Consider the following 144179-nt stretch of genomic DNA (forward strand, 5'->3'; position numbering starts at 1 on the left):
GGGTCGACCGTCGGCTGCGGCCGCACCTGACCAGGCCGCTATCCCCTCCAACTCACCAGCTGCTCAGCGTTTTCCTCTCCGGGAATTTAGGAGTCGTTCAAACAGGCTTGTCCGACCTCCTCTGCGATTGACTTTCCTTATTAAAGACAATTCTGGGGGGACGTATGTGGCAAAGCCACCAAGAGACTCTTGCAGTAATGTATATAATTGCCTTTAACAGGGGCTTGTTACCTTTAAGTGTTTGCTCTGTGTAAACAGCGCGGGTTCGGTAAAATGGCGATCCAGCGCGATGACGTCATCACGCAGGTCACGTAACGTTCCCAACGGCGGGAAACGTGATGATGTCATGACGTCAGAGGGGAGAGGCGTTCCCCCTCAGTCCTCGTGGAACCAGGTGGTGTACAGACCTGTATAGAGTTTCTCCTGCGTTTTTGTTTGTAACTTTTACTAGTGCATTAAACCACGTTTGGTTAACTGCTAGTTTCAGTTTCAGTACTTTCGTTAGGAGTTCAAACACTCCTACAACTTTACCTGATACAAAGGCAAAATACTGCGGATGCTGGAAATCTGAAACAAACACAGAAAATGTTGGGAACACTCAGCAGCAATGTCCCCTCTAATTGTTTTTTCTGGCCCGCGTGGCCCCTTTAAGGGCTCACCGGCAGCGCGGGCCCTGCAGAGAGCAAGGGAGCGTTGCTCAGCAGGTCAGGCAGAATCTGTGGAGAGAGAGACAGAGTTAACGTTTCAGGTCCTGCGTGGCCCCACCTTCGAAGTTTTGACCACGCTCGATCAGCTCCGATGGACGGGTCACATCGTCCGCATGCCCGATACGAGACTCCCAAAACAAGCGCTCTACTCGGAGCTCCGGCACGGCAAGAGAGCCTCAGGTGGGCAGAGGAAACGCTTCAAGGACACCCTCAAAGCCTCCTTGAAAAAGTGCAACATCCCCACCGACACCTGGGAATCCCTGGCCCAAGACCGCACAAAGTGGAGGAGAAGCATCCGGGAAGGCGCCGAATACCTCGAGTCTCTTCGCCGGGAGCAAGCGGAAGCCAAGCGCAGGCAGCGCAAGGAGCGCACGTCAACCCAAGCACCCCCACCCACCCACCCCTTCAACCACCGTCTGCCCCACCTGTGACAGAGACTGTAGGTCCCGCATTGGACTCATTAGTCACCTAAGAACTAATTTTTAACGTGGAAGCAATTCATCCTCGGTTCCGAGGGACTGCCTAAGAGGAGAGGATAACTCTAATGTTTCAGTCCATTGACCTTTCAAGAGAACTCCTGATAGACTATTTAAGAACAGAAGAAATAGGAGCAGGAGTGGGCCATTTGGCCCCTCGAGCCTGCTCTGCCATTCAATAAGATCAGGGCTGATCTTCTACCTCATCTCCACTTTCCTGAACTATCCTCATATCCCTTGATTCCCTTAATAAGAACATGAGAAATAGGTTTTCACATGTGCACCGTCTTTTGAACCATAGAGGTTTACAGCACAGAAAGAGGCCTATTGGGCCCAGCAATCCCAAACTAATCACACTCCCCGGGGACGAGGATGCCCAGGCCCCTCATTAACATAAAAAAATCCGAACCCGGCCAGATCCATGTGGTAAACCACGTTCACTATCGTATCACTGTTAGTAGTTAGCACTGTTCACCACTGTTCGTTATAACTGTATCACTGACCACTATTGTATCACGGTACGAGGTCGCCTCTTGCCACACTGCTATACCTGGGATGACCACTGCCGACTCCGCCTTGGCTCCACCCACCAGGCCAGGTATAAAGGTGAGCGACTGGCTGGTATTCCTCCTGCTTGGATCGGATCACCCACGAGAGTGGGCTCTGTTATTTAGTCAATAAAAACCTTTAGTCACCTTCGTAACTCTTCGCCTTTTATTGGAGGAATTGATAGGTATATCAATTTTATTGACTAAATTTAATGATGTCCGACAACGAGTCACAACCGGCGGAGGAGCCACCAGCGCAGCTCCCAGGAGCACAGCCACACCAGCCAGCTTGGCTGCGAGCCCTCAGACCGCCGTACCTGGACCTGAACCCACGAGCAGCAAACTCAGCCGCAGACTTTAAACACTGGCTGGTCTGCTTCGAATCATACCTGAGAGAATCCAGCGTCCCTCAGGCATCCAAACTAAGTGTCCTGCAGGCACAACTGAGCCCGAGAGTATACACTCTCATCGAGGACATGACTACCTACGAGACCGCCATCAACCTGCTGAAACAGAAGTACCGGACCCCGGTAAACTACATGTACGCTAGGCACCTCCTAAGATCACGGCCGCAACAGCCAGGAGAATCAGTAGCCGAATTCTCACAGGCGCTATATGCACTCGCCAGGAACTGTGACTTTAAATCGGTGTCGGCAGCCGAAAATACTGAAGATAATATCCGCGACGCATGCCAGACCCCTCCTGAAAGCCACTTCCTTCCCCCTCACGGAGGAGGCGTGCGCGGCCTTCTCCCTCATTAAGGGAGACATAGCCAAGGCCACGATGCACGCAGTGGACGAGTCCATCCCCTTCCAGGTGGAGAGCGACGCATCCGACTTCGCCTTAGCCGCCACCCTAAACCAGGAGGGGAGGCCAGTGGCCTTCTTCTCAAGGACCCTACAGGGCCCCGAGATCCGACATTCGTCAGTCGAGAAAGAGGCCCAGGCGATCGTGGAGGCAGTACGGCGCTGGAGGCACTACCTGGCAGGCAAACGATTTACCCTCCTCACCGACCAGCGTTCGGTGGCTTTCATGTTTAATAACAAGCTGAAGGGCAAAATCAAGAATGACAAGATTTTGAGATGGAGAATCGAGCTCTCCACCTACGATTATGAGATCTTGTACCGGCCAGGCAAGCTGAACGAATCCCCTGATGCCCTTTCACGAATGACATGCGCCAGCGCGCATATTGATAGGCTTCAGACCCTCCACGACCAGCTCTGCCACCCCGGAGTCACCAGACTCTACCATTTCATTAAGGCCCGCAACCTGACCTACTCCATCGAGGAGGTCAGGACCATGACCAGGAACTGCCAGACCTGTGCGGAGTGCAAACCGCACTTCTATAGGCCGGACCGAGCAAGCCTGATCAAGGCCACCCGCCCCTTCGAGCGCCTGAGCATCGACTTTAAGGGGCCCCTCCCGTCCTCTGACCGTAATGTGTACTTCCTCAACATCGTTGATGAGTACTCCCGTTTCCCCTTTGCCTTCCCCTGCCCTGACATGACCAGTAGCACGGTCATTAAGTGCCTGAATGCCCTCTTCGCCTTGTTCGGGTTCCCGAACTATATACACAGCGACCGGGGCTCCTCCTTCATGAGCGAGGAACTCTGGCAATTCCTCCTAGAGAGAGGTATTGCAGCAAGCAGGACCACCAGCTACAACCCCAGAGGTAACGGTCAGGTGGAAAGAGAGAACGCGACGGTATGGAAGGCCGTCCTCTTAGCCTTAAAGTCTAAGGGCCTCCCAACCTCCCGCTGGCAAGAAGTCCTCCCGACAGCGCTGCACTCCATCCGGTCATTACTTTGCACGGCCACTAACACCACCCCCCATGAACGAATGTTCGTTTTCCCCAGGAAGTCGACTACGGGAACCACTCTACCAACCTGGCTGACCGCCCCGGGGCCGGTCTGGCTGCGGAAACACGTGAGGGCCCATAAAACGGACCCCCTGGTCGAGAGGGTGAACCTCCTGCACGCCAACCCCCAGTACGCCTACGTGGCGTACCCAGACGGGCGGGAGGACACTGTCTCCCTACGAGACCTCGCACCCTCAGCCGATCCGGAAACACCGCCACCACCCCCCCCAACCTCAGCCCAGGTAGACGGCATGCCGGAACCCCACGAGCCCTCGCCGACCACGCAAACACCAGCATCAACACCGGATAAGGGACCAGCACCGGATAAGGCAACACCACCGCTGCGGCGATCGGAGAGGCTTACGAAGCCTCCGGACAGACTGACCTACCAGAATTGGTAGTACACTTCACCCCGCCGGACTTAATTCTAAACAAGGGGTGAATGTGGTAAACCACGTTCACTATCGTATCACTGTTAGTAGTTAGCACTGTTCACCACTGTTTGTTATAACTGTATCACTGACCACTATTGTATCACGGTACGAGGTCGCCTCTTGCCACACTGCTATACCTGGGATGACCACTGCCGACTCCGCCTTGGCTCCACCCACCAGGCCAGGTATAAAGGTGAGCGACTGGCTGGTATTCCTCCTGCTTGGATCGGATCACCCACGAGAGTGGGCTCTGTTATTTAGTCAATAAAAACCTTTAGTCACCTTCGTAACTCTTCGCCTTTTATTGGAGGAATTGATAGGTATATCAATCCACTAACTGGCCGGCTGGCCGGCCGGCGGGAGTCTGAATTTGGTGGCAGGAGGCCGCAGTCAGTGGGAGGGGGAGTCTGAAGGGGATCGGGAGGGGTGCAGTGCAAAGGCGATCAGAGATCGAGGGCGGGTTTCCACCGCGATCGGGATTGAGGCTCGGGCTGGGGACTCCTCGCAGGGCCTGGGTGTGGGGTGAGGGGGAGGGAGCACTCTTGCCTTCTCCTGGTTCACAAGGAGTTCTGACGGAGGTTATTTTTTTTTACAACTTACCTTGGCCACTTCTGGCCAGTTGGCTCCTTCCCGCCGTGTCTCTGCTGTTGCGTTCCCCGCAGTGCGAGACTTCGCCCTGGCTGTTAGTGAGGGTAACGTCTTGGCCCCGACGACGTCGTTAGGCTGCAACTCCTGAATGTCAAGGAGGCCCGCGCCTGCCTGTAGCGGGAGCCTCGGCCGACTGGGAAGGCGGCGAAGGTAAGATGGCGCCGGGCAGGAACAGAGCGAGCTCAGGCCGGTGCGTGGACTCGGCCTAATCTTAACCCTTCCCACGAGCCATTCTCGCTGGGCGAGGGGAGGGTTACAATCGAGGCTGTTAACTCCGTTTCCAGCATTCTGTTTTTATTTCAGATTTCCAGCAATATTTGGCTTCAGTCTAGTTTTAATCCATTCATTCACTGAACTCTATCCCTTCACGGACCTTCTTTTTCTTTTGCCTTATATTTATTTTGTACTCAAGCCATCTCAGCTTTGAAGATTTCCCACTGCTGATCTGTCGACCTGATTGTTACCTTGTCTGCACGGTTAATTTGGGCCAGCGGACCTTATCTCACTGAGCTTTGCCTTTCTCCCAGTCCAGCACCCTTATCTTTAAGCTTTCATTATCTTATTCTTTTCTTACATTGAGCCGAACTATGTTGTGTTCGCTTTTCCCATTTGTTCTCGCACATCAGCTATTTGTCCTGTTTCAGTTCTCCGAATTACAACAACAATGTGCCTTTATCTAGCACCGTTAACACAGTAAAACGTCCCAGGACGCTTCACAGGAGCGATTATCAAACAAGACTTGACACCGAGCCACATAAGGAGATATTAGGACAGGTGGCCAAACACTTGGTCGATGAGGGAGGTTTTAAGGAGCATCTTAAAGGAGAAGGGAGAGGTAGCGAGGCGGAAAGGTTTAACTTAAGAACATAAGAAGTAGAAGCAGGACTCGGCCATTTGACCCTTCGGGCCTGCTCCGCCATTCAATAAGATCATGGCTGATCTTCTATCTCATCACCACTTTCCTGAACTATCCCCATATCCCTTGATTCCCTTAATATCCAAAAATCTATTGGTTTGGGGAGCGAATTCCAGAGCTTAGGGCCTTGGCAACTGAATGGTGGAGCGATTAAAAGCGGGGATGCACAAGAGGCCAAAATTGGAGGAGCACAAATACCTCGGAGGGTTGTAGAGCTGGAGGAGGTTACAGAGAGAGGGAGAGGCAAGGCCATGGAGGGATTTAAACACAAGGAGGAGAATTTTAAAATCGAGGCGTTGCTGGACTGGGACCCAATGTAATCCACACAAAATTTATCTTCTTGCATCATTTGGACGTGAGCGATGTGTGCTGAGGATGTCTGTCCCACTCAAAGTGGCAGCCCGCCGGACGCGGAGAGGATGAAGATCGGCCGGCGGTGAAGTTGGCAGCGGAGCAACCGTGGAGAGCGGTGGGCTGGAGGAGGAGATCGGGCGCGGGGTAAGCAGTGGCGGGGACCCACAGTTTTAATGAGGGAGTCATCCTTCCTGGAGCCAATGTAGGTCAGCGAGTACAGGGGTGATGGGTGAACGGGACTTGGTGCGAGTTAGGATACAGGCAGCCGAGTTTTGGATCAAACTAAATCAAGCATTGCTTCTCTCCCTGAAGCAAAGGGAAATGAGGGAAAACTTTTTTACGCAGCGACTGGTTAGGATTTGGAATGCACTGCCTGATTGGGTGGTGGAAACAGATTCAATAGAAGCCTTCAAAATGGAATTGGATAAATACTTGAAGGAGAAAAAATTGCAGGGCTACGGGGAAAGAGCGGGGGAGTGGGACTAACTGGATTGCCCTTCGAAAGAGCTGGCACAGACTCGATGGGCCGAATGATACTATTCTATGATTCTATGATTCGAAAAACAAAATACTGCGGATGCTGGAATTCTGAAATCAAAGCAGAAAATGCTGGAAACACTCAGCAGGTCTGGCAGCATCTGCGGAGAGAGAGAGAAACAGGGTTAACGTTTCAGGTCGATGACCTATCGTCAGAACTGAAAGATGGGGGTGAAATCGGGCATTCACAGGGACGCAAAACAAGGCGGCAGCAAATCGGCCGCCTGTTACAGGCCCCGTCGGGTGTGCTGTATAACGGCCGGCAAATGCGATTCTGCCTGTTTTGCGTCCCCCCACCCCCACCATGTCATAGAACAGGAGGAGGAGGCTCCAAAAATATCCCCATCCTCAATGATGGTGGAGCCCAGCACGTGAGTGCAAAAGACAAGGCTGAAGCATTTGCAACTATCTTCAGCCAGAAGTGCCGAGTGGATGATCCATCTCGGCCTCCTCCTGAGGTCCCCAGCATCACAGATGCCAGTCTTCAGCCCATTCAATTCACTCCACGTGATGTCAAGAAACAGCTGAAGACACGGGATACTGCAAAGGCTATGGGCCCTGACAACATTCCGGCAATAGTACTGAAGACTTGTGCTCCAGAACTAGCTGCGCCCCTAGCCAAGCTGTTCCAGTACAGCTACAACACTGGCATCTACCCGGCAATGTGGAAAATTGCCCAAGTATGTCCTGTCTACAAAAAGCAGGACAAATCCGACCCGGCCAATTACCGTCCCATCAGTCTACTCTCAATCATCAGCAAAGTGATGGGAGGTCTCGTCGACAGTGCTATCAAGCGGCACTTACTCAGCAATAACCTGCTAACTGACGCCCAGTTTGGGTTCCGCCAGGGCCACTCAGCTCCTGACCTCATTGCAGCCTTGGTCCAAACATGGACAAAGAGTTGAACTCAAGAGGTGAGGTGAGAGTGACTGCCCTTGACATCAAGGCAGCATTTGATCGAATGTGGCATCAAGGAGCCCTAGCAAAACTGAAGTCAATGGGAATCAAGGGGAAAACTCTCCATTGGTTGGAATCATACCTAACACAAAGGAAGTTGGCTGTGGTTGTTGGAGGTCATTCATCTCAATCACATGACATCACTGCAGGAGTTCCTCAGGGCAGTGTCCTAGGCCCAACCATCTTCAGCTGTTTCATCAATGACCTTCCCTCCATCATAAGGTCAGAAGTGGGGATGTTCGCTGATGATTGTACACTGTTCAGCACCATTCGAGACTCGTCAGATACTGACGCAGTCCGTGTCCATATGCAGCAAGACCTGGACAACATTCAGACTTGGGCTGACAAGTGGCAAGTAACATTCGCACCACACAAGTGCCAGGCAATGACCATCTCCAACAAACGAGACTCTAACCATCTCCCCTTGACATTCAATGGCATTACCATCGCTGAATCCCCCACTATCAACATCCTGGGGGTTACCATTGATCAGAAACTGAACTGGACCAGCCATATAAATACTGTGGCTACAAGAGCAGGCCAGAGGCTGGGAATTCTGCAGCGAGTGTCTCACCTCCTGACTCCCCAAAGCCTTTCCACCATCTACAAGGCACAAGTCAGGAGTGTGATGGAATACTCTCCACTTGCCTGGATGAGTGCAGCTCCAATAACACTCAAGAAGCTCGACACCATTCAGGATAAAGCAGCCCGCTTGATTGGCACTCCATCCACCACCTTCAACATTCACTCCCTCCACCACCGGCGCACTGTGGCTGCAGTGTGTACCATCTACAAGATGCACTGCAGCAACTCGCCAAAGCTCCTTCAACAGCACCTTCCAAACCCGCGACCTCTACCACTTAGAAGGACAAGGACAGCAGACGCATGGGAACATCACCACCTACAAGTTCCCCTCCAAGCCACACACCATCCTGACTTGGACCTGTATCGCCGTTCCTTCACTGTCGCTGGGCCAAAATCCTGGAACTCCCTTCCTAACAGCATTGTGGGTGTACCTACACCATATGGACTGCAGCGGTTCAAGGAGGCGGCTCACCACCATCTTCTCAAGGGCAATTAGGGATGGGCACTAAATGCAGGCCTAGCCAGCCAGCGATGCCCACATCCCATCAATGAATTAAAAAAAAAATTAAAAATCATAGAAAGTTACAGCACGGAAGGAAGCCATTTCGGCCCATCGTGTCCGCGCCGGCCAACAAAGAGCTATCCAGCCTAATCCCAGTTCCCAGCTCTTGGTCCGTAGCCCTGCAGGTTACAGCATCCCAAGTGCACATCCAAGTACTTTTTAAATGTGGTTAGGGTTCCTGCCTCTACCACCCTTTCAGGCAGTGAGTTCCAGACCCCCACCACCCTCTGGGTGAAGAAATTTCCCCTCAAATCCTCTCTAAACCTTCCACCAATTACTTTAAATCTGTGCCCCCTGGTTTTTGACCCCTCTGCTAAGGGAAATAGATCCTTTCTATCCACTTTATCTAGGCCCCTCATAATTTTATACACCTCAATAAGGTCTCCCCTCAGCCTCCTCTGTTCCAAGGAAAACAGACCCAGCCTATCCAGTCTTTCCTCATAGCTAAGATTCTCTACTCCCGGCAACATCCTTGTAAATCTCCTCTGTACCCTCTCTAGTGCGATCACATCTTTCCTGTAATGTCCAATTTCACCTTCCCCTGTTAACTCCGTTTCACCCCCAACGTTACAGGTCAATGACCTTTCACCAGAACTGGCCTTTTTGCCTTGTCGGGTTCGAAACATACTATTCAATAGCGTTTCAGCAAACAACATGGCTACACTGCTGTCCACCCGCCCACCCCTCCCCCCTCAACAGTGTCATGGGGCTCGTGCGTGGGAAAGTCGCTGAGTTCTTGCTTTCCACTGAAACCGTCAAGACAGGGCCTAACTTTCCACAGGGAATAATCGGGGTTTACAGTATTCACACGTCCATTCGCACATCGTCTGCTGCACTCCTCCAACGCTGACACATTTACTCCCGGTTCGGATTGAAATACAAACGTCGACCCAGCTGAGCTTTTATCACATTTGTGATTGTGATTCGAAACAAGATTCACACCTCAGGAAGAAAATAATACAGAAAATGCTGGCATACACTCAGCCGGTCAGGCAGCATCTGTGGAGCGAGAGAGAGAGAGAGAGAGAGAGAGAGAGAGAGACGGAGTTAACGTTTCAGCTCGGTGACCTTTTGGCGCACCTCAGGAAATGATGGCCTAGGAATTGGATCAGGCCACACCTGAAAAACGGGCGCTGAAGGGTCCAATGCAGCGAGAGTGCGTGCTGAGTCCGGGCCAGGTATGCACCGCACGCCATAAAATGAAGACTTTCATTTATATAGCACCTTTCACAACCTCAGGACGTCTCATAGAAACATAGAAACATAGAAACATAGAAGATAGAAGCAGGAGTAGGCCATTCGGCCCCTCGAGCCTGCTCCGCCATTCAATGAGATCATGACTGATCATCCAAATTCAGTACCCTGTCCCTGCCTTCTCCCCATATCCCTTGATCCCTTTAGCCTTAAGAAATACATCTAACTCCTTCTTGAATATATTTAATGAATTGGCCTCTACTGCCTTCTGTGGTAGAGAATTCCACAGGTTCACCACTCTCTGGGTGAAGAAATTCCTCCTCATCTCTGTCCTAAATGGCTTACCCCTTATCCTTAGACTGTGACCCCTGGTTCTGGACTCCCTGACCATCGGGAACATTCTTCCAGCATCTAGTCTGTCTAGTTCTCAAAGCGCATTACAGCCCACAAAGTAATTTTGAACTGGAGTCACTGTTGTAATGTAGGAAACGCGGCAGCCAATCATTCACACAGCAAGATCCCACAAACAGCAATGTGATAATGACCAGCGTCTGTTTTAGGTATCAGTTGAAGGATAAATATTGCCCAGCACACCAGGAGTGAACTCCCCTGCTCTTCAAATAGTGCCATGGCATCTTTTACATCCACCTGAGAGGGCAGAAGGGGCCTCCTTTTAAAGTCTCATCCGAAATATGGCACCTCTGACAGTGCAGCACTCCCTCAATACTGCACTGGAGTGTCAGCCTAGAGTGTGTGCTCAACTCTCTGGAGTGAGACTTGAACCCACATCCTTCTGACTCAGAGGCAGAGGGTGCTACCCACTGAGCCAAGGCTGACATCATTTTGCTTAGTGCTGCTTGTTGTTGTTGTACAGGGCGCCTGCCTGAACCAAGCTTTAGGCCCATTGCCAATTTAGATCGGGGGGAGGGGGGCCTAACACCTAGTTCAGCGCACTCATGCACACAGGTAGACAAATGACACGCACGCACGCAGACATGCACAATGGAATTTATGCCTGAACGAACGGAGGAATGAATGACTGAATGATTGAGCGATGCCAGTAGGACTGGTGTATACGGGTTCTTTCTTTTCTTGGTTTATTAAATAGTGACAGTTTGTACTGTAAATATTATTGATTTACCTGTAAAAATTTATTGTTGTGTTTATATTGTTGACCATAAAGTTGTTTTTTTGGGGCTTTATCCTTTTTATTGTGGTCAATGAATGTAATGGATTTACTATGTAACTGATGAGTTGTATAAGTACTGTTGTACTTGAATGTTAAAATTTTTAAAAAAGGACAACAGGTTATACCAAGTAAAAACAAAGAGTTACTAGATTGCCAATCGGACTGGTGTAAAATTGTTTTTCACTATGGGTACCTGTACTGTTAATATTGTTGCTTTGTCTGTAAAATTTATCACTGCATTTGTACTGTTAATCCTAAAGCTACTTTTTAAGGCTTTGTTTTATTGCGGTTAATGAATGTAATGGATTTATCATGTAATTGATGAGTTGTAACAAGTACTATCAGATTTAAATAAAAGAGGAACACCTAGTTCAGGCCCATTCCCAAAATTGGTAAGTGCCTGACCGAAGCTGCTGCTGTCAGCTTCCGCAGGTGGCCATACCAGCGGCCTTTAAATGGACCGCTGGAGGTTGCCACCAAAAAGGTAACCAATGTGAAGCCAGAATGAGCATCCTTTCATTAAAACTCTGGGCCACCCCACCCCCAACTGCTTGCCCCGCTCCCGGTCCCTCCCCCACTACCCCCCGCTCTCCCCGGCCGCACAGTTGCTCCGGTGCCAGCGTCCCCGCCGGCAGATCTTCATTCTCTCCACTACCGGCGTGCCACCTCTTGGGGTGGGACAGGCACCCTCAGCACATGCCACTCGTGTCCAAACGACACAAGAAGACCAATTCCATGTGGTCTACATTGGCTCCCAGTCCGGCAACACCTCGATTTCAAAATTCTCATCCTTGTGCTCAAATCCCTCCGTGGCCTCGCCCTTCTCTGTCTCTATAACCTCCTCCAGCCCTATAACCCTCAGAGAGCTCTGCGTTTCTCCAATTCTGGCCTCTTGCGATGCCCCGATTTTAATCGCTCCGCCATTGGGGGCCGTGCTTTCAGCTGCCGAGGCCCTAAGCTCTGGAATTGCTTCCCTAAACCTCTCCACCTCTCTCTCCACTTGAAACCTACTTCATTGACCAAGCTTTTGGTCACCTGTCCGAATATCTCTTTATGTGGTTCGATGCCAAATTTTCTTGGCTAAGTCCCGTGTGAAGCACTTTTGAGACGTTTTGCAGCGTTAAAGGCGCTATATAAATGCAAGTTGCTGTTCTCCTTCTTCTTGCTCATCAGTTTCGGTTCCTGTTTGTCACTGGGTTGACGCCTAGAGTTGCGTGTGAAGCAATCTCACGGCCCGCAACTCAAATAAATTGATTTGAATTAGACTGGAATTAATTAGCGTAAGACCATAAGAACTAGGAACAGGATCTTTGACCTCAACTCCACTTTCTCGCCTGTTCCCCATATTGCTTGATTCCCCTAGAGTCCAAAAATCTATCGATCTCAGCCTTGAATATACTCAAAGACTCAGCATTCACAGCTCTCTGGGGCAGAGAATTCCAAAGATTCACAACCCTCTGAGTGAAGAAATTCCTCCTCATCTCGGTCTTAAATGGCCAGCCCCTTAACCTGAGACTATGCCCCCTAGTTCTAGACTCTCCAGCCAGGGGAAACAATCTCCCAGCATCTACCCTGTCAATCCCCTTCAGAATCTTATGGGGGAGAAATTCGGTATCACACCGTTTGGGGCGCAATTATCGGCCGGGCGCAAAGTTTAGCGCCTGGTGCTGATTATCGCCTCCGACTGCAAACTTGGCTTCTATCACCCCTGGAGGTGACTGGAGCACTAAATCAGGTGCTACACACCTCTGTTAAGGCACTAACGCCGAGGAGCGAGGCGCTACCTCAGTGCACTGGCGAAGCTCATGTGATATCAGTCAGCAATGGAACACAGACACACTGGCGCCAGCCACTTCTTAAAGGGGAGGGTCGATCTTGCTCTCCATCCACACCCTGCTCATTGTGACTCTAATAAACACAGTTTTCTTGCACCAAACCAGTTGTCTACTCCAATTCTGTATCACAGCCTGTGCCTAAGTCCGGTGTCTAGAACCCAGGGGTGTGGGAGCGATTCGAACCGCTCAAAACAGTCAGGGGCAAGTTGACTACACGGACACCACCCCCTACAAAGCAAAATCCTGCTGATGCTGGAAATCTGAAATGAAAACAGAAAATGCTGGAAATACTCAGCATTTATACAGTGCCTTTCACATCCTCAGGTCATCTCAAAGTATTTTACAGCCAAAAAAGTACTTTTGAAGTGTAGTCAGTGTGGTAATTTTGGGGCCAAAAAGAAAGAAAAGACTTGCATTTATATAGCACCTTTCACCACCGGACATCCCAAAGCACTTAACAGCCAATAAAGTACTATCTTTGAAGTGCAGTCACTGTTGTAATGTGGGTAACACGGCAGCCAATTTGCGCACAACAAGCTCCCACAAACAGCAATGTGATAATGACCAGATAATCTGTTTTAGTGGTGTTGATTGAGGGATAAATATTGCCCAGGACACCGGGGATAACTCCCCTGCTCTTCTTTGAAATAGTGCCATGAGGATCTTTTACATCCTCCTGAGAGAGCAGACGGGGCCTCGGTTTAACGTCTCATCTGACAGATGGCACGTCCGACAGTGCAGCGCTCCCTCAGCGCTGCACTCCCTCAAGGGCAACTAGGGATGGGCAATAAATGTCGGCCTTGCCAGCGACGCCCACATCCCATAAACGAATTTTTAAAAAGCCTAGATTTTTGTGCTCAAGTCTCTGGAGTGGGACTTGAACCCACAACCTTCCTGACTCAGAAGTAGAGGGTGCTACCCACTGAGCCACGGCTGACACGTGAAACACAGCAATGAGATAAATGACCAGATAATCTGTTTTTAATGATATTACTTGAGAAATAAATTTTGGCCTGGGCACCAGGAGAACTCCCGTGTTCTTCAAAGCACAATAAAGCGATTGAGGACTACTGCCGGCAGGATGAAGAAACACCAACACAGACAGCTTGGGCCTAACGCCCTTTTCCTGTGTTACAATTTCTATGTAACATCTCAACCATAAGATGGCACCTCCAATAATGCAACATGCCCTCAGCACTGTATTGAAGTATCAACCCAGATCATGTACTTAAATCCTGAAGTGGGGGGGGGGGGGGTTAGAAACCACAACCTTCTGACTCTGAAGAAAATGTTAACAAATAAGCCAAGCTGTCACTGTAACTAGTCAACAACAACAACTTGTATTTATATAGCATCTTTAACGTAGTAAAACGTCCTAAGGTGCTTCACAGTGAGCGATTATCAAACAAAATTTGACACTGAGCCACATATGGAGAAATTAGGGCAGATGACCAAAAGCTTGTCAGTGGGTAGCACCCTTTGTCTCTGAGTTGGAAGGTTGTGGGTTCAAGTCCCACTCCAGAGACTTGAGCACAAAATCTAGGCTGATCCTCCCAGCACAGTACTAAGGGAGTGCTGCACTGTCGGAGGTGCTGCATTTCGGATGAGACATTAAACGGAGACACTGTCTGCGCTCTCAGGTGGACATAAAAGATCCCATGGCACTATTTTGAAGAAGAGCAGGGGAGTTATCCCTGTGGTCCTAATCAATATTTATCCCTCAATCAACATAAAAAAAAACAGATTATCTGGTCGTTATCACATTGCTGTTTGTTGGAGCTTGCTGTGCGTAAATTGGCTGCCATACTTCCTATATTACAACAGTGAGTACGCTTCAGAAAGTACTTCATTGGCTGTAAAGCGCTTTGGGACATCTGGTGGTTGTGAAAGGTGCTATAGAAATGCAAGTCTTTCTTTTTGTCAAAGAGGTAGGTTTTAAGGAGCGTCTTAAAGGAGCTAAGAGAAAATTGATGTTCTGTAAAATGCTGGTAAGAAATTTTAGTTTAAAAATAATCAAAGGTCACAAATTGAAGTGAAATTCCTGCTGTGTGTTTGTTTGCTGAAGGACCCTTGTTTGTTAAGCATCTGCAAACTACATTACATGCTTGGAAGGGACCACGAATCAGCTGCTAGTTGATAAATGGTTCTCTATTCCTCTTTATGATCCCTGGAGAACAACATTCCTGAAATGTAATGGATTGTCAGACAAGTTACACTCTTTCAAGTCGAAGTGTATCCTCAGTGCTGAAACAGTGTATCCTTCTTCACTGTCCTGAATGATTGGTAATGGGAGACATCTCATCTCAGGTTATAGAATATTTTAAAACTTTTTTTTAACATCTTTCTCAGATTTTTTTCCAAATTGTGTTTTTTATTTTCAATTCAATTTTATTTGTCATATATGCAGCAGACGTGTGTACTGCACAATGAAATGTTGATTTTTACGAGTCCTCCCAACATATTTATGATTATGACTTCCTATGCCGTGTGGTATTTTGGTCAAACTTTTTGATATGATTGATAATTATAATATGACTTCATGATGTTATGGGCACTTAGAAGGGTCATTGCTTTTAATAAAATGCGGAGATACAGTAAAACATTATACAGCAGGTCGTAAAATCAAAGACGTTTATAGCAGAAAAGGCCATTCGGTCCATCACCTCTGCCAGCTCTTTATTATAGCAATCTAAAACTAATCTCACTCGCTTAGCGACGATTTTAAATGATCTGTTGCCATCCGAAAGTGAAAGGACGGATTAACGTTTAGGACGGAGATTCCCTCATCAGAACTTTACTAAAATGTGTTTTGCTAATCTTTTTTCCTGTTTTTTTTTAAGTTGGAGAGAGAGGTAGAAACAGACAGTTGTGGGGAGTTACAAAGTGCTTCGAGTATAATTAATTAATAGAAAAGTATTACTTTAGTTTTATTCTGGATTTTTTAAAATCAGAAAACAAAAAACTTGCAGTTTCAAAAATATATAAATGGTTTTAAAGTAATGACTAATAATTACAATATGTTGAAAAGTGTTTAAAAAGTGCAAGAAAATGTTTGCAAAGACTGGAGTACTTTTTTTTAAACAGTGCGTTTAAAACTGCAACCTGATTAGAGGAAGAATTTTTTAAAAATTGCACCCAACACAGCATTCTCCACAGCACTGCTTAGCAAGCTCTGAAAAATGCCAAGCACATGCATGCCTTTAGGTACTGAGGAGGGGGCATAGTTTTGTTTGTGGGTGGTTTGAGTCTCAAGGTTGTCTGCCTGTCACGCTCTGTTATGTCAAGAGCTTCAGCTCTCATTGATGCTGGTGATGAATGAATGAATGAATACAAAGTGCGACCACCTCTGGCTGTTTCACCCCCCTCCCCCTTCTGACCCTTTTCCTTTTCCCGCCAAGTAGGCCTGGCCAAATAAAAATTACAAGTATTTTTTTGCAAAACAAGTCTTTGAAAGTCCAACCCTCCTGCAAAAGAAAGCAAGCTGCAAAAGTATTCCCGAGTGACACTTCAACATTACACTGAACAGCAACAGTTTAAAATCCCCGCTCAGCTGTTTCCCGCGAGAAACAAGTTACAAAAAGCCGAAGGTTGCATTCTTTGAGGAGGGGTGTCCTTTCGATATTATTTACTATATAAGACAATAATCAAAGAATAAATAATGTTACTAGCTAGGAAAGCAATCGGAAATTTGAATACCAAGAAGTAATTTGTTTTTACGCTCGAATAAAAAAAATTCTTTTGGGGGGAGGGGGGGAAACACTTTTGAAGAACTGTCTCCCCTTTTCTTCCCTCGTGGTACAACCCAAGCTTCCTCTGCCAAAGCGCTTGTGTAAAAGCCGCTGCTATTGGTCGAAACTCCGAGGTTCCTAAGCCGGTGAAAAAAGGTCAGATCCTATTGGATCGCGCTGTCTCTCCGCTCGCCACGCCCTCTCTTTCCTCTTTCTCTCGCTTCCAAGCCGCTGCGATTGGCCGCTCCGCCCACCACGCGCGACGCCGCGGTCCGAGGGCTGCGATTGGCCGCTCCGCCCAAGTGACGCCACCCGAGGGGGCGGGGCGAGGCGCGAGTGTTATTTTTCGAAATAAAGGCGGTGGCGCGAGCAGCGGCGGTGGCTGGGAGCCTGCGGCCCGGCATCATGGAGCAGCGGGACAGCCGCCCATAGTTTTGCTGCTTTTCTTTCTTCCTTCCTCTCGCTTAAACCCCCGCATGTAGGCCTCGACGAGACGCTAAAAGAGGCCGGGGCCTGCCCTTCAGCTTCTTTCCCACCCTCCCCCCCCCCCCGCCTCCCTTCAGCTGTCAACCGCCATCCCTTTAATCGCTGATTTTATTTGTGTGGCTGATTTTTTTATTTGCCCCCTTAAAGTCGCGCTGCCGCGATGAGCAACGCCGCGGGCGCGAGTCCCGCCAGCGCCAGGCCGCGCCTGAACCTGGCGGCCCCGCATCGCCTGCCGCTCCTCAGCGCCTCCCAGAAAGGCCGGTCGTGCAAGGCTCTCTTCTCCTGCTGCTCCGACACCCCGGTGCTGTCCCCTGTCACCAACCTGGCGCTCAACATGGTCAACCTGACGGGCCTGGGCAGGTAACTGCGTGCGGTGGGGTGGTGTGGGGCGGGTTGTGGGGGTGAAATGCCCTGGCTGGGTCGCTTCCTGGTTAAATGTGTAACTTTCCGCAGAGTGCTGCTTGTGCGAGAGAGAGAGCGCAAGTGCAAGCAAGCACAACGTGCTCTCTCTTTCCCCCCCCCCCCCCCCCCCCCCCCATTGTAAGGCTCCTGCTCTTTAATTTTTTTTTTTAATTAATGGTTTACTGGAAGTAGTGTGTGTGAATATAAGTTGCTATTTATGCAAGCATTGTGAAAATGTATTGGTGCAAATAGTGTGTGAAAGTGTGTTGGTGTATTAGTGCAAATGTGAAAATTAGTTGGTGTATTGGTGGAAATAGTGCGTGAAAATGAGTTTGTATTGGTGCAAATAGTGGGGGGTGGTAATGAGTTGGGGTCTTTGTGCCAATAGTGTGGGGGGGGAGGGAATGATTTGGGGTATTTGTGCCAATAGTGTGTGTGTGGTGTGGAGGGGAGGGAATGATTTGGGGTATTTATGACAATAGTGTGTGTGGTGTGGAGGGGAGGGAATGATTTGGGGTATTTATGACAATAGTGTGTGTGGTGGGGAGGGAATGATTTGGGGTATTTATGACAATAGTGTGTGGGGTGGGGGGGAATGAGTTGGGGCATTTGTGCCAGTAGTGCAGGGGCGAGGGAATGAGTTGGGGTATTTATGACAGTAGTGTGCATTTGTGTGAAACCTGAGTTGAGAGATTTGTACAGTGTGCGTGCTAATAAACCTAATCGCTTAAATGTGTCATCTCAACTGAGCAAATTGAAATGACTCTTCAATTGTAATTTTCAGTTGAAGTGAAAATTGATGTAGCTGAGTTCAACCAAACTTGTTTCTGTTGCTGTCTGTCTTCCCCATCTCCTATAAGCTGTTTTTTTTAAATCATTTTCAGTGTTGACTTTTTTAACAATAATTGTGAGACACCGAAACGAAGGCCAAATGGGACCCCGTTGCTGCTTAAGACTCTCTCATCTGATTCTGATGCAGGTTGGTACTAACGTTGAAAGCACTTAATAGGGCCTAGTATTGGTAGCCAGAGCAATGCTTTTTCTGCTTGTAGTTCAGTCTTTGATTTGTGTCCAGTCAGCTTAAAATATATTGTGATTAGCAGACTGGAAGTCATCTGGGTTTGTATAATCAGTACTTAAAAGTTTGCAAATCTAGTAGGGTTTGGGGTGGGGGTGGAGTGGAAGAATAGTGAGAAACAATAAGATTACTTGTATCAATCTGACTGGTTCACTTGGTAAACTTTTTTTTCCATTTTGTTCCAGTTGAGTGTCTTAACTTGTAAATGACGGCAAGTTTATCTGTAGATGTTGCTGACTGACCAGCCTGAATTTATTTTTAAAAATGCAATGGGGAAAATATGTAAGTTTTTAAAGACCTTTTTCTTTCTAACTGGCTGACTGAATTTAAAAAAACTGGCATTCAGGGATGTGGGCCTCGCTGGCAAGGCAAGCATTTATTGCCCATCTCTTTGCACCATAGAAGGTAGTGCTGAGCCGCCTTGAACTGCTGCAGTCCGTGTGGTGAAGGTACCCCACAGTGCTGTTAGGGAGGGAGTTACAGGATTTTGACCTGGCGATATATATCCAAGTCAGGATGGTATGACTTTGAGAGGAGCTTACAGGTGATGGTGTTCCCATGCACCTGCTGCCCTTTTCCTTCTAAGTGGTAGAGGTCGTGGGTTTGGGAGGTGCTGCTAAAGAAGCCTTGTCGAATTGCTGCAGTGCATCTTGCAGGTGGTGCACACTGCAGTCACAGTACGCCAGTGGTGGAGGGAGTGAAGAGAGTCAGAGTTATAGAAACATAGAAGATAGGAGCAGGAGTAGGCCATTCGGCCCCTCGAGCCTGCTCCGCCATTCAATGAGATCATGGCTGATCATCCAAATTCAGTACCCTGTCCCTGCCTTCTCCCCATATCCCTTGATCCCTTTAGCCTTAAGAAATATATCTAACTCCTTCTTGAATATATTTAATGAACTGGCCTCCACTGCCTTCTGTGGTAGAGAATTCCACAGGTTCACCACTCTGGGTGAAGTAATTCCTCCTCATCTCTGTCCTAAATGGCTTACCCCTTATCCTTAGACTGTGACCCCTGGTTCTAGACTCCCCAGCCATCAGGAACATCCTGCATCTAGTCTGTCTAGTCCTGTTAGAATTTTATAAGTTTCAATGAGATCCCCTCTCATTCTTCTAAACTCCAGCGAGTATAAGCCCAATCTCTCCTCATACGTCATTCCAAAAGATGCTCTTTGGCCCATCGTGTCTGCATGGCCATCAAGCCCTGTCTATTTGAATCCCATTTTCCAGCACTTGGTCTGTAGCCTTGTATGCTATGGTGTTTCAAGTGCTCATCTAAATGCTTCTTGAATGTTGAGGGTTCCTGCCTCTACCACCCTTTTAGGCAGTGAGTTCCAGATTCCAACCACCTGGGTGAAAAAGGTTTTCCTCAAATTCCCTCTAAACCTCCTGCCCCTTACCTTAAAACTATGCCCCCTGGTTAGTGACCCCTCTACTAAGGGGAGACGTTCCTTTCTATATACCCTATCTATGCCCCTCATAATTTTGTACACTTCAATCAGGTCCCCCTTCAGACTTCTCTGTTCTATGGAAAACAGCCCTAGCCTGTCCAGTCTCTCTTCACAGCTGAAGCGCTCCAGCCCAGGTAACGTCCTGGTGAATCACCTCTGCACCCTCTCCAATGCAATCAGCCTTCCTATAGTGTGGTGACCAGAACTGCACATAGTATTCCAGCTGTGGCCTAACTAGCGTTTTGTACAGCTCCATCATAACCTCCCTGCTCTTGCCTTCATTAGCCGAGGCATAGAATATAAGTATCCCATAGGCCTTTTTAACCATCTTATCTACCTGTCCTGCTGCCTTCAGGGATCTATGTACATGCACACCAAGGTCCCCCTGATCCTCTGTCCTTCCTAGGGTCCTACCATTCATTGTGTATTCCCTTGCCTTGTTAGTTCTCCCAAAATGCATCACCTCACTTTTCAGGGTTAAATTCCATTTGCCACTGTTCTGCCCATCTGACCAACCTGTCTATCGTCCTGTAGCCTAAGGCTTCCCCCCTCGCTATTTACCACTCCACCAATTTTCGTGTCATCTGTGAACTTACTGATCATACCTCCTACATTCATATCTAAATCATTAATGTACACTACAAACAGCAAAGGACCCAGCACCAATCCCTGCGGTACACCACTGGACACAGGCTTCCAGTCACAAAAGCAACCTTTGATCATCACCCTCTGCCTCCTGCCACTAAGTCAATTTTGGGTCCAATGTGCCAAATTTCCTGGATCCCATGGGCTCTTACCTTCTTGACCAGTCTCCCATGTGGGACTTTGTCAAAAGCCTTACTGAAGTCCATGTAGACTACATCAACTGCACTACCCTCATCCACACACCTAGTCACCCCCTTGAAAAATTCAATCAAATTGGTTAGACATGATCTCCCCCTGACAAAGCTATGCTGAGTATCCTTGATTAATCCTTGCCTCTCCAAGTGGAGACAAATTCTGTCCCTCAGAATTTTTTCCAATAATTTCCCTACCACTGATGTTAGGCTCACTGGCCTGTAATTCCCTGGTTTATCCCTACTACCCTTCTTGAATAATGGTACTATGTTAGCTGTCCTCTGGCACCTCCCCTGTGGCCAGAGAGGTTCTGAAAATGTGTGTCAGAGCCCCTGCAATCTCCCCCCTTGCCTCTCACAGCAGCCTGGGATACATCTTGTCAGGGCCTGGGGATTTATCCACTTTTCAGCCTGCTAAAAGCACTAGTACCTCCTCCCCCTCAAAACTAATTTGTTCAAGTATATCACAGTCCCCCTGCCTGATTTCTATGCTGACATCGTCCTTCTCCATAGTGAACACAGATGCAAAATATTTATTTAAAACCTCACCTACATCTTCTGGCTCTACACAGATTGCCACTTCGGTCCCTAATGGGCCCTACTCTTTCCCTGGTTATCCTCTTGCCCTTAATATATTTATAAAACACCTTGGGATTTTCCTTTATTTTGCCCGCCAGTGTTTTTTCATGCCCCCTCTTCGCTCTCCTAATTTCTCAAGTATCCCCCTGCACTTTCTATACTCCTAGGGCTTCCACTGTTTTTAGTCCTTTGTATCTGCCAAAAGCCTCCCTTTTTTCCTTAATCCATTCTTGTATATCCCTTGACAGCCTGGGTTTGTTGGTCCCACACTTGACCTTTACGGGGACATGTTGGTGTTGTACTCTCTATTTCCTTTCTGAAAGACTCCCACTGCTCTGATGTGGATTTTCCTACAAGTAGCTGATCCCGTCCACTTTGGCCAGATCCTGCCTCATATTAAAATCGGCCTTCCCCTAATTTAGAACCTTTATTTCCGGTCCATCTTTGTCCTTTTCCATGCCTACCTTAAATCTCACTGAATTATGGTCACTGTCACCAAAATGCTCTCCTACTGACACTTCTACCACTTGCCCGGCTACATTCCCTAGAATTAGGTCCAGTACCGCCCCCTCTCTTGTAGGACTTTCTACATGCTGGCTCAAAAAGCTCTCCTGGATGCACTTGAAGGATTCTGCACCCTCTAAGCCTTTCACACTCTGACTATCCCAGTTAATATTGGGGAAGTTGAAATCCCCTACTATTACCCTATTATTTCTACACTTCTGAGATTTGCCTACATATCTGTTCCTCCATCTCCCCCTGACTGTTTGGGGGCCTATAGTACACTCCCAGCAAAGTGCTTGCCCCCTTTTTGTTTTTAAGTTCTACCCATATGGCCTCGTTAGAGGAACCTGCTAAGATATCATCCCTCCTTACAGCAGTAATTGACTCCTTGATTAATATTGCGACCCCCCCCCTCTGTTTCGCCTGAAGATTCTATACCCTGGGATATTGAGCTGCCAGTCCTGTCCCTCCCTCAACCATGTCTGTGCTAGCAACAATATCATATTCCCATGTGTTCATCAACACCTTCAATTCATCTGCCTTACTCGCAAGACTCCTTGCATTAAAATAAATGCCATCCAGCCTTGCCATACTCCCTTGTGCTGTTACATATTTGCTCTGCCTTCCAGGCTGACTTGTTTTTTCCTCTATTTGGCTGTGCATCACCCCCTACTATAGCTCCACTCTGTATCGCATCCCCCTGCCAAGTTAGTTTAACCCCCCCCACCAAAACAGTGCTAGCAAACCTCCTCGCAAGGATGTTGGTCCTGTTCCGGTTCAGGTGCAACCCGTCCGACTTGTACAAGTCCCACCTTCCCCAGAAGCAGACCCAGTGATCCAGGAAACTAAAGCCCGCCCTCCCTCCTTCACCAACTCTTTAGCCACACATTCATGTGCTCTATCCTCCTATTCCTATACTTACTAGCATGTGGCACTGGGCGTAATCCAGAGATTACAGCCTTTGAGGTCCTGCTTTTTAATCTGCTACCTAGCTCTCAATTTTTGTGGCAGGACCTCATCCCTCTTTCTACCCATGTTGGTACCAATGTGAACCACTACCTCTGACTATTTGCCCCCCCCTTTCAGAATACCCTGCAGCCGTTCAGTGACATCCTTGACCCTGGCACCAGGGAGGCAACATACCATCCTGAAGTCACGTCTGCGGCCACAAATGTCTATCTGTTCCCCTTATGATCGAATCCCCTATCACTATTGCTCTCCCACTCTCTTTCCTCCCCTCCTGTGCAGCTGAGCCACTCATAGTGCCACAGACTTGGCTCTTGCTGCATTCCCCTGAGAAACCATCTCCCCCAGCAGTATCCAAAACCGAAAATCTGAGGGAGATGGACCCAGGGGACTCCTGCACTACCTTTCTAGTTCTTTTACTCTGTCTGGCGGTCACCCATTCCCTTTCTGCCTGTGCACTCTTTACCTGTGCTGTGACCACCTCATTAAACGTGCTATCCACGAAGATCTCAGCTTCGCGGATGCTTCATAGTGACTCCAGCCGCAGCTCCAGCTCCGAAACTCGGATTTTGAGTAGCTGCAGTTGGAGTCACTTCCTGCACACGTGTTCGCCCTGGACACCTAAAGTGATATCTGATCTGTGACAGGAATATGACCATATCTCACCTGTGAAAGGAATCTAACTCTATCCTCCTTTTCCTATACTCACTAACACGTGGCACTGGGAGTAATCCAGAATGTTTAAGGTGGTGGATGGGGTGCCAATCAAGTGGGCTGCTTTATCCTGGGTGGTGTTGAGCTTCCCGAGTGTTGTTGGAGCTGCACTCATCCAGGCAAGCAGAGAGTATTCTATCACACTCCTGACTTGTGCCTTGTCGATGGTGGAAAGGCTTTGGGGAAGTAAGGAGGTGTGTGGGGTTCCCTGTTGGTTCAGTGAGTAGATACACTAGTGTGGCACTGTCCAGAGCCAAGGTGGAGCCAGAGTCTGTGGAGTTAACTGATTTCCCCTCCTGCCTGGGTGGCAGTGGCTGCGACAGTTCCATACAAAATTCCCCCAGTTGAAAGGTTTGGTGGTGAAGTGAGGGGAGGGGGAAAGGAAGAACATAAGAAATTGAAGCTCTCAGCCCTTCGCGTCTGCTCCGCCATTCAATAAGATCATGGCTGATTTTTGACCTCAACTCCCCTTTCCCGCCCGATCTCCATATCCCTCGACTTCCCCATGAGTCCAAAAATCTATCGATCTCCATCTTGAATATACTCAACGACTGAGCATCCACAGCCCTCTAGAGTAGAGAATTCCAAAGATTCACAATCTGCTGAGTGAAGAAATTCCTCCTCAGTCTTAAATGGCCAACCCCTTATCCTGACGATGCCCCCTAGTTCTAGACACTCCAGCCAGGGGAAACAGCCTCGGCATCTACCCTGTCAATCCCACTCCGAGTCTTGTGTATCATTGTGATCACCTGTCATTCTTCTGCACCCCACCAACCCTGCAGCAATTTGTGTGGTGCTGCTGGGGGAAGGTGAGCTGCCATTGTTGGAAAAAAACACCAGTGCTGTCTGGGCTTCATATGGGAAAGATCAGTGCTTGGGTGAGCATTTGCTGCGGACATTGAGCCACCCTGAGGCATGCATGCTCCGTGTAGGAGGAAATTGCAAGGCTAGGACTAGCTCTGGATATTAACTGTTTGGGAGATCATTTTTGAATTTGTAAAATCTATATGTATCTTTGGCTGGGATTGTAATGAAGATTCCCATATAATTAAAGCATATGGAACGTGCTACCACAAGGAATAGTTGGGGTGAATAGCGTAGATACATTTAAGGGGAAGCATGAGGGAGACAGGAATCGAAGGCTATGTTGATGGGGTTAGATGAAGTCGAGGGGAAGAGGCTCACGTACATCAGCATGGACCAGTTGGGCTGAATGTTCCGTGTAATCTACGTCCCTGCTCCACATGTGAAAACTGCTGTCGTTTTGAGATTTTGAAATTGCTAAGTCTCCCTATTCATTACGTGATCCTCTGGTGCTGCGGAGCGTGCTGGCGCAGGTGGGTTCTGTGCTGGCAGTCTGCTGTTCTGCGATGGTGCCTGTGTTCTAGCTCCCCACTGTAGCTGGAGGCCCATGGTTGATGTCAAGTGTCTTGCATATTTCTCCCCATGGGAGAGACAGCAGCTGTAGTCACAAGTGGATGTACAGCGGAGCTTATGAGTTGACATTCAGCTGCTAACTCTTGCTCCCAGGCGTAATGGAGATGAGCTGGAATCAATGATGTACAGTAACTTGCATCTTTTAGAAACATAGAAGATAGGAGTAGGCCATTCGGCCCCTCGAGCCTGCTCCGCCATTCAATGAGATCATGGTTGATCATCCAAATTCAGTACCCTGGCCCTGCTTTCTCCCCATATCCCTTGATCCCTTTAGCCTTAAGAAATATATCCAACTCCTTCTTGAATATATTTAATGAATTGGCCTCTACTGCCTTCTGTGGTAGAGAATTCCACAGGTTCACCACTCTGGGTGAAGAAATTCCTCCTCCATTTCTGTCCTAAATGGCTTACCCCTTATCCTTAGACTGTGACCCCTGGTTCTGGACTCCCTGCCATCGGGAACATCCTTCCTGCATCTAGTCTGTCCAGTCCTGTCAGAATTTTATAAGTTTCAATGAGATCCCCTCATTCTTCTAAACTCCAGTGAGTATAAGCCCAATCGACCCAATCTCTCCTCATACATCATGCCTGCCATCCCAGGTATCTGCCTGGTGAATCGTTGCTGAACTCCCTCCATGGCAAGAGCATCCTTCCTCAGATAAGGCGACCAAAACGGCACACAATACTCAAGGTGTGGTCTCACCAAGGCCCTGTACAACTGCAGCAAGACATCCTTGTTCCTGTACTCGAACCCTCTCGCTACGAAGGCCAACATACCATTTGCCGCCTTAACTGCCTGCTGCACCTGCATACTTATATTCAGCGACTGGTGTACAAGGACACCCAGGTCTTGTTGCACTTCCCCTTCTCCCAATCTATTGCCATTCAGATAATAATCTGCCTTCCTGTTTTTGACACCAAAGTGGATAACCTTGCATTTATCCACGTTATATTGCATCTGCCCAATCACCCAACCTGTCCAAATCATCCTGGAGTTTCTCGGCATCCTCCTCACAGCACACACGCCCACCCAGCTTTGTGTCGTCTGCAAACTTGGAGATATTACATCTAGTTCCCTTGTCTAGATCATTAATATATATTGTGAATAGCTGGGGCCCAAGGACCGATCCCTGCGGTACCCCACTAGTCACTGCCTGCCACTCGGAAAAAGACCCGTTTATTCCAACTTTTGCTTTGCTTCCACTTTTTATATTGGTGAGATTCATTTAGCTTTTTAACACACAAATATTTTAGTATTGTCAGATTGTATTTATACCAAGGAAGGATATACTTGCCTTAGAGGAAGTGCAACGAAGGTTCACTAGATTGATACAATAGCAAAATACTGCAGATGCTGGAAATCTGAAATAACAGAAAATGCTGGAAAAACTCAGCAGGTCAGGCAGCATCGAGGGGAGAGAAACCGAGTCCACGTTTTGGGTCGAACCCTTTGTCAGAACGCCCGCTATTGAGTTGTGACGAAGGGTTTGACCAGAAACGTTAACTGTTTCTCTCTCCTCGATGCTGCCTGACCTGCTGAGTACTTCCAGCATTTTCTGTTTCACTAGAGTGATTCCTGGGATGAGGGTTATCCTGAGGGGAGAACTTGAGTGGACTAGGCCTATATTCTCTGGCGTTTAGAAGATCTCATTGAAACATATTAAATTCTTAGGCTTGACGAGGTAGATGCTGAGGCTGTTTCCCCTGTCTAGAAATGGGGCCCATAGACTCGGGATAAGGGGTCGACTATTTAGGACTGAGATGAGGAGGAATTTCTTCAGAGGGTTGTGAATCGTTGGAATTCACTACCCAGAGGGCTGTGGGTGCTCGGTCATTCAGTATTTGCAAGACTTGGATCAATAGGTTTTTTTTAACGCTAAGGGAATCGAGGGATGTGGGGATCAGGTGGAAAGGAGAGTTGAGGTAGATTAGCCATGATCTTTATTGAAGAGCGGAGCAGACTGGAGGGGCTGTAAGACCTCCTCCTGCTCCTGTTGTGTTCTTACTGTGCCAAGTAAAGTCTGATCTTTGAATTGTGCTGATGCTTGTGTCTTACACAGGGCTTTGTATGGATTCTCCGAGCCCAATGGATGAAAAGGCAATCGATGAAACGTAAGTTTCCACCACCTTGTGCTTCAGTTAGGGTGATTATTGGGCACGTGGGTTAAGTAAGATTTGGCGCAAAATGCAAATGTTATACTAGTAGATGCTGGTGAGACTGCTCCAGTGTTTAACTTGGTGTTGCTATTTATGTGTACCATGTGTATGCAGTGGCCCTGAGTTTAAGAACATAAGAATTAGGAGTAGGCCATTCGGCCCCTCAAGCCTGCTCCGCCATTCATTAAGATCATGGCTGGTCTTCGACCTCCACTCCACATTCCTGCCCTATCCCCACATCCTTTTGATTCCTCGAGTTTGCAGAAATTGAAGTGAGCAATAGATGTAACTTCTTTCACTCGGCCACGTGCTAAAATCCACTTGCTAGCACAAGTCTACTGAATCTGTTAGTTGTGTGCAGCTGATAGTGTGGTTCCTCTTCCCTCTTATTCCTTGCCTACCCCACGCCCCGAAATATTCCTGAATTTGCTAATACAGATGACCTCATCTATTTTTTTTTCTCCCCAACAGAAGCATGGGTCCTAGTACAATAGAATTTTGCAGCACCGAAGGATTCTGTGGCATTGTTTCTGTGCTTGTCCTTCGTTGGGGCAATTGAAATCCACTGCTTTACTCTCCTCGTGTTCCTCTGCTTCACTTATTTGTTCACCTTCCTTTTAAAAGATATAATGGTCTCTGCTTCAACTGCTGCCTGTGATCAGTGTCCCATGCTATGGAAACTCTATCTGAACCACACCCCAACAGCAGTAAGCTTCTCCAATCAAAACCTTCATAATTTTAAAAGGCTCCATTAAATCTCCCCTCTGCTCCATTGGAAGTCGACCCACTGTCTGAAATCTCAAACTATAGTAACATAGAAGATAGGAGCAGGAGTAGGCCATTCGGCCCCTCTAGCCTGCTCCGCCATTCAGTGCGATCATGGCTGATCATCCAAGTTCAGTACCCGGTCCCTGCTTTCTCCCCATACCCCTTGATCCCTTTAACCTTAAGAAATATATCCAACTCCTTCTTGAATATATTTAATGAATTGGCCTCTACTGCCTTGTGGTAGAGAATTCCACAGGTTCACCACTCTTGTGAAGGAATTCCTCTTCATTTCTGTCCTAAAAGGCCTACCCCTTATAGAAACATAAAAGATAGGAGCAGGAGTAGGCCATTCGGCCCTTTGAGCCTGCTCCGCCATTCAATGTGATCATGGCTGATCATCCAAATTCAGTACCCTGTCCTTGCCTTTTCCCCATATCCCTTGATCCCTTTAGCCTCAAGAAATATATCCAACTCTTTCTTGAATATATTTAATGAACTAGCCTCCACTGCCCTCTGTGGCAGAGAATTCCACAGGTTCACCACTCTCTGGGTGAAGAAATTCCTCATTTCAGTCCTAAATGGCTTACCCCTTATCCTTAGACTATGACCCCTGGTTCTGGACTCCCCGGCCATCAGAAACATCCTTCCTGCATCTAGTCTGTCCAGACCCGACAGAATTTTATAGGTTTCGATGAGATCCCCCTCTCAATCTTCTAAACTCCAGTGAGTATAAGCCCAATCGACACAATCTCCCCTCATACGTCATTCCTGCCATCCCAGGTATCAGCCTGGTGAATCTTCGCTGCACTCCCTCCATGGCAAGAACGTCCTTCCTCAGGTAAGGTGACCAAAACTGCACAATACTCAAGGCGCGGTCTCACCAAGGCCCTGTACAACTAGCAAGACATCCTTGTTCTTGTACTCGAACCCTCTTGCTACGAAGGCCAACATACCATTTGCCTTCTTAACCGCCTGCTGCACCTGCATGCTTACCTTCAGCGACTGGTGCGCAAGGACACCCAGGTCTCTCTGCACTTCCCCTTCTCCCAATCTATTGCCATTCAAATAATAATCTGCCTTCCTGTTTTTGCCACCAAAGTGGATAACCTCACATTTATCCACATTATAGTGCATTTGCCATGTTTCTGCCCAATCACCCAACCTGTCCAAATCGTACTGGAGTTTCCCGACATCCTCCTCGCAGCTTACCCTCCCACCCAGCTTTGTGTCGTCTGCAAATTTGGAGATATTACATCCAATTCCCTCGTCCAGATCATTAATATATATTGTGAACAGCTGGGGTCCTAGGACCGATCCTTGCGGTACCCCACTAGTCACTGCCTGCCAGTCGGAAAAAGACCCGTTTATTCCAACTCTTTGCTTTCTGTCCGCCAACCAGTTCTCTATCCAAGTCAATACCTTGCCCCCAATCCCATGTGCCTTAATTTTGCACGCTAATCTCTTATGCGGGACCTTATCGAAAGCCTTCTGAAAGTCCAAATACACCACATCCACTGGTTCTCCCTTATCTATTTTACCAGTTACATCCTCAAAAAATTCCAGTAGATTAGTCAAGCATGATTTACCTTTTGTAAATCCATGTTGACTTTGTCCGATCCTGTCACTGCTTTCCAAGTGCTCTGCTATTACATCTTTTATAATAGACTCTAGCATTTTCCCCACTACCGATGTCAGGCTTACCGGTCTCTAATTCCCTGCTTTTTCTCTACCACCTTTTTTGAATAGTGGGGTAACATTAGCTACCCTCCAATCCATGGGTACCGTTCCAGAGTCTATCGAGTTCTGGAAGATGACCAGTAATGCATCTACTATCTCTAGGGCCACTTCCTTAAGTACCCTGGGATGTAGATTATCAGGCCCTGGGGATTTATCGGCCTTCAGTCCCATCAATTTTCGTAACACCATTTTCCTACAAATACTGATTTCTTTCAGTTCCTCTTTCATCAGACCCTATGTTCCCTGGCATCTCTGGGAGGTTATTTGTGTCCTCCATTGTGAAGACAGAACCAAAGTATGTATTTAGTTGGTCTGCCATTTCCTTGTTTCCCATTATAAATTCCCCTGATTCTGACTGTAAGGGACCTACGCTTGACTTCACTAATCTTTTTCTCTTCACATATCTATAAAAGCTTTTACAGTCAGTTTTTATGTTCCCTGCTAGCTTACTCATTCTATTTTCCCTTTAATTAATCACTTTGTTGACTCCTAAACTGCTCCCAATCCTCAGGATTATTGCTTTTTCTAGCCAATTTATATGTCCTCTCCTTGGATCTTATGCTATCCCTAATTTCCCTTGTTAGCCACGGTTGAGTCACCTTTTTTGTTTTATTTTTATGCCAAACTGGGATGAACAAATTCTGTAGCTCATCCATTCGGTCTTTGAATGTTTGCCATTGCCTATCTACCGTCAACCCTTTGAGCGCCATTCCCCACTCAATCCTACCCAACTCGCTCCTCAGACCATCGTAGTTTCCTTTATTTAAATTGAGGACCCTTGTCTCTGAGTCAACTACTTCATTCTCCATCTTAATGAAGAATTCGATCATGTTATGATCGCTCCGACCCAAGGGGCCTCGTACAACAAGATTGCTAATTAATCCTTTCTCGTTACATAATACCCAGTCTAAGATGGCCTGGTCTCTAGTTGGTTCCTCGACATATTGGTCCAGGAAACCATCCCGTAAACACTCCAGGAATTCCTCCTGCACAGTATTGTTACTAATTTGGTTGGCCCAATCTATATGTAGATTAAAGTCACCCATGATGACTGCTGTGCCCTTACTGCACGCTTCTTTAATTTCCCTTTTAATGCCATCCCCAACCTCCACCTTACTGTTTGGAGGTCTATATACCACTCCCACTAATGTTTTTTTCCCCTTAGTACTTATCAATTCTACCCATACAGACTCAATTCTACCCATACAGATTCCACATCATCAGAGCTAATATCCTTCATTACAATTGTATTAATCCCTTCTTTAACCAGTAATGCTACCCCACATCCCTTTCCTTTTTGCCTATCTTTCCTGAATATCGAATACCCCTGGATGTTGAGTTCCCAGTCTTGGCCATCCTTGAGCCACATTTCTGTAATCCCAACCAAATCATATTCGTTTACCTCTATTTGCGCAGCCAATTCATCCACCTTATTACAAATGCTCCTCGCATTAAGACACAAAGCCTTCAGGCTTGTTTTTTTTAACGCTCTTAGACCTATTAGAATTATTATTTACTGTGGCCACGTTTGATTTGAACTGTTGATTTCTCTGACTGCCACTTTTGTTTTTCTCCTTCCTATCTTTTGCTTTTTATCCCTGTTTTCCTTTCCTCTGTCTCCCTGCTCAGGTTCCCAACCCCCTGCCATTTTAGTTTAAACCCCCCCGAACAGTGCTAGCAAACCTCCCCGCAAGGATATTTGTCCCGCTCTGGTTCAGGTGCAACCCGTCCGACTTGTACAAGTCCCACCTTTCCCAGAAGCAGGCCCAGTGATCCAGGAAACTAAAGCCCTCCCTCCTGCACCAACTCTTTAGCCACGCATTCATCTGCTCTATCCTCCTATTCCTATACTCACTAGCACATGGTACCGGGAGTAATCCAGAGATTACAGCCTTTGAGGTCCTGCTCTTTAATCTGCTACCTAGCTCCCTAAATTCTTGTTGCAGGACCTCATCCCTCTTCCTACCTATGTCATTGGTCCCAATGTGAACCACGACCTCTGCCTGTTCACCCTCCCCCTTCAGAATGCCCTGCAGCCGTTCAGTGACATCCTTGACCCTGGCACCAGGGAGGCAACAAACAATCCTGGAGTCACGTCTACGGCCACAGAACCGTCTACCTGTTCCCCTTACGATAGAATCCCCTACCACTATTGCTCTCCCACTCTTTTTCCTCCCTTCCTGAGCAGCAGCAACACCCCCGGTGCCAGGAAGTTGGTGGCTGCTGCTGCCTTCCTCTGGTGAGTCATCCCCCTCAACAGTATCCAAACTGGTATACCTGTTTGAAAGGGGGATGGCCACAGGGGTCTCCTGCACTACCTGCCTGCTTCTACTGCTCCGCCTGGTGGTCACCCATTTCCCTTCTGCCTGTGCAGCCCTACCCTGCGGCGTGACCAACTCATCATACGTGTAATCCACGACCCTCTCAGCATCGTGAATGCTCCACAACCCATCCATCCGCAGCTCCAGCGCACCTCTACGGCCCGTTAGTAGCTGCAGCTGGATGCATTTCTGGCACACATGGTCATCAGGGACACTGGCAGCGTCCCTGAATTCCCACATAGAGCAAGAGGAGCATAACACGGGGCTGGGCTCTCCTGGCATGACTTACCCCTTTAATTTAAATTAATTCAATACCACCAGTTAAAGATATACTCTAGGGCGCTTATTTACCAACTGTCCCCACTACACAGAGACCCAAGAAAATATGAACTGCAGAATTTAATCTTGTAATAAAAGAAGTACTCACCAACCAATCACTTACCTGCTTCCTGGTGACGTCACACTTTGATTACTTTTTACCTCTCTCTCCTCTGCTGTTGAATTGGTCGGGCCTCGTTCGCTGCTGCTGCTTTTAAGTGCCGCTGGTCGTGCCTCTGCTCTCCCCCAGGTCCAAGCTCTCTGGTCGGGCCTCGTTCGCTGCTGCTGCTTTTAAGTGCCGCCGGTCGCGCCTCTGCTCTCCCCCAGGTCCAAGCTCTCTCAGACTGTGACCCCTGGTTTCCCACCCTCTACCATCCTGGTAAATGTATGCACTTTCTGTAATGGGGAAAATGTGCACATCACTCACTACAGCCTCAGTATTGCTGTGAACACATTTTGCATTACCTCTTGCTCTTAAAAAGCCCCAAATGCTCCTGGCCAATTAATGGCTTTATCTACTTTTAAGCATCATTTACTTGACCCCCCTAGGCCTCTGCTCATTTGTGCCCCTTCAACATCTTTGTTGAGTCTATTCTCCCATGATGTTTTTTTTCCCCCTTGGAGTTTATTATCTCCCACTCTGCCATTCTCCACATTAAATTGTATCTGTCGCCTGTCTACCCATTCAAACTTGTCTGTTTTCCTGAAATCTTTCAGTTCTCCTCGCTGTGTACAAAACCTCTTACTTTTGACATCAGGAAATTAGTGTTGTCCCTGTAGCTAAGTTGCAATCAACTATTTATGCAGAGAATAAAATGGACACAGCACCTACCTTGGTATAGCACTCTAACTCTTCTCCAATCTGAGCAGTGCTCATTGCCCCTGTTCTCTTGTTTCGTGTTTCCCTCCATCTATCGTTCTCTGTGCTGCTCCTGTACCATATGCCTGAATTTGTTATGAAAGCTCCTGGGGCACCTTATTGGAAGATCCATTGACACCACCTCCCTTGATCCAGTGGGTCACAAAAACTTGGATTTCTCTGCCGCAACTTGCCTTTAATGTAGTTCTGCTGTCTGGCCTTGATTAAAACCCAAGCAGTTCTACGTCCTTACTAACTTGATCTCGGCCATATGGGCTGAGTTTCCCCATAACTGGCATTCTTTCCTTCTCTTGAACCAGATTACCCTGGGCCTAGTGCCTGCTTTTGCTTCACTGAACAAGCTGAGCTGATTCTAATGTACAAAAGCAGCTTGTTGATGAAGGCCGCAAACTGCGTTCCAAAGATGTGCTTGCTAGAGGAGAGAACTTTTTTCGGCGTCTGATTTTTAACAACTGCGCAGCTAATGGTTTTGCCCATTTCTAACCACTAACTGGTTCTTTCATGACTAACAGCTGTGAAAGTAGTGTGGGCGCCCAGCGCATACCCAGTCGGAAACTACCTTCCAACTACTTGGCAAAGCAAGCTAAATATAACTGAGAACTGATTTTAACAATTACGAAAAAGGCCCGAGCGCTGGCTGCAGAGTTGATTTGCAGCGTGGCACTAACTGATGGAAGTAGCTTACTATGGTTAACATTCTGGAAAATAATGTATGTATGAGAGTTTGGGCTTGGCTTATTGGTCATGTGGTGGTGGAGAGGAATTCTTAAAAGCTCTTGGGAACCTGCTGACAATAGGTATAGGGATGACTGATGGCTGCTGCATAGAAATGGGGAGGATAGGATGTGGGTATGTACAAACTTGATGGTCTTTTCTCATCCTGAATGTGACCAGTGTGCATTTGACTCGAGGAGTCAAAATTCCAAGATGGTGGCTCATTGTTTCACTGAAGCGCTCGTCATCCTCCAGCTCCTTGCACAAATGACCATCTGAGACACCTCAGTGGTGTGTTAAGTTTTTGAATGGGTAGGAGTTGTCTGTTCCCACGAGTCCAACTGAGCCCTGTCTTGTTCTCGCCTGATATCCAAGCGTTTGCAGCAGAGGTTGCTGGATAGTGATTGGGGCTGGAGTAAGCCTCCCCTTTCCAGCCATGCCCAGTGGCACCTCTACTACCACCCAGCTGAGTTCAGTGAACTCAGTACAGACCAGGTATCAAACTTGGGACAATGCTGGTGTGCTGGCTCACCAGCTCGATCTGAGCTGCTTGGGGCGCTCAAACTTCTAGCTTGTGCCAGACTCATTTTTCACTCGAGTTGACCCATTCCTTCCTTCCCTGTGCCTATGGAAGCGACTCATCAGACGCCATTAGCTTTGTATGTTGCACACCTCTTCCTCTGGTTGCTGTAGTGGACAGTCGGAGAAAATGTGTACCATTGTACTCCTGTGTCCTTCTACATCAGTCACTATGTGGGGTAGTGTGTTGGGCTACATGTTAGGTCTGACTTACTCTAGTACCAATCTTCGAGCTCCAAAAGCACTCGTGGCTGAATTTACTACCTGTCCTTTTAATATTTGTGTCTGACACTTCTGAGGATGAAGATTAACCGCTGGCTTGCGTTTTGGGGTCTGCTTCTGGCCTAGAGGGCAGGGGAAAAAATGATTGAAATGGGGCTCAATTATAATTTTTAAAATGGCTGAATTTGCAGAGGTGATTTAAAGGGGATGCTAATTGCCCACCCTGATTACAATGGCAGCTCCGTACCTTGCAGTGGCAGTTCCAGCATTCCTCAATCCCATCGATTGTCATTTTTTGCCCAACTTTCCGCTGACTTCGGGATACCCCATTATTAGCTGTTATAAATGAACCATTTGCTGGTTGCCAACAAAGATTCAATGTTATTATTTTGTACTGTTTTGGATATCTAACTTGATGGGAATAATTAGCTTAGAGGATGCAGAGGTATAATTTGTCTGCTGTAACTCCACTTGCAGCTGTCAAAAGGGTCTAAAGTGGTATAGACAGCAAAGGAACAACTGTACTGGGGAGACCCCATGGGTCATGAGCAATGTTCCCTCTGACTTTTTTTTCCATGCACAGTCCCTTTAAATTTTCTGCACAGTATCTTCCAGCGGGAGCAGCCTGCGCAGGACCTCCCGATTGGCGGTGGACATGAACCATAGCGGCAGCAGTCACACGAGTACAAAAGAAATGGGTGGCCTGTGACTCCAATGCAGTACTAAATATTCATCAGCCTTATCTTTAGTAGTTGTGCTGGATTTGTGGCTAAAGTGGCTGGAGTTTAGAAGAATGAGGGGATCTCATTGAAACGTATAAAATTCTAACCGGACTAGACAGACTAGATGCAGGAAGGATGTTCCCGATGGCGAGGGAGTCCAGAACCAGGGGTCACAGTCTAAGGATAAGGGGTAGGCCATTTAGGACAGAGATGAGGAGGAATTTCTTCACCGAGTGTGGTGAACCTGTGGAATTCTCTACCACAGAAGGCAGTTGAGGCCAATTCATTAAATATATTCAAGAAGGAGTTGGATATATTTCTTAAGGCTAAAGGGATCAAGGGGTATGGGGAGAAAGCAGGGACAGGGTACTGAATTTGGATGATCAGCCATGATATTGAATGGCAGAGTAGGCTCGAGGAGGCCGAATGGCCTACTCCTATCTTCTATGTTTCTATGTATAACCTGATGGGTAGTTTACATTTTATCCAGATTTGGCAGCAATGTGCCTTGTTTTATAAAATCAAGCCTTGTACCCTGCTTGGTCAAGTGTTAATAGACTTGCTGCATTCAAAGTGCAATCAGGCAAAATCTTAACTTGATTTGAAGGGCTTCCACATAAGTGATCCCAAGGGTTTGAGGTTGCCAGGTTCCTGACTGCCTGGGGCCTGGAATACTGAATGTACAATTTGTCTTCTAATCTGTATTTGCTTTACAAGTTCAGTATTTTTGTATCGGACGCAACTGCTGCCAACGACATCAGGTCATTGCGCATGTGCAGTTCTAATGGTTTCTTGGTTGTTCTTGCCAGACTTTGTCGGCAGCAATCGCTCTGATATATTAATGTGGTTTGTTCGTGAAATAATCACCTTTGTAATTATTAGAAGCAAAGATACTCGCGGTTTCCAGTCATTTCTAACCCGTTTGATTGCTATGTGGTGATTTGATGGCGGCGTCCGGCTCGGCTTGGGGTTCATAGAAACATAGAAGATAGGAGCAGGAGTTGGCCATTCGGCCCCTCGAGCCTGCTCCGCCTTTCAATGAGATCATGGCTGATCATCCAAATTCAGTACCCTGTCCCTGCTTTCTCCCCATATCCCTTGATCCCTTTAGCTTTAAGAAATATATCTAACTCCTCCTTGAATATATTTAATGAACTTGCCTCTATTGCCTTCTGTGGTAGAGAATTCCACAGGTTCACCACTCTCTGGGTGAAGAAATTCCTCCTCATCAGTCCTAAATGGCTTACCCCTTATCCTTAGACTATGACCCCTGGTTCTGGACTCCTCGGCCATCGGAAACATCCTTCCTGCATCTAGTCCGTCCAGGCCTGACAGAATTTTATAGGTTTTGATGAGATCCGCTCTCAATCTTCTAAACGCCAGTGAGTATAAGCCCAATCGACACAATCTCTCATACGTTATTCCTGCCATCCCAAGTATCAGCCTGGTGAATCTTCGCTGCACTCCTTCCATGGCAAGAACATCCTTCCTCCGATAAGGTGACTGAAACTGCACACAATACTCAAGGTGTGGTCTCACCAAGGCCCTGTACAACTGTAGCAAGACATCCTTGTTCCTGTACTCGAACCCTCTTGCTACGAAGGCCAACATACTATTTGCCGCCTTAACTGCCTGCTGCACCTGCATGCTTACCTTCGACTGGTGCACAAGAACACCCAGGTCTCTCTGCACTGCCCCTTCTCCCAATCTATTGCCATTCAAATAATCTGCCTTCCTGTTTTTGCTACCAAAGTGGATAACCTCACATTTATCCACATTATAGTGCATTTGCCATGTTTCTGCCCAATCACCCAACTAGTCCAAATCGTACTGGAGTTTCACGACATCCTCCTCACAGCTTACCCTCCCACCCAGCTTTGTGTCGTCTGCAAATTTGGAGATATTACATCTAATTCTCTCGTCCAGATCATTAATATATGTTGTGAACAGCTGGGGTCCTAGGACCGATCCTTGCGGTCACTGCCTGCCACTCGGAAAATGACCTGTTTATTCCAACTCTTTGCTTTCTATCCGCCAACCAGTTCTCTATCCAAGTCAATACCTTGCCCCCAATCCCATCTGCCTTAATTTTGCACGCTAATCTCTTATGTGGGACCTTATCGAAAGCCTTCTGAAAGTCCAAATACACCGCATCCACTGGTTCTCCTTTATCTATTTTACCAGTTACATCCTCAAAATTCCAGTAGATTAGTCAAGCACGATTACCTTTTGTAAATCCATGTTGACTTTGTCTGATCCTGTCACTGCTTTCCAAGTGCTCTGCTATTACAGGAAACTTTCTGGTATCCGGCATGGACGGGACCGACGTGGTGCCGGTTCATCAAAAATTCCGGCTAACTGAACGCTATAGTAAGATACGGAGCTGAGAGCTCAGTATAAAGCAACAAACCCTGTTGCTTAGCAACAGCTTCAGAACAATCTGCACAAGTTGCAAGTGTCTCTGTAGCTTAGCAACAGCTGCAGCTACACCCTTGCACAGCAACAAATGGAGTAAAAAAAAAAAGTAATAAAAGTTACCTGAACCTACTCCTGGATTTTGCTGGTTAACCGACCTTTCCAGTTATTTAGGGGCTGGTTAATCGAAAGTTTCCTGTACATCTTTTATAATGGACTCCAGCATTTTCCCCACTACCGATGTCAGGCTTACCGGTCTATAATTCCCTGCTTTTTATCTACCACCTTTTTTGAATAGTGGGGTAACATTCGCTATCCTCCAATCCATGGGTACTGTTCCAGAGTCTATCGAGTTCTGGAAGATGACCAGCAATGCATCTGCTATTTCTAGGGCCACTTCCTTAAGTACCCTAGGATGTAGATTATCAGGCCCTGGGGATTTATTGGCCTTCAGTCCCATCAATTTTCCTAACACCATTTCCCTACAAATACTGATTTCTTTCAGTTCCACCCTTTCATCAGACCCTATGTTCCCCAACATCTCTGGGAGGTTATTTGTGTCCTCTTTTGTGAAGACAGAACCAAAATATGCATTTAGTTGGTCTGCCATTTCTTTGTTCCCCATTATAAATTCCCCTGATTCTGACTGCAAGGGACCAACGCTTGACTTCACCAATCTTTTTCTCTTCACATATCTATAAAATCCTCACTTGTAGCTGGTGTGCGTGAGAAGAGAAAGTTCCTCAGCAATCAGCATGTACCGAGCTTTAAATTTAAGTAGTAATAGCCATGGCTGGTGCTGATTTAATGTTAAATATTTCCAACAATAGGGAGGTGGGGAAAAGAGATTACTGCTGCCAAACTGAGCCGAGAGAGAGAATTAAAATTTGAATTGGTGTTTCTATTGGATTAATGAAAGTTGACATTTATGCGCCGAATGCTTCTGCCCAGCTTCTGGTAGCTTCTGGTTTGTTGGCAGCAGTCACACTTTTTTGTATACTGAATAGCACTTTGGATAGCTGACACTTTTTTGGAAGGTGGGGCAAGGGGTCCCCGGGGGGGTGTGTTAACCGTAGCGGGATTTCCCCCCTCAAGTTCAAACACTCGGATCAGTTGATGAGGACTGGGATGGTGTTTCACGACGTCTTTTCAGAATGTGGTCTAGGTTTTGTGCAGATGTTTCCCGTTAACAGCGGTGCCCTGTATCTCTTTGAAATGTCTGTGGTTTTAGTGTTCGTGCTTTTTGTTTCGGATGCATCAGCAGCAAATGGTAGCAGATGTTAATTCCCTTTAACCAGATACTTTTTGCTTGTGACTTGTCAGATTAAACCTAATTGAAAGAAGCCAATGAATCTTGGCAGCAGCTCTTGTGAGCTGGTCCTTGTTTCTGTGCGGTTTGGGTTAGTTAAAAGGCCAAAGGAGAGCTTTGAATTTATATTTGCAGTAACTCTATGTTCAGAGAAGTCAGTCACGCATAGAAATATGTAGAAGTTATTACAGAAACAGGCCATTCAGTCCAACCAGTCCTTGCTGGAGCTAACCCAATGTGAGCAAATAATTCTGCTCCTATTTACCTGCCCTGTTGTCCTATTCCCTTCAGTTCACCTGTACAAGCTGATCTTGAATGTTATCACTTCTGCCTCAGCCACTAACCCTAGAAGTGAATTCCACAGCCTGTGTAATGAACTTTCTCTCGCTGTTCTAAATCTCGCATTTAATCTACGATCCCTTGTTCTTGATCCCTCAACTACTGGAAAACATCTGCTTTCTATCTACCCTGTCCCAGTCATCATTTTAAACACTTCTATCCAACGTCCCCTGTAAGCTGCACGGCCCATTCAAATTTCTGCACGTGCGCGGTATCTGCAATGTAAAAGCTGGTGAGCGACCTGTGCAGAACATCTCATGACTGCGTGCCCACCAAGCTTAGCGGGAACATTGCTTCTATCATACTGTTCTAACAAAAAGCCCCAATTTTTCCAAATCTCCTTGTACTGGAAACTTTGTATTATCCGGCACCGACGGGACCGGCATGTTGCCGATCTATCAAAACTGCCGGACATACAAAGTTAATGTTGAAGCATACGGAGGTTTTCATCTCCATATCTGACGACAAACACTTGCTTAGCAACAGCTAGAGGCAGCTGCGAGCGTCTCTAGCTGAAGCTGTTGCTATAGCTACAGACCTTGCAGTGCCTGACTTTGGGGGGTGGGGGAGAAAGAACGAGATCTAAAACGGCTCCTGATTTTTGCCGTCAGATCGAGTATTCCGGACATACAACCTCCGGATAAACCAAAGTTTCCTGTATTTGTATTTCCTCATACTGGGCAGCATCCTAGTGACTGCATTAACCTCTCACTCCTATATTGTGGAGCCCAATACTGAACACATTACTCTTATTGAAGTCACCATATGACTTCTGGCACGGGCTCGACGGGCCGAATGGCCCCCATCTGTGTTGTAACGATTCTGATTTCTGTATAGGCTCATCGTTACTTCTTAGCTTTTATATTCTATGTCTTGTGATAAAACCTAGAAGTTTGTTTTTAACAGCCTCATCAACCTGAGGTGCTGCCTTTAATATCCTGTAAACCTATACCCCAAATACCTGCTCTCCCACAGTACAGACTACTTCAGTTGAGTAACTTTTTTTTATTCAAATGTTTCACCTCGCACTTGCTGACACTATCTGCCACTTTAAGCCAACTTCCCTCATCTTGGCAAGATCCCATTGCAGTGTCCTTTTTAGTCTTGAGAATGAGCTATTCTTCCTATTTTGGTGGTATCTGCACATTGGTCACTTAGTCCTGCTATGGATATGTTGCAAACTTTACAATTCAATGGATATCGATCGTAACCTATATTAAGCCAGCCTCTAAACCTGGGGTTTTTAACATTCAGCTCCCTGTCTGACGTATAGACAAACTCAAATGCAGGTTTAGAATTTCCATTTTAGTGAGCCATCAATTAACTTTTTCCAAGAGGTCAGAAGAATTCTCCAAGACTGGTATCTGCATGTTAATGGAGTAAACTCTTCCAAGAGACCTCCAGTTAATTGTGAGGTGGGGGCCTAGCCCATCTGTTGCTATCTCTCCGACTTGGATTGTCGGGCAGGGTAAGTAGCACATGCTGAAAGGAAAGAGCTTGCCTCTTCTGCTTGGCTAGTTCTGTTGTGCTGTTCCTTTGTTATGCCACGCTTGTGTCTTCCTGATTGTGGCACTGATTAAATGCCGTCAGCTGTAGGGTCAGCGCTGTCGGGGCCTCCCCGATGGCATATGGCGAGCGAGGACTAATCTCCGTGCCAGACAAAGGGGCTCATTTGCATACAGGTGGTGAGCAGTGAGTCTGGAGGCAGTCACCATGGAGATGGTGATGGCTATTTTGAGCCGAGGCTGCTTGGAATCTTTATTCTCGTCACTGCTTTATCCGTGTAGACTGCCTACATTCATCACAGCACTTCAGGATTCACATGCTGTTCCTGGGCAGATGTGATCTCACCGAACAACTCGGTGTTCGATATGCCAAGAGTTTTAAAGTCTGAATGCACTTAGTCCCAGCGAACAACGTTCCCTTTAATTTTTTATTTTGGGGGGGGTGGGGGAGGTTGCATGGCCCCTTTAAGGGGCTGTGCGGCCCATTCAAAATACCACGTATGCAGGGTTTTGCCTGTTTAAAAGCCAGTGTGCCAGTTGTGCAGGAGCTGCAGAGTGCCGCGTGACCCCACAGCTTAGAATCATAGAATGGTTACAGCACGGAAGAAGGCCGTTAGTTCAGCTCGTCGAGCCTGTGCCGGCTCTCTGCAAGAGCACTTCAGCTAGTCCCACTCCCCCGCCCTTTCCCCGTAGCCCTGCAAATTTCTTCCCTTCAGATACTTCTCCAACTCCCTTTTGAAAGCCGTGATTGAATCTGCCTCCACCAGCCTTTCAGGCAGTGCATTCCAGATTTTAACCACTCGCTGTGTTTAAAAAAAAAAAAAAAAAAAATGTTTTTCCTCGTGTCGCCTTTGCTTCTTTAGCCAATCACTTTAAATCTGTGTCCTCTGGTTCTTGACCCTTCTGCCAATGGAAACAGTTTCCCTCTATCTACTGTCCAGACCCCTCATGATTTTGAACACGTCTACCAAATCTCCTCTTCTCCTTCTCTGCTCCAAGGAGAACAACCCCAGCTTCTCCAGTCCCTCATTCCTGGAATCATTCTTGTAAATCTTTTCTGCACCCTCTCTAAGGCCTTCACATCTTTCCTAAAGTGTGGTGCCCAGAATTTGACACCGTACTCCAGTTGGGGCCAAACCAGTGTTTTATACAGTTTTATCATAACTTCCACACTTGTACTCTATGCCTCTATTTATGAAGCCCAGGATCCCGTAAGCCTTTTTAACTGCTTTCTCAACCTGCCCTGTCACCTTAAATGATCTGTGCGCACATACCCCCGGTCTCTCTGTTCGTGCATCTCCTTAGGATTGTACCATTTAGCTTATGTCCTTTCCTCATTCTACCAAAATGCATCACTTCACACTTTTCTGTTAAATTCCTGAAGTCTATCACTCTCCTCCTCACTGTTCACTATATTTCCAAGTTTTGTCATCTGCAAATTTTGAAATTTTGCCCTGTACACCCACGTCCAAGTCATTAATATATATCAAGAAAAGCAGTGGTCCTAGAACCGACCCCTGGGGGACACCACTGTATACTTTCCTCCAGTCTGAAAAACAACTGTTCACCACTGCTGTTTCCTGTCACTTAGCCAATTCCGTATCCATGCTGGCACTGTCTTTTATTCCATGGGCTTCAACTTTGCTGGCAAGCCTATTATGTGACACTTTGTCAAACGCCTTTTGGAAATCCATGTACACTCGACTGCATTACCCTCATCAAAGAACTCCAAGTTAGTTAAATGGATAACAGGTCTTTTTCAGGTTGTCAGGCTGTAACTAGTGGGGTGCCGCAAAGATCAGTGTTGGGGAATAAGAACATAAGAAATAGGAGCAGGAGTACGCCAATCGGCCCTTCGAGCCTGCTCCGCCATTCAATGAGATCATGGCTGATCTTCTGCCTCAACTCCATTCACCGGCCCTATCGCCATATCACTTGATGCCCTTGCTAGTCAGAAATCTATCGACTTCTGTTTTGAATATACCCAATGACTGAGCCTCCACAGCCCTCTGGGATAGAGAATTCCAAAGATTCACCACCCTGTGAAGAAATTTCTTCTCATCTCAGTCCTGAATGGCCTACCCTTTATCTTGAGGTTGTGGCCCCTGGTTCTAGACTCCACAGCCAAGGGAAACATTCTCCCAGCATCCATCCTATCAAGCCCTGTAATAATTTTGTATATTTCAATGAGGTCCCCTCATTCTTCTGAATTCAAGAGAATACAGGCCTAGTTTACTCAATCTCTTCTCATACGACAGTCCTGCCATCCCAGGAATCAATCTCGTGAACCTTCGTTGCACTCCTTCTATGGCAAGTATATCCTTCCTTAGGTAAGGAGACCAAAATTGTACACCGTACGCCAGGTGTGGTCTCACCAAGGCCCTATAATTGGAGTAAGACTTCTTTACTCCTGTACTCAAATCCTCTTGCAATGAAGGCCAGCATACCATTTGCCTTCCTAATGACTGCTGCACATTCACTTTCAGTGACTCATGTACAAGGACACCCAGGTCCCTTTGAGCATCTGCATTCCCCAATCCTTCACCATTTAGGAAATGCTCTGCCTTTCTGTTTTTTTCTACCAAAGTGGATAACTTCACATTTATCCACATTATATTCCATCTGCCATGTTCTCGCCCACTCACTGAGCCTGTCGAGATCCCCTTGAAACCTCTTCACATCCTCTTTGCAACTGACACTGCCACCTAGCTTTATCAGCACATTTGGAAATGTTACATTTAGTCCCCTCATCCAAATCATTGATATAGATTGTGAATAGCTGAAACCCAAGCACCGATCCTTGCGATACCCCACTAGTCACAGCCTGCCATCCTGAAAAAGACCTGTTTATCCCTACTCTTTGGTTTTCTGTCGGTTAACCAATTCTCAATCCATGCTAGTATATTACCCCAATTCCATGTGCCCTAATTTTGTTCAACCTCTTGTGTGGGACCTTATCGAAGGCCTTCTGAAAATCCAGATACACCACATCTACTGGTTCCCCTTTGTCTACTCCACTAGTTACATCCTCAAAGAACTCCAATAGGTTTGTCACCGGATTTCCCTTTCATAAATCCATGTTGACTGCCTAATCTTACTATTAGTTTCTAAGTGCCCAGTTACTGTATCCTTTATAATAGATGCCAACATTTTCCCAACTACTGATGAGGCTAACCGATCTGTAGTTCCCCATTTTTCTCTCCCTCCTTTCTTAAATAGCGGGGTTACATGTGCTATCCTCCAATCTGCAGGAACCGTTCCAGAATCTATAGAATTTTGGAAGATGACAACCAATGCGTCCACTATCCCAATGGCCACCTCTTTCAAAAACCCTAGGATGTAGGTCATCCGGTCCTTGGGATTTATCGACTTTTAGTCCCATTAATTTTGCTAGTACTGTTTTTTTACTAACAATTTCTTTAAGTTCCTCATTCTTGTCACACCCTTGGTTTTCTCTTATTTCTAGGCGGTTTTTTGTGTCTTCCTCACAATCTATATTAATGACCTAGATGAAGGGACTGAGTGTAATTTGCTGATACAAAGCTAGGTGGGACAGTAAGCTATGAGAACAGAGTGCAAAGGGGTACAGATAGACTAAGTGAGTGGGCAGTAAGGTGGCAGATGGAGTATAATGTAGGGAAATGTGAGGTTATTCACTTTGGTAGGAAGAATAGAAAAACAAAATATTTTGTAAATGGTGAGAAACTTTCAAATGTTGGTTTTCAGAGATTTGGGTGTTCGTGCAAGAAACACAAAGCTAGCATGCAGGTACAGCAAGCAACAAGGAAGGCAAATGGCATGTTGGCCTTTATTGCAAGGGGGTTGGAGTATAAGAGTAAGGAAGTCTTGCTACAATTGTACAGGGCCTTGGTGAGACCACACCTGGAGTACTGTGCACAGTTTTGCTCTCCTTAGCTAAGGAAGGAAACACTTGTCTTGGAGGCAGTGCAACGAAGGTTCACTAGATTTGAATCCTGGGATAAAAAACCTGCAAGGGGACATAGACAGGCTAAGTAAGTAAGTGGGCAGAGATTTGGCAGATGGAATACAATACTGGAAAGTGAGGTTATGCACTTTGGCAGGAAAAATCGTAGAGCAAGTTATTATCTTAATGGCAAGAAGCTGGAAAGTACTGAAGTACAAAGGGATCTGGGTGTCCTGGTGCACGAAACTCAAAAGGTTAGTATGCAGGTGCAGCAAGTGATTAAGAAGGCCAATGGAATGTTGGCTTTCATTGCTAGGGGGATAGAATATAAAAATAGGGAGGTATTGCTTCAGTTGTACAAGGTATTGGTGAGACCGCACCTGGAATACTGCATACAGTTTTGGTGTCCATACTTAAGAAAGGACATACTTGCTCTCGAGTCAGTACAAAGAAGGTTCACTCGGTTAATCCCGGGGATGAGGGGATGGACATATGAGGAGAGGTTGAGTAGATTGGGACTCTACTCATTGGAGTTCAGAAGAATGAGAGGCGATCTTATTGAAACATAAGATTGTGAAGGGGTTGGATCGTGTGGATGCGGGGAGGATGTTCCCGATGATGGGTGAAACTAGAACTAGGGGGCATAGTCTTAGAATAAGGGGCTGCTCTTTCAAAACTGAGATGAGGAGGAACTACTTCACTGAGGGTGGTAGGTCCATGGAATATGCTGCCCCAAAAAGCTGTAGAAGCTACATAATTACATAAATTTAAAACAGAAATAGACAGTTTCCTAGAAGTAAAGGGAATTAAGGGTTGCGGGCAGGAATTTGGACATGAGTCTAGGTTCGGATCGGTCATGGCCCTGTGGGTAGCGGAGCGGGCCCAGGGGCCGTGTAGCCTGATCCTGCTCCTATTTCGTCTGTCTAATTCTGTTAGATTCAGGAGATGGTTCTGTGATAGTAGACTGGCGGTTAGGATCAGATCAGCCATGATCTTATTGAATGGCGGAGCAGGCTCGAGGGGCCGATTGGCCTACTGCTCCTATTTCTTATGTTCTTATGAGGGCTGTCCTATGATGAGAGATTGTGTAGAATGAGCCTATAATCTCAAGTTTAGAAGAATGAGGTGTGATCTCATTGAAACATACAAGATTCTGAAGGGGATTGACAGGGTAGATGCTGAAAGGTTGTTTCCCCTGGCTGGAGTGTCTAGAACTAGGGGTCTCAGGATAAGGGGTAGGCCTCACTTAAGACTGAGATGAGGAGGAATTTATTCACTGAGGGTTGTGAATCTTTGGAATTCTCTGCCCCAGAGGGCTGTGAATGCTGAGTCTGAGTATATTCAAAGCGGAGATTGATAGATTTTTGGACTCTAGGGGGATCAAGGGATATGGAGATCGGCGGGAAAGTGGAGTTGAGGTCGATGATCAGCCCTGATCTTATTGAATGGTGGAACAGGCTCGAGGGGCTGTATGACCTCCTGCTCTTATTTCTTGTTATCATCTTAAACACAATTTGCCTTTAACAAATCTGTGCTGGCTGTCCTTAATTAATCCACACTTGTCCAAGTGATTTGTTAATTTTGTCCCTGTCCCTGATTGCTGTTTCTGAAAGCTTCCCCACTACTGAGGTCAAACTGATTGGCCTGCAGTTGCTGGGTTTTACTTTACACCCTTTTTTTGAACAATGGTGTAACATTTGAAATTCTACAGACCTTTAGCACCACCCCAGTACAGGTATACAGTATTATGGAATATTATGGCAACTACCTCTGCGATTTCCTGTCTCAATTCCCTCAGCATCCTCGGATGCATCCTATCTGCTCCTGGTGATTTATCTACTTTAAGTACAGCCAGCCTTCCTGATACCACCTCTATCAATTTTTATCCTATCAAGTATCTCCACTACCATCTCCTTCACTATGTCTATATGGCAGTTTAAAGGAAACATTGCCAGTACATAGGTACATAGAAGATAGGAGCAGGAGTAGGCCATTCGGCCCCTCAAACCTGCTCCGCCATTCAATGAGATCATGGCTGATCATCCAAATTCAGTATCCTGTCCCTGCTTTCTCCCCATATCCCTTGATCCCTTTAGCCTTAAGAAATATATCCAACTCCTTCTTGAATATATTTAATGAATTGGCCTCTACTGCTTTCTGTGGTAGAGAATTCCACAGGTTCACCACTCTCTGGGTGAAGAAATTCCTCCTCATCTCAGTCCTAAATGGCTTACCCTTTATCCTTAGGCTGTGACCCCTGGTTCTGGACTCCCTGGCCATCGGGAGCATCCTTCCTGCATCTAGTCTGTCTAGTCCTGTTAGAATTTTATAAGTTTCAATGAGATCCCCTCATTCTTCTAAACTCCAGTGAGTATAAGCCCAATCGACCCAATCTCTCCTCATACGTTAATACCAGTGAATGTGGTACATTACCAGTGTTGAAATGGGCTGTTAAAATCAGTCAGCTTGCTCTTCAGATGGTCACACTGGTCTTTAAATGGCATGCCCTTCGAAAGCAACTATTTCAAGATATCACAGTATATCTAACTGCATGAAACACTGAAATTCATTTGAGATATCTAAACCACAAACTCATTGCCTCTCGATCATTCCTTCCTACAATCTTAAAAACCCATGTTCAGTGTCTGGTAATTGTATTGTGATTAACTTTACCTTATTTCTACCGTGGTCGTGTACCTTTATCTCGACTTTTAAAAGTTGCCACTTTTCCGATTTTAGATTTTTTTCGGTAGTTTGTACTTTGGGTGTTGTCTGCAATAATGTCACAGCAGGAACTAAGTTTTGGTTTCTATTCTCATTACAGGTTTGAAAAAGCAATATTAGAATCTGGAAAAGTGGTTGCCAAGTAAGTACACCCCCGGCCTGTGAGGTAACTGGTTTTGTTTCTCACGTGCCAGTCCGGCCTATTCTCTGGTGCGGATGTGCACTTCCTCCGCTTGCTGACTCTTTTAAAACCACGTTCAAATTCTGAGGCTGTTTTTGCATCGTAAAGCCAGTGGGTTAATTGACAGTCGAGCATGAATTTTGTGGCAACATCTTTGTGATTTCCTTTAGGGTGTTTTTCCTGATAGTGTGTAGCAACAACCCTTCCACCACCACCACCACCCCCAACTAAACTGATGCACCTTTAGAAACAGCTCTTCTCCACAACTCATGGCTCCAGTTACATTGCCTTAAATAGTTTCTCCTCCCACACCCACAGACTGGCAGTTATCCAGAAGCATGGATCTGCTTTCACTGTTATCTTGCCACTCCTTTTATTGGCACCCACTCCCTCAGTCTCGAACTGAGTGTCAGATGCCAAGACCTGGATGAGTCAAAGCTTTCTCGCAGCTTGATATTGGCAAAATCCAAGCCAGTGTCTTTGGCTCTAAGCACATCCCTGGTCTCCACTCACTCACTCCTCTGCCCCTGCATCAGGCTCAAAAGTGTGGAGTGCCTCGCTACGTTACTTGACGCAAGGCTCGGCTTCCTCTTCCAGGAAGGATGTTCCCGATAGTCGGGGAGTCCAGAACCAGGGGTCACAGTCTAAGGTTAAGGGGTAGGCCATTTAGGACAGAGGAGGAGGAATTTCTTCACCCAGAGAGTGAACCTGTGGAATTCTCTTCCACAGAAGGCAGTAGAGGCCAATTCATTAAATATATTCAAGAAGGAGTTAGATATATTTCTTAAGGCTAAAGGGATCAAGGGATATGGGGCGAAAGCAGGGACAGGGTACTGAATTTGGATGATCAGCCATGATCTCATTGAATGAGAGCAGGCTCGAGGGGCTGAATGGCCTACTCCTGCTCCTATCTTCTATGTTTCCACATCCAATATGTCACCAAACGCAAGTTGTCTTTCACCTCCAACATTGCTCAGCTTTAGCCCCTACCTCTTCCCCCTCATCTGTGCTTTTGTCATCTCTTGACTGGACTTCTCCAGTGCTGTTGTTCCTGCTTCTACCATTTATGAACTATATTCTGTGGCCTTTGTCCTCACCTGCTCTAAGGCCTGTACCCATTACCTGTCCTTGCCATGCTTGTGTCCAGCAAATCTACCTCCTTGTCTGCTCCTTTGAATCCCTCCATACCCTCACCCCGGTTCACCTCTAATCTTTTTGCACACACCCTTCAGTTCTCCAAAACTGGCCGCCTTGTCTTTCCTGCTCCAACACTGGCAGCAACTTTGGCACCTGTTACTTACCCTCTGAAGCTCTCTCCCTTCAACTGTGCTTTCTCCTCCTTTTCTCTTCAACTCCACCTCCTCCCCTGTTGGCCACTTGCAATTTACTGCCTTGTAAAGCTCTCTGGAAATGCAAGTTCTGAAGTTCCTCCCCATCTTGTTTTGGGTTTTTCTTGGATGACTAAGAAAACTAAAATTATTCCCAAGTACATTTTTTTTTGAGCTGTGAATTTGTTGATGACTCTGGTAAATGTGCCCACAGTTACTCATTTACAAATATTTTGAGCAACTGATGCAAATTTACTTTTTTTTTTTAAATATTGGTTTGAGTGCTGCTTCTATTTAAAAGCTTTAGAACGCAACCTCTTTGCCAAAGGCCATTCTAATGTTGCTTCCTGTCTCAAGTGTTCAACTTGAGCAGTTATGAAAGACTAATAGTTTGTGTCGTATCAGACATTACACCACAGGAGACCATTGGCCCTATGGTAGTTCTTCAGTGGGAGCTATCTCCTCTTTCCCATTTTCTTGTATTCCTCTTAATAGTTCCCTTTTTAAGTATTTAAATAGAAACTTCTGTCTCAATGCATTCCATGTTCCAATAACCTGCTGTAAAATAGCTCCTTGAACCTCCCTCTTGTGATCATCCTGAGTTTATGCCCCATTGTTACTGATTAACCTAAATGGCACTCAAACTGGGAGATGTTGCAAAAATGCCACACATGGCAGGGAGACTTTTATAAATTGCCAGTATTTAAGGAACCGCAAACTGCTGTACATATTTGGATGCTTGCAGCAACTGTCGGTGATTCTTCATGAGCAGTGACACTGTTTGGGCTTATTGACCTTGGGGTGGTTGTAGAATTTATTGGGGTGGTGAGGAAGGAATCATTGGAAATTAGGTTAAAGTGGTAAGATTAAACAAAGGCAAGTATGATTCCTTTCTGGTGAGTTAGTCAAACCTCTAGTTACAGCAGCATTGATCCTGTTCACCATATTGTTGCTTAATTGCTTCACAGTTTTGACCCCAACTTGACCAGATGTGTTTTCAAACATTACAGTTGTTGGAAATAACAACAGAAAATGCTGGAAAAACTCAGCAGGTCAGGCAACATCCGTGGAGAGAAATTTGAGTTGACGTTTCGGGTTTGACCCTTCTTCAAACCCGAAGGGTCAAACCCGAAACGTCAACTCAAATTTCTCTCCACGGATGTTGCCTGACCTGCTGGGTTTTTCCAGCATTTTCTGTTGTTATTTCGGATTTCCAACATCTGCAGTATTTTGCTATCATTACAGTTGTTGGAGTTGTTTTCTAGAATCATCTCTTCCTTTCTTCCCTCCACCCCCCCACCCAACCCTAGTTTCACTGGCTTCTATGTTTCATCTGAACACTCATTCCGTTGGGCTAGACATTGAGCTTAAGCAGGTTATTTTTTTTTTCTGGGATGCGTTCCGTGATATCCATGCACAAGCATTTTCCATTGGAGTTGCTGGATAATCGGGACTGGTTTCTCTTCTGGTGCCCAGGGTGGTGACGGTGACCGGCAGTGTACCTAGTCACCATTAAGGATCAAACCTGGGATTTTCCTGCATTCCATAATAGGCTGTGTGTGCACTTGATTGCCTGAGGCATTGGAGGAGCTCCATACTAATGGGAGTGTTGATTTTTAAAAAGACAGAGTTAGGCTTCAGCTTGGTTCTTGAACTCAACCCTCTTTAGACACATCACTAAAATGATCCTGTCAAGGCCAGGACTGTTAAATTAGGTTGTACAGGAAACTTTGTTATATCCGGCACCGACTGGACCGAGCTGTTGCCAATCTATCAAAACTGCCGGACATACAAAGTTAATGTTGAAGCATATGGAGGTTTTCATCTCTGTATCTGACAAACACTGTTGCTTAGCAACAGCTTGTAAACAGTCGGCCTGTACCTTGGCAGTGTCTCTAGCTTAGCAACAGCTTCAGAGAGACTTTCCAGAGCCTGACTGTTGAAAACAAAGCCACGAGAAGAAAAAAAAACCTAACAGAACGGCTCCTGATTTCTGCCGGTAGATTGAGGTTTCCGGACATACAACCTCCGGATAAACCAAAGTTTCCTGTAGTATTAAATATTCTATTCAGGAACGTAGCTGAGCATGACACTTTTTTTGGTCCACTTAACCTCCCGGCCCCTCTCTTGCCTGTCAGTTTGCATTTTTGGAAAATTGACTGCAGATATAGCTTGCCCAACTGGTGTCTATATTGTCCCTGAACTTGTTTTAAGGTTTTTTAAGCACTTGTGCAATTTGTATTAAATGGTGACTGTTCATAGTGGTGGGGGGGGGGAAAGAGAGAGAGAGAGAGAGAAATGTAAAGTTAGCTAATTCTGACACTTTGAGCTGTTTTGAGTGTTAACTGATCTTTCTTTCCTGTTTTTCAGGAAGTTCCCCATAAGAAGAATAAACTCCCTTCCGGTGAGTCCTTTCACTAGACAACAGTTTTTATACATTTTTTTAAAAAATCTTGCAGGCTTTAAGACTTGATTTCTACTGAGCTGTGTAGTATTGCCCATAAAGGTAGGGGAGATGTCTATTAGATTTGGTGCATACATTTAAAGCTTGCAGCATGTGCTGGGGTGACCATCACCACTGGTTGCCATTCAACATTCATGAATTCTGAACATCTTGTGGGCATACCCAGCCAGTCCAAGATGCTCTCACTGATGGACTGAATGTGAACTTGAATGAAATGAGTAGATACAGAATACACGAAGTGGTATTTTTCTTTTCCACCCAACTTTTGAGATCAGCTAGGCATCTGCTGGTGCAGAAATCTATTGCTGTTTTTTAAGTCTCCAAACCAAGCTACTGAGGCCTCTACATATAGAATTTGTTTGAAGGATCTGGATTCTCCCTGTCCCATCCTGTAGAAGGGTTGCCCCATCTTGAGGCACAAGATCGAGATGAGGAAGACCATTTACCCCATCTTGATTCATCCATTAAGGGATCCTAATGTACATCTGCTTTTCCACAGCATTGTTGTCCCTCAATGTAGTGCATCATTGAACTATTGAGGGGAACAGGTGCTGTGGAGCCATATGGCTTGCCTTAATACTGCTTCTTTGGTGAGATGCACAGCTGCTTGTGCCAGCTCTGATCAGAAGTTGATGTGGATGAGCAGCTGCATTCCTACCGTAGCTTGAAATGACCTCCAGAAAAGCAATCTGACAAGAACATGAACCCGAAAGGAAACATTAAACTTTCATTTTCTGAACTGGTTGACTTTAACACTTGTAACTGGCATCATTAGTAATATGGAGCTCTGGTAGTTCACAATGCACGTGAAAGTCTTTGGCACATTGGAGTATATCTAGTTATCCATGTACTGCATTGAGGTTATCCATGTACAGGAAACTTTGTTATATCCGGCGCCGACAGGACCGAGCTGTTGCCGATCTATCAAAACTGCCGGACATACAAAGTTAATGTTGAAGCATATGGAGATTTTCATCTCCGTATCTGGCAACAAACACTGTTGCTTAGCAACAGCTTCAAACAGTCGGCCTGTACCTTGGAAGCGTCTCTGTAGCTTAGCAACAGCTTCAGAGAGACTTTCCAGAGCCTGACAGTTGGGGGGGATAAAAAGCCACGAGAAGAAAAACAACCTAACAGAACGGCTCCTGATTTCTGCCGGTAGATCGAGGTTTCCGGACATACAACCTCTGGATAAACCAAAGTTTCCTGTACTGCATTGAGGTTATCAGCTGAGCTCCAGATGTGCAGCTGTAAATCCTCTGAACTGAGATCAGTGTAAACTAGGCTTGCCTTAAATGACTAACAATTCAAATGCATCCCAAGTTCACCACTGTAACTGGATCTCTATCTGCATGTAGCTCTTCCAACACACTGACTATATATATAGAACTGAGGAATTAGATGCTCTGTGACTTCATGCTAAGCCATCTGCTTTTGTATTTTTTAGATGAGACTTCTAGGATCAAGTCCTGCACTAAAGTCAAGCCAATGTGACTCTCTTGATTCAGAGGTGTTTCACCAGGAAACTGGTAGCATCCTCGCAGCGGAAGGAAACAAAGAAAATGTAAGTTCCTTGTCTGTCTGTAGAGGGAATAATCAGCTCTCAATTATGAAAAGCAATTGATGGTTTTCACTTTGGTTGTAAAACATCTGAAGGACACGGGAGTTTTGGGACATAATAGGAGTAGGCCATCGAGCCTGCTCCACCATTCAGTAATTTCATAGGTGAACTTTTACCTCCACTCCACGTTCCTGCTCTATCTTCCATATATCTTGATTCCCTTTGAGTCTAAAAATCTACACCTCAGCCTTGAATATACTCACCAACTGAGCATCCACAGCCCCCAGGAGTAGAGAATTTAAAAGATTCACAATCCTGGGTGAAGAAGTTTCTTCTCATCAGTCCTAAATGGTCAACCCCTAGCTCTAGACTCTCCAGCCAGGGGAAACAGCCTCTCAGCATCTACTCTGTCAAGCCCTCTAAGAATTTTATACATTTCAATGAGATCGCCTCTCATTCTTCTAATCTCTGGAGAATATAGATCTATTCTACTCAATCTGACATCTAACAGCCAAGTCTGTATTCTTTCAAAATTGAAGCCTAGGAATGCCTGTGCCACTCCTGGGAACAAGTGACGTGCTAACCATCCCTTCTCTTGGTTTTAATCAGCCTATGAGATTATAAACCTTTAATTGGCAAACTAAACCTGCTGTAGAATTTCATCAGAATGTAATTATAAAGTAATGGTGGGTACTTTTAGTTTGAAAGTAAGGGGAAGCACTTGTCATCCCAACAGGCATATCTGCTGCTTCATGGAATGATTCTGGGTCATCTCTTTTTGTCTCTACATTCATCTAACTTCAGACTTCTCTTGGGTCCTCTGCGTGCCACTAGGTTAACTTGCATATCTGCGGTTTTGCATTAAGTGGGTTAATGGTTAAAATAATGCTTGTGGTATGGTGTCCCAATTCTTCTGATAAACTGGCCAAAAGTGCAATAATTTGAAGCAGTTTTAGACTGCAAATAACACTGATGAAACGAATTCCCTGAAGCTGGGCGGCTTTGCTGCTTTGTTTTTGTACAACCTTCAACCGATTCTTTCTACCTCCTTCACAGGAAGGATTTGAGTTCAAAAAGCCAGTTCGTCCCGTTTCTCGAAACCGTCTCTGTACCTTCTATGGTGGGAGCAGACAAGATCAGAGGCCAAATTCTGCACCTGCATTGATGGCAAGTAACTTAACACCTTGTGAAAGGATTGTTTAAAAGATAAGGCATCTTGAGGTGCATTTCAATGGTCTAAATGATGCCTTGAAATGCTTTTATGTTGGTGTTTCAGGCAAGCAGCAATATACTGGCTTCCAGTACCATTTTCCCCACTTACATTGTCATCTGTCACTACCTGCTTGGGTGCTGGGCAGAATCTGACTAGCTCTTATGACAACTTGTGTGTTTCAATATAGTGCTTTTTTTTTTATATGTAAAATATCAGTGCTTTATGGTGAGGAGAACAGGCTTGGGCTGATGAGTGGCAGGTAACATTCACGCCACAGAAGTGCCAGGCAATGACTATCTCCAACAAGCGAGAGTCTAACCACCACCCCTTGACATTCAACAGCATTACCATCGCTGAATCCCCCACCATCAACATCCTGGGGGGTCACCATTGACTAGAAACTTAACTGGACCAGCCACAAAAGCACTGTGGCAACAAGAGCCAGTCAGAGGCTAGGTACTCTGTGGCGAGTGTCTCACCTCCTGACTCCCCAAAGCCTTTCCACCATCTACAAGGCACAAGCAAGGAGTGTGAGGGAATACTCTCCCCTTGCCTGGATGAGTGCAGCTCCAACAACACTTGAAGCTCGACACCATCCAGGACAAAGCAGCCCGCTTGATTGGCACCCCATCCACCACCTTAAACATGCACTCCCTCCACCACCGGCATACCGTGGCTGCAGTGTGTACCATCTACAAGATGCGCTGCAGCAACTCGCCAAGGCTTCTTTGGCAGCAACTCTCAAACCTGCGACCTCTTCCACCTAGAAGGACGAGGGCAGCAGGCGCATGGGAACACCACCGCCTCCAAGTTCCCCTCCAAGTCACACACCATCCTGACTTAGAAGTATATTGCTGATCCTTCATTGTCGCTGGGTCAAAATCCTGGCTCACCACCACCTTCTCAAGGGCAATTAGGGATGGGCAATAAATGCTGGCCTTGCCAGCGATGCCCAGATCCCAAAACAAAAAAAAACATGAGCCATGGAGAGAATGAGGTTTTCAGAAATTACTAGATGTTATTCCTTAATCTTGTCCTCTTGGGTGCTGATGACTGCTGCTTGCTATCATTGCAATCTGCAGAACTTTGACCTTTTCTAGCTTGGCTTCAGGTGAACCACCTGACTTCTCTTGCCCACCTCCCCTCTCTTCTCCCTTTCCGCCCCCCCCCCCCACAAAAAAACCCAACCCTCAATTGGCTTTCCAAAGACATTACAAACCTATAGATTTCCACAACCACTGGGCTCATGGTCTTGCATGAAGGGTGAGGAAATGTATATTCCTGGATCCATCATTTCTGTGGTTGAGCCCATTTGTGTCTGTGGTCACCTCACTCCTTTCACAAATAACTGCCCTTTCCATCTCAATCCTACCCCACATCTACCTGATCTACATCTACAATGTGATTCCAACACCCAGTACTACTACTTCCTCCCCTCCCCCAGGGTTTTCGGAGGGGCCATCGCATTCATGCTTTATTACTTTTCCCTCATGCAGCAGCTAATGCAACAATTGCCCTGATGTTTTCTGCACATTTACTGGGATCCCAGTTGCTTCCCTTCTAACCTCCTATGCTGCTAGTGTAATTGCCTCCTATACTGGGAAAACCAATACTGGGAAAACCAATCTCCAATTGGGTGACTGCTTTGTTGAATATCTGGTCAACCATTAGTAAAGCTAATCTCAGCTGTGGACTCTGCAGCAAGCAAATTTTGAACGTTAGCTGAAAAGCTGTAATATGTTAACTATGCTTCTTAATACAGCTTTCACCTTGTGTGAGTGATGGGTCAGCTGATAGTAGTCCAATCCTTCTGCGCCAATCCTCACTAACCTCTTCTGTTGACGATGAAGACGATGGATTTTTGGAGTTGCTTGATGAAGATATTGAGGTAAAGCATTTGGCTGTTTCTAAACCATTGAATTGAGGGAACTGTCTCAATATAAACTACTAAAATGGAGTCTCGGCAGTGATGGCAATTGCCTGCTATCACAGGCATAAAAACAATTGAGCTCAAGGTTGGAACCCTGTTGTAAATTTTTGTACTCTAGTCATTTGAACTGTGAATTGTCCAGTAGTCCCATTAAAGGTTTGTCCTTACAAGCTTGGATTGTGTTTGGAGAAAGCATTTTGAGCTATGTAGCCCCAGGATGAAATACTGGTTACAGGCCAGTCTCTGTTGCTGGGAGCTATTAGAGATGCTGGGCTAAGTGTCTCAGTATTAAGTCATATATTGGTTTAAGCGCTGTTATCAGTTCGCTAAGCCAAGTCGTAGTCATAACGGCACAGGAGGAGGCCATTTGGGGGAATGGGACTAATTGGTTCACTCTACCAAAGTGCTGGCACAAGCACGAATGGCCTCCTGTGCTGTATGATTCTATAAGCGCCACTTTACTTGGAATAATGTCAGTCATAACGGCACAGAAGGAGGCCATTCTGCCCATCGAGTCCGTGCCAGCTCTCTGCAGAGCAATCGAGTCAGTCCCATTCCCCGCTCTCCCCGTAGCCCTGCAAATTTATTTCCCTCAAGTGCCCACCAGTCTCCCCTTGAAAACATTGTCTCCGCTTTCACCACTTCCGTCGGCAGCGAGTTCCAGGTCCTCGCCACTCACTGCGTTTTATAAAAAAAAAAAAAAAATTTCCTCACATACCCCCCTGTATCTCTTGCCCAAAACCTTAAATCTGTGTCCCCTAGTCCTTGTACCATCCACCAGTGGGAACAACCTTTCCCCATCTAGTCTAGTCTATCCAAACCCGTCATAATCTTGTACACCTCTATCAAATCACCCCTCGACCTCCTTTGCTCTAATGAAAGCAAATCTGTGACAACAGTGCTCTGGATTCTTCAGTGATCATGAACCTTGAAAAGCCTGCAGTACAGTATTGCAGTGACCGTTAGCAAAGCTTACGATTAGAGTAGAAGGTTGCCACCAACTGGGTTTAGTTCTAGCTGTATCTACTAGCAATTTCTTTTGATAACCTTTTGACTGTGGTATGTCATGAGATCTAGCTTGCCACCATACCAGGAACATTTCATGAAAGGAAGGCTAGAGTGTTCATGTTCATTCCCAGTCCTGTGCTTTTGTTTGTTTGAATATTGAAGCAATAATCTTGTCTACTAATCTTTGTTGACAGAATGATACTGATATACCTTCTGGTATGGCCAGTTTGCTGACCGCTCCACTCGTGACCAGAAAGGAGATCGCAAAGGAAATTGTGAATGATGTGGTGAGTTTGTGGCTGTTGGATTACAATGAGCCTTGGTAGATTCGAATACTTCAACCAATAAAAAAACGTTCCTGCAGTTTGAAAATAAGAACATAAGAAATAGGAGCAGGAGTAGGCCAATCGGCCCCTCGAGCCTGCTCCGCCATTCAATAAGATCATGGCTGATCTGATCCTAACTGCCAATCCACTATCACAGAACCATCTCCTGAATCTAACAGAATTAGACACACGAAATAGGAGCAGGATCAGGCTACCTGGGCCCGCTCCGCTACCCACGGGGCCATGACCGATCCGGACCTAGACTCGTCCAAATTCCTGCCCGCTCCCCGTAACCCTTAATTCCCTTTACTTCTAGGAAACTGTCTATTTCTGTTTTAAATTTATGTAATGATGTAGCTTCTACAGCTTTTTGGGGCAGCATATTCCATGGACCTACCACCCTCTGAGTGAAAAATGCCTTTCTTGTTTTAAGGGAACTCCTAATAAACGGTCTTGTGGCGACGACTTCAAATCTCCCATGTCAGGCCACGAAATGAGGCCCATTCTGAAGCGGGTGGATCGGCCCAAAGATGAAGAGACGCCAGTGAAGAATAAGCGGAGGAGAAGTCTTGCTGGTACAACGGTAGAGGAGGCAGGTGATGCAAAAGCGGTAAGCTTGAGTTACAGCAGCAGTTTGGCTGAAGTACTAAATTATGGCAGGAACATTAATGAGTAGCTTGATGGTTCAGTAAGATGTTTGGATCAGGGGGTGAGGCTGTTAAAAGGGAATGTTGCCATAGGTTCGAGGGGGTAGTGACTGTTGCTGTGAACTGGCATGGCTCTTATTTTATTTTCCATGGCAGATCAATTGTTTCAGTCAAGTGCTTTTCATAGTGCTGTAAGCTGACGGGGCAGGAGGGATCGAACCAGTGAGTCAGCAACTTTTTGAATGTGGCTGTGGGCTGCGAGTCCCACCCTTAAGTATTGCAGAGCCAGTTAGGGGAATCAGTCTTGTGGTAACATGGCAAGCTGCATGCCTTGAGCAGTCAATGCTGTTCCCTCTGCTGTGCCTTTTTAAGCTAAACACCCCATAACCCCTGTGCTTTCTATTGCATGACTGAAGCAGACTCGCTTGAAGCTCAGTCCAATTTATTAATGAATGGAGAATCCTTGCCATCAGCATGCTTGAGCTTGATTGACCTCTATGCAGACACACATTCTGCTTAGTTATTTTGTTCCTTCTCCCCTTTCTTCCCCCTCCCCCAAAAAGTCCACCGCCAGCCATTGTGCAGTGTGCTATTCTCCCCTCTCCTGCCCTTCCTTTACCCCTTCCCCTGCTCCAGCCTACCTTTTTTTTGTTCCCATTTGATTTGGTGCCCTGCTTTTGCCGGAGTGAAGTGGGGAAAGTTTAGCTGGGCGGTTTATCTGGTAGAATGTCCAGCTGTTAGTACTCCGGACTAAGTTTCAATTGTAGAAGTTTAGTGGTGATGCTTTTCTCGATTTGCTTGTTAACTTTATCACTATCATTGTAAAACCTAGACCTACTGTCCATTCCTAAACTGAGCTGACTTTCTGCTGTGCCCATCTAGAAGCAGCGCTCTTTGATGCGGTCCAAGTCTTTCTGTGATGCTAAAATTGTGAAGGTGCTCGAAATTGATGACTGCAGGAGCATGATTGGAGATTTCACAAAGGTATTGAGTTTTTAACAAACTTTGCATGTGCAATCTCTCCCTCACGGATCCTGGTTTGTCTGATTCTTAAAGCCTGTTAAATATAGCAACTGTTAATGGCTGAGATGCTTTTAAAGTAGGAAAGTTGAGTTGCTGATGTGAACAGATCTTAGTGTGCTTATTTGGAATTTATCCAGGATTCACAGAACAAAATAAGTATAACTAGGACTTGGCTGTCTGGGGAGAGCCTGATTCACAGCTTGAGGACGACTACATGTGATGCTAGGGCCACAGGTTGGACACCCGTGGCTCATTTGGCTAGAGGGCCTCGACGGATGGAGTCCAACCTGTACTGACCTCATTCAGTACAGTGAGTCATTAGATAGCAGTCAGGAGCAGGAACCCTGGCTCTTTTAGTGTCTCCCATGCAGTGGTGGTGCCCTGATATCGTCACTCTTTAGAATTTCATAGAAATGGGCTGATAAATCCAACCAGTCAATATTGGTATTTATCCTCTACACTAGCAGGAGTCCCAATCCCATGTGCCTGTCCTTTCTCACTTCCCTTTCTTCAACCAACCTCTTAATGTTGAAATGCTTCAGTCACTAACTCCAGTTGTGCATTCCACAGCCTCGCAACCCCAGCTAAACAAAAGTCACCTCTGTCCTAAATCTTACATTTAATCTCGTTTCTTTGTCTCCTCTTTCTAGACCCATTTAATTACTCTGTCCCATCCTTTTGTGATTTTAAACGACTATCAAATTTCCCTGTAACTGCCTCTGTTCTAATGAAAACAGCCCCAATTGTTTTGAGATGAAACCATGGACTTTCCTGACATCTAGAGATCTCTACTCCACCAGTATATTTACTCACTGAGCCATCAGCAGCATTATTGGAGAAATGCTATTGAGCTACCACAAATGTGGTCTTTTAAACAGCTGGCAGGTCTTGTCTATTCAAGGGCCTCCCAAAGATTTGATTATTCTTGATTCGAAACTTGGTTTTCAGTGTCCTGTACATGTTGAAGCTGGAACAGCAAGTTTAGAGTCTGACTGAATTCTAGTTATCCTAGCTGTTTGGCCCAGTATTGGGTTAGCTCTAGTTTACAGATGACTTCTGTATTAATTGCCTAAATTTACAAATGGGAGAGCGCGTGTCTCATTTGACTAGAGGGCCTCGACGGATGGAGTCCAACCTGTACTGACCTCATTCAGTACAGTGAGTCATTAGATAACCCGCATTGAGGTTATTGAGTGTTCGAAACCTGGAAAGTAAATGACCTGTAATAACCTTTTTCCTACCCATTTTGTGGAAGTGTTTACAAGTCTGCACGCACTGATGTCTACCAAAAGGCCATCCTACATCAGAGCCCAGACACTTGAGTTTTTTTGCAGATTATTTGAGCATGGGACAACACAACTAAGCTTGGACCTGAAATAACAACAGAAAATGCTGGAAAAACTCAGCAGGCCAGGCAACATCCATGGAGAGAGAAACAGTTAACGTTTCAGGTCAATGACCCTTCGTCAGATAAAGTTAACAAGCAAACCGAGAAAAATATCACCACTAAACTCCTGCTATCATAAGCTTGACCTGTCTATTTCTGACTACACACTTCCAGGATCGCTGAAATATGTCCTAAAACAAACACTAGTTGATGAAACCTGATCCAGAATAGATGCTGGATCAAGCCTGTGTGGCTTAGTCACAAAGGGTAGTGCACTAATCCATCAGGGATCTGTGATGCAGATTTAAATGTGTTGCAAGAATATTTATACAGGAAACTCTGTTAACCGGCAAAATTCAGGAGTAGGTTCAGGTAAGTTTTACTTCATATTAGTGGCCGTTCCTCGATCTGTGGCTGTGTAATCGGGGTTCCTGCACTTGTTGCTAAGCAACAGGGATGCTTGGTCTGTGGCCGGAGTTCCTGCACATGTTGCTAAGCAACCGAAGCCTGGATTTGTTGGTGTACGGAGCTCTCGTACCTTTTAAACTATACCTCTCTGTAATCCGGACTTTTTGATAAACCGGCACCACGCCGGTCCTGTTGGTGCCGGGTAATAGTTTCCTGTACTTCAATGTGTTGGGTACAATGTATGGAGGTGCAGGTGAGCAGTTAATCTAAAATCTTAAAGCTTTTCAGAGCATTTGTTAGAGACGCCATCTAGGAAATGATCTGAAGCTCAGATTGGCACAATTTATATAAAAAAAAAAAAAAAAAAAATAATGCAATGTTCTCATTCATCATACAACGGCGCTCTCAATGGAACTGTTTGCGTGCATCACACCTACATGTGACTAATGAACTTTTGAAGTTAAACTTAAGGTTAACCACAAGTGACTTCCTGTTCTAATACTGAAAAAGCTAGATGTCCATAACTTACTGAATTTTCACCATGTTAAATGTCAGTGTGCTTGCAGTAAAGGTACTTGCACAGCAGAATGCCATAAATGGTATGTTTGTGTGCAAGTTTAGAAACTTTGTTCAGGCTGCATCAGACTTTTTCTTTGGATAAGCCAATACTGTGACCATGCAGATTTCTGGCATTTCAAGCTTGCTGTCACTTGATGCCTGAACCTAAATGTTGATGTCGTGGCATGGGCATATTCTTTGGAGTTGCGCATATTATCCTTGTACCTTTAACGCCAACAGACTTAACTGAATTTGAACTACCGATAAGCTTTTGACAATTTTCTTGGGTTTTAACTTCCTTCCTGGGGTACAGTTCCATAGATGCTAATCACCCTCCAATAACTTGGCCAAGTGGTCATTTATGTACAAGCCTGGACAGTTGAATGTCAGCATGCCATCTGGCTGCAGGGGCTGTTACACGTGTCGTCTTCAGTGTCTGTACATGAGCTTCAGATTAGTAGTTAGAATTATCTCTCCTTTTCCTCCACCCTGCGCCTCCCCCAACTACAATTGGCTGCAGTCTCGACTGCTAACTCTAACCTGGGATCATCTTGGTGGATGGGTAGCTGCACCACGTAGGGTCACCTCAGACATTTGTGGGGGCGGAAGAAAGGGTTGTATCTGAACTTTGAACTTGCTGCGTGTATTGTTTGCTGTCTGGGATTTTACTAGGTGGAATCCTTGATTGTTCTAGTATTGTCTCAAAATACAATTTTCTAACCTAGTTATTTGTGGAACCTTGCTGTGTGCAAATTGGCTGCCCCATTTGCCTAGCAGTGACTACACTTGAAAGAAAAGTAATTCACAGCCAGTCAATTACTTTTTGTGACCTCCTGAGAATGTGAATGATGCCAAGTATGTTTGTTCATTCTCTGTGTAGCTGAGCATTGGATGTATTGAAGAATTGCACGTCCGATGTGTACAGAACCAAATCAAGATTTTCCAGTTTGTTTTGTTTTATTAGACGAGATCTGAATTTGGATGTGACCCAGATTCCCAGTGTACAGTGGCCTCGAGGAGTATTTCTTTAGGTTCAGATCTTTATAGGGAGAGGAGGAAATTAGCCAAGTAATTGCTAGTACCAGAGACACTAGGCTGTGATCGTACATTGTACAGATCGATAAATGTAACTTGTATGCCTTGTACTCAATTTGTGAACTTTCACACTCTTTACAGCCGTACATATTGCCTACTGTCGAAGGAAGGCACCAAGAGTTGCAATATATAACTGCAGAGATGGTAAGTAGTTACAAATGCCACAGCGACTGAAGTAGAGTGTAGAGATGTGTTTTCTAGCATTGTGCAGCTAGTGAGCTAGCTGTTGAGTGTGTTGGCTTTATAGTCGGGTTACATTGGTTTGTGTTGTCACTCGGCCTACTTAGCATATTGGTACTGTGTATGTTTGGAAAAATTACACGAGCTAATGTTTTTACTGTGGGGATTCATCTCGATTCCTTCTGCCAGTACATCACCAGTGCTGGGCAGCGCACTGGTCTCTCCAGACACAACTGTACTGTGTACAATTTTGGTCTCCTTCCATAAGGAAGGATATGGTTGCCTTGAAGGGGGTGCAACAAATATAGTTTACAGCACAGAAGGAGGCCTTTCAGCCCATTGTATCTGTGCTTGCTGAAAATAGCTATCCAGCCTAATCCCATTTTCCAGCTCTTGGTCCGTAGCCTTGTAGGTTACGGCACTTCAAGCGCATATCCAAGTGCTTTTTAAATGAGGGTTTCTGCCTCTACCACCCTTTCAGGCAGTGAGTTCCAGACCCCCACCACCCTCTGGGTGAGAATTTCTCCTCGACTCCCCTCTAATCCTTCTACCAATTACTTTAAACCTACAACAGTTCACTTAGATAGTCTCACCTCAGGAGTCAATTATCCTGTGAGATTGAGTAGAATGGGCCTATATTCTCGAGTTTAGAAAATTGAGATGATCTCATTGAAATGTATAAAATTCTTAAGGGTCTTGACCGGGCAGATGCTGGGAGGCTGATTCCCCTGGCTGGAGAGTCTAGAGCTAGGGGTCATAGTCTCAGGATAAGGGGTTGGCCATTTAGGACTGAGATTTCTTCACTCACAGTTGTGAATCTTTGGAAATCTGCCTCTGAGCTGTGGAGGCTCAGTCGTTGAGTATAGTCAAGACTGAGATCGATGGACTTTTGGACACTAAGGGAATCGGGGATAGGGCAAGGAGTTGTTGAGGTAGGTCAGCCATGATCTTGAATGGCCTCCTGCTCCCATTTTTGTAATTAACCCAGTTTTAAAATACAGATGAAGCAGTAGATTCTAGTACACACATTTTGTGTACCTTTTTACTTCACTGAGATCCTGCTGAGGAAAAAAGTAAAATCTCCTTTGGATTTGTTTATTCTTTTGTGTAGAATTTTACAGATTTTTGAGGGGATTTCATTTCCCTGAAGAAAGGTTGCTTGCTTGAGAACTTCGAGTATTGCCATTATATCTCTCGCATCCACCTGGAACCTAGGCAGCCTCGGGCCTCTGATTTCTCAGTCAAGACCGGAACACTCCTTTAGTCTGGCACTGAAGTGTCATAGAAACATAGAAGATAGGAGTAGGCCATTTGGCCCCTTGAGCCTGCTCTCTCAATGAGATCATGGCTGATCATCCAAATTCAGTACCCTGTCCCTGCTTTCTCCCCATATCCCTTGATCCCTTTAGCCTTAAGAAATATATCTAACTCCTTCTTGAATATATTTAATGAATTGGCCTCCACTGCCTTCTGTGGTAGAGAATTCCACAGGTTCACCACTATGGGTGAAGAAATTCCTCCTCATCTGTCCTAAATGGCTTACCCCTTATCCTTAGACTGTGACCCCTGGTTCTGGACTCCCTGACCATCGGGAACATCCTTCCTGCATCCAGTCTGTCTAGTCCTGTTAGAATTTTATAAGTTTCAATGAGATCCCCTCTCATTCATCTAAACTCCAGCAAGTATAAGCCCAATCTCTCTTCATATGTCATTCCTGCCATCCTGGTATCAGTCTGGTGAATCTTTGCTGCACTCCCTCCATGGCAAGAACATCCTTCCTCCGATAAGGCGACCAAAACTGCGCACAATACTCAAGGTGCGGTCTCACCAAGGCCCTGTACAACTGCAGCAAGACATCCTTGTTCTTGTACTCGAACCCTCTTGCCACGAAGGCCAACATACCATTTGCCGCCTTAACTGCCTGCTGCACCTGCATGCTTAGCTTCAGCGACTGGTGCACAAGGACACCCAGGTCTCGTTGCACCACTTCTTCTCCCAATCTATTGCCGTTCAGATAATCTGCCTTCCTGTTTTTGCCACTGGATAACCTTGCATTTATCCACATTATACTGCTTCTGCCCAATCACCCAACATGTCCAAATCATACTGGAGTTTCTTGGCATCCTCCTCACAGCACACACGCCCACCCAGCTTTGTGTCGTCTGCAAACTTGGAGATATTACATCTAGTTCCCTTGTCTAGATCATTTATATATATATTGTGAATAGCTGGGGTCCTATGACTGATCCCCCACTTAGTCACTGCCTGCCACTTGGAAAAAGAGCTGTTTATTCCAACTCTTTGCTTCCTGTCTGCCAACCAGTTCTTTATCCAAGTCAGTACCTTGTCCCCAGTCCCATGTGCCTTAACTTTACACGCTAATCTCTTATGCGGGACCTTATCGAAAGCCTTCTGAAAGTCCAAATACACCACATCCACTGGTTCTCCCTTATCTATTCTACCAGTCACATCCTCTCAAAATTCCAGTAGATTAGTCAAGCACGATTTACCTTTCGTGAATCCATGTTGACTTTGTCCGATCCTGTCAGTTTTCCAAGTGCTCTGCTATTACATCTTTTATAATGGACTCTAGCATTTCCCCACTACCAATGTCAGGCTTACCGGTCTATAATTCCCTGTTTTCTCTTTACCACCTTTTTTGAATAGCTACCCTCCAATCCCTGGGAACTGTTTAGAGTCTATTGAATTTCTAGGGCCACTTCCTTAAGGATGTAGATTATCAGGCCCTGGGGATTTATCGGCCTTCAATCCTGTCAATTTCCCTACAAATACTGATTTCTTTCAGTTCCGCCCTCATTAGACCCTATGTTCCCTGACATCTCTAGGTTATTTGTGTCCTCCTTTGTGAAGACAACCAAAGTATGTATTTAATTGGTCTGCCATTTCTTTGTTCCCCATTATAAATTCCCCTGATTCTGACTGCAAGGGACCTATGCTTGACTTCACCAATCTTTTTCTCTTCACATATCTAAAAGCTTTTCCAGTCAGTGTTTGTTCCCTGAAAGCTTACACTCATACTCTATTTTCCCCCTCTTAATTAATCCCTTTGTCCTCCTTTGCTGGATCCTAAACTGCTCCCAATCCTCAGGTTTACTGCTTTTTCTGGCCAATTTGTCTTCTCCTTGGATCTTATGCTATCCCTAATTTCCCTGGTTAGCCACGGTTGAGTCACCTTTTTTGTTTTATTTTTATGCCAAACTGGGATGAACAAATTCTGTAGTTCATCCATGTGATCTTTGAATGTTTGCCATTGCCTATCCACCGTCAACCCTTTTGAGTGACATTCCCCAATCAATTCTACCCAACTCGTGCCTCATACCATCGTAGTTTCCTTTATTTAAATTCAGGACCCTAGTCTGAGTCAACTACTTCACTCTCCATCTTAATGAAGAATTTGATCATATCGCTCCGACCCAAGGGGCCTCGCAGAACAAGATTGCTAATTAATCCTTTCTCATTACTTAATACCCAGTCTAAGATGGCCTGATCTCTAGTTGGGTCCAGGAAACCATCCTGTATACACTTCAGGAATTCCTCCTCCACAGTATAGTTACTAATTTGGTTAGCCCAATCTATATGTAGATTAAAGCCACCCATGATAACTGCTGTGCCCTTATTGCACGCATCTCTAATTTCCCGTTTAATACCATCCCCAACCTCCCCATTACTGTTTGGGGGTCTGTATACCACTCCCACTAATGTTTTCTGCCCCTTGGTATTTCTCAGTTCTACCCATACAGATTCCACATCAGAGCTAATATCCTTCCTTTCAATTGTTAATCCCCTCTTTAACCAGCAATGCTACCCCACCTCCTTTTCCTTTTTGCCTATCTTTCCTGAATATTGAATACCCCTGGATGTTGAGTTCTATATATATATAATATATATAATATATATATATATATATATATATATATATATATATATATATTATATATATTCTGTTTACCTTTGTGCAGCTAATTCATCCACCTTATTACGAATGCTCCTTGCATTAAGACACAAGGCCTTCAGGCTTGTGTTTTTTTAACGCTCTTATTCCTTTTAGAATTATTATTTACTGTGGCCATGTTTGATTTAAACCCTTGATTTCTCTGCCACCTTTTTGTTTTTCTCCTTCCTGTCTTTTGCTTCTATCCTTGTTTCCCTTTCCTGTCTCCCTGCTCAGGTTCCCAACACCCTGCCATTTTAGTTTAAACCCTCCCCCCCCCCCCCCCCCCCCCCCCCGAGCACTAGCAGACACTCCCCGTAGGACATCGGTCCCAGTCCTGCCCAGGTGCAAACTGTTCGGTTTGTACTGATCCCACCTCCCCCCAGAACCAGTTCCAATGTCCCAGGAATTTGAATCCCTCCCCCTTGCACCATTCCTCTAGCCACGTATTCATCTGAAATATCCTTCTATTCTGACTAGCACATGGCACTGGTAGCAATCCTGAGATTACTACCTTTTTGAGGTCCTATTTTTTACTTTACCTCCTAACTCCCTATATTCAGCTTTTAGGACCTCATCCCATTTTTTTACCTATGTCGTTGGTACCTATATGCACCATGACAACTGGCTGCTCACCCTCCCCTTCCAAAATGTTCTACAGCCGTTCTGAGACATCCTTGACCCTTGCACCAGGGAGGCAACATACCATCCTGGAGTCATGTTTGCGGCCGCAGAAACGCCTATCTATTCCCCTTACAATAGAATCCCCTATCACTGTAGCTCTCCCACTCTTTCCTCCCGTCCTGTGCAGCAGAACCACCCACAGTGCCAGGAAGTTGGCTGCTGCTGCCTTCCTCTGATAAGCCATCCTCCCGAACAATATCCAAAGTGGTATATCTGTTTGAGAGGGGGATGGTCACGGGACCCCTGCACTACCTGCCTGTGCCGACTATGCCTGGTGGTCACCCATTCTCTTCCTGCCTGTGCAACCTTTACCTGTGGTGTGACCAACTCCCTAAACGTGTTATCCACGATGTCCTCAGCATCACGAATGCTCCAGTATGTGTCCACTCACGGCTCCAGCGCTGCAATGCGGTCTGTCAGTAGCTGCAGCTGGATACACTTCCTGCACACATGGTCGTCAGGGATACAGGAAGTGTCCCTGATTTCCCACATAGTGCAGAGGAGCATACCATGGGGCTGAGCTGTCCTGCCATGACTTACCCTTTAATTAATTTAAATTAAATCAAATCAATCCCACCAATTACACTACAATTAAATGATATACTGAAGGGCCCTGGTTTACCAGCAGTCCCCGCTACACCGCAGACACCCTATAAACTACAAAATTTAAGTTTGGGGAAAAAAGGAGAGAAATAATCAACCAATTACTTACCTGCTTTCTGGTGACATCACACTTCGATTACTTTTTACTTCTCTCTCACGCTCTCGGAGCTCTGAGATTCCCTGCTCCTCGTCTCTTTATCATCGCCGCCGCCTCGCTCCACACAGGTCTGCTGCCGCCACCGCTGTGGGGCCTACCTGCTCCTCGCCTCTATCACTGCCTCGGCCTAGACTGTGCTCAAGCCCTGGGTGGGTCTTGAACCCACTGACCAGATGTTTGTGGAGGTCTGGAATTCATTGGTTTCTACCAGTTTATGGTGCAGTGCTGAAACTCTGACTCGTATGTATGGTGAAAGTGGTGCTTTCTTTTCCCGAATCCATTTCAGGTGATTCAGTTGGTGAATGGAAAATTTGATGGATTTGTCGAGAGGTTCCTGCTCTTTGATTGCCGATATCCATATGAGTATGACGGGGGACACATTAAAGTAAGTTTGTATGTGAACCACCAAAGTGCTGCATGTTGATGTCTCTGAAGTGATCTTGCTGAGGGTTTTATTTTGTGCATATTTAGTACATCAAGTACAACTTGTGTTGAATGTAGTAAAACGTCCCAAGGTGTTTCACGAGTGTTTTTTATATTAAAAAAAAAAAAAATTGACACCAAGTCACAAGAAATTAGGGCAGATGAACAGCTTGATCAAAGGTAGGTTTTAAGGAGTGTCTTAAAGGAGGAAAGAGGCAGAGGGGTTTAGGCAGGGAATTCCAGAGCTTAGGGTCTTGGTAACTGAAGGCACAGCCACTGATGGTTGAGCGATTTATAATCGGGGATGCTCGAGGGCAGAATTTGAGGAGCACAGATATATCTGGGGAGTGGCGGGGTTGTGGGGCTGAAGGAGATTAGAGATGGGGAGGGGCGAAGCCATGGAGGGATTTGAAAATAAGGATGAGAATTTTAAAATCGAGGTATTGCTTAACCGGGAGCCAATGGAGGTCAGCGAGCAAAGGGGTGATGGGTGAACGGCACTTGGTGCGAATTAGGACACGGGCAGCCAAGTTTTGGATGACCTCAACTTTACGCAGGGCAGCCAGGAGTGCATTGGATTAATCAAGTCTAGAGGTAACAAAGGCATGGATGAGGGTTTCAGCAGCAGATGAGATGGACAGTGTTACGGAGGAAGAAATAGGCGGTCTTGGTTATGCCGCAGAGATGTGGTCGGAAGCTCATTTCAGGGTCAAATATGACGGCAAGGTTGCGAACAGCCTGCTTCAGCCTCGGACAGATGTTGGGGAGAGGGATGGAGTCAGTGGCTAGGGAACGGAGTTTGTGGTGGGGACCGAAGACAATGGCTTCAGTCTTCCCAATACTTAATTGGAGAAAATTTCTGCTCATCCAGTACTGGATGTCAGACAAGCAGTCTGACAATTTAGAGACTGGAGGGGTCGAGAGAAGTGTGGGGGTGAGGTGGAGCTGGGTGTCGTCAGCATACATGTGGAAACTGATGTGTTTTTGAATGATTTAGCCAAGGGGGCAGCATGTAAATAAGAAATAGGATGGGGCCAAGGATAGATCCTTGGGGGACCCCAGAGTTAACTATGCGGGAGTGGGAAGAGAAACCATTGCAGGTGATTTTCTGGCTACGATAAGAATGGAACCAGGCGAGTGCAGCCCCACCCAGCTGGACGACAGTGGAGAGGCATTGGATGAGAATGCAGTGGTCAGCCGTGTCAAAGGCTGCAGACAAGTAGAGAAGGACGAGGAGGGATAGTTTACCTTTGTCAGTCACAATGGTTGTCATTTGTGACAGCCATTTTGGTACTGTGGCAGGGGTGGAAACCGGATTGGAGGGATGGCCGGGGAGTCCAGAACCAGGGGTCACAGTCTAAGGATAAGGGGTAAGCCATTTAGGACTGAGATGAGGAATTTCTTCACCCAGAGAGTGGTGAACCTGTGGAATTCTCTGCCACAGAGGGCGGTGGAGGCCAGTTCGTTAAATATATTCAAAAAAGAGTTGGATATATTTCTTGAGGCTAAAGGGATCAAGGGATATGGGGAGAAGGCAGGGACAGGGTACTGAATGTGGATGATCAGCCATGATCTCATTAAATGGCGGAACAGGCTCGAAGGGCCGAATGGCCTACTCCTCCTATCTTCTATGTTTCTATGATTCAAACATTGAGTTCTGGAAAAGATGGCTACGGATTTGGGAGGCAACATGTTCAAGGACTTCGGAGAGGAAAGGGAGGTTTCATGGTGTTACGTTATAACTATCTGAACAATGTCTGATTCAGCAGTAAAGTAAATAACTGAAGGGCTTGTCGTACAATGCAATTTTCTTCAGGCATTAATTACTACACCTGTTGCTGGCTTTGACAGGACATATCCCATCGAAGCCTTTGCTATCCTTGCAATCCACTTTGTAACAGGTGTCTTAACTAATCTAGAATTCAAACTGTTTCTTTCCTACCCTCTTCTCTTTCCCTGCTCCCTAAACAAAAGACCAATTGTAACTTCCCCAGCTGTGTCCTGGCTTGATAATCAGTACTGACTGGGGGAGTTGAACCAGCAATCTTCTGCTTTTTGCTACAGTCACTAATGTCCTTGCACACTAGGCCATCAGGGAATCCTTCAGTTTAAACTCAGGAGGGGGGGGGGCGGCGGGGCAGCAGTCGGTTCAGTTATCCTGAGGTGCTGGTGATTTTTGTATCTCTATCGAACTGTCAAAGAGTGTTGAAGTTGTGATTTGTACCACATGGCATGGTGTCCATTCAGTGTCCCTTTGAGGTGCGTGGCCACAGCGGTCTGGAGGTCTGCGCATTTTTAAATGGGGGGAAAATCGCATGCGCTGAAATTTGGACCACACATGCCCCGTAAAGGGGCTGCGCGCCCCCTAAAAAAATTATAGGGAACATTGTGAATTCCTTGTACCAATAAATACCAAACCGCTAAGCCATTAATTTTGCTCACCAATTGGGACGAGTCAGTTATTGACCAATCCTGCTTGGCAAGGGGGAAAGGAGAAGCGAATGAGGTGTGGTGTTCTCTGTGCGCTTTGATGTACATTTTGCACAACTGCAGACTTTCTAATTTTTGTCAATTTTCCTTAAGGGTGCTCTTAATTTGCACATGGAGGATGAGGTGGAGGATCTTCTGAAGGAACCCATTGTTCCAGTTGATGAGGCTAAGCGAGTGATTATCATTTTCCACTGCGAGTTCTCATCTGAGCGGGGCCCACGAATGTAAGTTGTAGCTTCACGCCATTAATAAGCTTGCTCCGATTGGGAGCCCATCATACTAGCGTTTTGAGGAAGGTGACTTCCCATCGTTGATGCCTGTTGTTTAGTGTGTACTAACTTAAAGTGGGCTGTTAAAGGGTAACTGAAACCAGGCTTATTTATATCGGGTGTCTCAAATTCAGCTGCTGGTTTCCGTGTGACAACTTGATCCTTTTTGGGTTTTGTATTTGCTGGGTTTTGTCCTGTTGGAATGTTGTGGGCTTGGAAAGGGTTATTTGCAGTAACTTAAACATATGCAAACATGGACTTAAACATTCTATATAGAAATCTAGGAACTGGAGTAGGCTGTTCCGCCATTCATTGAGATCATTTCTGATCTGTGCCTGCCTTTGTTCCATATCCTTTGATACCCTTGCCAAACAGAAATCTAGCAATCTTGGTCTTGAAAATTTCAATTGTCCCAGTGCCCACTGCCTTTTGGGGGAAGTGAGCTCTAGATTTCCACTACCCTTTGTGGAGGGGGAAAAAAGTGCTTCCTAATTTCATTCCTAAATGGCCTAGCTCTAAGATTATTCCCCCCTCCCCCCCCCTTTGTTCTGGATCCCCCCCACTAGAGGAAATAGTTTCTCTACTCCATCCAATTGTTTGTAGCATTTTAAACACCTCTGCCAGATCTCCCTTCACACTTCTAAACCAAATTTATGCAAGCTGTCCTAGTTTAAGCCTGGTGACTCTACTGTACCCTTTCCAAGGCCAATGTTTCCTGAGGTTCAGTGCCCAAAACACCTGCTGTACTCCAGATGAGGCCTGACCACGGTTCTGTACAACTGAAGCATCACTTCTTGAATTCCAGCTCGAGAGAGAGAGAGAGACCAGCATTCCATTAGCCATTTTGATTACTTTTCGTGACTGGTGATACTTTATAGTGCATGCCTAAGTGGCCTGAAGGTTAAATGCTTGAATACATCTGCTTTACATAATTAAAATATTAGGTGGTAAAGCATACCATTGCAACTGCATCCCCTGTAGGTGAAGAGCTCATTGATGAACGGGCCATTTTGGGTGTCCTAGAAGAGTTGCATCGAGTCGACCGCACAGGAACAGGCCATTCGGCCTAACTAGTCTATGCCGCCGTTTATGCTCCACACAAGCCGGGTAGGATTGGGGGAAGTGTGCTTGCATAGCTGAAGCTCGAGTAGATTGGCATGTCCCTGACTAATGGGCAAACTGGTTAAAGTTTACCATCTCTGCTGGTACTGGTTGAAGACAGGATTTGGTTGTAGTCTCCCAGCAGGCACCAAGAAGGCCAACACCTGTGGAAGAGAAGTTCCCACATTCTGAATCGACAGATAAAGAATAAAAAGTTGATCTTCACCCACAGTAACCATGCTGGCTGACTAGATCATGTCCGGTGCTTTGGTGTGGAGGGAAGAGTTGTTGCAACTTAATTTGGTGGTGTACTAAATATTTGCAGGACTGAAATTGGATGCTATTTTCTTGACCTGGGCAAATGCGTGTAAAGCAACAGATGGTCTTTAACCAAGGGTGTAGTCTGAAGTAGTTACTAGTATGTCATTTTGATGTAAGCTTAAACAATCCATTTGTTCACTTTTCTATATTGAGGGCAAATACGAAGCCTCTTGGGATGTGACTTTAATCAATCCTCCTTTCCAGGTGCCGTTTCCTACGAGAGAAGGACCGTGAGGTGAATGGCACAGACTACCCAAAACTGCACTACCCAGAGCTATACATCCTGAAGGGTGGCTATAAGGAATTCTTCCCAAAGTTTAAAGTAAGGATTATCTTGTATCTGTTGTAGTGGCTCATGCCCTCATCTCAAGGTGCAAAGAGGAATATTGGTCCACTGCCTACTTTTAGACTGTAGAAAAACTTGAGCTTGTTCCATGCTTTCAAATGTGTAGAACTGGCAGGGTTTGTCATCAGAGTCTGAGCTAGCTCACTGTGTTTTTTGCATTTGAAGAATTTATGGATGGTAGGTTCAGGGCTCGTGTCAAGTACAAGATCCCACATGATCCAGTGTCTTGCGGTGGCTGCCAGACTATATTTACTCGCTGTATAGAATCATAGAAATTTATGGCACAGAAGGAGGCAATTCGGCCTGTTGTCTGTGCCGGCCGAAAGTTATCCAGCCGAATTCCACTTTCTAGCTCTTGGTCTGTAGCCTGTTTCAAGTGCATAGCCAAGTAGTTCTTTAAATGTGCTGTGGGTTTCTGCCTCTACCCACCCTTTAAGGCAGAGAGTTCCAGACCCCACCACCCTCTGGGTAAGAATTTCTCCAACTCCCCTCTAATCCTTCTACCAATTACAGGAAACTCTTTGGTATCTGGGACCGGCGTGTTGCCGGTTGATTTAAAAAGTCCGGATGATGGAGAGGGTTATCTACCAAGGCTATTTTTAACAAACAAAAATTTAAAAAATCAAGAAATGTGCAGTATACAGTAATTGGACATCCGACAGCGCCAAGAAGCCAAGTAGTGGCAGTTTGGAGAACGACTCCCACTGACTAACTCGGCCACCGCGGGAGACTTGGACTCGGTAACATTTCCGGTTATTGAGGTGTTGTTTTCGGAGTGAGAATTTTGCCGGTTAATAGAGAATTCTGGATATTTAGGTGCCGTTTAAACGAGAGTTTCCTGTACTTTAACTGCCCCCTGGTTATTGACCCCTCATAAGGAAAGTAGGTGCTTCCTAACCACTCTATCCAGGCTCCTCATAATTTTATACACTTCAATTAAGTCTCCCCTCAGCTTCCTCTGTTCCAAAGAAAACAACCCCAGCCTATCCAATCTTTCCTCATAGCAAAAATTCTCCAGTCCTGGCAACATCCTCGTAAATCTCCTCTACCCTCTCTAATGCAGTCGCATCTTTCCTGTAATGTGGTGACCAGAACTGGATGTAGTACTGTTATAGTTGTTCTGGGAAAACCCAAGATTAGCGGCTTGATTTTTGTCTTTCCTCCTAGCTTGAACCCAGTGTTGGTTGCAAAAATGAGATTGACCATAGGTGGTTTTCACTCTGTTCCTGGGACGATTCATTTTGTTAACTAGGTTTCTGTGTAAAATAACTCTTGACGCTCTGTCCTTGGATCTGTAAACGGGACCAAAAGCATAACCTTGCTCTTTTCCGTTCCATTTTAGTTGTACTGCGAGCCACAGAGTTACCGCCCAATGAATCATGAAGATTTCAAGGAGGATCTTCGGAAATTCCGCTTTAAGAGCAGGACGTGGGCAGGGGAACGCAGCAAGAGGGAAATGTACAGCCGGCTGAAGAAGTTATGAAGACGATGACCTTTTGTGATGGGTGGAAGGCTTTTCTTTTCATTGAACTTCTGGGCTGGCTCCGCGGCACTGTACACTAAAGCCTCAGATCATTGGTTGGCAGAGGATACTGCAGTTAATTGGGTCGCAGCAACGAATTTCAACAGCAGTGTGGTTGGTCTTCCATTACCTGTACTGCACACTGTTGAACTGGTGACGTGTGGGCAGGGACCACAGATTTAATTTTTTTTTTTTTTTTTAAACTTGTGCCCGGTACGGTGTGGATGACTTCCACAGCGGCCACTTGAGTGTGAAGCCCGTGTTGATGGAAACTGATGTATAAACTTTTGTAAAGGGTTGATCAACCTAATGGGTTTCTAGTTGGCTGTTTTATAGCCATTCTCTACACCTTGTGGCTGACTGGTGCACTGTTAATTCTGGCACCGGCCGAGAGTTTATAATATTGCTGGAGGCTCACGGAGCTTCCTCAACAGACTGGCTAATTACATGAATAATGACTTTAGGAGAAAAGGGAAGGGGGTGAATGCGTTTCTACACTATCATCCACTTATGATCTTCCATCATGTAAATCTGCCCTGTGAGGCCGCAGTGCCAACAAATATTGGGCCTGTAGACTTTTTTTTTTTAAACTGCTCTAAAATGATTTAAGATCACTGCTAATTTACTTCCACTTGGCCTGAACGTGAATTGGGAGTAACATAACTTTTGAGTTAACTTTTTTTAAATAGGTTGCAGTAATCAGACTAGCTTTCACTTGAGACTCCTGGATTGTAGCTCAAGAAGGCTGTTCTGTTCATCCTTAATTATACACCAGCCTATTCCATATTATTCAAATGAATAGTTCTTAAATTTGAGTGTCTAGCACACAAGATTGTTAACTTTTCTGATCTGCCAAACTGTTTTAAAAACCACTTTAAAGTCTCGTTACATTAACAGAACCTTCGCAGCACTTAATTTGGATTTGGAGCCCAGTTCTGCTGACATTCTGAACTAGAATCCATTTTGTACACCAATACAGTTCTGAACATGTGATGCAGAATACTTTGCATTCAGTGTTTTAAGAGCCAAAAAAGAAGCATTGTGCCAACATTTTTCTATTTGTGTTGTCCACATTGTGCTTGGCATTTCTTTGAAGATTTCATATTTGTTCAATCAGGTGAATAAGTTAATGTATGCTGGGGTTTTGTATACAAGTTTGTTTTGCACAGTATGTGCTAAACAGTAGGCCTGCACACTTTGCAAGTTTTAATGGTGAAGAACATTTTTTTTTACTTGCTATTCCAGTGCCAAGGTGAACCTTGGATCTATTAGGATTTTACTCTGATCCTGGACAATTCAAAATCATCCTTTTATGAATTTCCATCATTTTCATACCTTTTTTAGTTATTTTAAAATTCTTTCCATATACCATGGTAGAGAAACAAGATCAGTGGTAAAAATGAGACTACTGACCTGAAGGGGAAGTAAAGTCGTGGGAGTTGTGGCTTTATTCAATATCTTCCTGTTTAAACGGGGAGAGGGGGGTGTTTGTGGCATGCTTTCCTGGGGTGGACAACCTCCTAGATGACTTCATGACCATTTTAGGATGCCTACCTGTTGGGTAAAATCTTTGTTCATGCAACTTTTAGGAAATATCCCAAGTTTTTTTTTCCCCCTCCATATAGAATGGAGAAGTAACTTGAACAAAGTTGTCCTTCCCCTGGTTTCCTCCCCCTTATTTTAAATGAGCCATGTTTAACTTCTGTGGGATCCTAGAGCATTCAAGCTGAGTGCAGCACACCTTTCAGTGCTGCTAATGCAAAAGGCTCTCTTTTTTCTCCAGAAACTGACTTTCCAAAGGCCATAGAGAGCCTGATTCCCACTGACACAATAGCCTAAGTAATTCTTTTGTCATTGCCAATAGACAGTTAAGTGTGAAATCTGTTTATATGCAGTCCTGAAAGTTGGGTCAATTGGCTTGTTAACCTTCCACTGTTAAAATTCCTAGTTGCAGCATGACGCACTTGAACCTACAGGGACATCCGAGTTATGTACATTCCAGCACACATCACAGTTTCTAACTATTTATGGGCCAACTTAACTTACTACTCTACCCCTAATGTATGATACATGACCGATCGCCCCCCAAACTCGTGCCTTTTGTTTTTGAATGTTTGAGTTTTACTTTCCCACCCAAGTTAGATCTTAGACTAATCTGTTTTTGTACTGCCTAAAAGGATCAACGTGATGTTTTTATCTTCAATGATCCACAAGTTTGTGAAAACATTTGTATATTGGTCATTACTGCCTTTGGAGATTGACAATGAACAGTGTGAAGTGAGGGAGTGGGGTGGGGAGTTGGTGAGGTGTGATGCTTATTTTGCAATGTGGCTGTAATAATGCAAGTATGGTTTAATTGTATGCTGTACAGAGATGTACCCACTTTAGCCAAACTGCCATAAGTGCAGGGATTAAATGGCTATCGATGGGGAAAATCAAATGGTGTTTTTTTTCTCTATCAATGACAACATGCTCTTGGATAAAACGGCACTCTTGTACTTTGCACTGAAAGTTCCTGGATTGGCACATTAGTTCATGGGATCTATTGCTGTGTGCGGTACAATGTTCCATGTATATAAATAAAGCACAGCAGGAGGGGCCAGCACCTGCTGCATGCTAGCTCTTCCGTTGGAGCTATCTACTCATTCTCTGGTCAAATTGCCCTCCTAAAATGCACCCAACTTAATTCTGGAGATTGAACGCTCAAAACGTCCGAGCCTTCCTCTCGCATGGAACAGTCTACACCCTCGTTACTGGTTTGCCAACTGGTGGAAACTTCTGCTGAAGTGAAATGCACGTAACCTGTCTTCTCAAATGTTGGCTGACCTGTTTCCAGCATTTTTGCTTTTTAGTGAAAACAACCTTTCAATATTTACCTTCACTTGCTCAGTATATTTTGTGGTTTCCACCAAGCCCCCCCCCCCCCCCCCCCCCCCCAAATATCACCCTTCTATTCCACGGAGGTGGAAGGCCAGGTTTTTTTTCCCCCCAGCCTTCATGCTTATGCTGGTATCCTGAGTAAACCATTGCTATATTTTTCCATGTTCTGAACTGAGTTCCCAAAACTGCATGCGGTACTCCAACTGACCCTGGTCTAAATTCAACAGCTGCTTTCCTTGCTTTTCTATTCAGTACCCCACCATAATACCCTCCATCCCATTTATCTCATGGTGTTTTCTACCTGTAGGCTTGTCAGGGGGCAGTCATTTCCACTTTGTAGCAGAAACATTATTTTAGATTGTATCAAGGACACATGGAATTAAGTATACAGTAATTGTAAGTAAATGAAGCTATCCGTCCTGGTAAAAGTTGTATAGGTACACTCTGGTACCTTAGTGCATGTGGTTCATTAGCTTTGAAGGTCTGAATATTCATCTGGAACATGACTGCTGGTTTGCCTATAAATGCAAACATCCAACTGTCAGTCTTTGAGCAGTCTGGGCAAAATCTCAAGACTTGTTTCCATTGCTCTAGATTTGATATTCCATTAATGGGGGGGGGGTGGGGGGAAATGTTACTGGAGAAGGAAAACTTTCCATTTCCGTGTCAACCTCAAGCATTTCAATGTTGGATAAAAATTCAAGCAACTGGCTATAAGCAGGAGTAGGCCATACGGCCTCGTTCAATAAGATCATGGCTAAGCCTGCCATGGGGCAGGAAAGTGCAGTAGAGATCTCAACTCCACTTTCCCGCCCGATCTCCATATCCCTTGATTCCCCTAGAGTCCAAAAATCTATCAGCCTTGAATATACTCAAGGACTCGGCATTCACAGCCCTCTGGGGCAGAGAATTCCAAAGATTCACCACCCTCTGAGTGAAGAAATTCCTCCATCTCAGTCTTAAATAGCTTAGCCCTTATCCTGAGACTATGCCGCCCCCCCCCCCCCCCCCCCCTAGTTCTAGACATTCCAGCCAGAGGAAACAACCTCTCCGCATCTACCCTGTCACTCCCCCTCAGAACCTTGTATGTTTCAATGAGATGTCATATGTAGGAGAAAGCATCAATGTTGCTTGTTTAGTTTTGGGGATCTCATGGATCTTCACTAAGATCTGTGCTGTCATACCACAAGATAGTTACTGACATAAGATCCCAGGTTCAATCTGGTCTGTACTGAAGTTGGGTTCTTGGGCAGCTCTGCACCTGAGCTGGACGTGGGGATAGCAGCCAGAGTTCCTCTTCATCTTTGCCCACATTGCCACTTCAAGCCTGAGGGGTGAGCAATCCAGCATACCTTGCTCGCCCACTACCTGCTCTAGCTTCACTGGGCCTTGTTTTCTCTGCCAGTACCACCCATTACTTTGGTATTCTGGGGAGCAATGATAAACCTGGGCTCATTACTGGAGATTGCCTCCTCAAACCCTTCTTTACCCTTCCCATTCTCTCAAAGAACAAATGTGAGGAGCTCATGAATGCCTTATTCACCAAAATTGCATCTGCAGCAGTTAGTGGCAGGTCAGCCAAGCCCTGTTACATTTCAGACTCTTGCCTGTTCAGCTATATCCTGCTCACTTGATCCCATTCTGCCTAAATTCCTGACACCCCTCTTCCCTTCCTGCCTCCCATGCTAGCTGACATTGTAACTGGTTGCATATTCTCAGACAGTTTCCTTCCCCCCCCCCCCCCCCCCTTTACCTATGCGCAACCCCAGTCCTCGCTAATTACCAACCCATCTCCAAATTCCCTTTTCCACTTTCAAAGTATTGTCTTGTTTCCTAGCTCTGTACCCAGCTCTCTTGCAACTGTTTGAATCTGGCTTCTGCCTCTTTTTATAAAAAAAAAACAGTTTTAACACACAGCTCTAACCTAAATCACAAACAACATTTCTTTTTTGACTGACTATTTTGCGCTGTTCCTCCTCCAATTACTTTCCTCCTTTGACCAGCTCTGGGATTCCCCTTTGAGCTTTTAAGAAAGAATTTGGCATCTATATAGTGCCGTTTGAGAGTTTGGTCTCGGGATTAGCAGACATCGCCCAGTCGAGGCAGCCGGGAGCAGCAGCGGGAGTCGAGTTGGAGCAGTGAGGCAGCCTAAACAGGCTCCACAGGCAACATTCCAAGGGGAGGTCAGAATTCAAGAGTGACTTCACAGCCAAGCTGGTAGGTGATTGGCTGGTTGGTGAGTACTTTTCCTTCCCTTTTAAACCTTTAAGTCGTTAAGTTCAATTAAATAGAGGTGTGATATCTAGAATCGGGGCAGAGGGTATTTAAAAATAATAAATTTAATTAATTACATAGAATGGGAGAGCAGGTGATGTGTTACTGCTGTAATATGTGGGAGCTGATGGACACCATTGATGTTCACGGTGATCACATTTGCAGTAAGTGTTGGCTGCTCGAGGAACTCCGGCTCCGTGTTGATGAGCTGGAGTCCGAGCTTCAAACACTGCGACACATCAGGGAGGGGGAGAGTTACCTGGACTCTGTTCCAGGAAGTAGACACACCAATTAGATTAACTAATTCAGATGTATTCCGTGGTCAGGGACAGAAGGGTGTGACTGAGTGAGGCGGGTACGGGGATCCAGGAGGTAGTGTTGGAGGAGCCGCAGCCCTTGCTCTTGTCCAACAGGTTCGAGGCTCTTACTCCCTGTGGGGACAGGGACTGCAGGCAGCATGAGCAACCTGGCCACAGCACTGTGGAACGAGGGGCCATTCAAGTGGGGGGAGTGAAAAGAAATGTTGTAGTGATAGGGGATAGTATCATTAGGGGGATAGATAGGGTTCTTTGCAGCCGAGAGTGAGAGTCCCGAAGTCTGTTGCCTGCCCGATGCCAGGGTTAAGGACATCTCCTCTAGGCTGGAGAGAAACTTGGAGTGGGAGGGGGAGGATCCAGTTGTCGTGGTCCATATTGGCACCAACGACATAGATCGGACAAGGAAAGAGGTTCTGCTGAGGGAGTATGAGCAGCTAGGGGCCAAATTAAAAAGCAGAACCACAAGGGTAATAATCTCTGGATTACTACTTGAGCCACAAGCAAATTTGGCTAGGGTAAATAAAATCAGTTAAATGCGTGGCTCAAAGACTAGTGTGGGAGAAATGGGTTTTGCTTCTTGGGACACTGGCACCAGTACTGGGACGGGAGAGAGCTGTTCCGTTGGGACGGACTTCACTTGGCCAGTGCTGGGACTAGAATCCTGGCGAATCGAATAACTAGGGCTGTAGAGAGGGCTTTAAACTAATTAGTGGGGGGGGGGAGGTTTCAAGAGAGCGAAAAATAAAAATGTCCGGAGAAGGCAAGGTAGCAGTGGGGGAATTAAAAACCAGAGCGTGTCGGGAAGGGACAGAATGTATATAAAGATAAAGGTAGAGTAGTAAAGGGGGTAAAAGCAGGAATAAATTGTCACAACATATTTAAAAGTTCTTTACCTGAATGCACGCAGCATTCGTAACAAAATAGACGAGTTGACGGTACAAATAACTACACATGAGTATGATCTGGCGGCCATTACAGAAACATGGCTGCAAGGTGACCATGACTGGGAACTAAACATGGGGTATTTGACAATTAGGAAGGACACAGGAAGGAAAGGGAGGTGGGGTGGCTACGTTAAAGGATGGAATCACTTCAATAGTGAGAAATGATATTGGGTCAAAGGATCAGGATAGTGCAACAGTTTGGGTGGAGATAAGGAATAATAAGGGGGAAAAAGTCACTCGTGGGTGTAGTCTATAGGCCTCCTAACAGTTGCAACTCTGTTGGTTGGAGTATAAATCAGGAAATAGTTGGGGCTTGTAATAAGGGAACAGCTATAATCATGGGGGATTTTAACTTTCATATTGACTGGACAAATCAAATTGGGCAAGGCAGCCTTGAGTTCATAGTGTATTAGGGACTGGTTCCTTGAGCAGTATGTAACTGAACCAACCAGGGGGCAGGCAATCTTGGATCTGGTCCTGTGTAATGAAACAGGATTAATAAAAAATGTCCTAGTAAAGGATCCCCTTGGAATGAGTGACCATAATATGGTTGAATTCCAAATTCAGTTGGAGGGTGAGAGTTGGGTCTCAAACCAGCGCACTAAGCTTAAATAAAGGAGACTATGTAGGATTTTGCAATCATTTCAAAATTTTCTACAGCTCCGAAGATTTATTTTTGATTAAAGAATACCTGGGTAGAATACACCTTTTTAAAAATCCAGGGATCAAAAATGGCCATCAGACCTTGTGGCAGAAGAAAAAGGAAAATCAAAGATGGCTGTCCAACCTCGTGGCAGAAGACACAACACAGCCTATGTGCTGTGAAAAGGAAAATCGAAGATGGCTGACAAAGGATTTTTTTTTTTTTAAAACAGCCCCTGCAGTAATAAGGTATTTAAACCGTCAATCAAATGCAGTTTGGGAAACTACCACAATGTTGACTCAAAAGATTAAGTGCTGGAGACTGTCAGCATGAACAAAGGAACTTTGTTTACATGAATGCTTTACAATATTGACTTGAGATTAAGCACTTGAGACTGCCAATCAATTGCAGTTGGGCGTGACCCCAGGACAATCAGATTGTTTACACTAACCTCCAAGGGCTGTTTACTCAACAATTAAGGAAATAGACATGTTTTCTTCAAATGGAGACAGCTTTATTCAACCCATCACAATGAATGGGGATACATTCAAAAACCCATCACAAGGGAAATGGGTAATTCATCCAAAACCCATCACAATGAATGGGGCAGATCGATTCCCTTTTGTATAGCCCAGATATAGTGGTTAGCACTGTTGCCTCACAGCGCCAGGGACCCGGGTTCGAATCCGGCCTCGGGCGACTGTCTGTGTGGAGTTTGCACATTCTCCCCGTGTTTGCGTGGGTTTCCTCCGGGTGCTCCGGTTTCCTCCCACAGTCCAAAGATGTGCGGGTTAGGTTGATTGGCTATGATAAATTGACCCTTAGTGTTAGGGGCATTAAATACGTGGGGTTACGGGGATAGGATGAGATATGTGTTGGTGTAGGGGTTACGGGGATCGGGTGGGATATGTGTTGGTGCAGGCTCGATGGGCCGAAATGGCCTCTATCTGCACTGTGGGGTTTCTGTGATTTCTGTGACATCCGGATTTGGGCGGGAAGATTTCGGCTCCAAATGGGGTATAAGATAGCTTCTCAGGAAGCCATCTCTCTCTCTGCAGCCTCGCCTCTCTGCCCTATCTACAACTCAGGAGCCCGCTGAAGGGAGTGGAATACCAGCAGTTACTTTTAAACACTGGGGTATCTCCATTTCAGGGTGGTGAAGAATCTAAGACCGCAGAGGCACGGAGCAGGCATTTTACTGGTGAGCATAGTTTTTCTGGCCCATCACAAGGCAACATGGATAGGTATTTAGGGGTGGGAATTAAGGGGGATTTTGTTAAAACTCATTTTAGTCAATTTTCCCTTGTCTGTTTTCTCCTCCCCTGTTAAGTAACAGTGTTGCACTAAGCAAGAGAGTGCTGTAGTGGACACTAAGTACTGTGAGAAGTAAAGTGCTGCACTAGTTAAAGGTGCTGTATTTAAGTAAGAGTGTACTGTATTAAAGGTGCTGTATTTAAGAAAAAGAGTGCTGTAGTGGACATTAAATGTACTGTGTTAAGTAAAAGTGCTGTATCGTGTGTTGTATTCATTATTTTAAGTTGTTTTCTTTTTGTTTCAATAAATACTGGTCTGTTTTGCACCCAACCACGAGTCTCGTTTCTGTCTACATCGCTATCGATAAGTCCGGCGGTCAGAACCAGGAAAAGGGGAGCGCTTCGAAACCGCACGGGGCTCTGGAGCAGCTCAGAGGCTTCTGACTGGCCAGAGACAATAACCCCATCCCCGCTAATAATTCCTACAACTATGAAGGTATGAGAGCAGAGTTGACTAAAGTGGACTGGAAAATAGATTAAAGTGAAGACGGTACATGAGCAGTGGTGTACATTCAAGGAGATACTTCACAACTTTCAAGAAAAATATATTCCAGTGAGGAAAAAGGGGCGTAAAAGAAAAGACAGCCATCCGTGGCTAAGTAAAGTAATAAAGGATAGTATCTGACTGAAAACAAGGGCATATAAAGTAGCCAAATCTAGTGGGAGGATAGAAGATTGGGAAGCATTTAAAAGCCAGCAAAGAATAACTAAAAGATTAATTAAGAAAGGGAAGATAGATTATGAAAGTAAACTAGCAAAAAATATAAAAACAGATAGCAAGAGTTTCTACAGTTATATAAAAAGTAAAAGGATGGCTAAAGTGACAAGACCGGGAAATTAGTGGTGGGGAACATGGAGATGGCAGAAACGCTGAACAAATATTTTGTATCAGTCTTTACAGTAGAGGACACTGGACAAACGGGGCTATGGGGGGGAGGAGCTAAACACGATTAAAATCACTAAGGAGGTGGTACTCGGTAAGATAATGGGACTAAAGGTGGATAAGTCCCCTGGACCTGATGGCTTACATCCTAGGGTCTTGAGAGAAGTAGCGGTAGGGATTGTGGATGCATTGGTGGTAATTTTCCAAAACTCTCTGGATTCAGGAAAGGTCCCAGCAGATTGGAAAACTGCTAATGTAATGCTCTTATTTAAAAAGGGAGGCAGACAAAAGGCTGGAAACTATAGACCAGTTAACCTAACAACTGGGGTTGGTAAAATGTTGGAGTCCATTATTAAGGAAGCAGTACCAGGACATTTGGATAAGCATAATTTAATCGGACAGAGTCAGCATAGTTTTATGAAGGGGAAGTAGTGTTTGAAAAATTTGCTCGAATTCTTTGAGGACGTAACAAACAGGGTGGATAAAGGGGAACCAGTGGATGTGGTGTAGTTGGACTTCCAAAAGGCATTTGCCAAGGTGCCACACAAGATTACTGCACAAGATTAAAAAATCACAGGATTGGGGGCAATATACTGGCATAGGTGGAAGATTGGCTATCTAACAGAAAACAGAGTTGGGATAAATGGTTCATTCTCTGGTTGGCAATCAGTAACTAGTGGTGTTCCGCAGGGGTCAATGCTGGGACCCCAACTCTTTACAATCTATATTAACGATTTGGAGGAAGGGACTGAGTGCAACGTATCCAAGTTTGCTGACGATACAAAGATAGGAGGGAAAGCTGTGAATGAGGAGGACATAAAAAACCTGCAAAAGGACATACAGGCTAAGTGAGTGGGCAAAAATTTGGCAGATGGAATATAATGTTGGAAAGTGTGAGGTTATGCACTTTGGCAGAAAATATAAAAGAGCAAGTTATTATCTAAATGGAGAGAAACTGCAAAGTGCTACAGTACAAAGGGATCTGGGGGGTCCTGGTGCATGAAACACAGGTTAGTATGCAGGTACAGCAGGTGATCAGGAAGGCCAATGGAATCTTGGCTTTTATTGCAAGGGGGATGGAGTATAAAAGCAGGGAAGTCTTGCTGCAGTTAAACAGGGTACTGGTGAGGCCACACCTGGAATACTGCGTACAGTTTTGGTTTCCATATTTAAGAAAAGATATACTTGCTCTCGAGGCAGTTCAGAGAAGGTTCACTCGGTTGATTCCAGAGATGAGGGGGTTGACTTATGAGGAAAGGTTGAGTAGGTTGGGCCTCTACTCATTGGAATTCAGAAGAATGAGAGGTGATCTTATTGAAACATATAAGATTGTGAGGGAGCTTGATCGGGTGGATGCGGTGAGGATGTTTCCACTGATGGGTGAGACTAGAACTAGGGAGCATAATCTTAGAATAAGGGCCTGCCCTTTCAAAACTGAGATGAGGAGAAACTTCTTCACTCAGAGGGTAGCCCTGTTCCTGGGACTAGGGACAGGGTCACTGGCAAGGCTTGGAAGCTAAGCAGAGCCAGGCCTGGTTAGTACCTGGAGGAGTGACCATCAGGGAAGACCAGGTGCAGAAGGTCACAGAAGGAGCCCCGAGGAGGGGCGGTTGGTGAGAAGGTCACGGAAGGAGCCCCGGGAGGGGTGGCTGGTGAGCAGGCCCGGGCGTTGGGCTGAAGATTGGCAGACAGGAGGAATGGTGGAAATGGAATGGCGGCGCGCACAGACGCAGCAGCTTTGCTTCTCCCAGGACGGTGCTATTTACGTTTAATGTTAGTTATTGGTACTGGACTCATGGGAGCTTGCAAGATCACATTTTGTTGTTCATGTACTTGTACAATGACAATAAAGTTGAAATTATTATTATTATAAATCTATGGAATTTACTACCTCAGAGTTGTGGAAGCTGCGACATTAAATAAATTTAAAACGGAGATAGACAGTTTCCTAGCTGATAAGGGAATAAGGGGTTACGGGGAGAGGGCAGGGAAGTGGACGGGAGTCTAGATTCGGATCAGCCATGATCCTATTGAATGGCGGAGCAGGCTCGAGGGGCCGTATGGCCTACTCCTGCTCCTACTTATGTTCTTTATGTTCTTTTCCCACCTGTGGCCGGCCCACGGCTAATTAAGTACTTTTGGAGCGTAGTCACTGTTGTAATGTAGGAAACGCGGCAGCCAATTTTTTGCACAGCATCAAAATAAATGACCAGATGATCTGTGTTAAGTGTTGGATGAGGGGTAAATGTAGACCAGGCTAACCCAGATTATGTGTTCACGTCTGGTTTGAACCCACAACCTCCTGACTCGGACAGGAGTGCTACCACGGAGCCAGAGCTGACGCCAGCTTCTAGCAATGGCTTAATTTCCCATTCCCTGCACCATATCCCAAGGATTCAAACTTGAGTCCCTGCCCCGGCACCCGGCCCCCCCGCCCCCTCATCTCAATGCTGGCTCTTGGCAACATCATGGGCTTCACTTCCACATATGCATTGATGATACCCAGTTCTAGTTTCCCGCCATCTTTATCGGCCCCTTCACCGCTACTGTGCGGTCAGACTGCTTGTCCAACATCCAGTCTTGGGCGAGTATTAACTTACTCCAGCGAAACATTCGGAAGACTGAAGGGATCATCTTTGGCCCCCCGCCACAAACTCTCTTCCTTCATCACTGACTCTGACTCTCCCTGGCCAGACATTTCGGTGAAACAGCACCTACTTCCAAGCCTAACACCACTCGCCTCTGTCCCTGCCTTACCCCATCTGCCACTGACAACCTCATCCATGCCTTTGTCACCACCAGACTCAATTGGTGAAATGCTTGGAAGAACTGTGCCATACGGAATGGATTCCTTATAGAGGAGCCCAAAGTACAACCTGAAGGATCAAACCTTCCTCGCAAACAGTGGACAACCATCAACCGCCTCTGAACGGGTCATGGTAGATGCTGTCACTTTCTCCATAGATGGATGATTAAAGCATCCCCAGCATGTGACTGTGGAGCTCCTACTCAGGCCCTGGAGCATACCATTCAGTGCTGCCCTCAGAGGAAATTCGCAGGCAGCCTACAAGATGTCCACGCTGTTACACCGGAAACTTTGGCCTGGATATCTGACTTAGATATTGACATTTGATTTGCTTTGCTCCTGCCTTATGAAAGAAGAAAGAAGAATACAGGAAACTTTCTGGTATCCGGCACTGATGGGACCGAGCTGGTGCCGGTCGATCAACACTGCCGGAGAAACCAGCGCTAATGTTAAAACATACGGAGCTTCTGAGCTCCGTATCTAGCAACAAACCCTGTTGCTTAGCAACAGCTTCAAAACAGTCGGCGCAGCTTGCAAGCATCTCTGTAGCTAAGCAACAGCTTCAGCTAGACGCTTGCAGAGCCAGGAATGGAGAAAAAAAGCATCGAAAAGTAAAAAAAGTTATCTGAACCGACTCCTGAATTTTGCCGGTGGATAGAGCATTCCGGAGATTTAACCTCCGTTTAAACGAAAGTTTCCTGTATTGCCCCAATGTTCCCCTTGCCTGGGGCAACGTTTCATCCTCTTATATACTTCAGTTCATCCAAAACTCTGCAGCTCATATCTTATCCCCACCAAGACCTGGTCACCCACCAGCCCCATCTTCACTGACCCACCAGTAAGAAATATGTAAGCCAGCTTGTCAAAGTCATTTTACTCTAACTGCTTTAACTTGCTGCAGTTACTTGTTTCTGAATTCACCCTGTGGTGCAAAGGGGAACAACGTTCCATTTCAGTATCTCTGTAATAAAAACATAATTATCATCTGGAATTAAGTCTAGAAATTACTGTTTGCCATTAGTGTCCAAACCCCACACACATTCGTATGACATTCTTCTGTGTGCTATTCAAATGGAAATCTTTACGGCTTTGTTAAAACAACGGGCAGAGGAATGTCATACATATGTGTAAAGGATTCACACGATAGTATCACAAGCAGCAGTTTCGAGGTTTATATTTCATCCACTTGCATAACGCTCAGATTATGCCCACTCCTGTTCTCTTCTGATAATCAGTTGCAGGCGGCCGAGAAGATTCCCACCTATTATGAATGAAAGCATTTAAATCTACGCGTGCAAGGATCTGGGGTTGACCCAGACTCCCATTGAGCGCAGCTCCCCGTGCAACTTGCCCTCTCTTCAATGATTTGTTTAATTTTTATTTTCTTTCACTTGTGTTGCCCTTTTGCTCGAGAAGCCAGTGTTGGGAGGAGAGGGAGGGGAGGGGTCCCACCCACACTAATTGTAAGAATCTAGATAACAAGGTGCCACCGCACCAATAATAGGTGCGACATTGCAAGATCTCCACACCCGCCCCAACACAGACATCTAAATATGTCAACAGTTTTGCTTTCCTGTTGTTGGCCAACATCCCATTAACCTTTTCGATTACTTATTCCTACTCCAGCAGGTCAACACTCACAATGTTAGCTGAGCACACAGCTCCACATTGGGTAAACTCCTTGCTTCCTTTCTAGTTTTTTTTAACATAGAAACATAGATATATTTAATGAACTGGCCTCCACCGCCCTCTGTGGCAGAGAATTCCACAGGTTCACCACTCTCTGGGTGAAGAAATTCCTCCTCATATCAGTCTTAAATGGCTTACCCTTTATCCTTAGACTGTGACCCCTGGTTCTGGACTCCCCGGCCATCGGAAACATCCTTCCCGCATCTAGTCTGTCCAGACCTGACAGAATTTTATAGGTTTCGATGAGATCCCCTCTCAATCTTCTAAACTCCAGTGAGTATAAGCCCAATCGACACAATCTCTCCTCATACGTCATTCCTGCCATCCCAGGTATCAGCCCGGCACCCGGCTACCGACCATAGAGCACATATACCAGAAACGCTGTCTACGGAGGTCACGGTCCATCATCAAAGACCCTACCCACCCCAGCCACAGTCTGTTCGCCCTCCTGCCATCTGGGAGACACTACAGATGCATTCGCACCCGTACGACCGGATTTAGGAACAGCTTCTTTCCCAGGGCTGTCATCCTACTGAACTCCACAAATAAACTCTAAAGCCTGCACATCTGCCAATGCACTTTATTATGGTTATGTTTATGTTAATGTATGTGGAATGTTTAAATGTCTTAATCTAAATGTACACTCTTGGGAGCCGCAAGCCTACATTTCGTTGTACTGCACTTGTGCACTAACAATGACAATAAAAGTTGATTTGATTTGATTTTGATTTTGAATCTTCACTGCACTCCTTCCATGGCAAGAACATCCTTCCTCAGATAAGCCCCATCTTTGGACAGTTTTCAGTCCTCCAGCATTTTGCCCATGAAGGCATTCTTTGTATGTGAAGCTCGACAACAACTTGCATTTATCGAGCATCTTTAACGTAGTAAAATGTCCCAAGGCGCTTCACAGGAGCGTAATCAAACACAATTTGACACCGAGCCACACAAGGAGATATTGGGACAGGTGAAGAGTTGGTTTTAAGGAGCGTCTTAAAGGAGGAGAGAAGTGGAGGGGTGGAATTCTGGTCCCTGCAGTTCTTCATGTGTGAGCCTTGGCAGTGAGCGTTTTCAGGCTCTCCCACCATGCGGGCCACCGTATTTGAGCCTGGTTCTCCCATTTGCTCAGCATCTGCTACTGCGCATTTCCAACCAGGGGTTGTTGGACAAAAGAAATAAGGATCAGGTGCCCTGGCCAATGGCCCCTTACTGCCCCAAACGATGCTATTGCCAACTGCAGTCCCTCTCTGCACCCATACTCCACCTCATGCCATTCTCATACAAGTCCGGCCTGATCTCAGCTCGCATCACCGATTGAATCTGGAGCCTTCCAGGTCAGTATGAGTCAAACTGAGGTTTTCCAGAGGGGCCTGTGAGATGAGGGGGGACGTTAGGGTCTTTCTGGATGGAATGACTAAGGTGGGTTGAATGGAACTTCTTTATCTGTAATTAAAGGCCTATCAGCAGATAACGGTCACCCAGCTGGCCATTAATCATGTGTGAGCCAAGAGTGAGTGTCGACAGGCTATTCAACCACAAGAGTGTCACCACCCAGTCTGATCCCGCCCTCGGCTGACACCCACACTGCCAACATGGCCCATGGATAACAACAACAACTTGTTTCTACACAACAACAACTTGTATTTATATAGCGCCTTTAATGTAGTAAAACGTCCCAAGGCGCTTCACAGGAGCGTTATCAAAAAAAAATTGACACCGAGCTACATAAGCAGATATTAGGGCAGATGATCAAAAGCTTGGTCAAAGAGGTAGGTTTTACGGAGCGCTTTAAAGGAGGAATCACAGTCTAAAGATAAGGGGTAGGCCATTTAGGACAGAGATGAGGAGGAATTTCTTCACCCAGAGAGTGGTGAACCTGTGGAATTCTCTACCACAGAAGGCGGTGGAGGCCAATTCATTAAATATATTCAAGAAGGAGTTAGATATATTTCTTAAGGCTAAAGGGATCAAGGGGTATGGGGAGAAGGCAGGGACAGGGTACTGAATTTGGATGATCAGCCATGATCTCATTGAATGGCGGAGCAGGCTTGAGGGACCGAATGGCCTACTCCTGCTCCTATCTTCGATGTTTCTATGAAAGAGGGGCAGAGATGTTTAGGGAGGGAATTCCAGAGCTTAGGGACTAGGCAGCTGAAGGCACGGCCTTCATCAACCTGAAACGTTAACTCTCTATCTCTCTCCACAGATACTGCCTGACCTGCTGAGTATTTCCAGCCTTTTCTGTTTGTATTTCAGAGTTCCAGCATCCGTAGTATTTTGCCTTTTGTAAATGGTTACAGCAGAATAGCAGAGGGGGAGGGAAGCATGGGAAATCTGGGAAAGAAGGCAAGGCTCCCGTGGTCTGGGAATATGGCGGAGGAAAGGCAGGTGGACCCCAGGGGTGCGGACCACCCCGTTGGCCGTGTACCAATAGGGGAATCGGCACCCCAAGCACCAGCTCGCCCCTCCTCCAGTCCCAGCGGCTCTGGTGCAGCACTTCAACCTGGCAGAAGTGGGGCCCACCAGTGTGGGAACGGGCTGTTCCTGGGCAGTAGCCAGTTGTGAAAGTAATTGGGTCCCACGAGGAAAAGGGGCATCTCGAGAAAAAAAAAGGGCCCATTTTTGACGCAATCAGCATCTTTGGCTGGACCTACTAGCACTGGCCCCCCCTACCACTGCCCCACACCACTGTGTCCACACACCCTCACCTAGCGGGAATCCCAGCTGTGCCGCTTGTGGTTAAGGTGCGCTGCCATTTCATTTAAATTGCCTTCCCTGTGAATTCCGACACGGCCAGAAGCAAATGGCCAATGGAGAAGTCCCGCTAACGCCAGTCTTGTGACAGCAGAGCAGGATTGCGTGTTTCAGCCCCTGTCTATGTACAAGTTCTGTGTATTTGAGCACATGCACAGGCAGTACTCCTCCATGTTCAAGCCCTGTGTATGTAAATGCAACCGGCCGAATTTCCTTTGCACAATGGCTGCCGATTCGCGATAACCCATTTTTGCGCTACCGCCCGCGATAAGTTTCATTCCGCTCGATCGATTTCTCATCCTTGTGTTCAAATCCCTCCAGAGCCTCACCCCCCCCCTCCCTAAATGCAAGCCCCTCCAGCCCCACAACCCTCCGAGATCTCCGCGCTCCTCCACTTCTGGCATTTACGCACCCCCGAATTTTAATCGCTCCGCCATTGGTGGCCGCGCCGTCAGCTGCCGAGACCCTAAGCTCGCGAATTCCCTCCCTAAACCTCTCCGCCTCTCTCTCTCTTCCTTTAAGACGCTCCTTAAAACCTACCGCTCACCTGTCCTAATATATCCTTATGTGGCTCGGTGTCAAATTTTGTCGATCGCGCTCCTGTGAAGCGCCTTGCGTCGTTTCACGGCGTTAAAGGTGCTATATAAATGCAAGCTGTTGTTGTTATCCATGGGCCGTGCTGGCAGTGTGGGTGTCAGACAAGGGCAGGGTCAGACTGGGTGGTGACACTCTTGTGGTCGCATAGCCTGTCGACACTCACTCTAGGCTAACACATGATTAATGGTCAGCTGGGTGACTGTTATATCTGTTAATAGGCCCTTAACTGTCTATCAGCTAAGACCTGGGACAGTGGCCTGGGCTCCCAATGTGCTCATGCAGGGGGGGTTACAAACTAAAAGTAAAGGATTTGTTCTAGCTGGTGCCTTTGTTACCTCTAGACTTGACTATTCCAACGCACTCCTGGCTGGCCTCCCACGTTCTACCCTACCTAAATTTGAGGTCATCCAAAATTCGGCTGCCCGTGTCCTAACTCGCATCAAGTCCCGTTCGCCCATCACCCCTGCGCTCGCTGACCTACATTGGCTCCCAGTTAAGCAACGCCTCGATTTCAAAATTCTCATCCTTGTTTTCAAATCCCTCCATGGCCTCGACCCTCCCTATCTCTGTAATCTCCTTCAGGCCCACAACCCCCCACCCCGAGATATCGGCGCTCCTCTAATTCTGCCCTCTTAAGCATCCCGGATTTTAATCACTCAACCATTGGTGGCCGTGCCTTCAGCTGTCTAGGCCCTAAGATCTGGAATTCCCTCCCTAAACCTCTCCGCCTCGCTCTACCTCTCTTTCCTCCTTTAAGACACTCTTTAAAACCTACCTCTTTGGTCATCTCCCCGAATTTCTCCTTATGTGGCTCGGTGTCAATTTTTTGTCTTATAATACTCCTGTGAAGCGCCTTGGGACGTTTAACTACATTAAAGGCGCTGTATAAATACAAGTTGTTGTTGTTGCTGCCACTGCTGTTGGTCTTGCGCAATTTTAATACAGTTCATGAGTTAACATTAAGAAATGCAAGGTAATGTACATCAGAGCTACCAACAGCCAATACAAGGACACAATTAAACACGTATTGTAAGAGGTGTATGGTCGTGTAGTGGTTTATGTTACTTGAATAGCGATCCAGTTCAAATCCCACCACGGTATTTTGAGAATTTGAATTAACTTTAGAAATACAAAAATCTGGAATTTACAGAAGAGTCTACAGCACAGAACCAGGCCCTAGGAACAGGAGTAGGCCATTCAGCCCCTCGAGCCTGTTCTGCCATTCAATTAGATCATGGCTGATCTGTATCTTAACTCCATCTACCCGCCTTGGTTCCATATCCCTTAATACCCTTTGCCTATCAAAAATCTATCAAACTCTTTGAAATTTTCAATTGACCCCCCAGCCTTTTTTGGGGACGAATTCCAGATTTCCCCCTGCCCTTTGTGTGAAGAAATGCGGCCCAACTGTCGGTGTTGCTCCACACCAGCCTCCTCCCACCTTTCTTCATCTTATCCTATCAGAATGTCCGTCTATTCCTTTCTCCCTCGGGTGCAAGAGTGAGCAGGAAGCTGCTGGATGCTTGTTAAAAACTCAACTTGGTTCACTAATGTCCTTGAGGGAAGGAAACCCTCCGCCCTCGCCCGGCCTGGCCTCACATGTGACTCCAGTCCCACACTCTGCAAGGTTGACTCTTTACTGCCCTCCCAAGTGCCTGAGCAAGTCACTCAATCATATCGGAACTCAGGGCCACTAGGGATGGGCAGTAAATGCCGGCCTTGCCAGCGGTGCCCACGTCCCGAGAATGAATAAATAAGATGCAACAAAAAGATTAGGCTGTGCCAGCTGAGCAAACATTGAATGCGGTTTCAAATAAAAGAGTAGCAATTGTGAAAGGAATGGAACGTGTAGGGTGTGTAACTAGATCAATAGGGTAGAAAGATCACCGTGGCAACTAATCGACCAGTAAAGGCAGGAGGCCTCCTGTGAGGGAGCGAAATCTCTGCTTTGCAACATCCAGTACATCTTTTGATATCAATGGCCCCGTGTAAGAAGAATGTGCAATTGAAAGAAAGAAATACTTGCATTTATATAGCGCCTTTCATGACCAAAGCACTTTACACCCAATGAAGTACTTTTTGAGGTGTCGCTGTTGTAATGTAGGAAACGCGGCGGCCAATTTGCGCACAGCAAGCTCCCACAAACAGCAATGTGATAATGACCAGACAATTTGTTTTTGTGATGTTGATTGAGGGATAAATATTGGCCAGGACACCGGGGATAACTCCCCTGCTCTTCTTTGAAATAGTGCCGTGGGATCTTTTACGTCCACCTGAGAGAGCAGACGGTTTAATGTCTCATCCGAAAGACGGCACCTCTGACAGTGCAGCACTCCCTCAGTACTGCACTGGAGTGTTAACCTGGAGTTTTTATGCTCAAGTCTCTGGAGTGAGACTATGAACCCACAACCTTCAGGACTCAGAGGCGAGAGTGCGACCCACTGAGCCACAGGCGACACTTAACCCAACATGAATGATCTATTTGTACCTGCAGTCTCGTGTAGATATCTCTGCAGTGCCATACTCAAAAGTAAATTCAGTTTGACAAAGATAAAAGATTCTTTTAAAATACTTTTCCATTTTGTTTAAAATAACTCAGTTCAAATCGCGTGGAAAGTTGGTGGATACAAAAACAATATTACATTAGCAAAATAACTCCATGTTTCCTTACATTTTACAGTAGGATAGGAACATAGGAACAGGAGTAGGCCATTCAGCCCCTCGGGGCTGTTCCACCATTCGATGAGATTGTGGCTGATCTGTGTCCTAACTCCATTTACCCACCTTGGCTCCAGGTCCTTAATATCCTTGGCTTGCAAAAATCTTTCGATCTCAGATTTAAAATTATTAACTGAGCGAACATCTCCTGCTTTTTGTGGGAGAGAGATCTGTAGTGTCCGAGGATCAATAATACTCAGACTGCAGGAGAACAATAAAACAGGTATTTACTGAACAGAGAGTAATTCAAGACTGAAATACAGAAGCCTGCTATGGCTTTATATACAGGGGTGGTCACTGCCGGTACTGCAGTATAGAATCAGTTCTTCTCTTAAAGGTACATACACAACAATTCCTCCCCTTTTAGATAAACAGTACATAACATTCATTTAACAACTAAATAATAACTAATTTCAATTACAATTTTCTCTGTACTATATACATCAACTGAAATAATCATTTATAAGTTCAGTCTTTGAGGAGGCTTCCTCATCCTGACTGGATAGCGCCTTTCTCGAGTATCCTGTTCTTGCGGCGGAGTTGATTCTGGCTCATTGTCATTGGTTGGTTCGTCAGCTTCCAATACCACTGCTTCTGAGGCAGACGCAATCTGTACTTCGGGTTGATTACCAGGTGTACCTGCTCATGGTATGGGTTTGGCTTGTTCCTGTGACTCTAGAATCTGGTCAGCATGGCATCTCATGATGATCTCTCCAATGTCCACTGTGTACATTAGTGGTCCCTGCTGTGTGCATATCGTTCCTGGCTGCCATTTTTCTGTTCGGTAGTCGCGGGCCAAGACTGGTTGCCCTATCTTGAAGCTCCTGGTTGGCTTCTCATTTATGTGCTGGAATTGCTTATCCTCAACATCTCGTCTTATGTTTGGTTTGAGCAAATCCAGGTGATATCTTAGCCTTCGGTTGAAGAACATTATAGCTGGAGCTTGGTTGGTGACTGCATGTGTCGCATTCCGGTAAGCAAACAAGAAATTATCCACCTTGTGTTGTAGTGGTATGTCGTCATTATGCATTGCCTTTATGGCCTTTTTAAAGGTCTGAACAAACCTCTCAGCCAATCCATTTGTGGCTGGATGATATGGGGCAGATGTGTAATGCTTCACCCCATTATTCCTCAGAAACCTCCGGAAATCCTCTGACACAAACTGTGGCCCATTGTCGGAGCAAATCTGTTCTGGCAAGCCATTCCTGGTGAAGATGGTCCGTAGGACTGCAATAGTTTTCTCCGTGGTGGTGGAGGACATTTTGATGACCTCTGGCCATTTCGAATGGGCGTCCACAGCGATTAGGAACATTGAGTCCATAAATGGACCAGCAAAATCAATGTGTACCCGTTGCCATGGAGATGAGGGCCACTCCCATGGATGTAGCGGGGCCTGTGGTGGAGCGTTTTGGACCTTCTGGCATCCTGTGCATCTCTTGGTCATATCCTCGATTTCTTTATCGATTCCCGGCCACCACACAAACGCCCTGGCTAGGCTCTTCATTTTTACTCCTCCCAGATGACCCTCATGAAGCTCATTGAGCACTCTATCTCTCAACTTGGGTGGAATTACCACTCGGGATCCACACATCAAGGTCCCCCGGCACACTGACAGCTGTTCTCTCCTTGGCGAAAATGCTGGCAACAGTGAGTCGCCATGTGCTGGCCATCCCTTCACCGTCAAATCATAGACCCGAGAGAGTATCGGGTCATTTTGGGTTTCCTTCTCTATACTTGAGTTTGTAACAGGTAGACATTCGACTATGGTCGCATGGAATATCTCAACAGGGTCCACTGCAGGTGCTTCCTCTACCGTAGGCAACGGTAGGCGCGACAGCCCATCAGTGTTTCCATGCTGTTTCGTACCCTTGTACTCTATGTCGTACTGATATGCCCCTAGAAAAATGACCATCTTTGCAGCCGTTGCGCTGTCATCACCGGAACGCCCTTCTTTGGGTTAAAAATGGAGACCAGGGGCTGATGATCAGTCAGTAGGGTGAATTTCTGCCCGTGCAGATAGTGATTGAACTTCTTCATCCCCCACACCAGGCTGAGGGCCTCCCTGTCAATCTGGGCGTAGTTACGCTCGGCTGAGGTTAACGAGCGCGACGCAAAGGCTATTGGCCTCTCTGAACCGTCAGAGAATTTGTGTGACAGCACCGCTCCAATGCCGTAGGGAGACGCATCACATGCTAACCGAATCGGTAGTGTTGGATTGTAGTGGGCCAATACTTCTTTTGAAGTGATTAGGCATTTACATTTCTGAAAGGCACGCTTACACTCATCACTCCATTTCCATGTTGCTCCAGTTTGCAGTAGGGCATTCAGTGGGTGCAGAATTGTAGATAAATTCGGCAAGAACTTATGGTAGTAGTTCACCAACCCGAGGAACGACCTCAGTTGCGACACATTTTCCGGTGCTGGAGCCTTGACTACAGCCTCAATCTTGTCCGGCGACTTATGCAACCCTTCCTCATCAATCATGTGGCCACAATATGAGATTTGTCTCCTGAAGAACTCGCATTTGGGGCGGTTGGCTCGTAGCCCATATTCCTGTAATCTCGTGAGCACCTGCTCCAGGTTGGCAAGGTGTTCACTGTCATTTTCGCCCGTAACCAGGATGTCGTCCAAATAACACTGGGTCCCCGGGATCCCTTGCAGGACTTGTTCCATCGCCCTCTGCCAAATAGCCGGGGCTGATGCTACCCCGAATACCAGTCGATTGTACTGGTAAAGGCCTTTGTGAGTGTTTATCGTGAGGTATTTCCTAGACGCTTCTTCCACCTCCATTTGTAGATACGCTTGGGCCAGATCAATCTTTGTAAAGCGTTTCCCTCCAGATAGCGAGGCGAAAATATCTTCTATCCGTATCTTCTATACTGTGTGCAGGACTGGGTTCACAGTTACCTTGAAGTCCCCACAGATGCGAACCTTCTTTGGTTCCCCAGGCGTGCTGCTCAATGATTTCTTCATTACAGGAACGATGGATGTGGCCCACTCGCTCCAGTCCACCTTGGACAGCACACCCGAACGCTCTAGACTCTCCAGCTCTGCTTCAACGGCTGGGCGGATCGCGTAAGGTACCGGTCTGGCCTTTATAAATTTTGGGTTTGCGTTATCTTTGATTTTTATCGTTGCCGTTACTCCTTTTAGAGTCCCAAGTCCTTGTTGGAACACCTCTTTCGCGTCAGTTAGAATTTTTGACAGTCGTCCAGGTATGACGTCATCATCCTTTTTATCAGTCACAGTTAGCGCCTGAATGGAATGCCAATCCAATTGTATTTTTGGATCCATTCACATCCCAATAATGGTGGTCCTCCATCTGGTAGTATATATAGATACAGTTTCTGTGCTTCCTTGCCGTTGTATTCAACTGGCACCCTTATTTTTCCTCTGGGGTAGACTTTTTGCCCCGTATATGTCTTCAATACAATGGACATGTCCTTCAAGGGTATGTGTGAGAATAGCTGCTCATAGTCTCGTCGATTCATTACAGTTAGGGCTGATCCTGTGTCCAATTCCATCTTTAATGGGGACCCTGCTATCATGAGGGTGACCCAAATGGTTCGGTGATCCTCCTTTGCGATCACGTTGTGTAACTTTAGACAACTTAGTCTCCTGCTCCCGGAGTCCTTATCACTCTCCTGATCTTCCAAACTACTGTCTGTCAATTTCTTTACTTTCTTGTACTTTTCCTTAGTAGTTCTTGTAGTGTTGGTTTTCTTTCCCGACCTGCAGACTCTTGCTATGTTTCCCATTTTCCCACATTGCCTGCATACTTTGTCCTTAACCCAGCAGTCCTTCTGATCATGGGTTGTTCTGCCGCAGTGATAGCACTTTTCTGCTCCATACGCCATTTCGTTAGCGCTGTATTCCTGTGGTTTCTGTTGTATTTCCGCAGCTCCCCGTGCTGCTGCTTCGTAGGATACTGCCACGCTGAAAGCCTGTTCTAGCGTCAGGTCCTTTTCCGAAAGTAGTCGTTTCTGGGTTCCTTCACTCTGGAGCCCGCAGACAAACTTATCCCACAAGGTGTCTGCCAGTCCTGCTCCGAACTGGCAGTGCTTCGATAACTTGCGTAGTTCCGTAAGATAGTCAGCATTGTTCTCATCTTTGTGCTGGTTTCTTTTATGGAACTTGAATCTTTCTGCTATCAGCAGCGGTGTAGGGTTTAGGTGTTCCTGTAAGATATTAACAATCTCTTCAAAACTTTTCTCCATTGGTTTAGCTGGGGTAATTAAATTCCGCAATAGGCCGTACGTTCTCGCGCCCATCAAATTTAATAATACCGACGCCTTCTTTCCATTGGCCACCTCATTGGCATTGCAGTACACTTCAATTCTTTCCACATACGTGGTCCAGTCTTCTACCTCGTTGTCGAAAGCAGTGATACTGCCACTCTTCGGCATCTTGGGTGATTTAAAATGGCGCCTCCCGCGCTTTTTCTTCTTCCCCAATGTAATAAAATGGCGTCTCCCGCGCTTTTCCTTCTTCCCCAATGGAATAAAATGGCGCCTCCCGCGCTTTTCCTTCTTCCCCTTGCTGCCACGCTGCTCCTAGCGTTCTACAGGGTAATGGCAGCGACCCGCGATTTCGGCGCGTATCACTTTTCCTTCCCCTCGTTCTATCCTCTCCACGCTGCCCTGTTCTTGAGCACCGACCGCGCCCTGTGCGCTCCACCCTCTCTCTTCCTCCCGACGACGCTGCACGGCCCCTTTGCAGAGCCGCTCAATCGAGCCCGAGCCCGCCGCAGTCCGGAAGGGTCAGCGCACTACCTGCTACCAGCACGACTTGCTGGAACACCTCGATTGGGGAGCCAGGCCCAGCTCTCCACAGCCTCCCCTGCAACTCTCCGATGGATCCCTGGGCGGCTGCCCGTGGTCGACGCCCGCCGTTCTGACTTCGACCTCCAAGAAGCTTCTCTTCAGGGAAAAGATCCCCGTGAGGTGATGCAGTACTGCAGGTGAGTTCAAACCTGCCCGTCGCCAGTGTAGTGTCCGAGGATCAATAATACTCGGACTGCAGGAGAACAATAAAACAGGTATTTACTGAACAGAGAGTAATTCAAGACTGAAATACAGAAGCCTGCTATGGCTTTATATGCAGGGGTGGTCACTGCCGGTACTGCAGTATAGAATCAGTTCTTCTCTTAAAGGTACATACACAAGTTCCACACTCCTACCACCCTTTGTGTGAAGAAGTGTTTCCTAACTTCTCTCCTGAATGGCCTGGCTCTGATTTTAAGGTTATGACCCCTTGTCCTAGACTTCTCCACCGGCGGATAAAGTTTCTCTCTCTCACTACCCTATCAATTCAGGATGCAGGAAGGATGTTCCCGATGGTCGGGGAGTCCAGAACCAGGGGTCACAGTCTAAGGATAAGGGATAAGCCATTTAGGACAGAGATGAGGAGGAATTTCTTCACCCAGAGAGTGGTGAACCTGTGGAATTCTCTACCACAGAAGGCAGTTGAGGCCAATTCATTAAATATATTCAAGAAGGAGTTGGATATATTTCTTAAGGCTAAAGGGATCAAGGGGTATGGGGAGAAAGCAGGGACAGGGTACTGAATTTGGATGATCAGCCATGATCTCATTGAATGGCGGAGCAGGCTCAAGGGGCCGAATGGCCGACTCCTGCTCCTATCTTCTATGTTTCTATTCCTTCTAAAATCCTAAAACCCTCAATGAAATCTCCCCTTAAGCTTCTCTATTCCAGGGAATACAAGTCCAGTTTATGTAATCGCTCCTCATAATCTAACCCTTGGAGCCCTGGTAACAATCTGGTGAATCTGCGCTGCACTCCTCCCAAGGCCAATATATTCTTTCTGAGGTGAGGTGCCCAAAATTGTGCACAGTGCTCCAGATTGGTCTAACCAGGGCGTTGTGTAGCTGTAGCAAAACCTCCTCCACTGTATATTCTAGCCGTCTAGTTATAAAGGCTCACATTCCATTAACCTTTTTGATTTTGTTTTTGTACCTGACCACCAATGTTCCCGCTAATTTTTTTTGAGGGTGTGTGGCCCCTTTAAGGGGCTGCACGGCCCATTCAAATTACCGCGCATGCACGGCTTTTTCCCCATTATAATGCCATTGAATGACCTGCGCAGGACCTGCAGATCGCTGCATGGACACGCGGCTGTGGACCTGAGGGGGAATATTGCTGATCACTGCATTTTAGTGATCTGTGCACATTTTAGTAATCAGTATAGTGATGGGTTCATGGTGAACATAAGAAATAGGAGCAGGAGTCGGCCATTTGGCCCTTCAAGCCTGCTCCGCCATTCAATAAGATCACGGCTGATCTTCTACCTCATCTCTACTTCCCTGCACTGTCCCCATATCCCTTGATTCCCTTATATTCAAAAATCTATCGATCTCTGCCTTGAATATACTCAATGACTGAGCCTCCACAGCCCTCTGGGGTAGAGAATTCCAAAGATTCACCACCCTCTGAGTGAAGAAATTTCTCCTCATCTCAGTCCTAAATGGCCGACTCCTTATTCTGAGACTGTGACCCCTGGTTCTAGACTCCCCAGCCAGGGGAAACATCCTCCCTGCATCTACCCTGTCAAGCCCTGTAAGAATTTTATCTGTTTCAATGAGATCACCTCTCATTCTTCTAAACTCGAAGGCCTAGTCTACTCAATCTCTCCTCATAGGACAATCCCCCCATCCCAGGCACCAGTCTGGTGAACCTTCGTTGCACTCCCTCTATGGCAAGTATATCCTTCCTTAGGTAAGGAGATCAAAACTGTACACAATACTCCAGGTGTGGTCTCACCAGGGCCCTATATAATTGCAGTAAGACATCTTTACTCTTATACTCAAATCCTCTTGTAATAAAGGCCAACATACCATTTGCTTTCCTAATTGCTTGCTGTACCTGTATGTTAACGTTCAGTGATTCGTGTACAAGGACATCCAGGTCCCTCTGAACACCAACATTGCCCAGTTTCTCACCATTTAAAAAATACACTGCTTTTCTATTTTTCCTACCAAAGTGGATAACTTCACATTTCTCCACATTATATTCCATTTGCCGTGTTCTTGCCCACTCACTTAGCCTGTCTATATCCCCTTGAAGCCTATTTGCATCCTCCGCACAACTTACATTCCCACCTAGCTTTGTATCATCAGCAAACTTGGATATATTACATTTGGTCCCCTCATCCAAATCATTGATGTAGATTGTGAATAGCTGAGGCCCAAGCACTGATTCTTGTGGTACCCCACTAGTTACAGCCTGCCCCACCAGTTAAAGCTTCCCTTTCATAATTCCATGCTGACTCTGCCCAATCCTTTTATTGTTTACTAATTGCCCTGTTACCACATCCTTAATAATAGATTCTAGCATTTTCCCTACTACTGATGTCAGCCTAATTGGTCTGTAGTTCCCTGTTTTCTCTCTCCCTTCATTCTTTAATAGTGGGGTTACATTTGCTACCTTCCAATCTGTGGGAACAGTTCTAGAATCTATGGAATTTTGGAAAATGACAACCAATGTATCCACTATCTCTACAGCCACCTCTTTCAAAGCCATCAGGTCCAGGGGATTTATCAGCTTTTAGTGCCATTAATTTCTCCAGTACTATTTTTTTTACGAATACTAATTTCTTTCAGTTCCTCATTCTCACTAGACCCTCGCTGGAGGTGAATTGTAGATGTTTTGTTGTGGTAGCAGCTGGCCTGATGGGTTGAATGGTGTTTTCTCATTTCTTTTGTTTTCTACCTTCTTACGTGCACTTTGCTTCAGGTCAGAGGCCTGCTAGGGTTGCCACCTTACCAGGTTTTTGAGCAGGCCCGATGAGAACAGTCTGTGTTTTTCAAATCGTTACTCTCTCACATTCCTATAACAGAGATTGTATCCTTTGGTTTGTTAAATACCTCTGCAGTTATAAGCAAATTTAACTTCTTGACCATACCATACTGTGAAGGTCTACTGTCACGTAGGTGAGGTACTATTGGCAGTAGAATACCATGGCAACTTTTTTAAATCTTTTTAATCCCAATGCACAGGATAATTATGAATGAGGAAGGCCATTTGGCCTATATCACCTCATTCAACAACAACAACTTGCATTTATGTAGTGCCTTTAAAGTAGTAAAATGTCCCAAGGCACTTCACAGGAGTGTAATCAGACAGAAATTAACCAAGCCAAACATGGAGACATCAGGACAGGTGGTAGGTTTTAACGAGCGTCTTAAAGGAGGAGAGGTAGAGAGGTGGAGCGGTTTAGGGAGGAAATTCCAGAGCTTAGGGCCGAGATAGCTGAAGGCACGGCCACCGATGGTGGAGCGAAGAATTTGAGGGGTGAACAAGAGGCCAGAATTGGAGGAACGTAGAGATCTTGGAGGGTTGGAGGACACTAAAGTTCCATCCCTCCATCATAATGTCTGGATTCCAAAAATCTATCTATCTCAGCCTTGAATATACTCAACGACTGAGCATTCACAACACTTTCGGGCAGAGAATTCCAAAGATTCACAATCCTCTGAGTGAAGAAGTTCCTCCTCATCTCAGTCGTAAAAGGCCGGCCCCTTCTCCTGAGACTATGGCATCACGGGCAGTGCTGTGGTCTCTAGGACCCACACCCAGTGCAGGAAGAAGTTTAACGAGCTCACATGGGTGGTCAGGGTGAGTGAAGGCTTCAGCAAATGCGACATACCACCATCTGTACCACAAGCTTCGCACACTGCTCAATGCCCCACACCCCCCGTTGTCATGTCGGAAATGCTGCAGCCAATTTGTGCTCAGCAAGATCCCATAAACAGCAATGTGATAATGACCTTTGATGGGTCATCGACCTGAAACGTGTAAGATTCGCAAAATTTGAACATTGTCCTATAAGGGTCTATTGGCAGAAGAGGCCTTAATTTTAAAGACTGTTTTAAAAGAAGCCCAGAGAAAGGGGCATACAAAATGGCTGCCAGACCCCGTGACCAGCTTTTTGGGACACTTTAAAATGGTTCCTGCAGTCCCCAGACAGCCTTTGTGGATTCAGCCCACAGTAAGTTCTGGAAGGCCGTTTCGGAGAAAACGAAACCAGACAGAACCACATACATATGGATTGGATGCAGATCCAATCAGATCGGCCTGTAGATAAAGGCCATCTAAATGTTTACCCAGACAAAGGGAAACAGTTTCAAATTCATAGGGGGAACATCAAGAACCGTTAAAGACATCAAGAGGACATTAAAAACAATACAGGGTCATTCCAGACCAGAGATGGCCATTACCGGCCATCCCAAAGTAGTTTAAAACATAATAACTACCCCGCTGTGCTACAAGCCCGCCAAAAATTGAACAAAGACTAACCTTGATCTAGGCGGGAGATAAGAGCCTCTTTGAGAAGTATAATTGGGGACCCGGAATAGCTATCGGTACGCTTTTGGCCTGGCCCAGCTTTTCGTAGCTGTTGGAGAACGACGAGCCTTCAGGTAGCCTTGGGAAGGCTTGCCATCCAAGAAGGTGGTTCGAAGAAGAAGAAGACGAGACCCGGGGTAGTCATCGGGAGATCATCGACAAAGACCCCGGGCAGTTGACGAGAGGAAGAGGAGACGAAACGCCCCTACCGATCGGGGTAGCCAGCGTTGAGCACAGAAGCACTGAAAAATCAAGGCTGTGACCACCATCGTCGTCTGCAGGAGCACCGAGAAGACAGCCTGTGGGCGAAACGATGGACGGCGAGTCCTGCTGACTTAAGGTGGCCGAGACGCCATCAGCCTGGACAGCCCGCTGCGCCTACAGCCCACTGACCACGTGGAGACAGGACGTCATAGAGAATCAAAACGCAGACTTCAAAACCTCTATGTTTCTAACTGGGATTGGTGAGCATGTTTCTGGCCCCTCATAATCTGATCTAGATAGGCTTAGGGGGTGAGCATTTAAGGGGTAATTAACTATGAGTTGTTGTCCCTCGATGTTCCGTGTATTTCCCCATTTCGTGATAACCTCTGTAAAGTATAATATGCCTGTATTTATCTTAGCTAGTACTGTGTTATGATTTGTTTTTCCCTCCCATGTACCTTATTGGCTTGCAGTTTGATTTGTTTCTATATGCAATAAAATTTCATCTCGTTTTCATTAAACCTGGTCTATAGAGTATTCTCTGCATTGTAGTTCCTGCCTCAAAGTCCAGTGTATAGAATCTAAGGGGCGCGTGGGTCGAACCACTCAAGGTTTTACTGTGCAAGAGAGAGAGAGGGCCTCTAGGGAGAGAAACCTCTGCGATCTAAGAGAAAAACCCCTTACAAACATTAACTCTGTTTCTCTCTCCACAGATGCTGCCTGACCTGCTGAGTATTTCCAGCATTTTCTGTTTTTATCTCAGCATCTATGTTCCTCCTCTCCTATTTTTTCCAAATTTGCATTGTGGACCTTGCCTACATTTTCAAACCTGCAGGCAGCAAATTGTCTTTTCAGACATTGCTTGCAGCATGCTTGTGCGCTGTGTGACCACAGGGGGCGCTGCCGGGCTGAGGAGCCAGCCACCTCCACTGCACCCTGGGTAATGTAGTACGTCACTGCGGGAAGACTACAGGTCCCGGCGTGCCCCGCGCTCTCGTGAGATGTGCCGGGGCCGGGGGCCGCCATTGTGGTTGCCATGGCGCGGGGCCTGGTGCTGCTGGTGCTCGGCCCCGGGGAGCTGTGCCGGCCGCTCTACTCCCGGCTCTTCGGCGCAGCCAGTCCGCAGGACGCCGCACAGGAGGGGGGCCCCGCCGCCGCCCAGCTCCAGCAGCAGCGGCTCAGGCTGCTGGGCAAAGAGCAGCTGGCGGCCGTGGCCCGGTGAGAGGAGTGGAAGAGAAGGGGGGGGGGGAGAGGAGTGGAAGAGAAGGGGGGGGGGGAGAGGAGTGGAAGAGAAGGGGGGGGGGGAGAGGAGTGGAAGAGAAGGGGGGGGGGGAGAGGAGTGGAAGAGAAGGGGGGGGGGGAGAGGAGTGGAAGAGAAGGGGGGGGGGGAGAGGAGTGGAAGAGAAGGGGGGGGGGGAGAGGAGTGGAAGAGAAGGGGGGGGGAGAGGAGTGGAAGAGAAGGGGGGGGGGAGAGGAGTGGAAGAGAAGGGGGGGGGGAGAGGAGTGGAAGAGAAGGGGGGGGGGGAGAGGAGTGGAAGAGAAGGGGGGGGGGGAGAGGAGTGGAAGAGAAGGGGGGGGAGAGGAGTGGAAGAGAAGGGGGGGGGGAGAGGAGTGGAAGAGAAGGGGGGGGGGAGAGGAGTGGAAGAGAAGGGGGGGGGGAGAGGAGTGGAAGAGAAGGGGGGGGGGAGAGGAGTGGAAGAGAAGGGGGGGGGAGAGGAGTGGAAGAGAAGGGGGGGGGGAGAGGAGTGGAAGAGAAGGGGGGGGGGAGGGGAGTGGAAGAGAAGGGGGGGGGGAGGGGAGTGGAAGAGAAGGGGGGGGGGAGAGGAGTGGAAGAGAAGGGGGGGGGGAGGGGAGTGGAAGAGAAGGGGGGGGGGAGGGGAGTGGAAGAGAAGGGGGGGGGAGGGGAGTGGAAGAGAAGGGGGGGGGAGGGGAGTGGAAGAGAAGGGGGGGGGGAGGGGAGTGGAAGAGAAGGGGGGGGGAGGGGAGTGGAAGGGAAGAGGGGGGAGGGGAGTGGAAGAGAAGGGAGGGGAGTGGAAGAGAAGGGAGGGGAGTGGAAGAGAAGGGAGGGGAGTGGAAGAGAAGGGGGGGAGGGGAGTGGAAGAGAAGGGGGGGAGGGGAGTGGAAGAGAAGGGGGGGAGGGGAGTGGAAGAGAAGGGGGGGAGGGGAGTGGAAGAGAAGGGGGGGAGGGGAGGGGAGTGGAAGAGAAGGGGGGAGGGGAGTGGAAGAGAAGGGGGGGAGGGGAGTGGAAGAGAAGGGGGGGAGGGGAGGGGAGTGGAAGAGAAGGGGGGGAGGGGAGTGGAAGAGAAGGGGGGGGAGGGGAGGGGAGTGGAAGAGAAGGGGGGGAGGGGAGTGGAAGAGAAGGGGGGGAGGGGAGTGGAAGAGAAGGGGGGGAGGGGAGTGGAAGAGAAGGGGGGGAGGGAGTGGAAGAGAAGGGGGGGAGGGGAGTGGAAGAGAAGGGGGGGGAGGGGAGTGGAAGAGAAGGGGGGGGAGTGGAAGAGAAGGGGGGGGAGTGGAAGAGAAGGGGGGGGAGTGGAAGAGAAGGGGGGGAGGGGAGTGGAAGAGAAGGGGGGGAGGGGAGTGGAAGAGAAGGGGGGGAGGGGAGTGGAAGAGAAGGGGGGGAGGGGAGTGGAAGAGAAGGGGGGGAGGGGAGTGGAAGAGAAAGGGGGGGAGTGGAAGAGAAGGGGGGGAGGGGAGTGGAAGAGAAGGGGGGGAGGGGAGTGGAAGAGAAGGGGGGGAGGGGAGTGGAAGAGAAGGGGGGGAGGGGAGTGGAAGAGAAGGGGGGGAGGGGAGTGGAAGAGAAGGGGGGGAGGGGAGTGGAAGAGAAGGGGGGGAGGGGAGTGGAAGAGAAGGGGGGGGAGGGGAGTGGAAGAGAAGGGGGGGAGGGGAGTGGAAGAGAAGGGGGGGGAGGGGAGTGGAAGAGAAGGGGGGGAGGGGAGTGGAAGAGAAGGGGGGGGAGGGGAGTGGAAGAGAAGGGGGGGAGGGGAGTGGAAGAGAAGGGGGGAGGGGAGTGGAAGAGAAGGGGGGAGGGGAGTGGAAGAGAAGGGGGGAGGGGAGTGGAAGAGAAGGGGGGAGGAGTGGAGTGGAAAGGGAAGGGGAGGGGGGAGGAGTGGAGTGGAAAGGGAAGAGGGGAGGGGGAGGGAAATTTGAATGACGACCAAAAACTCCCATACCTACTAGGGGAAGAGAGAAATTGTGTAACCTTAGCGGCACACTATGTTACAGCTTGCCATAAACAGAGGGACAACCACTAAATATAAGAAAAGAGTATATACAAATTATATGGATGTATATTTATACACTCAGGGATATATCTGTTTATACACTGTATGGATATATCTGTATTTTTGTGTACAACCATGAATGTTTTTCGATGCTTTGGCAACATAAGATGTACCTTGTCATGCCAATATAGCGAATTGAATTGAATTGGAAGAGGGGGAGGGGAGGGGGAGTGGAAGGGGAGGAGGTGGGAGAGGAGGAGGCGGCAAGAGGGAGTGGGCGGTGGGAGAGAGGCGGGAGGGGGAGGGTGGGTGTGGGGCCGCAGGGGGTCCGGAGCAATGGGAGGGGGTGGGGGGTTAAGGGCACAGTGTTAGGAACATAAGAACTGCTTACAGTTCTGGTCGCCATATATAAATGATTTCGAGGCACTGGAGAGGGTGCAGAGAAAATTGTTTGCTCATCCATCCTGCAGTCTTTGTTCTCATCCCCACAGATAGCAAGTATCTCATACTGTTGGTCAAAATCCAGGGCCGAGGCTCCTCCACCACTACATCCTGGGTCCCCATACCTTCCTGACTTGTGGTCACACCCTCCTGTCCCTGACCACTGACGAACTCTAAAGTACTACTTAATCTAAGTGGTGTGACTACCTCCTGGAACAAGTGTCCAGGTAACTCTCCCCCTCCCTGATGCCCCACAATGTCTGCAGCTCGTACTCCAGCTCAACAACTCTGAGCCGAAGTCCCTCGAGCTGCAGACACTGCAGATGTGGTTGCTTGGGATCTCGCTGGTCTCCACAAACTCCCATGTCCATCTAACCTTTATTTAATTGATTGGAAAAATATTAATGAATTAACTAATCAATTATTTTAGTTTTATCAATTCATTGGTTTATCTAGTTTAAGTTACTAATTAAGTAAATTAATAGCAAGTTACAGTTTCCTAGCTTGGAGTTTAACCCACTTCCCCAGCTTAGAGGCAAAAAAAAACCCGTCATACTCACCAACCAGTCACCTACCTGCTGCCCTGAGATGTCACTCCTTGATTTTTTCCTGTTTTGAAGGTTCCTCGCGCTGTCGCCACCGCTGCACTTGCCATTTTACATAGAAACATAGAAGATAGGAGCAGGATTAGGCCATTCGGCCCCTCGAGCCTGTTCCGCCATTTAAAGAGATCATGGCTGATCATCCAAATTCAGTACCCTGTCCCTGCCTTCTCCCCATATCCCTTGATCCCTTTAACCTTAAGAAATATATCTAACTCCTTCTTGAATATATTTAATGAATTGGCCTCTACTGCCTTCTGTGGTAGAGAATTCCACAGGTTCACCACGCTCTGGGTGAAGAAATTCCTCCTCATCTCTGTCCTAAATGGCTTACCCCTTATCCTTAGACTGTGACCCCTGGTTCTGGACTCCCCGGTCATCGGGAACATCCTTCCTGCATCTAGTCTGTCCAGTCCTGTTAGAATTTTATAAGTTTCATTGAGATCGCCTCTCAATCTTATAAACTCCAGCGAGTATAAGCCCAATCGACCCAATCTCCTCATACGTCATTCCTGCCATCCCAGGTCCACTCCTCTCGCCGCTGCCAAATACGGGGCATTGACCTTTGTGGGCGACGTGGTCCAAAGCTGTAAGAAGTTGTTGCTGTAGAAGTGTGAGAGTAAGAGTATACACGACAGTCTGCATGTGGAGCACAATCGGGGCAATGTAACGACAGAAACAGTCAGTGATCGCGCTCTGCTGTCTTTTGATTTCCAGGCAAGTGAAGTCCTCTTGTATCCTGGCTCGACAGGCCGCAGACAAGCCACTCCCTGACTTTGGGTGTGTGATAAGCGAGGAATCGGCTGGCCCTCAGGACCCGGAGCTGGGCGTGTTCCGCCTCCCTGCTGGCGACCTTTTCACGGAGGAAACGACAGTGGTGTGGATGGCAGTCCTTTACCTGGGCTTTGCCCTGATCTGCGACCCCTCCGAGAACCTAATGCTGGCGGAAAAAACCCTGAGATTGCTGGTGAAGTATTTCACGGAGCATTTGAAACTACTGGCTCAAAGCAACGACGTTGTGCTGAAGACGGACAGAATCGAGGCGATCCTGAATACGTTTTTGCCACACGGGCAGCTGATGTTTATTAACTGTTGCTTCATTCAGAGTCTGGAGAAAGAACTGAATGCTTCTATGTTCAAGTGATGCCGCCTGCTGTTGTCTGCATTGCTTTCACTTTCCTGCGAGCTGTTTTTCTCTCTCCAATTTGCTCTCCCACCCTGCTGAAGGTGCTGGCCTTTACTTGTGCACAGCTCACCCAAGTGGTAGTTCTTTCAATATGAAACTAGGCAAGAAGTATTGACCTGGGGGGGTTGGGTGGGGAGGGAGTTGCATCAGATCCAAGCCAGGCCCTCTGCCTCCATTCAAGTCCCACTCCAGAGACTTGAACACAAAATCTAGGCTGACACTCCAGTCCAGTATTGAGTGCGGCACTGTCGGAGGTGCCCTCTTTCGGATGAGATGTTAAACCGAGGCCCCGTCTGCTCCCTCAGGTGGACGTAAAATATCCCGCGGCACTATTTTGACGATGAGCAGGGGAGTTCTCCCCGGTGTCCTGGCCAATATTTATCCCTCAATCAACATCACAGACAGATTATCTGGCCATTATCACATTGCTGTTTGTGGGAGCTTGCTATGCGCAAATTGGCTGCCGCATTTCCTACATTACAGCAGTGACTACACTTCAAAAAAAGTACTTCATTGGCTGTAAAGCGCTTTGGGACGTTCTGAGGTTGTGAAGGGTGCGATATAAATGCAAGTCTTTTTTCTTCATCGGCACTTTCCAATCACGATCACTGCATAGTGATCGGGAACCCCATATAAAAAAGTTTAAAAAAAAATTTCTTTCTGGTGTGCGGAAACAAATTTCTGTGCTCCAATTTCTGCCGTGACTGCGAGCAGCTAACTTGCTATGGACAGTTGTGGCCTGAGAGAGTTAGTGCAGGGGTGGCCCATGCTTTTTTGCCTTTGTGAGCTGCTGGGTGTGTACCTAAGGAACCCTAATGGCCAGGTACAAAGTTTAAATTCATGTTCCTACTCATTTTTCTCACCTCAAGCAGCAGCTACTCACATAACCTAAGTGGTCAGGTCTAAGGTTTAGGACGAGGGACATCCATTTCCAAACGTCAGCCCCACAAAATTCAGACAGGGCAAAACAATGATTTAAAAAATACAAGAACAAATAGGGCTGAATTGGCTTGGGATTTATTTATGGTATTGCCAGGACTTGCAAGCTGTATTTGAGCTCGAGTCACAGTTTGGACTTCCCAGACTTTAATGTGAGACCAGGTGCTTCCTTTACCCAGTCGCCCACTGGTATTGCTGTAGTGTTGCGGAGCCCGGCACTGGACATTAGAGGGATATTATAATAAGGGTATTACTGTAATACAGTGGAGAGCAAAGGTTCCACTTTACCCACGTGCTGTGGGTTCCTGATCTTGGGAGGCCTGGTGACTCTCTGTAGGGGGTGGGCGGGGGAACGGACCGGGAAGCAGAGTGATCTCTCATTTACTCTCGTGCCCATTTAATGGCCAGTGCTAAGCAGCATCGGAGCTTTGAGAACCGATTGGCCAGTGGGCATGTGTTCTGCCCGGAGAGATAACAGAAAAAGCTTTAGAAATGTGTGAATTCGACTGTAAAATCGTGACAATCAATGCAAAGGTTGAATAAAATTATGGAAAGACTGATGAATTATTTAACCTGCGGTATCCATCGAGGTGTTTTTACCAATTATGATTGAAGCTTCAAATGGTTAAAGAGTAAAAAAAAAAAAAAAATTGCGGGGGAAGCAAGAACAAGATGACAGAATCTTAAAATTAGAGCTAAACCGTTCTGGAGCGAAATCAGGAAGCACTTCAAACAAAGGGTAGTGGAAACCTGGAACTCTTCAAAAGCTGTGGATGCTGGGTCAAGTGGAACTTTCAAGAATGAGACCGAGAGATATTTTTGTTAGGTAAGGGTATCAAGGGACATGGAGCAAGGGTGGGAAAATGGAGTTGTGGTACAGATCAGCCGCGATCTAAACGAATGGTGGAGCAGGCTGAATGGCCTCTTGCTGTTCCTAATCAACTGCAGGGAACACCGGAGCCCAGCCTGGTCCTGTCCTCGCCTAATGATGTCAGCCGTGGTTCAGTGGGTAGCACTCTTGCCTCTGAGTCAGAAGGTTGTGGTTTCAAGCCCCACTCCAGAGACTTGAGCACAAAAATGATAAAAGATGTAATAGCAGAGCACTTGGAAAACTGACAGGATCGGACAAAGTCAACATGGATTTACAAAAGGTAAATCATGCTTGACTAATCTGGAATTTTTTGAGGATGTAACTGGTAGAATAGATAAGGGAGAACCAGTGGATGTGGTGTATTTGGACTTTCAGAAGGCTTTCGATAAGGTCCCGCATAAGAGATTAGCGTGTAAAGTTAAAGCACATAGGATTGGGGGTAAGGTACTGCCTTGGATAGAGATCTGGTTGGCAGACAGGAACCAAAGAGTTTGGAATAAACTGGTCCTTTTCCGAGTGGCAGACAGTGACTAGTGGGGTGCCGCAGGGATCGGTGCTAGGACCCCAGCTATTCACAATATATATAAATGATCTAGACGAGGGAACTAGATGTAATGGCCTAGAAATTCAGTGGGCTTTGCGCCCAGTTACCGCCCAAAGAGGGTTTCTGCGCCATTGTAAGAGGGTGCGCTGATATTCAGCGCTGCGGTAATGGCGGCGGTAGCCGGTAGCGCTGCGCCGACACCGATGACGTCATCGGTGTGCGCAGTGCCCCGGTTGCGCCCCGCTTCCGGCCCAAACCCCATATTTAGCTGCGGCCGCCTCTTCTGCAGCGGCTGCAAACAGCGCTGGAAAAACGGGGCCGTACAGCTGCGCTACTGGGGCGCTTTAAGGTGGAGGTGCGGCCAGCCGCTTTTTCGGCGGCCGCCTGCCCGCTCCTCCTTCCCCGGCCTCCTCCACCATCCCCCCCCCCCCCCCCCCGGCTTTCCGCAAGCCCGGCACTTCTCCGTGGTGCCGGGCTCATTTCCCGGCACAATCCAGCGGCGATCTTGCTGTTGCAGGCACCTCCCCCTTAAGAGAAGGAGGAGGCCTGCAGTACCGCAGCCTGCCGCTCCGCAGCGGGTGGCGCTGCGGCACCTAGCGCGCCGATATTCAGTTTCAGCGCCCCAAGCGGGGGCGCCGAAACCCTTGAATAGCGGCCGCCTTCGACTTGGGGCACTGAAACTGAATTTAAGGCGGGCGCAAGTGGCTCCGCGCGCAGCGCTAACTTTTGGGCGTTAGCCTGCTGGCGGGTCTTAACTGAATTTCTAGGCCAATATCTCCCAAGTTTGCAGACGACACAAAGCTGGGTGGGCGTGTGTGCTGTGAGGAGGATGTAGAGAAACTCCAGTATGATTTGGACAGGTTGGGTGATTGGGCAGATGCATGGCAAATGCAGTATAATGTGGATAAATGCAAGGTTATCCACTTCAGTGGCAAAAACAGGAAGACAGATTATTATCTGAACGGCAATAGATTGGGAAAAGGGGAAGAGCAACGAGACCTGGGTGTCCTTGTGCACCAGTAAGCATGCAGGTGCAGCAGGCGGTTAAGAAGGCAAATGGTATGTTGGCCTTCATAGCGAGAGGATTCGAGTACAGGAGCAAGGATGTCTTGTTGCAGTTGTACAGGGCCTTGGCGAGACCACACCTTGAGTATTGTGTGCAGTTTTGGTCGCATTATCTGAGGAAGGATGTTCTTGGCATGGAGAGAGTGCAGCGAAGATTCACCAGACTGATACCTGGGATGGCGGGAATGACGTACGAGGAGAGATTGGGTCGATTAGGCTTACATTCGCTAGAATTTAGAAGAATGAGAGGGGATCTCATTGAAACTTATAAAATTCTAACAGGACTAGACAGACTAGATGCAGGAAGGATGTTACCGATGGCGGGGGAGTCCAGAACCAGGGTTCACAGTCTAAGGATAAGGGGTAAGCCATTTAGGACAGAGATGAGGAATTTCTTCACCCAGAGAGTGGTGAACCTGTGGAATTCTCTACCACAGAAGGCAGTTGAGGCCAATTCGTGAAATATATTCAAGAATGAGTTAGATATATTTCTTAAGGCTAAAGAGATCAAGGGATATGGGGAGAAAGCAGGGACAGGGTACTGAATTTGGATGATCAGCTATGATCGCATTAAATGGCGGAACAGGCTCGAGGGGCCGAATGGCCTACTCCTATTTTCTATGTATGTAAAATCTAGGCTGACACTCCAGTGCGGTGCAGAAGGAGTGCTGCACTGTCAGAGGTGCTGTCTTTTGGATGAGACGTTAAACCGAGGCCCCGTCTGCGCTCTCAGGTGGATGTAAAAGATCCCCTGGCACTATTTCGACGATCAGCAGGGGAGTTATCCCCGGTGTCCTGGTCAATATTTATCCCTGAATCAACATCACTAAAAAACATTATCTGGCCGTTATCACATTGCTGTTTGTGGGAGCTTGCTGTGCGCAAATTGGTTGCCGCGTTTCCTACATTACAACAGTGACGACACTTCAAAAAGTACATCATTGGCTGTAAAGCACTTTGGGACGTTCTGAGGTCGTGAAGGGCGCTATAGAAATGCAAGTCTTTTTAATGTCTTATGTGTGCAGTGCTGGACAGTGAGCAGGAGTGGGAAACTTGGCTGTTTTTTTTTCTAACCATTCTATAATCCAGTGGTATTGAGACCAGTTCCAGATCCCCCTCCTGCTACCTCGGGTGACTAAACAGGCATTAAGGGATGGGCAGTAAGTGCGGCCTTGCCAGTGTTGCCCACATCGCAAGAGGAAATATAAAAAGACACTGCTGTTACCAGCTGAACCTTCTGCATAAGATTCAAAAAAGTTTAATTGCCGTTTGCTTTTACCTAGAAAATAAAATCAATCCATTTGTTGAAAAACAACAGTGGGATGTTGCCAGGGCATTTTGCACTGGAGTCGGCAGTGCAAATAGTATTAACTGTAAACCCACACAAGAAGCTAGTTTTATCTTTGTCTGTTTTTGAGTGAAGGATTAAGGTGATGCAAAGCAGGTACGCAGTAAAATAGATTATATTTTTAATCAGCAAAGTTGGAATTTTGTGCTGCCTTTTTAAGGGGGCAGAGTATTGCTGCTTCTTCTTAGGCAGTCCCTCGGAACCGAGGATGACTTGCTTCCACATTAAAAATGAGTTCGCAGGTGACTGATGAGTCCAATGCGGGACCTACAGTCTCTGTCACGGGTGGGGCAGACGGTGGTTGAAGGGGTGGGTGGGTGAGGTGCTTGGGTTGACGTGCGCTCCTTGAGCTGCCTGCACTTGGCTTCCGCTTGCTCCCGGCGAAGAGACTCGAGGTGTGGATGCTTCTCCTCCACTTTGTGCGGTCTTGGGCCTGGGATTCCCAGGTGTCGGTGGGGATGTTACACTTTTTCAAGGAGGCTTTGAGGGTGTCCTTGAAGCATTTCCTCTGCCCACCTGGGGCTGTCTTGCCGTGCCGGAGCTCCGAGTAGAGTGCTTGTTTTGGGAGTCTCGTATCGGGCATGCGGACAATGTGCAGTATTGTTATAGTGCTGTGCGAAACACTTTGAGTTGCTGCAGTGCAACGTGGCCATCTGCTGGCAGATGTACAGTCCAGCAACTAAACTGCAAAATGAATTGGGATAATTGTGGGGACAAGCACGAGAACATTTCACTGAGGGTTTCAGACAATGTAGTGAACTACAAAAGCAAAGATCGAACGGAATAACAAAAGCACACCAGTTGGAGTGGAGAGCTCGCCATGGAGTGAGGTGGAATTAGTGAGAGCAGCACTTCCATATTGGGAGTTTGATGAGCCCCACTCCAAGAGACTTGAGCACATAATCCAGGCCAACACTCCAGGGCAGTACTGAGGGAGTGCTGCACTGTCGGAGGTGCCGTCTTTCGGATGAGACATTAAACCAAAGTCCTGTCTGCACTCGAGTGCTATTCCGCAGAAGAGCAGGGGAGTTCTCCCCGGTGTCCTGGCCAATATATCCCTCGTCCAACGCCACCAAAGCAGATCATCTGGACATTCTCACATTGCTGTTTGTGGGAGCTTGCTGTGCGCAAATTGGCTGCCACATTTCCTACATTACAACAGTGACTACACTACAAAAATGTTTCATTGGCTGTAAAGTGTTTTGGGACATCCTGAGGTAGTGAAAGGTGCTATATAAATGCAAGTCTTAATTTAAGAGTGGGAATTTAGCAGTGAATAATGCGTAGGTAGTTAAGAACATCTTGTATTTTATTCCCTCTTTAACTGAACTTTAAATTTGTGCGACTAGGGAATTAGCATTAACGGGAAGCTGGTGATCACTGGGCAGGTGGTCATTGGTCACTGGGCAGGTGGTCCTTGGTCACTGGGCAGGTGGTCATTGGTCACTGGGCAGGTGGTCATTGGTCCTTGGTCACTGGGCAGGTGGTCATTGGTCCTTGGTCACTGGACAGGTGGTCATTGGTCACTGGGCAGGTGGTCATTGGTCCTTGGTCACTGGACAGGTGGTCATTGGTCACTGGGCAGGTGATCATTGGTTACTGGGCAGGTGGTCATTGGTCACTGGGCAGTTGGTCACTGGGCAGGTGGTCATTGGTCATTGGGCAGGTGGTCATTGGTCACTGGTCACTGGGCAGATGGTCATTGGTCACTGGGCAGGTGGTCACTGGTCAGTTGGTCATTGGGCAGGTGGTCCTTGGTCACTGGGCAGGTGGTCACTGGGCAGGTGGTCACTGGGCAGGTGATCACTGGGCAGGTGGCCATTGGTCACTGGGCAGGTGGTCATTGGTCACTGGGCAGGTGGTCATTGGTCACTGGGCAGGTGGTCACTGGTCACTGGGCAGGTGGTCATTGGTCCTTGGTCACTGGACAGGTGGTCATTGGTCACTGGGCAGGTGGTTACTGGTCACTGGGCAGGTGGTTACTGGTCACTGGGCAGGTGGTTACTGGTCACTGGGCAGGTGGTTACTGGTCACTGGACAGGTGGTCATTGGTCACTGGGCAGGTGGTTACTGGTCACTGGGCAGGTGGTCATTGGTCATTGATCACTGGGCAGGTGGTCATTGGTCACTGGGCAGGTGGTCATTGGTCCTTGGTCACTGGGCAGGTGGTCATTGGTCACTGGGCAGGTGGTCATTGGTCACTGGGCAGGTGGTTACTGGTCACTGGGCAGGTGGTTACTGGTCACTGGACAGGTGGTCATTGGTCACTGGGCAGGTGGTTACTGGTCACTGGGCAGGTGGTCATTGGTCATTGATCACTGGGCAGGTGGTCATTGGTCACTGGGCAGGTGGTCATTGGTCCTTGGTCACTGGGCAGGTGGTCATTGGTCACTGGGCAGGTGGTCATTGGTCATTGATCACTGGGCAGGTGGTCATTGGTCACTGGGCAGGTGGTCATTGGTCACTGGGCAGGTGATCATTGGTTACTGGGCAGGTGATCATTGGTTACTGGGCAGGTGGTCATTGGTCACTGGGCAGGTGATCATTGGTTACTGGGCAGGTGGTCATTGGTCACTGGGCAGGTGGTCACTGGGCAGTTGGTCACTGGGCAGGTGGTCATTGGTCATTGGGCAGGTGGTCATTGGTCACTGGTCACTGGGCAGGTGGTCATTGGTCACTGGGCAGGTGGTTACTGGTCACTGGGCAGGTGGTCACTGGTCAGTTGGTCATTGGGCAGGTGGTCCTTGGTCACTGGGCAGGTGGTCATTGGGCAGGTGGTCATTGGTCACTGGGCAGCTGGTCACTGGGCAGGTGGTCATTGGTCACTGGGCAGGTGGTCATTGGTCGCTGGGCAGGTGGTCCTTGGTCACTGGGCAGGTGGTCACTGGGCAGGTGGTCACTGGGCAGGTGGTCACTGGGCAGGTGGTCATTGGTCACTGGGCAGGTGGTCACTGGTCACTGGGCAGATGGTCATTGGGCAGGTGGTCATTAGTCACTGGGTAGGTGGTCATTGGTCCTTGGTCACTGGGCAGGTGGTCATTGGTCACTGGGCAGGTGGTCATTGGTCCTTGGTCACTGGATAGGTGGTCATTGGTCACTGGGCAGGTGGTCCTTGGTCACTGGGCAGGTGGTCCTTGGTCACTGGTCCCGTGGCAGGTGGTCCTTGGTCACTGGTCCCGTGGCAGGTGGTCATTGGTCACTGGGCAGGTGGTCCTTGGTCACTGGGCAGGTGGTCCTTGGTCACTGGGCAGGTGGTCCTTGGTCACTGGGCAGGTGGTCCTTGGTCACTGGGCAGGTGGTCCTTGGTCACTGGGCAGGTGGTCCTTGGTCACTGGGCAGCTGGTCACTGGTCCCTGGGTAGGTGGTCCTTGGTCACTGGGCAGGTGGTCCTTGGTCACTGGGCAGCTGGTCATTAGTCTATGTGTAGTTGGGCAGGTGGTCATTAGTCTATGTGTAGCTGGGCTGGTGGTCATTGGTCTATGTGTAGTTGGGCTGACTGAGCAGCTGATGCTGGTTTGTGACCTAATTTAGTAGGAGTATAAAAAGAGAGGCAGTAACGAGAGGACAGCAGTTCAAGCGGAGTGAGATGGGAACAGTGAGAACAGTGCTTCTATATTGGGAATTTGATTAGAACGGGAATCTCAGAACACAGAGAGGGAGGAGCAGAATCGTTTAATTGAAAGTTAAGTAGGTAAGAATATCAACATCTACAATTTAACGTTTATAGTGAGAATGGCAGCACAGGAGGGCAGAGTAATGTGCAGTTACTGCACGATGTGGAGGTTTTCAGTAGCAGAGGTTAACTCGGACAAGTGGGAAGTGTCTGCAAATGATTGGGTGAGATAGTGCAGTGGTTATGTTACTGGACAAGTAAGGCGGAGGCCTGGACTAATAATCTAGTAAATCAAGAGTTCAAATCCCACCAGAGCAGTTTGAGAATTTGAATTCCGTTGAATCGGGAAATAAAAAGCTGGTATCAGTAAAAGTGTGCATGAAGCTGATGGAGTGTTGTAAAAACCCAATTGGTCAGTGATATCCCTCAGGAAAGGAAACCTGCCGTCCTTACCGGGTCTGGCCTATATGTGACAGCTGAAGGCCCTCTGAAGTGGCCTAGCAAGTCACTTAGTCACATCAACAACAACTTGTATTTATATAGCGCCTTTAAACATAAGAAATAGGAGTAGGAGTAGGCCATTCGGCCCCTCGAGCCTGCTCCGCCATTCAATAAGATCATGGCTGATCTGATCTTGGCCTCAACACCACTTTCCCACCCGCTCCCCATAACCCTTGACTCCCCTGTACCTCAAATACATGTCTATCTCCACCTTGAATATATTCAATGACTCCGCCTCCACAGCTCTCTGGGGAAGAGAATTCCAAAGATTCACGACCCTCTGAGAAGAAATTCCTCTTCATCTCCGTTTTAAATGGGCGACCCCTTATCCTGAAACTATGCCCCCTAGTTCTAGATTCCCCCACGAGTGGAAACATCCTCTCTGCATCTACCCTGTCAAGCCCCCTCAGAATCTTATATGTTTCAATAAGATCACCTCTCAATGTTCTAAACTCCAATGAGTATAGGCCCAACCTGCTCAACCTTTCTTCATAAGACAACCCCTTCATCTCAGGAATTAACCTCGTGAACCTTCTCTGAACTGCCTCCAATGCAAGTATATCCCCCTTAAATAAGGAGGCCAAAACTGTACGCAGTACTCTAGGTGTGGTCTCACCAGCACCCTCCCTGGACAGTTGTAGCAAGACTTCCCTACTTTTATACACCATCCCCCTTGCAATAAAGGCCAACATTCCATTTGCCTTCCTATTACTTGCTGTACCTGCATGCTAACTTTTTGTGTTTCATGTACGAGGACCCCTAGATCCCTCTGTGCTGAAGCAATTCAAAGTGGATAACCTCACATTTTCCCACATTACACTCCATCTGCCAAATTTTTGCCCACTCACTTAATCTACCTATATCCCTTTGCAGGCTCTTTGGGCTCGATTTTCCCAGCCCCGAGGAGGCGGGTTTGGAGGCGCGCAAGTTGTTAAAATCGCCAAAACTGGCGGGCGGGCCTGTTCCCGCCTCCATCCCGCTTCCGAGCAATTTTCCCAAGTGTGTGTTTTCTGACCGGCTTTCCATCCCGCTTCCAAGAGGTGGGATAGGCCCTTAGCAACCAATTAATTGCCTCTATAATCCCACTTTGAGAGGCCTTTCTGATTTTAACAGATTCCCCCCATCCTACACGCCTCCTCTGGAACACGCCAGTGAATCCTGGCGACCTCACTAGTGGATTGCTTACTAACAGCTGCAGCTCCACCACTACAAAGGAGTTTTCACCAATGATCATTTGCAGGTGGCAGAACTTTGTTGTTTCAGGTCTGGGGGAACTTTTAGCAGGCATACTCAGTGTTGTGGAAGTTTGGAGCCAGACACCCATCTCCAATGTGACCTCCTTGGAAACCCCTCTCCCCACCTTGACTAAGTGCTTCCTCAACTGAGGCATATACCAGAAGCATAGCGATCATTTCATTCCTTTCCTCCTGGACTTCAAATTCGGACGAAGACCAGCTGCGGCAGCAGCAGAGCCATGAGCAACAGCAGGAACATCAACAGGAGCGCCAAGCTGCTAGTCACCCACCTGAAGATGCACAGGCCAGAAGGCGCCAGAGCGCCACTATATTGCTGCCCAGGATGCAAGGGATGCACTCATCCTGGCCAGATTTGCTTAGCCTGCACAATCAAACACTTTAGTCTCGCTCCTTCTTACCAGATCATCGATAATGGAGAAGAACCTATGGAATCCTATCACTCTGACCACCATTCTGATAATCGCAAGGCGCCCTAAGCCCTCAATGTGAAAGTCCCATTTGCGAAATGACACAGGCCACAACTTCAACAGTTTGCCATCAAAACACTTTATAATACAATCACAATGATGGCTGGCCCAAAAACAAAACAACACAGCACGTAAGCGACTACCCTTGTGACTACTTGTGCTTTATCTTCCTCTTACGCGTGCTCCTACGTAGTGCTTCCCCTGTGGCTTCAGCAGATGTGGAGGCCCCTTGCTTGCTCTCTTGCTGCTCCTGTCTCGACGCCTTTGGCGGGCATCCTCTGGGGTGGCGATCCTGTGCGGGCTCGTCAATAGTCTGCTGCTCCTACGGCTGTGCAGGGGCTGAGACGCCCATCTCATTTGGGTGAGGACTCTGGTGGGGCTCTGACCGAGGGCTTTGCTGTGGCATGGTCGTGTGAGCGCTTGGAGAGGAACCCCCACTTCCTTGTTGTCTGCCACCAACATCCCTCTCATGGGTCAGCCCCACTTCAGGGCTAGCAAGTGGCTTGACAGCACCTTGCTGCACTGTAGGGGGGCCATGAGGACCCGTTTCTGCACTGGAAGTCCTACTCCAGAGGACTTGCATGAAGGTCTGCTTTGTTTGACCACTAGCTGACCATCGCTCCTCAAGAGATGTCATTCTATTCTGAACAATGACCATGTTTTCAATACCCTTGGACCATGGAAGGAGTGAATGTAGTGAATGCTTAGAAGGATACAAAGGACCCTCCCTGTGTGTTGTAAGTAGTTGTTGTCATGGCATCACAGTGATAGGAAGTGTGAGGGCTGCATGGTCGAATAGTTAAGTGAATGTGACCATAGAGAGAGAGGGAATGGGTAAGGGTGCAGGGATGTAAGTGGGATGTGGAGGAAGAGGTTGGTAAAGCAGAGTGCTGGTGAGGAGAGGCGATGGGGATCAGATTGAGGGTGATGGGAAAGTCATTCTCACTTTTCTGGTGCGGAGAAGGTCATGAAACCTCTTCCTGCATTGCAGCCAGGTTCTGCGGCTCATTGAAATGGTGTTGACAACCTGGGCCACTTGTAGCCACACAGCTTTTGTCTGCCGGGGTGGCTTTTTTCTCCCTGAGGAAGGGAACAGCACCTCCTTATTACAGCTAGCTCCGTACATCAGAGCTTGGAGGGAGGGCTCATCAAACCGAGGAGCACACTTTTGCTTGATCGTTGACATTTTCCACAATTCAACTCCTTCATATAAATTGCAGAGCCTTTGCAGTCTCCAGAAGAATCAAGGCCGCTTGCAGGCCTTAAATCCAACAGCATTGATGACCTCATCGGAGGCGACTTTCTGTATGAAAAGACTCATTGGGCCAGGGGTTCCCACACGCTGGAAATCAATTGCCTAATTAGGGGAAAATCCCACTTTTACAACACATCACTTAGGAGTCGGGGTCCTGACACAATTTCCACCTGACACGCCCCAGCCCGCCTACACTGACAAAATCCAGCCCTTCGTGTTCTCCTCACAACTATCTTTGTATCATCAGCAGATTTGACTACATTGCACACGGCCCCTTCATCCAAGTCATTAATACAGATTGTTAATAGTGGAGGCCCCAGCGCTGATCCCTGTGGCACCCCACTAGTTACAGTTTGCCAACCTGAAAATGACCCATTTATCCTGACTCTGTTTTTTGTTAGTTAGCCAATCCTCTATCCGTGCTAATATATTACCCCCAACCCCATGAGCTCTTATCTTGTGCAGTAGCCTTTTATGTGGCACCTTATCGAATGCCTTCTGGAAATCCAAATACAGTACATCTACTGGTTCCCCTTTATCCACCCTGCTAGTTACATCCTCAAAGAACTCTAGTAAATTTGTCAAACACCATTTCCCTTTCATAAAACCATGCTGACTCTGCTTGATTGTATTATGATTTTCTAAATGTCCTGCTATTACTTCCTCAATAATGGATTCCAGCATTTTCCCAATGACCAATGTTAAGCTAACTGGCCTATAGTTTCATGCTTTCTGCCTCCCTCCTTTCTTGAATAGGGGCATTACATTTGCGGTTTTCCAATCCGCTGGGACCTCTCCAGGATCCAGGGAATTTTGGTAGATTACAACCAACGCATCCACTATCTCTGCAGCCACTTCTTTTAAGACCCTAGGATGCAGACCATCAGGTCCAGGGGACTTGTCCACCTTTAGTTCCATTAGTTTGCCTAGTACTTTTCCTCTAGTGATAGTCATTGTTTTAAGTTCCTCCCTCCCTATAGCCCCTTGATTATCGTAGTAAAACGTCCCAAGGTGCTTCACAGGAGCATCATCAAACAAAGTTTGACACTGAGCCACATCAGGAGCCATTAGGGCAGATGACCAAAAGCTTTAAGGAGCGTCGTAAAGGAGAAGAGAGAGGCGGAGAGGTTTAGGGAGGGAATTCCAGAGCTTAGGACCTTGGCAACTGAAGGCACGGCCGCCAATGGTGGAGAGATTAAAATTGGGGATCCTCAAGATGCCAGAATTGGAAGAGCGCAAAGATCTCGGAGGGTTGTAGGGCTGGAGGAGATTAGAGATAGGGATCAATACAAAGAGTAACAAGAATAAAACTGCACAGATCTTAGGCAGGCAGTCCCTTGGAACAGAGGATGACTTGCTTCCACATTAAAAATGAGTTCTCAGGTGACTGATGAGTCCAATGCGGGACCTACAGTCTCTGTCACAGGTGGGGCAGACGGTGGTTGAAGGGGCGGGTGAGTGAGGTGCTTGGGTTGACGTGCGTTCCTTGCGCTGCCTGCGCTTGGCTTCCGCTTGCTCCCGGCGAAGAGACTCGAGGTGTTCGGTGCCTTCCTGGATGCTTCTCCTCCACTTTGTGCGGTCTTGGGCCAGGGATTCCCAGGTGTCGGTGGGGATGTTACACTTTTTCAAGGAGGCTTTGAGGGTGTCCTTGAAGCATTTCCTTTGCCCACCTGGGGCTCTTTTGCCGTGTTGGAGCTGATTGAGCGTGGTCAAAGCTTCGATGCTGGGGATGTTGGCCTGAGCAAGAACACTGATGTTGGTGCACCTATCCTGCCAATGGATTTGCAGGATCTTGTGGAGGCAGCGTTGGTGGTACCTCTCCAGTGCTTTGAGGTGCCTGCTGTACATGGTCCATGTCTCTGAGGCATACAGCAGGGCGGGTATCACTGCTGCTCTGTAGACCATGAGCTTAGTGATGGGATCACCACACAGGCTGCAGCGGTTCAAGAAAAAGGGCCACCACCACCACCTTCTCAGGGACAACAAGGAATGGGCAATAAATGCCGGCCTTTCCAGAAATGTCCACCTCCCGAGAATTAATTAAAAAATGACTTGAACTTGAGTCCTCAGTACGTGAGGTGGAGTTGGAGGCAATCTGACACGACAGGGAGGGAGAGAAGTTTCAGGAGCAGGTGTTTGAGGGATGTCTCCCTGCTGAGGGGGAGCGGACAATGGCAGCTTTTATTGCCTGTCCCTAGTTGCCCTTGAGCAGGTGGTGGTGAGCTGCCTTCTTGAACCGCTGCAGTCCGTGTGATGAAGGTGCTCCCACAGTGCTGTTAGGGAGGGAGTTCCAGAATTTTGACCCAGTGACGATGAAGGATCGGCCGATATACTTCTAAGTCAGGATGGTGTGTGACTTGGAGGGGAACTTGGAGGTGGTGGTGTTCCCATTGTGCCTGCCGCCCTTGTCCTTCTAGGTCGAAGAGGTTGCGGGTTTGGCAGGTGCTGCTGAAGAAGCCTTGGCACGTTGCTGTAGTGCATCTTGTAGATGGTACACACTGCAGCCACGGTGCGCCAGTGGGGCAGGGAGTGAATGTTTAAGGTGGTGGATGGGGTGCCAATCAAGTGGGCTGCTTTATCCTAGATGGTGTCGAGGTACGGACTGAAGAGAGTCAGCAGGCTATTTAACCATGGAAATAGCAACACAACCAGGGGAAATCTTGTCCTCCGCTCACAGGCACTGCAAGCAGGGATCCACAAAGAGAATTAATTTGCATTTATACAACACCTTCAACTTGATAAAACATCCGAAGGTGATTTCTGGGTGGTGGGGGGCGGTGGCAGGGGGCGGGGGGGGGTGGCTGGTGAAGGGAATTAAAAGGAGTATATAGACACTGAGCTGTAGTGAGAGGGAAGACAGGTAACCAAAAGCTTGTTGGGACAAAAGGGTGTCCTTGAAGCGTTTGAAGATGACAAGAGAAGTAGAAAAGCAAAGCATGTTTGGGAGGAACAGGTGACTTTGGACCTATGGTTCCCAAAGCTCTCCACCACTGGGGGTTTTCCTCACCTCATGTCTGGGTCTGTTGCAGACTAATTGATAGAGATCGAGATTGATTGCTATGATTCGTCACCAACTCCAGTATCGTCGTATCATGTGACTACCAGGATGGCAGAAGGCGAATTAGATGGACCTCGGCATTTTTATCGTCCAGGAATTCCAATAGTGTAGGGTTGGAGCTCCAAAGAGTCTTAGGCGGTCCCTCGGAACCGAGGATGACTTGCGTCCACATTAAAAATGAGTCCTCAGGTGACTGATGAGTCCAATGCGGGACCTACAGTCTCTGTCACAGGTGGGGCAGACGGTGGTTGAAGGGGTGGGTGGGTGGGGTGCTTGGGTTGACGTGCGCTCCTTCCGCTGTTTGCGCTTGGCTTCCGCTTGCTCCCGGCGAAGAGACTCGAGGTGTTCGGCACCTTCCCGGATACTTCTCCTCCACTTTGTGAGGTCTTGGGCCAGGGATTCCCAGGTGTCGGTGGGGATGTTAAACTTTTTCAAGGAGGCTTTGAGGGTGTCCTTGAAGTGTTTCCTCTGCCCACCTGGGGCTCTCTTGCCGTGCCGGGGCTCCGAGTAGAGCACTTGTTTTGGGAGTCTCGTATCGGGCATGCGGACAATGTGACCCGTCCATCGGAGCTGATTGAGCGTGGTCAGAGCTTCGATGCTGGGGATGTTGGCCTGAGCGAGAACACTGATGTTGGTGCGCCTATCCTGCCAATGGATTTGCAGGATCTTGCAGAGGCTGCGTTGGTGGTACCTCTCCAGTGCTTTGAGGTACCTGCTGTACATGGTCCATTTCTCTGAGGCATACAGCAGGGCAGGTATCACTGCTGCCCTGTAGACCGTGAGTTTAGTGCCGGGTTTGAGGTCCTGGTCTTCAAACACTCTCTTCCTCAGGCGACCGAAGGCTGCACTGGCACACTGAAGGCGGTGTTGGACTTCGTCGTCGACATCTGCCCTTGTTGACAGTAGGCTCCCGAGGTATGGAAAGTGGTCCACGTTGTCCAAGACCTTGTCGTGGATTTTGATAATCGGAGGGCGGTACTGTGTGGCGGTGGCAGGTTGGTAGAGGACCTTTGTCTTACGGATGTTTAGTGTAAGGCCCATGCTCTCGTACGCTTCGGTGAAGGTGTTGACGATGGTTTGGAGTTTGACCTCCGAGTGAGCGCAGACGCAACTTTCGTCTGCATACTGTAATTCGATGACAGAGGATGGGACGACCTTGGATCGGGACTGGAGGCGACGGAGGTTGAACAGTTTCCCGTTTGTTCTGTAAATTAGCTCCACTCCAGCGGGGAGCTTACTGAGGGTGAGATGGAGCATTGCAGCAAGGAAGATCGAGAAGAGCGTTGGTGCGATGACACAGCCTTGTTTGACCCCAGTTCGTACGTGAATTGGGTCTGTGGTGGAACCATTGGTCAGGATCACGGCTTGCATGTCGTCGTGAAGCGGGCGGAGGATGGTGACAAACTTTTGACGGCAGCCAAATTTGAGGAGGACACTCCATAATCCCTCACAGTTGACAGTGTCGAAGGCCTTTGTGAGATCAAAGAAGGCCATTTACAGTGGTTGGTGCTGTTCCCTGCATTTCTCTTGTAATTGGCGCGTGGTGAAGATCATGTCCATTGTACCCCTTAGTGGGCGGAATCCACATTGCGACTCTGGGAGGAGCTCTTCGGCCACTGGGAGAAGGCGATTTAGGAGGATTCTTGCGATGACTTTCCCTGTGGAAGACAGCAGGGAAAATCCTCTGTAATTACCGCAATCGGACTTGTCACCTTTCTTGAAGATGGTCACAATTACGGCATCTCTGAGATCCCCTGGCATGCTCTCCTCCTTCCAGATAAGAGAAATTAGTTCATGAATTTGCACCAGTAGTGCTTCTCCGCCATGCTTTAGTGCCTCGGCGGGGATTCCATCTGCTCCTGATGCCTTGTTGTTCTTCAGTTGCCGGATGGCCTTTTCAACCTCATGCCGGGCTGGGGTTGTGCTGAGATGGTGGCGGGTAGCATGCTGCGGGATGGAGTTGATCACACTCGCGTCGAAGACAGAGTCGCGGTTAAGGAGATCTTCAAAGTGCTCTTTCCAGCAGGCACTGGCTGCCTCTCTGTCCTTGATGAGTACCTCTCTGTTCTTGGCCCGCAGTGAGGTAGGGCCTTGGGTGCTTGGGCCGTAGATGGTCTTGACTGCGCTAAAGAATCCACGCACGTCATGGTTGTTGGCTAGCTGCTGGATCTCCTGCACTTTCTCCACCCACCATCTGTTCTTTAGGTCGCGAGTTTTTTGTTGGACCTCGGCCTTCAAGCGTCTGTAGAGCTGTTTTCTTGCTCTCGAGTTCTGTTGCTGTTTCTAGATCAGGAATGCCTTGCGCTTGTGGCTTATTAGCTCCTGGATCGCCTGGTCGTTCTTGTCGAACCAGTCTTGGTGTTTCCTGGTCGAGTGACCAAGCGTCTCTTCACAGGTGCTGATTATGGAGGCCTTGAGTGCAGACCAGGCGCTGTGGGCACTCTGTGTCTCTGCATCACTGCGAGTCGTCAGGTTGTTTGTGAGGCGCAGGCTGAATAGAGCTTTCTTAGCGGGGTCTTTGAGTGCTCCAGCGTTAATTTTATTGCGGCATTGTTTCTGTTGCCGCCGCTGTTTTGGGGCTACATTGATGGAGATGACAGAGTGGATTAGGCGGTGGTCTGTCCAGCGGTCGTCAGCTCCTGTTATGGTGCGGGTGATGCGGATGTCCTTGCGGTCCCTCGCTCATACGATGACATAGTCCAGCAGATGCCAGTGCTTGGAGCGAGGGTGCTGCCATGAAGCCTTGTACTTGTCCCTCTGACAGAACAGGGTGTGGGTTATGACAAGGCCGTGTTCTAAGCATTTCGACAGGAGGGGGGTACCGTTGGAGTTGGCTTTCCCTACCCCCTCACTGCCGATCACACCTCCCCAGAGGTCTGTGTCCTTTCCAACTCTGGCGTTAAAGTCGTCAAGGAGGATCAGCTTGTCACCCGTCGGGACTCGGATGCCAATTCCAATAGTGTAGTTCGTTGTCCAATCAACGCGGGAAGGCAGTGCTTCACGAGGAAGGACGTGCGGGGTGACCAATGGCGGGAGAGTGGGGGAGGGGGCAGTGTGGTTGGAGGCCATGTGATGAAATCTCCAGGAATAAATCCAATCAGGGTTGGCAACCCTGGCGCAGGCCTTGCCCCCCCACTGCTGCAATCGTAGGGCCCATTTTCTTTAGGTGTCCCTGATGGATGCCTAAAACAGGCATGAGGTCTCTTGAATATGTTAATGAGAGGGTTAGCGCCTGTTGAAGGACCCCTTCCCGAAATTGCTCTACTCTGAATGTAGCCGTCTCCTGGCCTGCTGCATTCAGGCTAACCAGGTCTACATGCAGCCTAACCATATATATTGCTCCCTGCTCCCAGTTCAGCACTAACGGTATCCAATCGCTACCTGAAAATGCCTTGCATGCAGTGGTGGGAGAGCTGTTTATAGACACAACCGGGAGACAAAGTTTTAGAGGTGCAACAGCACCACCAGTGGTGGGAGGATTGAAAGGCAATTACAGATATGAGACTAAGGAACACCATCATCTCCAAGTCACAAGCCTTCTTCACTTGGACATATGTTGCTGTTCCTTCGTTGATGCTGCATCAAAACCCTGGAATTCTTTACATAACACCATCAGGGAAGCACAGCTGCTAATAGGACGTCAGAAAGCTCACCACCACCATCTCAGGGCAACGAGAGATGGGCGGTAAGTGCAGTCATGCGTCATCCTGTGAACAAATAACAAAAAAACACCACACTGAACTCTGCAGATCTGTTATGTGCCTTTAAAGCTTAAAGCCATGCCAGCAGTGGCACCCTCGCCTCTGAGTCAGAAGGTTGTGGGTTCAAGTCCCACTCCAGAGACTTGACCAAAATCTTGGCTACTCCAGTGCAGTGCTGAGGGAGTGCTGCACTGTCGGAGGTGCCGTCTTTCGGATGAGATGTTAAAACCGAAGCCTCGTCTCCGAGGCAGTTGAGGCTAATTCATTAAATATATTCAAGAAGTAGTTAGATATATTTCTTAAGGCTAAAGGGATCAAGGGATATGGGGAGAAGGGTACTGAATTTGGATGATCAGCCATGATCGCATTGAATGACGGAGCAGGCTCGAGGGGCCGAATGGCCTACTCCTGCTCCCAGTTTCTATATCTGCTCTCTCAGGTGGATGTAAAAGATCCCCTGGCACTATTTTGGAGAAGAGCAGGAGAGTTATCCCTGGTGTCCCGGCCAATATTTATCCCTCAATCAACATCACTAAAACAGATTATCTGGTCATTATCACATTGCTGTTTGTGGGAGATTGCTGTGCACAAATTGGCTGCCGTATTTCCTACATTACACTTCAAAAATACTTCATTGGCTGTAAAGCACTTTGGGACGTTCTGAGGTCGTGAAAGGCGCTGTATAAATGCAAGTCATAACGGCACAGAAGGAGGCCATTCGGCCCATCGAGTCCGTGTCGGCTCTCTGTAGAGTAATCCAGTCAGTCCCATTCCCCCGCTCTATCCCCGTAGCCCTGCAAGTTTATTTCCCTCAAGTGCCTATCCAGTCTCCCCTTGAAAACATTGAGTGTCTCCGCTTCCACCACTTCCGTCAGCAGCGAGTTCCAGGTCCTCACCACTCGCTGTGTAAAAAAGTTTTCCCTCACATCAACCCCTGTATCTCTTGCCCAAAGCCTTAAATCTGTGTCCCCTAGTCCTTGTACAATTCTTTCTTGTTTCCTTTTTATTTTTCTGCCACAGAATAAAAACGTGAAATTAATTAAAAAGTATTAAATGTGTGGAAAATGTAGCTGTTACTCTATACCAGCGACATGCTGGTAAAGCAATCGGTTAACCACACGCCCCTCTCTCAGAATGAGCTGCAGGCTGATGGAAGTTTGGTTCGGCTGGCGTTCCTGTAGTAAGAAAGATTGCCACCAGGGGTCAGTGTGTGCCTACCGATGGCCGACAGTCGATTGGCGTTTGAAAAATATAAATGTGGAGCCATTTGAAAATTGTTTTAATTTCACCTCAATAATTTAGCCCCTGGTTTCGGAACACCATCTGCAAATCAGTGACGAGCAATTAAAATAAAATCTAACGGAACTAACAGAGAAAAATCTGTTTTTTTTGGGGAGGTGAACGTTTGATTGTAAACTCTGGCAGGGAGAGTGAGAGGGAAACAGCTGGGCTAATTAAGATCCTGAAATATTTACAATAAAAATACACCTGAATAAAGCACACACAATTCAGCTGTCGGATCGCCCATTAGATGTCCAGTGGATGACGCTAATCCTGTGGTCTGAATCCACCAGAGCACTGGCCACTCATTGTGTTTTTTTTAATGGAATGGGTTTTATTACCAAGGTAATTCCGATTCCTCTTCCCCCTCTAATGACGGAATACAGATTAACGTATCAGGCCAGACTTGGAATTTGTCCCTCTCTAAGTGTTACCCCAGTGGTGCAGGCTCGAGGGGCCGTACGGCCTAATCCTGCTCCTAATTCTTATCATTCGTATGTTAACTCTGCACAGGCAGGGAATCAAAGCTGTCATCCTCTGCTCGCTGCTAGTTTAACGCTGCATTGGGTTGCCAACTCTGGTTGGAGGTATTCCTGGAGGGTCGACCGCGTGACGTCTGGCCACGTGACGTCTACAAATGTTACTGCAGTTCCCGTTATAAAGGTTGGGCACCCTCCTTAGCTCGTGGTTTCGCTCCAGTAACTGTTGTACGAAAACTTCTGAGAACCAGGAGTCCACCCGTGAGCAGGAGGAGAGGGGAGATCGAGACCGAGGGCGGGGAGACTGAGGGCAGGGGAGAGGGGAGACTGAGGGCAGGGGAGAGGGGAGACTGAGGGCAGGGGAGAGGGGAGACTGAGGGCAGGGGAGAGGGGAGACTGAGGGCAGGGGAGAGGGGAGACTGAGGGCAGAGGAGACCGAGGGCAGGACAGAGGGGAGACCGAGGGCGGGGCAGAGGGGAGACCGAGGGCGGGGCAGAGGGGAGACCGAGGGCGGGGCAGAGGGGAGACCGAGGGCGGGGCAGAGGGGAGACCGAGGGCGGGGCAGAGGGGAGACCGAGGGTGGGGAGACTGAGGGCAGGGGAGAGGGGAGACTGAGGGCAGGGGAGACCGAGGGCGGGGGAGGGGGAGACCGAGGGCGGGGGAGACCGAGGGCGGGGGAGGGGGAGACCGAGGGCGGGGGAGGGGGAGACCGAGGGCGGGGGAGGGGGAGACCGAGGGCGGGGGAGACCGAGGGCGGGGGAGAGAGGAGACCGAGGGCGGGGGAGAGAGGAGACCGAGGGCGGGGGAGAGAGGAGACCGAGGGCGGGGGAGAGAGGAGACTGAGGGCGGGGCAGAGGGGAGACTGAGGGCAGGGGAGACCGAGGGCGGGGGAGGGGGAGACCGAGGGCGGGGGAGGGGGAGACCGAGGGCGGGGGAGGGGGAGACCGAGGGCGGGGGAGACCGAGGGCGGGGGAGGGGGAGACCGAGGGCGGGGGAGAGAGGAGACCGAGGGCGGGGGAGAGAGGAGACTGAGGGCGGGGCAGAGGGGAGACCGAGGGTGGGGAGACTGAGGGCAGGGGAGAGGGGAGACTGAGGGCAGAGGAGACCGAGGGCGAGGGCAGAGGAGACCGAGGGCGGGGGAGGAGGAGACCGAGGGCGGGGGAGGAGGAGACCGAGGGCGGGGGAGAGAGGAGACCGAGGGGGGACCGAGGGAGGGGCAGACCGAGGGGGGACCGAGGGAGGGGCAGAGGGGGGACCGAGGGCGGGGAGACTGAGGGCGGGGGAGACCGAGGGCGGGGAGGAGAGGGGAGACCGAGGGCGGAGAGAGGGGAGACCGAGGGCGGAGGAGAGAGGAGACCGAGGGGGGACCGAGGGAGGGGCAGAGGGGGGACCGAGGGCGGGGAGACTGAGGGCGGGGAAGACCGAGGGCGGAGAGAGGGGAGACCGAGGGCGGAGGAGAGGGGAGACCGAGGGCGGAGAGAGGGGAGACCAAGGTTACATTTCCATTGAAATCAAAGAGATGTATAACGGGCAGCTGAATCAATGTTGCCCACTTTACACATTGCCAAAGTGAGTCCCATTGCCTGGGACAATATTCCAAGTATTTAACTCTCTTAGAGTAAAGTGGCTCTTCTTCTAGAATCATACAGTACAGAAGGTGGCCATTCGTGCCTGTGCTTTGGTAGAGCGATCCAATTAGTCCCACTCCCCTGAGAAAGTCTATTGGCCCAGAAATTCGGGTCCCAACGCGTGAGTACGCACGGGGTAATCACGCGTGGACCCGATGGAAGTGCGGGTTTCCTGCATGCACTGCGCATGCGCGGGAAACTGGCACTTCCGTTCCTCTGAACGAAGGGGTTCAGAGGTCGAATGCGTGCGCGCGGGAGTCTGCGCGTGCGCTTTGAACTTACGTTTTTTTTACAGGTTTTTCCGTGAGGGTAAGTCTTTAGATTTTAGAAATGTAAAAACCAGGCGTAAGGCCTGCATTTTAAAAGGTAAGTGGTCAATTAATTAAAATTAAAACATTTTTTCCACCGGTTTATTATTTTTAAATACTTTAAAGCAAGGTAAGTTTATTTTTAGCCCCGTTTTTTTATAAAATTATTCTTTTCAAAAATTTAAATTATTGTTTAAAATAGTTATTTAATGTAATTTATAGTTTATTTAAAAACTGTGATTTAAAATTTTTTTTATTTGAAGGTTTACTGTTATTTTGGGGCCCGTATATTCATAAGTTTAGACAGGTCTTCCTGTCAATCGTATGAATGGGCTTTTCCCTCTTCTGATTGGCTGTCATGGCTCACGTGATCCCAGGGGATGCATCGCACTAACTACGCCCCTGGGACACACAAGCACAGCGCGCCGGGATTTGGAGCAGGCCCTGGACTGGAATTCCACAGGGGCCCACAGCTCAACTGGCAGCACGCAAGGTAAGTGCAGGCCGGGGGCTTGCACCCGCAGGAAGCCCCCAACCCAAATTTCTGGGCTAGTGTGTCTTGGTTTTAGTTACTTGGTTTAACATGCAGTGCAGAGCTCTCTCAATAACTGCATTGCCATGTTAGCCTGGAATTTTGTGTTTAAGTTTCTGGAACAGGATTTGAACCCATAACCCTTCTGACTCAGAGACAAGAGTGCTACCCACTGAGCTACGGCTGACACCTGTTTTGCTGCCTTAAATTTTGCCTTTAACTAATTTCCTCTGGTCCTGCTTACTTTGGCTGTGGGGGAGAAAAAAATCCTTCTTACTTCACTCTTCATTCATCTGGTAATAATCCTCAATCCCTGGCTCTCCATTGCTGATTCCCCAAAACAGTAGAAACAATCTTACTATCAATTTGGAATGCTCGGTTTGATTTGCCCAGTGGGGAAAAAAGACTCAAATTCTTGATGCAAAAGCAAAACACTGGAAATCTGAAATAAATAGAGAAAATGTTGGAAACATTCAACAGGTGAAATTTCTTCACTCAGAGGGCGGTGAATCTTTGGAATTCTCTACCCCAGAGGGCAGTGGAGACTCAGTCGTTGAGTATATTGAAGACAGAGATCGATAGATTTTTGAATATTAAGGGAGTCGAGGGATATGGGGCTAGTGCAGGAAAGTGGAGATGAGGTAGCAGATCAGCCATGATCTTATTGAATGGCGGAACAGGCTCGAAGGGCCGAGTGGCCGACTCCTGCTCCTATTTCTTATGTAGGTCAGGCAGCACCTGTGGAGAGAGAAACAAGAGTTAACGGCCCCGATAGTTACAGGGAGGTGGGGAGGGAGCGGGATGGGGTGCAGTTCAGTGGTCGAGAAACCCAGAAGAACGGGTTTCCGTCAGGTCCTGCCGAATTTAATGGCAGGACCCGATTGCCATTTCTGGGAACCGTTTCCCGGCCGCAGCCAGCCAGGTTGAGAGGCTGGCTGGCCATCGGGTGGGTAGGCCTGCGGCACCAGGCCGCATTCGGGCAGCAGAGAGGAGGGAGGGAGAGATTGGGGCTCAGGGAGGGGGAATCGATGGAGAGGTCCGGCGGGATCAGGGGTCTGGGGGGGGAGGGGGTAGACATCGAGGGGGAGGGGCAGAAAAATCGGGGGGAGCAGGGGAGAAGATCGCGAGGGTCCCGGGGAGGACTTGGTGGGGTGGGGGCGCTGGAGGTCAGGGAGAAGATCGCCAGCCGGGGAGGAGATCGGGAGAGCATTGGATCACGCGGTTGAGGGGGTGGTGGGCGGAGGTGGTACAGTCGCTGGGGAGGTTAACAGGTTAGCTTTGGGGGCCGGGGTGAAGCTCTCCTGCCCCTCCTGGCCCACAAGCAGTGCTGGAAAGGCACCTGCCTGTTCCACACAGCAGTTCTCGCCTCTCTTCAGCTGCCGGGTTTCCCGAGGCCCGGGAAACCCGGCCGGCCAGCAATAAAGCTGGAACAGAGAAAGAATCCTCGGCGCACAGCCTCAGTTAAATATTAAAATGAGGGCCCCACCTCCTGAGAGCGAATTGGTTGCCTGTCTCCTGACCTGCCTCCGTTCAAACAGGTTGGGTTTTTGTTTGAAATTTTTTACATTTTATCTTGCCACCCGACCCAAACCCTCCCGTTTTTGGGGGTTAAAATTACCCCCAATGTTTCAGGTCGATGACCATTCACCAGAACTGGAAGATGAAGAGTCACCCACCTGAAAGGTTAACTCTGTTTCTCTCCCTCTCTCTCTCTGCACAGATTCTGCCTGACCTGCTGAGAGTTTTCCAGCATTCTCTATTTTTACCCCAAATTCTTGAGCCTTTCTTCATAATTATAACCTCTCATTCCTGCCATGGATCTAATGAGTCTTCGCTTTACCCTTTCCGTAACTCTGCTATCCTTCTAATAATGGAATGGAACAGCAGGAGGCCATTCAGCTCCTCGAGCCTGTTCCGCCATTCAGTGAGATCATGGCTGACCTGTATCTGAACTGCATTTACACACCTTGGTTCTATGTCCTTTAATACCCTTACCGAACAAAAGTGCCCACAGATTCATGCAGTGCTCTGTGGTGTATGTGCCTTTAAGAACCCCAGGTGTGCGTAATGCCGGTAATTGCCACTTGGGCTATATAAGCCTGTGTATTGTGTATATCCTTTAGAACCCCCCCCCCCCCAGACTTGCTTAGTAAATACCTATGAACCAACTCCTGTCTTCAGTGTCTTTATCTACACACGGACACTACAGTGGCGACGAAGTGGAAACGGACTTACCTGCAATTCGGCAGCACCTCAAGGACATCGATTCCTCCAGCGTCCAGAAGACTCAAGGAAGTAATAGAAACTGTGGTTTCACCAGCTGTCCAAGCTGGTGGCAGGTACTGCGCTAATCCTTCCTGGGCGTCAGGCTGGGGCTCCAGCGTCGGGCTCTACAGCTGAGACAGGCAGCGAAATCGGAGGCAAGCAATAACGGACTGGGAGGGTGCACTCGGGAGACGGCCGGCGCGGCAAGCAGGTCAGCGTTTAGACCTCCGTCGGGAACGAGTCTCCAACAGTGAATAAACGGAAACCACAGTAAAACAGCGTTGTTATCGGTAGCAGCGGCGGGAAAGCGCAGGAAGCGCCATATCGTTGCTACAGAGAAAATAAAAAGCGCGGGAAGCGCCATATCTTTTTTTTGAAATGCCTAAGTCTGGCAATATGGATGCTTTTGATAACGAAACAGAGCCTAACTTTGGCAATATTGATGTTTTTGATAACAAGATAGAGAATTGGACCACATATGTAGAAAGAGTGGAGGTGTTTTGCACCGCAAATGGAATAGAAGATGAAAAAAAAGCTTCAGTGCTTCTGGATCTAATGGGCGCAGAAACATACAAGCTGTTACGCAACTTAATCACTCCAGCCGAACCGATGGACAAGAATTTTGAGGAGATTGTTGATACCCTACACTGCCAATTCGAGGCAGATTCTCTGCAGTCAAATTCATCTGCGATCCCCTAAGTGTAGAAACACAAAAAAAGGTATCTTCTGGAAAAGATTTAACACTGGACAAGGCTTTCAGTGCAATAGGAGCGGCAAAGATACAGCAAAGGCCACAGGACTTCGGCACCCATGAAATGACACGGGGTTTCAAGAGATGTTATCGCTGCGGCAGATCCAACCATGACCAGAGGGATTGCTGGTTCAAAGAAAAAGCATGCAGGCGATGCGGAAAGATGGAACACATTCCACGTGTATGCCGATCTGAAAATAAAAAATCCACTAACGGGAAAAGAATCAATAAGGAAAAGCACAGAAAGGTACAAATGATGACGGACAGTAGCTCCAAAGACCAGAAGAGCGATAGCGACTCCGGGAACAAGAGACTAAGCTCTCTCAAATTACATAATGTAATTGCCAATGAAGATTACCAGACCATTTGGGTTGCCCTCATAATAGCAGGGTCCCCAGTTAAAATGGAGCTAGATACAGGATCAGCTCTAACCGTAATAAATCGACGAGATTACGAGAGGCTATTTTCGCATATACCTCTGAAAGACACATCCATTATCTTAAAAACATATACGGGGCAGAAAGTATACCCCAAAGGAAAAATAAAGGTGCCTGTGGTATACAACGGCAAAGAAATACAAAAGTTGTATTTATACATTCTACAAGGTGGTGGTCCACCGTTGTTGGGACGTGAATGGATAAGGAAGATACGTTTAGACTGGCACTCCATTCAGGCACTGACGGTGACCAGTAAGGAAAAAAACAAGGATGACATCATACCTGAACGATTAAAAGACATCTTGGCCAACGCCAAAGAAGTGTTTCAAGAGAAACTAGGAACCTTGAAAGGCATCACCGCCTCAATAAAAGTGGAAGATGCAGCAATTCCAAAAATTTTTAAGGCAAGACCGGTGCCATACGCAATACGTCCGGCAGTCGAGGCACAGCTGGAGAATTTGGAAAAGGCAGGCGTATTATCCAAAATAGATTGGAGCGAATGGGCAACACCCATCATTCCAGTCATGAAAAAAGCATTGAAAAATAACTCTGAGGAACAGAGAAAAATTCGCATCTGTGGGGACTTTAAGGTGACTGTAAACCCGGTCCTTCACACGGTACAGTATCCTCTTCCGAGGATAGAAGATATTTTCGCCTCACTATCCGGAGGAAAACATTTCACAAAAATTGACTTGGCACAGGCATATCTACAGATGGAGGTTGAGGAGACCTCTAAAAAGTATCTCACAATAAACACACACAAAGGCCTGTACCAGTACAATCGACTGGTTTTTGGAGTAGCATCAGCTCCAGCTATCTGGCAAAGAGCTATGGAGCAAGTCCTGCAAGGGATTCCGGGGACTCAGTGTTACCTAGACGACATCCTTATAACAGGAGAAAATGACAACGAGCACCTTGCCAATTTGGAGCAGGTGCTCACTAGGCTGAAAGAACGGGGCCTACGAGCAAATCGCCCCAAGTGCGAATTTTTCCAAAATCAGATATCATATTGTGGCCACATAATTAATAAGGAAGGGTTGCATAAGTCACCTGAAAAAATTGAAGCAGTTATAAAAGCCCCAACACCTGAAAATGTTTCACAATTGAGGTCATTCCTGGGATTAATAAATTACTATCATAAATCTTTACCGAACTTATCAACTATTCTACACCCTCTTAATGATCTTCTACACACAGGAGTGATTTGGAAATGGAACGAAGACTGTAAACGTGCCTTCCATAAATGTAAAGACTTAATCACATCCGAGAAAGTTTTGGCTCATTACAACCCATCACTACCAATCAGACTGGCGTGCGATGCATCCCCTTACGGCATAGGAGCGGTATTGTCCCATAGATTCCCTGATGGCTCGGAACGGCCGATAGCTTTTGCGTCACGCTCATTGAACTCAGCTGAGCGTAACTATTCCCAGATAGACAGGGAAGCACTCAGCCTGGTATGGGGAGTGAAGAAATTCAACCATTACCTACACGGACAAAAATTTACCTTGCTGACTGACCATCAACCCCTCATCTCCATATTCAACCCTAAGAAAGGTGTCCCCATTATGACGGCACAAAGACTACAGAGGTGGTCCCTTTTTCTAGGGGCACACCAATACAACATTGAATACAAAGGGTCAAAACAGCATGGGAATGCTGACGGTTTATCGCGCCTGCCGTTGCCAACGATAGAAGAGGCACCTACAGTAGACCCAGTAGAGATATTCCACTCTACCATAGTGGAATGTCTACCGGTGACAAATTCTGCCATTGAAAGCGAGACCAGAAATGACCCTACTCTCTCACGGGTCTACGATTTAACAATGAAGGGATGGCCAGCACATGGCGAACCACTGTTGCCAGCATTCTCGCAAAGAAGAGAACAGCTGTCAGTGTGCCGAGGAACCTTGATGTGTGGATCCAGAGTGGTGATTCCACCCAAACTCCAGGATAAAGTGCTAAAGGAGCTTCACGAGGGGCATCTGGGTGGAGTGAAAATGAAGAACCTAGCTAGGGCGTTTGTATGGTGGCCAGGTATCGATGGAGACATCGAAGACATGACCAAGAGCTGCCTAGGATGCCAGAAGGTCCAAAATGCTCTGCCACAGGCCCCTCTACATCCATGGGAGTGGCCCTCATCTCCCTGGCAAAGGGTGCACATCGACTTTGCTGGTCCATTTATGGACTCAATGTTCTTAATCGCAGTTGATGCACACTCCAAGTGGCCGGAGGTAATAAAGATGTCCTCCACCACCACGGAAAAAACCATCACAGTATTAAGGACCATATTTGCCAGGAATGGGCTGCCGGAACAGATATGTTCTGATAATGGACCGCAATTTGTGTCCGAAGAATTCAGAAAGTTCTTAAAGAACAATGGGGTAAAGCACTACACGTCCGCCCCATACCATCCCGCCACCCATGGATTGGCTGAAAGGTTTGTCCAGACCTTTAAGAAGGCCATAAAGGCCATGGGTAATGAAGACATAAAACTTCAGCACCAGGTGGATAACTTCTTATTTGCATATAGGAATGCAACACATATGGTTACAAACCAAACTCCCGCCATGATGTTCTACAATAGAAACCTAAGATGCCGGCTGGATTTGGTCAAGCCCAACATCCGAAGGGACGTGGAGAACCGGCAGTTTCAGGGCATGAATGAAAGGCCAACTAGGGCCTTCCAGATAGGCCAACCGGTTTTGGCCCGGGACTACCGTACCGAGAAATGGCAGCCTGGAACTATCTGCACACGACTAGGACCACTGATGTATACTGTGGACATCGGAGAAAGCATAATAAGGCGCCATGCTGACCAAATCATCAAGTCATCCGAAAAGGGACAACCTACACCACCACGCTATACATCTAACGATGAAGTAGAGATACCCATATCTACCTCCGATCCGGTGATACGGGAGCCCGATGAACCCGACACTGGCCTTCAAGCCGAATCAGCCTTGCCAGAAGAACCTACTACACCACCAGAAACTACTACACCCCCGAGGCGTTATCCGGACCGAATCAGGAAGCCTCCTGAGAGACTAACTTATAATTAATTAATACAGCAATGTATATTATTTTGCATATAACATGTAATTAATAATTACTTAAAATATGATGTACTAGTTAGCTAGAAGGGGAGCAATTGTGGTGTATGTGCCTTTAAGAGCAATTATGGTGTATGTGCCTTTAAGAGCCCCAGGTGTGCGTAATGCCGGTAATTGCCACTTGGGCTATATAAGCCTGTGTATTGTGTATATCCTTTAGAACCCCCCCCCAGACTTGCTTAGTAAATACCTATGAACCAACTCCTGTCTTCAGTGTCTTTATCTACACACGGACACTACATGCTCCAACTAACCAATACCTTGTACAAATTCCGCAGCACTCCTTTGCTTGTGCCTGCACTATTCCCCCCATGCTTAAAACTTCTTTTCCAGGCCTCTTCCACCTACGCTCCCATCTCCAGAGATCACCGTGGCTGCACTCCCAGAACTGTCTTTGGGAAGATTTCCTCTGACTTGACGTTTCCGGCCAAATCTTAAAAGCATTCAAAAGTTCTTCCCGAATTAACATGCCGTGCCCCCTGCGCATAATGAGGGGTAAGTATTCCCGCAGATGTTCATCCAGCTCTTTTGTTTTTTTAACAGATGTTAATCAAGGCTGCATTAAGTGCTTTAATTGTGAACTCATCCTGTCCGTTCACTGCTCTGACCTCAACTCTCGATTATAGGTTGTTCATGTTGTGTATCCTGCCTTCTATTCCTTTGAGAATGTTGGGAAACTTATGTATTGCTCGATGTTGCTATTGGATTGTTCTGGAACACAGCAATGAAGTAATCACTTCTAAAGAAAACCAGAGGTTCCTTGACAAAACCAGAGGTTCCTTGACAAAACCAGGTATTCCTTGACAAAACCAGGGGTTCCTTGACAAAACCAGGGGTTCCTTGACAAAACCAGGGGTTCCTTGACAAAACCAGGGGTTCCTTGACAAAACCAGAGGTTCCTTGACAAAACCAGGTATTCCTTGACAAAACCAGGGGTTCCTTGACAAAACCAGGGGTTCCTTGACAAAACCAGGGGTTCCTTGACAAAACCAGAGGTTCCTTGACAAAACCAGAGGTTCCTTGACAAAACCAGGGGTTCCTTGACAAAACCAGGGGTTCCTTGACAAAACCAGGGGTTCCTTGACAAAACCAGAGGTTCCTTGACAAAACCAGGGGTTCCTTGACAAAACCAGGGGCTCCTTGAAAAGCACACATTAGTACACTGAAGCCCGGCTTATTCCCCATCAAGTCCCATGCACTAATCATTGGCTTATGGTCCCCCACACCTCCAATTTCAAATTCTCGTCCTTGTTTTCAAATCCCTCCATGGCCTCGCCCCTCCCTATCTCTGTGACCTCCTCCAGCCCTACAACCCTCGGAGATCTCCGTGTTCCTCCATCGCAAGACTCTTGTGCATTCCTCACCCCACCACTGGCAGCTGTGCTTTCAGCCATCTACAAACTGCCACGGCGGGATTTGAACTCATGTTCTTCTGGAATGTTAGTCCGGAAACACAACCACACTGCCGTACCGTACTCGCTAACAATGAGTGTTGGCTATTTGACATCAGACGAGGCATCACGGCCAAGCCTGAGGATCACCTCATCCTTTTCCCTAGAGAGTAGCGATCCTCTGGAACGCGTTGCTGGCTGGTGGGTTTACGGCTTCAAGACGGAGCTGGGCCGGTTCCTGACTGGGGCAGAGATGGCAGCTTATAGAAGGTAATACACGGCCCATGGGATCTGGTTATGATCGGCTGAGGGGGTCGGAGAAGAATTTTCCAGAGTATTTTTTTCCTTATTTGCCCTGTTTAGCTGCTTTAAATTTGCCTTTAACTATTTTCCGCTGGGCCTGCTTACTTTGGCTGCGGGAAAAAAAAAACCTTCCCTCTTCATTCCACTGGTAATAACCCTCAACCCTCCATTATGGCCCATGGGATCTGGTTTTGATTGGCTGAGGGGGTCGGAGAGGAATTTTCCACAGTGTATTTTTTTCCTAATTTTCCTCTAGTTTTATTTGCCTCTCCCAGGAGATGACATGGCTGTGGTGGTGGGGTGGGTGGGGTGGGAGCGGGGGTTGGGGGTTGGGGGATGGGGTTGGGGTGGGGGTGGGAGCGGGGGTTGGGGTGGGAGCGGGGGTTGGGGTGGGAGCGGGGGATGGGGTGGGCGCGGGGGATGGGGTGGGGGATGGGGTGGGGTAGGAGCGGGGGATGGGGTGGGAGCGGGGGTGGGGTGGGAGCGGGGGATGGGGTGGGAGCGGAGGATGGGGTGGGAGCGGGGGATGGGGTGGGGTAGGAGCGGGGGATGGGGTGGGAGCGGGGGGTGGGGTAGGAGCGGGGGATGGGGTGGGGGTGGGGGATGGGGTGGGGTGGGAGCGGGGGATGGGGTGGGAGCGGGGGTGGGGGCGGGGGATGGGGTGGGAGCGGGGGATGGGGTGGGAGCGGGGGGTGGGGTAGGAGCGGGGGATGGGGTGGGGGTGGGGGATGGGGTGGGAGCGGGGGTGGGGTAGGAGCGGGGGATGGGGTGGGGGATGGGGTGGGAGCGGGGGATGGGGTGGGGTGGGAGCGGGGGATGGGGTGGGAGCGGGGGATGGGGTGGGGTAGGAGCGGGGGATGGGGTGGGAGCGGGGGGTGGGGTAGGAGCGGGGGATGGGGTGGGGGTGGGGGATGGGGTGGGGTGGGAGCGGGGGATGGGGTAGGAGCGGGGGATGGGGTGGGGGCGGGGGATGGGGTGGGAGCGGGGGGTGGGGTGGGAGCGGGGGATGGGGTGGGGGATGGGGTGGGAGCGGGGGTGGGGTAGGAGCGGGGGATGGGGTGGGGGTGGGGGATGGGGTGGGAGCGGGGGATGGGGTGGGGTGGGAGCGGGGGATGGGGTGGGAGCGGGGGATGGGGTGGGAGTGGGGGATGGGGTGGGGGTGGGAGCGGGGGATGGGGTGGGAGTGGGGGATGGGGTGGGGGTAGGAGCGGGGGTTGGGGGAGTGTGGGGGATGGGGGGTGTGTTTAAGGAGGGAGAGGGCAGGAAGTGTCTTGTGGCGATACTTTGGCCATGTGTGTGGGGCATGCTCGATGGACCAGCTGGTCCTGCCCGTCATTTCCGTATGTTCGTGTGGACCCGCTTTCCAGACGGGATAGTGATCCGGATGAGAGGCTCTGACTGATTTCTTTTCTCTCTCTCTCCCTCTCTCTCTCTCCCTCTCTCTCTCTCCTGTTCCCACCCAGACTGCCATCAACAACCCAGCACCTTCAGGATAGGAGAAGAGAGCATGAAACGGTTTACAGCGCACCTGTGGGCAACAGGAGTGAAATTCATCCCACCGATAATTTCCGGAAAAAGCCATCCTGGTTACTAATGTAGCAGTCGGCGCAGACTCCATGGATTTTACCCTTATTCGAAACTGGACAGACTGTTTGGGGGGGAAGCAGTGAAAAACCACTCAAGCTGAAGGTGGCTGACGTAACCAAGTTGCATTCGTATGGTAAGTCATGAATAACAAAACTGCCGACTCTGTGTTTCTGGAAAAGATGAGATCGTTAAGTTAATCGGCTGGGAGATCGAAATGAGATCTAAACCATCCAAACCTGAGAGGAGGCCTGGAAACCATTTCCCTGAGGCCATGCGTCCTTTAAAACCACAGACAGCGGTCTGTGTATTGGGGGGTATATCAGAGAGCCATTTGGATAGCTCTCTCTCTCTCTCCTGCCCTCCACACAACGGAATGTCAAGAGGAGCTGAGCCTTGCTCTTCCAACCGAGACAGACTTTGACTAAGGCTGGGACTCGCATGCTGCAAGGCCGGTACGGAACCAGGTAGCCGAGACGTACGGGAGGAAGCTGCAAGCAAGATCAAAAGGGCAATCTAGGTGAGCATTGCCAAGCCTACACACCCACAAGATCACTTAGCTGTGTGAGGGGGTGCCTGTATGTTCCTACCAAACCAGAGGGGGTTTAGTGTTGGAAGGTTCCTGTGATAGTTTAGTTCACGGGAGGGTGTTTTTAGGCCGTGTAAGTCAGCACATTGTTGGACAAGTCAGGGTTGTACTGATTTAAACTGTCTTCTTCTTAGGCAGTCCCTCGGAGCCGAGGATGATTTGCTTCCACATTAAAAATGAGCTTGCCGGTGACTGATGAGTCCAATGCGGGCCCTACAGTCTGTCACAGGTGGGGCAGACGGTGGTTGAAGGGGCGGGTGGGTGGGGTGCTTGGGTTGACGTGCGCTCCTTGCGCTGCCTGCGCTTGGCTTCCGCTTGCTCCCGGCGAAGAGACTCGAGGTGTTCGGCGCCTTCCTGGATGCTTCTCCTCCACTTTGTGCGGTCTTGGGCCAGGGATTCCCAGATGTCGGTGGGGATGTTGCACTTTTTCAAGGAGCTTTGAGGGTGTCCTTGAAGCGTTTCCTCCGCCCACCTGGGGCTCTCTTGCCGTGCCGGAGCTCCAAGTAGAGCGCTTGTTTTGGGAGTCTCGTATCGGGCGTGTTTTAAACTGTACTGTTGTGTTCACACTGCTCGTACTGTAGGCGAGTGGAGTGGTTTTTGTCAACTTTAATAAACACTGTACGGGTGAGCCCGAAAACACTGTCCGTGTTCAAATCTGTCCTCAGTAATCCCTATCGTCCAGAACTTGTAGTGAGGGGGTTTGCGTGCTCGCTACGGGCGGGGCGAAACCACTCACAATAATTGGCGATTGCGGCAGGGGCCGTAGGAAATTGGCCACCGCAAAAACCGGTTACATTAACCAGGATTTTCCGTGACGCGACTCCCGCCAGTGCTGTGATTAAGCCTGGGATCTTCCTGCTCCGTGCGGCCTAGTCCCAGGGCCCTTACGAGTTACGGTATTCTTTGAGAGATGCACGGGTGACAGAGCCACAGCACGCTTTAGGTAATTGGCACTCTGGGAAGCAAGAGAGAAAAACAACATAAACACACACACACACTCACACACACACTCACACACACTCATGCAGCAGGGAGGAAAAAGAAATACCAGCTACAGTTCATAAAAAAACTATCTGATACATCTGTGAGGAATCCCATTTGTTAGGTCAAACAAGGGGTCGGGAAGACAGCTGCGGAGGAGTGAGTCAGACAAATGCTGCATAAGTAGTATGTCTTTCTTCCACTGCCACCCTCCCCCAACCCAACAAAAGATAGCTGTGCACCTGTCCTTTTAGTCAAGTACGCTTAACAACATCGGCTCGCAAATAATTGCAGT

The 144179-nt window shown here is 47.6% G+C and overlaps 2 protein-coding genes across 3 annotated transcripts; both read left to right on the forward strand.

Annotated features, from left to right (window-relative positions):
* The first annotated feature begins 16881 nt into the window (after positions 1 to 16881).
* Positions 16882 to 77230, forward strand: cdc25b (cell division cycle 25B). Of its 2 annotated transcripts, XM_085975565.1 has the most exons (16): positions 16882 to 17374; positions 18301 to 18395; positions 27039 to 27090; positions 47714 to 47755; positions 51493 to 51526; positions 53034 to 53150; positions 54204 to 54314; positions 56123 to 56248; positions 57493 to 57585; positions 58058 to 58234; positions 59154 to 59255; positions 62824 to 62886; positions 68605 to 68703; positions 71325 to 71455; positions 73127 to 73244; positions 74611 to 77230. In XM_085975565.1, the coding sequence occupies exons 1-16, from the start codon at positions 17175 to 17177 to the stop codon at positions 74749 to 74751; spliced, it is 1701 nt and encodes a 566-aa protein (XP_085831691.1). In that variant the 5' UTR covers positions 16882 to 17174; the 3' UTR covers positions 74752 to 77230. The 2 variants fall into 2 exon arrangements, with proteins under 2 accessions (XP_085831691.1, XP_085831698.1); XM_085975572.1 differs by lacking the exons at positions 16882 to 17374; positions 18301 to 18395 and adding an exon at positions 18694 to 18776.
* Positions 77231 to 105166: 27936 nt separating this feature from the next.
* ap5s1 (adaptor related protein complex 5 subunit sigma 1) lies at positions 105167 to 111135 on the forward strand. The gene is made up of 2 exons (XM_085975581.1): positions 105167 to 105392; positions 109156 to 111135. Exons 1-2 carry the CDS (start codon positions 105211 to 105213, stop codon positions 109580 to 109582), a joined length of 609 nt encoding a protein of 202 aa, XP_085831707.1. The 5' UTR covers positions 105167 to 105210; the 3' UTR covers positions 109583 to 111135.
* Positions 111136 to 144179: the final 33044 nt, after the last annotated feature.

Source organism: Somniosus microcephalus, chromosome 2 (genome assembly GCF_052327205.1).
Source record: "Somniosus microcephalus isolate GS21.2 chromosome 2, FLI_Smic_1.0, whole genome shotgun sequence".
Lineage (NCBI taxonomy): Eukaryota > Metazoa > Chordata > Chondrichthyes > Squaliformes > Somniosidae > Somniosus > Somniosus microcephalus.

What these genes read in the sequence shown, in the direction of transcription:
- cdc25b (XM_085975565.1), top strand. Translation starts at nt 17,175, where the DNA reads ATGAGCAACGCCGCGGGCGCGAGTCCCGCCAGCGCCAGGCCGCGCCTG. An exon ending in TCTGGAAAAGTGGTTGCCAA is followed by an intron (nt 47,756 to 51,492) that starts GTAAGTACACCC and finishes CCTGTTTTTCAG; the next exon opens with GAAGTTCCCCATAAGAAGAA. An exon ending in CGGAAGGAAACAAAGAAAAT is followed by an intron (nt 53,151 to 54,203) that starts GTAAGTTCCTTG and finishes CCTCCTTCACAG; the next exon opens with GAAGGATTTGAGTTCAAAAA.
- ap5s1 (XM_085975581.1), top strand. Translation starts at nt 105,211, where the DNA reads ATGGCGCGGGGCCTGGTGCTGCTGGTGCTCGGCCCCGGGGAGCTGTGC. An exon ending in CAGCTGGCGGCCGTGGCCCG is followed by an intron (nt 105,393 to 109,155) that starts GTGAGAGGAGTG and finishes TTTGATTTCCAG; the next exon opens with GCAAGTGAAGTCCTCTTGTA.